Source organism: Nerophis lumbriciformis, linkage group LG36 (genome assembly GCF_033978685.3).
Source record: "Nerophis lumbriciformis linkage group LG36, RoL_Nlum_v2.1, whole genome shotgun sequence".
In the NCBI taxonomy this organism is placed as follows: Eukaryota; Metazoa; Chordata; class Actinopteri; order Syngnathiformes; family Syngnathidae; genus Nerophis; species Nerophis lumbriciformis.
Genome location: NC_084583.2, coordinates 22544172 through 22688350, shown reverse-complemented (window position 1 = coordinate 22688350; position 144179 = coordinate 22544172). Strand labels below are relative to the sequence as shown.

Below are 144179 nucleotides of genomic sequence, written 5' to 3'. Positions count from 1 at the left end.
CGGACGGTTTTTCACGGGACACATTTCCGGCGTTGTTGTTGCACTAGTGAGCCACGGATGAGGAGATTCTGCTCCGTTATTGATTGAAGTAAAGTCTGAATGTCATTAAAACAGTTAGCTCGCCAGACATGAACCCAATTGAGCAGGGGTATCAAACTCAAATACAGAGTGGGCCAAAATTTAAAACTGAACAAAGCCGCGGGCCAAGGTTGAACAAATTAACCTTTTAATAGGGACCCAAACAAGTTTTGCATTGAATATTGAACAAGCAAGGCTTATATAACTTTATAGTGACATGCAAAATGGAGTTTCAAATAATAATAATAATTAAAGCTGCAAGCAGCATTGGTCGGGCCCGCGTATTTGGCAGGTGCTAGTCCTAACTGTCCCAATACTTTTGTCCAGTGATAGTCATAAGTGTCCCAATACTTTTGTCTACTTTTAGTCTGAAGTGTCCCAAGACTTTTGTCTAGTGTACCTACCTTGTCTGCATTGTGTGGGCACGTTGGTGCTTCCTGCTTTTAAGCAGCCATCTTAAAAAAACAGCAGCGCAGCGGGTCTTTGAAGGGTCATAAAATCAAAACCGGAGCAATTAGAAAAAAAGCGCTTCTGTCATTGTAATCACAAGGGTTCAATCTCTCTCCTGTGTTAGTTTGAAAGCGAAATGACAAACGCGCTCAGAGGAGTTCGTTTTTGAAGGAAGGTGACCGGTTTTTACAAAAAATTTGTTTTGAAGGGGGAATAGCAAACTTCCTGTTGATTTTTGCTGGGGGTTGTCAATTCATGAAATGTAGGTCTAAGTGAGACCTACATAGAGGTTTTTGTTTCATGTCTCTCCGACCTTCCCAGTGGGAGTTACAGGCAGTTTTGTCATTTTTTTCTTCTGAGGAGCAGTTTTTTTTGCGTTTTATTAAAAAATTGCACAAGAGCGCAATTTTTAAATTTGGGGTTAGGTTTTTTCATTAGATCGCAATATTTGCCAGTCCTGATGTGTGCGTTCAGTTTGGTGAGTTTTGAAGCATGTTAAGGGGGTCAAATTACAGCTCAAAGAGGCAAAAGTGACTGTTTTTAGTACTTTTTTGTCTTGAAGGGGGAATTGCCAACTTCCTGTTGATTTTAGCCCGAGAATGTACTATTATGAAATGTAGGTCTAAGTCAGACCTACATAGAGGTTTTTGTTTCATGTCTCTCCGACCTTCCTAGTGGGAGTTACAGGCAGTCTAGTTTTTTTTTTCCTAGGGGGCGCTAGAGCGCAATTTTGAGTTTTGTGGTTCGGTTTTTCTTAAAAAAGGCAATTTTCGCAGGTCCTGATGTGTGGGTCAAATATGGTGAGTTTTGAAGCATGTTAAGTGGGTCAAATTACAGTTTAATGTGGCGGCGGAAGAATAAAGAATAAAACCTTACAAATACAATAGGTCCTTATGTCCCATTGCATAAGGACTCCCTGTAGGAGTCCTTATGCAATGGGCCATGCGGGCCCTAATAATTAAAAAATATCAATGGCATATCAAATACAACTTAAATAAAAAATTGAATGCCTCTTTTCTATTTGCAGCCTTCTGAGGTAAATATCAACATTAACTTTTTCCACAGGCTAATAAATTTGAAAATAAAATAACAATGAATAAACCAACCATTCAGGACTTTAAACTGCTCGGTTTGCAACACACTGATCTAATCTGATGTGCCCAAGCCAGATACCTGCCATTTTTTCTTGGATGCTAGTTCATTAATGTTGGGGTTCAGGCTTTGAGCTGAGGCAACCTTCATTATCGAACGAAGGTGTTCATCAGTCATTATATCTCGTAGTCCGCCCGGATCACAGTCTTGGGGGCGTGCCTTTAACGTCGACTACGAGCTATCGTCACGTCCGCTTTTCATCCATTCCAACAACATGCCGGCCCGATCACAAAATATGTGCGGCGTCTGCATGCACAAACATGAGAATGCAATGCGTACTTAATCAACAGCGAAATACAGGTTACACTGAGGGTGCCCGTATAAACAAATTATACACTGTTAGAAATACACGCTACACTGTGTGAACCCACACCAAACAAGAATGACAAACACATTTTGGGAGAACATCTGCACCGTGACACAACATAAACACAACGGAACAAATACCCAGAACCCTTTGCAGCACTAACTCTTCCGGGACGCTACAAAATACACCGCCCCACACACACACACACACACACACACACACCTTGTAGCGTCCCGGAAGAGTTAGTGCTGCAAAGGATTCTGGGTATTTGTTCTGTTGTGTTTATGTTGTGTTACGGTGCTGATGTTCTCCCGAAATGTGTTTGTCATTCTTGTTTGGTGTGGGTTCACAGTGTGGCGTATATTTCTAACAGTGTAAAAGTTGTTTATACGGCCACCCTTAGTGTAACCTGTACCGCTGTTGATTAAGTATGCATTGCATTCACGTGTGTTTGCGTGCGTGCGTGCGTGCGTGCGTGCGTGCGTGCGTGCGTGCGTGCGTGCGTGCGTGTGCGCGTGTGCGTGCGGAAGCCGCACATATTATGTGACTGGGCCAGCACTCGTTGGGTTGGATGAAAAGCAAACGTGACTATTATTGGGAGGGGCAGTGAAATTGGGAGTATGAGAATTAGCGGTGACTGCGGCGTTACCGTGGCACCGCCGCTGTATATAACCGGCGGGCCAGCTCCAGTGTTAATTTGATATCGCCTCAAGGGCCAAGTGAAATTACACGGCGGGCCAAATTTGGCCCGCGGGCCAGAGTTTGACACCCATGCAATTGAGCACCTAAGGGGCATTCTCAAGCAAAAGGTGGAGCAGCGTACCGTACCCTTTCGTACCTTTCAAGTTGTAACCTGACTACTCTAAGTTGAATTCAAGTTTCATTTATTTCGCTGAAATATAAAGGAGTGTAAGAATTAGAGATGCGCGGTTTGCGGACACAACCGCGGAGTCCGCGGATTATCCGCGGATCGGGCGGATGAAATTAAAAAAACTAAGATTTTATCCGCTCGCGGGTCGGGTCGGGCGGATTAATTTTTTTTTTTTTTTTTTTTTTTGCGGGTGGCAGTTAAACCAATTGGGAAATATATATACATAGTTAAATGTTGTTACCCACATACGAAAAACGAGCAGGCACCTGCAGCATATGCCACAACAGAAGAAAAAAAAAGAAAAGAGATGGACACTTTTACGGAGCGGAGAAGGGACGCCTCGCCGGGGTCCGGGACCGAGGCCCCTTCCCCCGAGAGGGCCCCACCGGGAGCCGTAGCTGAGGCGATCCGCGAGAAGGGCCCGACGCACGTCCAGGGTCATTACCGCGCCCACCGCACCGACACCCCGCCTCGTCCGCTTTCGCCGCGGCCGGCGTCACGCGCAGCAGGTAAGCAGCTTACCTGCCCGCCACCCCCGTGGCCGGGGGCTCGTAACATGGGTCACTCCGCGCGCTCCGCCCGCGCAGCTTACCTGCTTGCCACCCCTGTTGCCGGGGGCGCGTAACAGGGGTCACTCCGCGCGTAGTGCGCTCATGAAAGGGGTGGGGCTCACCCTGGTTGATATAGAGAGCAGGACGGTGGCCATGGAAGTTGGAACCCGCTAAGGAGTGTGTAACAACCCACCTGCCGAATCAACTAGCCCTGAAAATGGATGGCGCTGGAGCGTGGGCCCATATCTGGCCGTCGCCGGCAGCGAGACGCACTTGGAGGTGCGCTCAGCGCGGCTCCCATATGATTGCGCACTGGTGTGCGTCTGGGTCGTGACAGCGTGGCACGCGAATGTCTGTACTGCATTGGATCAGTCTCCTTTCTTTAACAGGCAAAAGCTTTATAACCTCACCATACCTGCCAAGTTTTAAATCAGAAAAACCTAGTAGCCAGGGTCCAAGGGCCGCAGGCCCCGGTAGGTCCAGGACAAAGTCCTGGTGGAGGGTTCAGGGCTTCGCCCCCCGACGCAAAATGACTATTAGCATTCAGACAGGTTAAAATGTTGCTAAAACCATCACTTTTCTATCAGTCACAGTGACTTTTCAAAACAAAAATATTACAGCAAAAATCATATGGGTTGATTGACATGTTTATTCTGTAAGCTAACTTCAATAGTTTGAAATTATTTTGACAGTTAATGCCAGTTATCCTGTCAACCTTTCACAAGACTTCAATTTGTTAATTGAAAGTATAAATAGTATAAACACTTTTTACAGTATGTCGTGCTGTGAAATACAGCCGACAGGATTGCGCATGCATGTTGCAGGAGAACAAAGGACTTCTTTCATTTAAGGTTTGTGATAAACCATCAAACTCATTCGTTAAAAGGACTCTATAGTAATATAAAGCGAATTTTTCTGGACATTATCATGCAAGAAAAGTTTATTTTTGGGATCGCGATCACCGCGTAATGATTTTTAAAGGTTGCATTACATTATTAACTGTCCCATGTGATCAGCCAGTGCGATTGGAAGTCCATGCTCAATTATTGCCTCCGTAAATAAAACTTCGGCATTTATCACATCCAAAGAATCTGTTTGGGCGACGAAAAACGTTGAAAGTTTTCCACTTGTATCGCTAGCAACGGCATTAGACTTGTGTTTTTTTGTCCCAACGTGGTCTTTTACATCGCTAATTCCTCCGTGTCCGATCGAAAAATCTTGTCTGCACAAGGTGCAATTCGCGTAGTTTTCACCCTTTTTTAAAAAATTTTTATTAATATTAGATATATAACAACGGGCGGATGGTGGGCGGGTGCAAATCTGATCAAACGTTACATCGGGTGGATGGCGGATGGTTGACGACTTTCTGACGCGGTTGCGGATGAAATAATTGCCTATCCGCGCATCTCTAACACACACACACACACACACACACCTTGTAGCGTCCCGGAAGAGTTAGTGCTGCAAAGGATTCTGGGTATTTGTGCTGTTGTGTTTATGTTGTGTTACGGTGCGGATGTTCTCCCGAAATGTGTTTGTCATTCTTGTTTGGTGTGGGTTCACAGTGTGGCGTATATTTCTAAAAGTGTAAAAGTTGTTTATATGGCCACCCTTAGTGTAACCTGTACCGCTGTTGATTAAGTATGCGTTGCATTCACGTGTGTGTGTGTGTGTGTGTGCGTGCGTGCGTGCGTGCGTGCGTGCGTGCGTGCGTGCGTGCGTGCGTGCGTGCGTGCGTGCGTGCGTGCGGAAGCCGCACATATTATGTGACTGGGCCAGCACTCGTTGGGTTGGATGAAAAGCAAACGTGACTATTATTGGGAGGGGCAGTGAAATTGGGAGTATGAGAATTAGCGGTGACTGCGGCGTTACCGTGGCACCGCCGCTGTATATAACCGGCGGGCCAGCTCCAGTGTTAATTTGATATCGCCTCAAGGGCCAAGTGAAATTACACGGCGGGCCAAATTTGGCCCGCGGGCCAGAGTTTGACACCCATGCAATTGAGCACCTAAGGGGCATTCTCAAGCAAAAGGTGGAGCAGCGTACCGTACCCTTTCGTACCTTTCAAGTTGTAACCTGACTACTCTAAGTTGAATTCAAGTTTCATTTACTTCGCTGAAATATAAAGGAGTGTAAGAATAGAAATAAACAGGCTTTCTAGATGTGAACTGTCAAGAAGCGTTGTTACAACCAAGAAATAATCTACTAAAAGTATGGACATTTTAGGTTTGACACAGTAAATATTCTTTGTTAACATAGAACACATGTAAAGTCAATGATTAGTTCTTTCAACACATTCTTGACAACATGAAACACACATGACAAGTATTAAAAACAGTCCGTGGATTAGTGATTGTGTGTTTAGCGGAGTCTCTGTATCAATGGCGTTATCATCGGTAAGTACACAGTCACATTCATATCACGCCCCAGCACCGCCTCTTTTACCCATGCTGATGACAGCCACATTCTTGGGTTTCCCTGGGGGACTTTTCCATACATCAACTAAAAAAGGGACAAGAAATTCAACAACAAAATATGGCGGGAGGAAAAAAACACATGTGAGATTTCAAATGGGGTACAAGTAAAAAAAAAAAAAAAAAAGTTTGCCATGAAAGGGGATGAGTCACTTTAAACCAAATATATCCGAAGCAGCCCGATGCTCGTCTTTTATTGGCATGTAAAATCGAACAATCAAAAAAACACTAACAATGAGGGAAAATAAAGCAAAAACGCAGAATGTAAAGAGAAAAAGCAGAAATATTGATGCAAAATCATAAACACTTACTAAGATTCAAATATCATGCACTCAGTGTGTAGTGTGCGGGTAGCGCTTGATCGACTAAGACTGTGCGTACAATTGATAACAAGTCCAGACCGCCCTACTTAAATGAGGTTTTTGTGTGTACTATGCAGCTTTCACCATTGAGACACCCATTCACTGCACATTCATGTTATCATCATCGGGTTTTTTTTTTAACGGTCATTTTAGAAGCAGTCCTGCAGTGCATCTACAAACCCTGTTTCCATATGAGTTGGGAATAATAATTAACTTAGAATTTCATGGCTGCAACACGTGCCAAAGTAGTTGGGAAAGGGCATGTTCACCACTGTGTTACATGGCCTTTCCTTTTAACAACACTCAGTAAACGTTTGGGAACTGAGGAGACACATTTTTTGAAGCTTCTCAGGTGGAATTCTTTCCCATTCTTGCTTGATGTACAGCTTAAGTTGTTCAACAGTCCGGGGGTCTCCGTTGTGCTATTTTAGGCTTCATAATGCACCACACATTTTCAATGGGAGACAGGTCTGGACTACAGGCAGGCCAGTCTAGTACCCGCACTCTTTTACTATGAAGCCACGTTGATGTAACACGTGGCTTGGCATTGTCTTGCTGAAATAAGCAGGGGCGTCCACGGTAACGTTGCTTGGATGGCAACATATGTTGCTCCAAAACCTGTATGTACCTTTCAGCATTAATGGTGCCTTCACAGATGTGTAAGTTACCCATGTCTTGGGCACTAAAACACCCCCATACCATCACAGATGCTGGCTTTTCAACTTTGCGCCTATAACAATCCGGATGGTTCTTTTCCTCTTTGGTCCGGAGGACACGACGTCCACAGTTTCCAAAAACAATTTGAAATGTGGACTCGTCAGACCACAGAACACTTTTCCACTTTGTATCAGTCCATCTTAGATGAGCTCAGGCCCAGCGAAGCCGACGGCGTTTCTGGGTGTTGTTGATAAACGGTTTTTGCTTTGCATAGGAGAGTTTTAACTTGCACTTACAGATGTAGCGACCAACTGTAGTTACTGACAGTGGGTTTCTGAAGTGTTCCTGAGCCCATGTGGTGATATCCTTTACACACTGATGTCGCTTGTTGATGCGGTACAGCCTGAGGGATCGAAGGTCACGGGCTTAGCTGCTTACGTGCAGTGATTTCTCCAGATTCTCTGAACCCTTTGATGATATTACGGACCGTAGATGGTGAAATCCCTAAATTCCTTGCAATAGCTGGTTGAGAAAGGTTTTTCTTAAACTGTTCAACAATTTGCTCACGCATTTGTTGACAATGTGGTGACCCTCGCCCCATCCTTGTTTGTGAATGACTGAGCATTTCATGGAATCTACTTTTGTACCCAATCATGGCACCCACCTGTTCCCAATTAGCCTGCACACCTGTGGGATGTTCCAAATAATGTTTGATGAGCATTCCTCAACTTTATCAGTATTTATCGCAACTTTTCCCAACTTCTTTGTCACGTGTTGCTGGCATCAAATTCTAACGTTAATGATTATTTACAAAAAAAAAATGTTTATCAGTTTGAACATCAAATATGTTGTCTTTGTAGCATATTCAACTGAATATGGGTTGAAAATGATTTGCAATTCATTGTATTCCGTTTATATTTACATCTAACACAATTTCCCAACTCATATGGAAACAGGGTTTGTACAACAGAATCCACTTTTTAACTGTGAGTGTGTGTTGGGGTGTTCCAGACACCAGAAAATGCATATTGCAATATGAGATAAGTTAATAATATCTCAATATAAAAAAACAAACATTAAAAAAACACCAGTAGACACCAAAACGCATGCTGTATTTTCCGGACTATAAGGCGCACTTAAAATCCTTTTTCCTCCTGCAAACACGACAGTGCGCCTTATAACGGTGCGCCTAATTTCAGGAATAAGTTTGGTTGAACTTACTCACCTCAAAGCAATTTTAATTTGTACATGGTGTAATGATAAGTGTGACCAGTAGATGGCAGTCAAACATAAGAGAGGCTGCACCGTTTGATGTGCTTCAACATACGAGTATTATTACAGTGTGTGTATAAGGAAAGACATATTATCTGGCGTTTTGTTTCGCAATATTATGCAAAAGCAAAACAAAACAAAACAAAACAAAACGGCGCATCCTGAAGCGACTGTCAGAAAGCGGCTTGAAGATGATGTGTAAAACATCATCTATGCAACATTTTGACCAAAGAACCACCATTACATGTTATGTAGACCACAAGGAAGCGTTCTCCATTTAGAAAAAATAAAATAAAATATCACCCCTTTAATGCGCCTTATACAAACCCCGTTTCCATATGAGTTGGGAAATTGTGTCAGATGTAAATATAAACGGAATACAATGATTTGCAAATCATTTTCAACCCATATTCAGTTGAATATGCTACAAAGACAACATATTTGATGTTCAAACTGATAAACTTTTTTTTTTTTTTGTCATTAACTTTAGAATTTGATGCCAGCAACACGTGACAAAGAAGTTGGGAAAGGTGGCAATAAATACTGATAAAGTTGAGGAATGCTCATCAAACACTTATTTGGAACATCCCACAGGTGTGCAGGCTAATTGGGAACAGGTGGGTGCCATGATTGGGTATAAAAGTAGATTCCATGAAATGCTCAGTCATTCACAAACAAGGATGGGGCGAGGGTCACCACTTTGTCAACAAATGCGTGAGCAAATTGTTGAACAGTTTAAGAAAAAACTTTCTCAACCAGCTATTGCAAGGAATTTAGGGATTTCACCATCTACGCTCCGTAATATCATCAAAGGGTTCAGAGAATCTGGAGAAATCACTGCACGTAAGCAGCTAAGCCCGTGACCTTCCATCCCTCAGGCTGAACCTCATCAACAAGCGACATCAGTGTGTAAAGGATATCACCACATGGGCTCAGGAACACTTCAGAAACCCACTGTCAGTAACTACAGTTGGTCGCTACATCTGTAAGTGCAAGTTAAAACTCTCCTATGCAAGGCGAAAACCGTTTATCAACAACACCCGGAAACGCCGTCGGCTTCGCTGGGCCTGAGCTCATCTAAGTTGGACTGATACAAAGTGGAAAAGTGTTCTGTGGTCTGACGAGTCCACATTTCAAATTGTTTTTGGAAACTGTGGACGTCGTGTCCTCCGGACCAAAGAGGAAAAGAACCATCCGGATTGTTATAGGCGCAAAGTTGAAAAGCCAGCATGTGTGATGGTATGGGGGTGTATTAGTGCCTAAGACATGGGTAACTTACACATCTGTGAAGGCACCATTAATGCTGAAAGGTACATACAGGTTTTGAAACATATGTTGCCATCCAAGCAACGTTACCATAGACGCCCCTGCTTATTTCAGCAAGACAATGCCAAGCCACGTGTTACATCAACGTGGCTTCATAGTAAAAGAGTGCGGGTACTAGACTGGCCTGCCTGTAGTCCAGACCTGTCTCCCATTGAAAATATGAAGCCTAAAATAGCACAACGGAGACCCCCGGACTGTTGAACAACTTAAGCTGTACATCAAGCAAGAATGGGAAAGAATTCCACCTGAGAAGCTTAAAAAATGTGTCTCCTCAGTTCCCAAACGTTTACTGAGTGTTGTTAAAAGGAAAGGCCATGTAACACAGTGGTGAACATGCCCTTTACCAACTACTTTGGCACGTGTCGCAGTCATGAAATTCTAAGTTAATTATTATTTGCAAAAAAAAAAAATAAGTTTATGAGTTTGAACATCAAATATGTTGTCTTTGTAGTGCATTCAATTGAATATGGGTTGAAAATGATTTGCAAATCATTGTATTCCGTTTATATTTACATCTAACACAATTTCCCAACTCATATGGAAACGGGGTTTGTATATGAAAAAATATAAAAAAAATAGACCATTCATCAGCTAAGAAAAATTATGAAATGATATTGCTGAATATACATTTTCAGATTACTGACATGAAATCATTTGTTATTTTTGACAGCCCTCTTTAAATATATATAAAACATTTGTTGGGTATTTTTACTAAAAACAAATTTAAGACCCTCAGTGGAAAAAATTTGGTCAGCCCTGCCTTAAACTACCAGTTCCGTGACATAGCACTTGATTTAATTCCTATATACTTCACTATTTGTATCGCTCAGCCCCGACCACCAGGTGTGTATATTTCCTGGCAACAATTCCTCCTGACATATGCTCGTCCTCCTGCGCTCCAGTGAGGTCATCCGTGTCAGCGGTGAGACCAGTCGCATGTAAACACGATTGCTCTTGCCTGATACCGTCTGGCAGGTCCGCCCGCAGAGAGAAGGAGAAGGATCAGGCTGTGACGCATCCTGCGGTGTCAAAGTGGTGTCACTCTCAATCTGTCCCTGAATCACTATCTGAGCAACACATGGCTCCTGGGAGCATGTCACCACCTCATTAATCACGTTCTGCCGTCCCGTACACGGAGGAGTCACGGACAATACTGCCCACGCTTGCATGATATCGTCATCGTTCAATGTTGAACACAAACCTTGCAGAGTTGCTTCGAAACAAGAACGTTTGATCATATTACGCCTATACTGGCTCACTTGCACTGGCGTCCTGTGCACTTAAGATGTGACTTTAAGGTTTTACTACTTCTGTTTAAATCACTTAACGGTCTAGCTCCATCTTATCCTGCTGATTGTGTTGTACCATATGCAGTGTTGGGACTAACGCGTTAACTAGTAATCTAACACGTTACTTTTTATATTCAGTAACTCAGTTACCGTTACTACATGATGCGTTACTGCCGTCTCTTTTCTGCTCTGCCCCCCTCTCCTGTGTGGAAAGATTATCAGGTGACCACAGATGAGGCGCTAGCTGTTCAAAGTCGGGACCCAGGGTGGACCACTCCTATGTGCATCAGTTGATGACGTCTCTGCGTTGCTGACTTGTCTCCACTCAAGATGATCTCCTGCTGGCCCCACTATGGACTGGACTCTCACTATTATGTTAGATCCACTATGGACTGGACTCTCACTATTATGTTAGATCCACTATGGACTGGACTCTCACACTATTATGTTAGATCCACTATGGACTGGACTCTTACTATTATGTTAGATCCACTATGGACTGGACTCTCACTATTATGTTAGATCCACTATGGACTGGACTCTCACACTATTATGTTAGATCCACTATGGACTGGACTCTCACACTATTATGTTAGATCCACTATGGACTGGACTCTCACTATTATGTTAGATCCACTATGGACTGGACTCTCACTATTATCATAGATCCACTATGGACTGGACTCTCACTATTATGTTAGATCCATTATGGACTGGACTCTCACTATTATGTTAGATCCACTGTGGACTGGACTCACACACTATTATGTTAGATCCACTATGGACTGGACTCTCACACTATTATGTTAGATCCACTATGGACTGGACTCTCTCACTATTATGTTAGATCCACTGTGGACTGGACTCTCACACTATTATGTTAGATCCACTATGGACTGGACTCTCACTATTATGTTGGATCCACTATGGACTGGACTCTCACTATTATGTTAGATCCACTATGGACTGGACTCTCACACTATTATGTTAGATCCACTATGGACTGGACTCTCTCACTATTATGTTAGATCCACTGTGGACTGGACTCTCACACTATTATGTTAGATCCACTATGGACTGGACTCTCACTATTATGTTGGATCCACTATGGACTGGACTCTCACTATTATGTTAGATCCACTATGGACTGGACTCTCACACTATTATGTTAGATCCACTATGGACTGGACTCTCACACTATTATGTTAGATCCACTATGGACTGGACTCTCACACTATTATGTTAGATCCACTATGGACTGGACTCTCACTATTATGTTGGATCCACTATGGACTGGACTCTCACTATTATCGTAGATCCACTATGGACTGGACTCTCACTATTATGTTAGATCCACTATGGACTGGACTCTCACTATTATGTTAGATCCACTATGGACTGGACTCTCACTATTATGTTAGATCCACTATGGACTGGACTCTCACTATTATGTTAGATCCGCTATGGACTGGACTCTCACTATTATGTTAGATCCACTATGGACTGGACTCTCACTATTATCGTAGATCCACTATGGACTGGACTCTCACTATTATGTTAGATCCACTATGGACTGGACTCTCACTATTATGTTAGATCCACTATGGACTGGACTCTCACACTATTATGTTAGATCCACTATGGACTGGACTCTCACTAGTATGTTAGATCCACTATGGACTGGACTCTCACACTATTATGTTAGATCCGCTATGGACTGGACTCTCACACTATTATGTTAGATCCACTATGGACTGGACTCTCACTATTATGTTAGATCCACTATGGACTGGACTCTCACTATTATGTTAGATCCGCTATGGACTGGACTCTCACACTATTAACTAGATCCACTCGACGTCCATTGCACTGGTCGCCCAAGGGTGGGGGTCCCCACATCTGCGGTCCCCTCCAAGATTTCTCATTGTATCCCATTGGGTTGAGTTTTTCCTTGCCCTGATGTGGGATCTGAGCCGAGGATGTCGTTGTGGCTTGTGCAGCCCTTTGAGACACTTGTGATTAAGGGCTATATAAATAAACTTTGATTGGTAAACTTTGAACTTTCTGACAAGTGTAAAATAAGTTAACCACTAACGGTCGCTGTTAAAAAATCAAAAAAAATTTTACCAAAAAAATATAAAAACACTGCTGTGTGCAGGCGCCAAGTCCTGTTGGAACTTGAAATCTCCATCTCCATAGAGCAGGTCAGCAGCAGGAAGCATGAAGTGCTCTAAAACTTGCTGGTAGACGGCTGCGTTGACCCTGGATCTCAGGAAACAGAGTGGACCGACACCAGCAGATGACATGGCACCCCAAACCATCACTGATGGTGGAAACTTTACACTAGACTTCAGGCAACGTGGATCCTGTGCCTCTCCTGTCTTCCTCCAGACTTTGGGACCTCGATTTCCAAAGGAAATGCAAAATTTGCATGGTTGGGTGATGGTTTGGGGTGCCATGTCATCTGCTGGTGTCAGTCCACTCTGTTTCCTGAGATCCAGGGTCAACGCAGCCGTCTACCAGCAAGTTTTAGAGCACTTCATGCTTCCTGCTGCTGACCTGCTCTATGGAGATGGAGATTTCAAGTTCCAACAGGACTTGGCGCCTGCACACAGCGCAAAATCTACCCGTGCCTGGTTTACGGACCATGGTATTTCTCTTCTAAATTGGCCCGCCAACTCCCCTGACCTTAGCCCCATAGAAAATCTGTGGGGTATTGTGAAAAGGAAGATGCAGAATGCCAGACCCAAAAACGCAGAAGAGTTGAAGGCCACTATCAGAGCAACCTGGGCTCTCATAACACCTGAGCAGTGCCAGAAACTCATCGACTCCATGCCACGCCGCATTAACGCAGTAATTGAGGCAAAAGGAGCTCCAACCAAGTATTGAGTATTGTACATGCTCATATTTTTCATTTTCATACTTTTCAGTTGGCCAACATTTCTAAAAATCCCTTTTTTGTATTAGCCTTAAGTAATATTCTAATTTTGTGACACACGGAATTTTGGATTTTCATTTGTTGCCACTTCAAATCATCAAAATCAAATGAAATAAACATTTGAATGCATCAGTCTGTGTGCAATGAATAAATATAATGTACAAGTTACACCTTTTGAATGCAATTACTGAAATAAATCAAGTTTTTCAAAATATTCTAATTTACTGGCTTTTACCTGTATTTGAGATATTTCATCTTACTTAGATTTCAGTTTTTGCAGTGTACCTTTTCGTCAGTGTGCATGTGTTACTTAACTCTCTAAAGAATTGTATTTTTTGACCTGCACGCCACCTTCTGCCTCTGCACCCCGGAGTCACAATTTTGGCTCTGTTGACAACCACTAAAATAAAATGTGATCCATAAACATCAATCAAAAAGGGGGGCTTACTTTTTCTTGTCCTTGTCCTTCTTGAGGGGCTGAGCGCCGCCTTGGAGAGCCTGGCCCATCAGTGTCTCTGCAGCCACCCTCCTCCTGTTGAAGGCATTCATCTCCTCCTCCAGCTCGCGTTTTTTCTCTTCCAGGTTCTTCTTTTCTTCCTGGTGCAGCCGTTTGAGCTGCTCAAACCTCTCGTGGAGCTGAAAGCCAAAACAGAATAGAATCAGGACATGCCTGCCATGTCTTACTGTGTCAGTCGGGCCAATAATCATCACCTCTTTTTCCTTTTCTTTCAGCTCTGCTTCGGTCTCCTTCACTTTGTTGACGAACATCTGCCTCATTTCTTCTTCCTTGATTTGCAGATCTCTAATGAACTCCCTCCTCTTTGCTTCATACGTCTCCTGCAAGCTGCAGATTAAAGTCAAATATTAGTTTTTACTAGAACATGTCTACGGAGCCCCTAAAGGGACATGGGAATTTTTTTTTTTTTTAGACATGTATCTCATGGCCAAAAAAATGTAAAAAGAAAAAAAATAATTAAATTGTTACATGTATCCAGTGATTATACTATAAAGTTATTTTCCATTTAACGTCACCAGTTTTAGATTATTTTTATTCAAAATCGCTGAATTTTCACATTTGCGGTTCAAATACTGAGAAGAGAGGGCGCGGTGATCAGCAGCCAGTTGAGGCACGTCACTCAGTGCCTCAACATGGATTCCGGACTCGGCTAACTGCTGGCCTGCTGTGCAGTGAGACTCTATTGCTATATGAATTATATTATACATTTCCATAGTTTAGTTAGCTGAGGTATATCATGTACAGTGTATTTTGTCAACAACTGTATGTGTGTAACGTATTTCTTGTGCTGAGCGATCATAAAACGGCTGCAGTGCAAAAGACGCACTGGCTGAGGCTCGCAGTAATCCGCCTCCTGCACCCCCGCCGTAGAATTGTTATATCAACTAAAGCCCACACTTAAACTTTCCACGTGCAAGATTGAATCTATTTTAAAAAAGTTATTTCATAAGAAGCCAAAAAGTGCAAAAACAATAATGTTCGTGTTGGAGGAGTTGTGAATGACTGCAGGGCCACAACATTAGGTACACCTGCAGACTGCAGGTGTACCTAATTCACAACTCCTCCAACACGAACATTATTGTTTTTGCACTTTTTGGCTTCTTATTAAATAACTTTTGTAACCTATTTGTCACGGCCAGGGTGCATTGGAATGCGCCCTCATCATTGCGCTCTGCGCTTCACACCGCGGGACACGCCCACGACTGTGGCACACATCCAGGGACGCGCCGCGCACGTCTCCGCCCTGCAGCTGCCGCCAGCTGCAATCACTTGCCGGCAATCATCACACCTGCCTGGAATGAAGGAGCTGCCTTCATAAACCTGGACATCTTGGCATGCCGGCGCCGGAAGATAATCATCTGTTGGCGTATAGTAAGCTATCATCCTGCTTGATGCAATACTGTTCTCTCTGTCTGTTTTCCCTTCCGTGTTTCATTGTTATATCATCCTACTGCAGACCTCCGTTCCCGTGTTTTGACGTTGCTGTGTGTCTCGTCATTTCTCGTCGTCGTTCCCCTGCTTCTCGGACTGCTCCTTGGATCTCGACCTCCCACTTGGACACGGATTCCCCTCTTCCCCTGGACTTCTTCATCTCTCGTTCAACACTTGGTAACGCACACCTCAGTTAAATACTACACATAGTCGTACACCATACACACTCTTGGATTTTGCCACACTCCATTTTCCTTAGTTCATATATTTAGTGTTGTTTATTATATATATATTACTATATATAATAAATCATTGAACATTACTGTCATCTAGTGTCTGTTGCCGTCACCTCCCCTGCAAACCTTAACACTATTTTCATGGGCTTTCCTCTTTGTGATGTTAAGTTCCTGTTATGCGCTGTTATACAGTATATGCCTTGAGCTCTTATTTTGAAGGCGCTAACAGTGGAAGTGATGACACGGAGTGAAGCGTAGGTTTTTGAAAGAAGATAAATAAAGTGGTCCTCGTGTAAACTGGAGCCTCCGTGTTTGTTATTTTGTAGTTTCATACAGTATAGGCGGCATTTATAAACCCTTGCTTACACTTTTTTAAATAGATTCAATCTTGCACGTGGAAAGTTTAAGTGAGGGCTTTAGTTGCGGCGCATGGACTTAATTTATAAGTAAAGGTAAGACCATATTAACGTTTTTTTTAATAAATGTGCTTTTTTGTGTGCTACAGTTTGTATGTGTAAAGTTAAAGTTAAGTTAAAGTACCAATGATTGTCACACACACACTAGGTGTAATGAAATTTGTCGTCTGCATTTGACCCATCCCCTTGTTCACCCCCTGGGAGGTGAGGGGAGCAGTGGGCAGCAGCGGCGCCGCGCCCGGGAATCATTTTTGGTGATTTAACCCCCAATTCCAACCCTTGATGCTGTGTGCCAAGCAGGGAAGAATGCTGGTATGAGCTTTTAAACATAACCCGTTAACTGCTGCCAATCAAATGGTGAATAAGATACTCTTTAGGGTTCATATGTTTGTAAATCTGACTGTGATGAAGTCAGTGCCTCACCAGTCATCAACCTCACCGCACGTCACTGCCCTGTACATATATTGCGCCGTCAGGTGCGTGTTAAAGTGCCTGCTGGTCACGATGCACTGCAGGAATGTAGCAGCAGAGTACTTTCACGAAATAAAAGCATGTTATATTGCATGTTTATGAGCTGGAGTATGTCTAGAACTATATGTAGATGTATTATTTTTGGTTTGTTTCTTTAGAAAAACTAAAACGACAGCGACCACATGCATCCTTGGTAGCAGTCATGGTGTCTCTTGTGTAGTTGGTCATACTCTCTTTATACACAACTCTGCATTCAGAGTCCTAGGACAATTTGACCGTCATCCTCTTCATAACCTCTTAAGGCCCGAAGCTGTTTGTTTACATGCTTTTTTTAATTTCTCTTTGCTATTTGGGCTTATTGGACCCTAATTAGAATAAAAACTACGAATCATATTTGTATATGATGTACTTGCCGTATTTTCCGCACTATTAGCCGCACCTAAAAACCACAAATTTACTCAAAAGCTGACAGTGCGGCTTTTAACCCGGTGCGCTTTATATATGGATTAATATTACGATTCATTTTCATAAAGTTTCGATCTCGCAACTTCGGTAAACAGCCGCCATCTTTTTTCCCGGTAGAACAGGAAGCGCTTCTTCTTCTACGCAAGCAACCGGCAAGGTAAGCACCCGCCCCCATAGAACAGGAAGCGCTTCTTCTTCTACTGTAAGCAACCACCCGCCCGCGTAGAAGAAGAAAAAGCGCGCGGATATACCGTACGTTTCATTTCCTTTGTGTGTTTACATCTGTAAAGACCACAAAATGGCTCCTACTAAGCGTCAGGGATCCGGTTCATGAAAAGACGCAATCTCTCCATCCGCACACGGATTACTATTTCACAGCAACTGATATTCCTCTGAACCGCACTGTGGATACAACGGGAGCACGTACGGTGAATATTCGCACCACAGGGAATGAGAAGTCATCCTTCACTGTGGTTCTAGCTTGCCAATGCTAATGGCCAGAAACTTCCACCCATGGTGATATTCAAAAGGAAGACCTTGCCAAAAGAGACCTTTCCAGCCAGTGTCATCATAAAAGCTAACTCGAAGGGATGGATGAAGAAAAGATGAGCGAGTGGTTAAGGTAAGTTTAAGTTTACGCGAAGAGGCCGGGTGGCTTTTTTCACGCAGCTCTGTCCATGTTGATATACGTATGTTTGTGATTGCACATTTGCGTACATTTTGGGAGTGAACAGAGTTGTTAGAACGCTGGTTTTTAATATATTATTAAAGTTTGACTGACCTATTTGACTGTTTTTTTGACATTCCTTTAGCGCAGTTAGATGCGGCTTACAACACCGGGCGGCTTATAGGTGGACAAAGTTTTGAAATATGCCGTTCATTGAAGGCGCGGCTTTTAACCCAGGGCGCCTTATGGTGCGGAAAATACGGTAGTCCATAAGTACACAAACATGTACTTCATGTTTAGTGACATGCTAATTGTTATTTTTACACTTTTTTTTTTCCAAATTCCATTGTATGTTATACTTTTCTGACACCACCAGATGGCAGTATAAGTGTCCACATAAGTGGCCATAAGACCCCAATTCAGTAGTGTACACAATTTTGGAAATAAGAGCTAAAAGGTGATGCCCACGCATGTGGCCACTAAGCCTCTTTAATGACTAAACAATGATGTTCACCTGAACGACTGACTGTTAGGGTCTGCGTCCTTGAAGCCCATTTCCTCCAGCTTGCAGCGGCGGTAGAGCTCATAGTGGCGCGTGTGCGTTTGCTCACGGAGATCCTCCATGTTGACACGCAGCAGCATCTCCCTCAGCTTCACAAAGTCACAATGGTTCTCGTTCTCCACTGGCAGGCAGAAAGGTTCACAGAAGTGTGGACTGAACATCTTGTGAGGTTACAGAAGACTCACCTTGTACTGTTCCCCAGGGGTACAGCCTTGCTTTGACCATCTTATTGCCTACTTTGACTTCTTCCACACTGCCCACCACAGCAAAGGGGAGGTGCGTCTGTAATGGAGTTCAAACCACAGCTCGAGTCACTGCGCCGCGTTGATTGTTAAAGAGCACCATTACCCGACATGATGACGGCACATATTCCAATGGAAAAAAAAACATACCATGGCCAAGAGATCATAGTGCCTTCGACAAAACAGTCCGATTTAAAATGTCTAATGAACACGGAAGTATTTATCTTATACTAGGGATGTCCCGATCCAGGTTTTTGCACTTCCGATCCGATACCGATATTGTTTTTGCACTTCTGATCCGATACCGATACTGACCGATACTGGCCTATCCGAGCATGTATTAAAGTTTAAAGTTATTTAGCCTACTTAGTTGTCAGAATCATGTTGAAAAGGGTTTTAGTACTCTTGATAACAACTAGCCAGCTGAATTAGGGGAGTTTGAATAATACACAATGGTTGGTAACAAGAAACTGACCTGTTTATTCAAGGATAAACACAAAATAGACAAAATTATACATGACAAACAGAAATGGCATCATTGAACTAGGGCTGGGCCATATGGCCTTTTTTTAATATTGCGATATTTTAAGGCCATATTGCGATACACGATATATATCTCGATATTTTGCCTTAGCCTTGAATGAACACTTGATGCATATAATCACAGCAGTATGATGATTCTATGTGTTTTGATTGATTGATTGAGACTTTTGTTAGTAGGTTGCACAGTGAAGTACATAGTCCGTACAATTGACCACTAAATGGTAACACCCCAATACATTTTTCAACTTGTTTAAGTCGGGGTCCACTTAAATTGATTCATGATACAGATATATACTATCAGATATATACTATCATCATAATACAGTCATCACACAAGATAATCACATTGAATTATTTACATTATTTATAATCCAGGGTGTGGAGGGGGGCGCCGGATGTAAGTGTCAAAAAGACAGCCAAAAGAGTTTGATATGAGAATAAATCTAAAGTTAAAATATAGGGTAGAAATGCACCCATTTGCAGGAAATGTAGTCTTGATTTTCAACATTTTCTTTCAAGGCTTGCATGTCTACATTAAAACATTCTTCTTCATACTGCATTAATATATGCTACTTTTAAACTTTCATGCAGAGAAGGAAATCACAACTAAAAAAATCACTAATTTTTTCATACGGTGTTGATCTGGACATTTTTGCCTCGGTATTTTGATGGTGTGGACGTGTGGCACCGAATGGAGATAAGCGTCTCGACAGACGTTATAATATTTGAACAATGATGACGAAAACTGTTTTCTCTGTCGTGTCCGTGTGTCGAAAAATGTTATGCGCTTATTTTTTTATTTGATTTTGTGCCTGGCATATAATTGCTACGCGCAGAGGACGCTTAAACAGTGCGCAATTGCACAAGCGCGCACCTTAGAGAGAACATTGGTCACACGGCTGCGCTAGCATTACAGCTAACGTTAGCCATGCTGTTACCTCTCTGCTCGGGGAGGACGTATACGTACGTGACGTGTGACGTGACAGTATGTGACGTGTGTAAGAAGGTGCGCTTGCTGTCTGTGAGAGGGAGACACAGAAAAGAGTGAGAAGCGCCTGTCGTGTAATGCCAGCAGCTAAAAGCAACTGCGTGAGAATCCACAGAGTGGATGTGTTGAAGGTGTGCTGGAAAATGCGGAACGGAAATTAGGGAGCAGCAGAAAAAGGGAATGTACTATTTAAATAGGTACGTTGGAAAACACGGAGCGGAGTTTTTTTTTTTAACTGGATCTGAATCGGCATTTTCCCATGCCTTGCCGATACGCATTTTTTTGCAAATATCGGCGGCCGATCCGATCCAAATATCGGATCGGGACATCCCTATTTTATACACATCAGAACAGGTCCCAATACGGAAAACCATTGCATCTAATAGAGAATGTCTCATGTGCACCCCTGGTGGTGAAATCCATCAAAATTAGGGTGGTCCCAGAAAGGAGGGATTTTTTCACTTGAGTTTGTGTCGGATTTAAAAGTGCACCCCCTTTGGTCAATATATGTAATAACAAGTGTGTAAGAAATTAAAATTCTCCCCCTCTGGCCAAAATTAATTTAAAAAAATAAAATTTATGTTCGTCGGGATCGCATGTTACTGCGGGGTCGTTCTCCCAGGATGCAGACGGACAACTCCGGACGAAGCGTGCAGGTAGGATATGATGTATTGTCATAAAATCATACCACATACTAAATACCGGGAACAAACAAGAGGGATGCGTGCCGATCACACGGGGAGCTAAGGCAAAAACTTAGAACTTCCTGGGAAACTTATCAAGGAGCTTTTTGTATTATTAGGTCCATCAGTGCTAAATATTATAAACGTATCACTTTCCTCTGGCACTGTTCCCCTAGCATTCAAGAAAGCGGTTATTCATCCTCTGCTCAAAAGACCTAACCTTGATCCTGACCTCATGGTAAACTACCGACCGGTGTCCCACCTTCCCTTTATTTCGAAAATCCTCAAAAAAATTGTCGCACAGCAGCTAAATGAACACTTAGTGTCTAACAATCTCTGTGAACCTTTTCAATCCGGTTTCAGGGCAAATCACTCTACGGAGACAGCCCTCGCAAAAATGACTAATGATCTACTGCTAACGATGGATTCTGATGCGTCATCTATGTTGCTGCTTCTTGATCTTAGCGCTGCTTTCGATACCGTCGATCATAATATTTTATTAGAGCGTATCAAAACACGTATTGGTATGTCAGACTTAGCTTTGTCGTGGTTTAACTCTTATCTTACTGACAGGATGCAGTGCGTCTCCCATAATAATGTGACCTCGGACTATGTTAAGGTAACGTGCGGAGTTCTTCAGGGTTCGGTTCTTGGCCCTGCACTCTTTAGTATTGACATGCTGCCGCTAGGCGACATCATACGCAAATACGGTGTTAGCTTTCATTGTTATGCTGATGACACCCAACTCTACATGCCCCTAAAGCTGACCAACACGCCGGATTGTAGTCAGCTGGAGGCGTGTCTTAATGAAATTAAACAATGGATGTCCGCTAACTTCTTGCAACTCAACGCCAAGAAAACGGAAATGCTGATTATCGGTCCTGCTAAACACCGACATTTATTTAATAATACCACCTTAACATTTGACAACCAAACAATTACACAAGGCGAATCAGTAAAGAATCTGGGTATTATCTTCCACCCAACTCTCTCCTTTGAATCACACATTAAGAGTGTTACTAAAACGGCCTTCTTTCATCTCCGTAATATCGCTAAAATTTGTTCTATTTTATCCACTAGCGACGCTGAGATCATTATTCATGCGTTCGTTACGTCTCGTCTCGACTACGGGTCTTCGGGTCTCCCTATGTCTAGCATTAAAAGACTACAATTGGTACAAAATGCGGCTGCTAGACTTTTGACAAGAACAAGAAAGTTTGATCATATTACGCCTATACTGGCTCACCTGCACTGGCTTCCTGTGCACTTAAGATGTAACTTTAAGGTTTTACTACTTACGTATAAAATACTACACGGTCTAGCTCCATCCTATCTTGTCGATTGTATTGTACCATATGTCCCGGCAAGAAATCTGCGTTCAAAGAACTCCGGCTTATTAGTGATTCCCAGAGCCCAAAAAAAGTCTTCGGGCTATAGAGCGTTTTCTATTGGGGCTCCAGTACTATGGAATGCCCTCCCGGTAACAATTAGAGATGCTACCTCAGTAGAAACATTTAAGTCCCATCTTAAAACTCATTTGTATACTCTAGCCTTTAAATAGACCCCCCCTTTTAGACCAGTTGATCTGCCGTTTCTTTTCTTTTCTCCTTTGCTCCCCTCTTCCTTGTGGGGGGGGGGGCACAGGTCCGGTGGCCATGGATGAAGTGCTGGCTGTCCAGAGTCGGGACCCGGGGTGGACCGCTCACCTGTGCATCGGCTGGGAACATCTCTGCGCTGCTGACCCGTCTCCGCTCGGGATGGTGTCCTGCTGGCCCCACTATGGACTGGACTCTTACTATTATGTTAGATCCACTATGGACTGGACTCTCACTATTATGTTAGATCCACTATGGACTGGACTCTCACAATATTATGTCAGATCCACTCGACATCCATTGCATTCGGTCTCCCCTAGAGGGGGGGGTTACCCACATATGCGGTCCTCTCCAAGGTTTCTCATAGTCATTCACATCGACATCCCACTGGGGTGAGTTTTTCCTTGCCCTTATATGGGCTTTGTACCGAGGATGTCGTTTTGGCTTGTGCAGCCCTTTGAGACACTTGTGATTTAGGGCTATATAAATAAACATTGATTGATTGATTGGTTGAGAACAGGAATCATGAGCTAGAAACCAAGAATACCAACGCAAATAACGAAGCCAGACAGTGTGTGGCGAGCAACGTGAATAAATAGCTCTCTGATTAGTGCCCGGCAGCAGGTGAGCATCCCGGACACTAATCAGAGGCAGCTGAAACCAATCAGCACCCATGGTAACCAAAACACGAACTGAGGGAGTCCAAAACTAACAGAACAAAACATGATCCAGGCCACGGATCATGACAAAATGTACAGGGCAGTGACGTGCGGTGAGGTTGATGGCTGGTGAGGCACTGACTTCATCACAGTCAGATTTACAAACATATGAACCCTAAAGAGTATCTTATTCACCATTTGATTGGCAGCAGTTAACGGGTTATGTTTAAAAGCTCATACCAGCATTCTTCCCTGCTTGGCACTCAGCATCAAGGCTTGGAATTGGGGGTTAAATCACCAAAAATGATTCCCGGGCGCGGCGCCGCTGCTGCCCACTGCTCCCCTCACCTCCCAGGAGGTGATCAAGGGGATGGGTCAAATGCAGAGGACAAATTTCACCACACCTAGTGTGTGTGTGACAATCATTGCTACTTTAACTTAACTTTAACTTTACACATACAAACTGTAGCACACAAAAAAGCACATTTAATTAAAAAACGTTATTATGGTCTTACCTTTACTTAGAAATGCGCCGCTGTTGTGCTGGATTAATGAACCCCCTGATGGGAGTGTTATATCAACTAAAGCCCTCACTTCAACTTTCCACGTGCAAGATTGGATCTATTTAAAAAAGTGTAACCGAGGGTTTATAAATGTCGCCTATACTGTATGAAACTACAAAATAACAAACACGGAGGCTCCAGTTTACACGAGGACCACTTTATTTACCTTCTTTCAAAAACTTCCGCTCCACTCCAACGTGTCAAAATTCCGCTCTTAGCGCCTTCAAAATAAGAGCTCAAGGCATATACTGTATAACAGCGCATAACAGGAACTTAACATCACAAAGAGGAAAGCCCATGAAAATAGGTTACAAAAGTTATTTAATAAGAAGCCAAAAAGTGCAAAAACAATAATGTTCGTGTTGGAGGAGTTGTGAATTAGGTACACCTGCAGTCTGCAAGTGTATCTAATGTTGTGTCCCTGCAGTCATTCACAACTCCTCCAACACCAACATTATTGTTTTTGCACTTTTTGGCTTCTTATGAAATAACTTTTTTAAATAGATTAAATCTTGCACGTGGAAAGTTTAAGTGTGGGCTTTAGTTGATATAACACTCTCGTCAGGGGTTGCCGTGCATTCTACGGCGGGGGTGCAGGAGGTGAGCCTCAGCCAGTGCGTCTTTTGCAGCCGTTTTATGATCGCTCAGCACAAGAAATACGTTACACACATACAGTTGTTGACAAAATACACTGTACATTATATACCTCAGCTAACTAAACTATGGAAATGTATACCGGTAATATAATTCATATAGCAATACGGTCTCATTGCACAGCAGACCAGCAGTTAGCCGAGTCCGTCCATGTTGAGGCACTGAGTGACGTGCCTCAACTGGCTGCTGATCACCGCACCGCCTCTTCTCAGTATTTGAACGGCAAATGTGAAAATTCAGCGATTTTGAATAAAAAATAATCTAAAACTGGTGAAGTTAAATGGAAAATAACTTTATAGTATAATCACTGGATACATTTAACAATTTAATATTTTTTTTTTTCTTTTAAAATTTTTTTTCTTTCCATGACTGCACGTCACTGATGCAGTCAGAGACTCTGTTGTTCGCAGCCCACGCAAGTCTGTGCGTCGACAAAGTCAGGAGCTTGGAATGAACCGGGAGTCTGTGCGGAGAATTTTGATCGCAGATCTCCACCTTTATCCTTACAGGATACAGATTAAACAAAAGCTTACACCTGCCGACATGAGGAAACGAGTGATCATGTGCCAGTGATTTTGCGATAAGATTGGCGCTGCGCCAGACTTCCTTGACAATGTCTGTTTTTCGGATGAGGCACATTTTCTGCTGTCAGGTCATGTGAACTCTAAGAACAACATCTTCTGGGGTAGCACACCCCCTGAGTACTGTCTGCAAAGGCCATTACATCTCCAAACATGGACCATTCTGGTTCGAGGACGACAACGAGCGGTTTGTGACAATCAACACCGAGCGATATGTTCAGGTGCTTGGCAAATTCTGGACAGCACTTGGTCGACGAAGAGGGGTCGTCAGAGACCTCCAGTGGTTCCAGCAGGATGGTGCCACCCCCTGCCCCCACACCTCAAACGAATCATTGGCATGGCTACAGCATCGTTTCCCTGACCGACTGATCAACCCCAGGTCGCTGCATTCACCGGACTTGAACGCCACAGATTTTTATCTGTGGGGATACCTTAAGGACAGGGTGTATGGCAACAACCCCCAGACTATCCCTGATCTGAAGGCAGCAATCACAGCAGCAATAAGAGCGATCCCAAGGGAAGAATGTGAGAGGGATCCAAATGTGCTTGCAGCAACAGGGAGCTCATTTAGAGCACATTTTTTGAGCGCCAGTTAAACAAAGAGTTTTTGTGGTACAGACTTGAAACTTTAGAGGTGTCTGCTACATAGACTTAACCTAATGTAGCTGAATATTTGTGTTAATCTAAATACAATTTTGGAAGTTATTCGATTTTTACTTGAAGTAAATAATAAAGGTTAAAAAACCAATTACAAACCCCGATTCCATATGAGTTGGGAAATTGTGTCAGATGTAAATATAAATCCTTTTCAACCCATATTCAATTGAATGCACTACAAAGACAAGATATTTGATGTTCAAACTCATAAACGTTATTTTTTTTTGCAAATAATAATTAACTTAGAATTTCATGGCTGCAACACGTGCCAAAATAGTTGGGAAAGGGCATGTTCACCACTATGTTACATGGCCTTTCCTTTTAACAACACTCAGTAAACGTTTGGGAACTGAGGAGACACATTTTTGAAGCTTCTCAGGTGGAATTCTTTCCCATTCTTGCTTGATGTACAGCTTAAGTTGTTCAACAGTCCGGGGGTCTCCGTTGTGCTATTTTAGGCTTCATAATGCGCCACACATTTTCAATGGGAGACAGGTCTGGACTACAGGCAGGCCAGTCTAGTACCCGCACTCTTTTACTATGAAGCCACGTTGATGTAACGTGTGGCTTGGCATTGTCTTGCTGAAATAAGCAGGGGCGTCCATGGTAACGTTGCTTGGATGGCAGCATATGTTGCTCCAAAACCTGTATGTACCTTTCAGCATTAATGGCGCCTTCACAGATAAGTTACCCATGTCTTGGGCACTAATACACCCCCATACCATCACACATGCTGGCTTTTCAACTTTGCGCCTATAACAATCCGGATGGTTCTTTTCCTCTTAGGTCCTGGAGGACACGACATCCACAGTTTCCAAAATCAATTTGAAATGTGGACTCGTCAGACCACAGAACACTTTTCCACTTTGTATCAGTCCATTTTAGATGAGCTCAGGCCCAGTGAAGCCGACGGCGTTTCTGGGTGGTGTTGATAAACGGTTTTCGCCTTGCATAGGAGAGTTTTAACTTGCACTTACAGATGTAGCGACCAACTGTAGTTACTGACAGTGGGTTTCTGAAGTGTCCCATGTGGTGATATCCTTTACACACTGATGTCGCTTGTTGATGCAGTACAGCCTGAGGGATCGAAGGTCACGGGCTTTGCTGCTTACGTGCAGTGATTTCTCCAGATTCTCCGAACCCTTTGATGATATTACGGAGCGTAGATGGTGAAATCCCTAAATTCCTTGCAATAGCTGGTTGAGAAAGGTTTTTCTTAAACTGTTCAACAATTTGCTCACGCATTTTTTGACAAAGTGGTGACCCTCGCCCCATCCTTGTTTGTGAACGACTGAGCATTTCATGGAATCTACTTTTATACCCAATCATGGCACCCACCTGTTCCCAATTAGCCTGCACACCTGTGGGATGTTCCAAATAAGTGTTTGATGAGCATTCCTCAACTTTATCAGTATTTATTGCCACCTTTCCCAACTTCTTTGTCACGTGTTGCTGGCATCAAATTCTAAAGTTAATGATTATTTGCAAAAAAAAAAAAATGTTTATCGGTTTGAACATCAAATATGTTGTCTTTGTAGCATATTCAACTGAATATGGGTTGAAAATGATTTGCAAATCATTGTATTCCGTTTATATTTACATCTAACACAATTTCCCAACTCATATGGAAACGGGGTTTGTACAAAAAAATCAATAAAAAAGAACTAAAAGCTTAACTTTTTTATATTTGCATAGTATGTATATATTATCAGTGTTGTAAATACAAATCTTTATATATCTAGAAAGTGTGGTCGTAAAGAGGTAGGCATTTTTCGGAGGTCTCAAGAAGGTAACAAATACAATAATGCGTGTGTGTGTGTGTGTGTGTGTGTGTGTGTGTGTGTGTGTGTGTGTGTGTGTGTGTGTGTGTGTGTGTGTGTGTGTGTGTGTGTGTGTGTGTGTGTGTGGCTCACGTTCATGGAAGAGTTAATCTCAGCCACAGCCTCATCCTCCGTGGGGAACTGGTATATCTGCACCCCATTGCTGACCAGCTCGCTCATGATTTTGATCTTGAACTTGTCCAGCTCGCTCCTGGATACGGTGTCCGCCTTCGCAATGACGGGGATGACGTTCACCTGCGAACAAACTGCAATCAGTAATTGACAGAGGTGTGGACTCGAGTCACATGACTTGGACTCGAGTCATGAATTTGATGACTTTAGACTCGACTTGACAAAATGTAAAAAGACTTGCAACTCGACTTAGACTTTAACATCAATGACTTGTGACTTCACTTGGACTTGAGCCTTTTGAATTGACATGACTTGACATGACTTGCTACTTTCCCCAAAACCCAAAGATGAAAAAGTTATTCGGGAGCGCTCCGTATTTTTCATCGTGTACTTGTCTATCAGCGTTGCGTGTGTCAGCTGGTGTGGTCTCAGTACAACAGCCAATCAAATTAGATCTACTTTGTTTTCATCACACAGCATTCATCCAATCAAATTGCAGGACAACCAACGAAGAAGACATGTCCAAACCACACGCCAGTGAACAAAAAATGATACCTAAAATAATTTCGTTTGGGTATAAAAAATACGAGGTGGTCAACACAAAACGGTTTGCAGTATGCAACACATGCGGTTCGAAAATGACTGATGGAGAGGCAACAACTTCCAACTTCGTCCGGCATTTGAAGTTGCACAAAGAACGGTAAGTTTTGAATGTAAGCTAACGTTTATTGGCTAAGTAACGTGACTTTTATTTGCTGTGTAGTTAAATCAGTGAGGCTGTAAACTCACTGCTAACGTTATAACGTTATTGCAAACACGGGAATCTGTTGCAGTTCACTACCTTATTCATACTGTTTGTTCAGTGATTTTTTTTAAGCAGGGTTACGTTAGTCAATATATCACATGTAACGTTAGACGGCGGTCAGCAGCACCGCGTATTTTAGCCACCTAAAAAAAGACAAAAATAGTCAAATAAAGGTCAGTTAAAATGTATACTATATTATGAATATGTGTACCGTTTTAGCTAGCTTTCTGACATACTGTTGGTTGTTTACCTCAGTGGTCCCCAACCACCGGGCCGCGGCCCGGTACTGGTCCGTGGATCGATTGGTATCGGGCCGCACAAGAATTTTTTATTTTTTTTTATTTTTTTAATTAAATCAACATAAAAAACACAAGATACACTTACAAGTAGTGCACCAACCCAAAACGACTCTCTCCCCCCTTTTGTTCTGGGCATTGAACATGAAGACTCTTCCTTCACTGTTCCGAGTGGCCGTGAGAGTCTTGGCAGTGCCTGCCTCCAGTGCTCCAGTGGAGCGAGTTTTCAGCCATGGTGGCATCATACTACGCCCCCATCGTGCACAAATGACTGACAGACTCTTGGCTAATTTGGTCTTTTGCAAATGCAATGCAGCATAGGGCCCTGACATATAAAAAGTACAACTTTTTTGTTATGTTCACGTATATGTCATGTTTTTTTCAATGTTAACACTTTTGTACAAATAAGTACATTTGCACTTTATTTTTCAATGTGTTTGTTCTGTAAAGGAATGAGTTAATGTTTAAAATGACTGGTTAATAGTGCTATTATAAAGTGCAATGTCAGCACAATTTTCTTTCCTGCAATTTAAAATGCACTTGTTTTAATAAATAAATACAGCGTTTGAAAAGCATACACAATCTGTGTTAATATATTAGTCTGTGGTTAAAAGGACTTGAAAGGACTCGAAACTCAAAATGCAGGACTTGGGACTTGACTTGAGACTTTCCAGTCTTGACTTTGGACTTGACTCGGGGCTTGCCTGTCTTGACTCGGGACTTGACTCGGACTTGAGGGCAAAGACTTGAGACTTACTTGTGACTTGCAAAACAATGACTTGGTCCCACCTCTGGTAATTGAATGACTGCACTAACTTCAAGTGATCCCGTTCTGCGTTCACCTTGCTGTCCAGCTTCTTCATGGTGACCAGATCCAGGGACTTGAGGGAGTGGCCGTTGGGAGCGATGAAATATAGGCAGATGTGGATTCTCGTGTCATGGAAATTGCACAGGGAACGTTTGATTTTGAGCTCTTCTTCCAGGTATGTTGCAAACTGAGCATCAATGTAATCCAGTATGGGTTTATAGCTGCACGGGAAAGAAGGAAAAACACAAACCTTGGTGGTTTTTTTTGGTCTTACATTTGTTCTGGGAGTGTTTTTTCCAAGTGAACATAAACATCCCCTTCATTTGTTCAATACCCCTCACCTTTCTTCTTTGTTGATCTGGTCGCCGAAGCCGACTGTGTGCACGACGGTCAGCTTGAGGTTAACGTTGCTCTCCTGCAGATCATATGTCTGTGGTCGTAGAAGCACTTCTTCCTCATAATGGCTGGCTTCTTCGCTTTCAAACCTCGTGTTGAAAAGTGCGTTCATTAAGGTGGACTTGCCTATCCCCGTCTCCCCTAAGGACACAGAAATGACAAGTTGGAACGCAAAGGGGGATCTCAAATAGGGATGTCCCGATCAGAGGTGGGTAGAGTAGCCAGAAATTGTACTCAAGTAAGAGTACTGTTACTTTAGAGATTTATTACTCAAGTAAAAGTAACGAGTAGTCACCCAAATATTTACTTGAGTAAAAGTAAAAAGTATGTTGTGAAAAAACTACTCAAGTACTGAGTAACTGATGAGTAACATACACACTCATATCATATATATATATATATATATATATATATATATATATATATATATATATATATATATATATATATATATATACATATATATAACATATATATACATATATATAACATATATATATATACTGGTACAACCCCCATACAGCAAAAACGTCTCAATGAACATTGGACACAAATTCCTCAATCAGATTGACAAACACTTTCCCAAAGACAACATCCTAAGAAAAGTATTCAACAAGAACAACATTAAATTGAGCTACAGCTGCATGAACAATATACGACAAATCATCTCAAACCACAACAAAACAATTGCAAATGAGCCGTCGGCCCTCAGACAGAGCGACTCCAAAACCAACAAAGGATGTAATTGTCGAAAGAAACCTGATTGCCCCCTCAACGGGGGGTGCTTACAAACATCAGTTGTCTACCAATCTAAGGTAATACGCAAGGACATTAACACATCCGACACATATGTAGGATTAACCGAGGGAGAATTCAAAACCGGATGGAACAATCACAAGGCTTCTTTCAGGAACAAAAACCTGCGAAATACCACAGAACTCAGCAAACACATTTGGGACCTCAAAGACAATAATGTTGAATATTCAATAACATGGCAAATTCTTGCATCCAGAACACCTTACAATAGTGGTAATAAAAGATGCAACCTATGCTTGAAAGAGAAACTGTTTATTATTTACCGTCCAGACCTGTCATCCCTCAACAAGCGCAGTGAAATTGTAACAACATGCCGCCATAGACGGAAACACCTCCTAGGCAACACATGAGCCAATCACCACGCCCCTAGGCCAGCCTGTACCCACCCACTCTGTGCCCTATATAAACCATGGTATGCGAATGCTCCCATTAAAATCTCCTGACGATTGAGGGTACCCCCCCTCATGAAACAGGCCTGTAGAGATGAAATAGTCTTGTGATTTTTTTCCCCACACATACATATATATATATATATATATATATATATATATATATATATATATATATATATATATATATATATATATATATATATATATATATATATATATATATATATACTGTATATATATATATATATATATATATACATACATATACATTGATATATACAGTATATAATTTATATGTATTTATTTTGCTGTTTTTGTTTACATGTTAATAGTGTTTTAATGAATATACATGCATGTTTAACACATATAGATTCCTTTCTTTCATGAAGACAAGAATATAAGTTGGTGTATTACCTGATTCTGATGACTTGCGTTGATTATAATCAGACAGTAGTGATGATAACGTCCACGTTTTCAAATGGAGGAGAAGAAAAGTTCCTCCTTTCTGTCTAATACCACATGAAAGTTGTTGGTTTTTGGCATCTTATTTGTCCAGCTTCCATATTCGTTTTTATACACTTTACAAGAAATATATTGGCGTCAAACTCCGTAGCTTGCTAGCTTGTTTGCGCTGGCTTTCGGAGACTCTTGTTTTGAAAGCGCAGGCGCGATGGAGCGGCACTTTTATTGTGAAGACAGGAACGTCCTCATGTGCCGTCAGTCTTTAGGCTTTTGACGGGATGTACGGTTGGAATAAAAAAGCATCTTTTTTCCTTCACACTTTTGATTGATTGATTGGCACCTTTATTATTAGATTGCACAGAACAGTACACATTCCGTACAATTGACCACTAAATGGTAATACCCCCATAAGTTTTTCAACTTGTTTAAGTCAGGTCATGTGACCACCTGGCTCTGTTTGATTGGTCCAACGTCACCAGTGACTGCATCTGATTGGTGGAACGAAGTGAAACGTCACCAGTAAGGCAGGCACTTTGAAGGTCTGTCTGACAGACCAAAACAAACAAAGCGTGCATTAACAGATCGATAAAAATTAGTAGCGAGTAGCGAGCTGAATGTAGATAAAAGTAGCGGAGTAAAAGTAGCGGAGTAAAAGTAGCGGAGTAAAAGTAGCGTTCCTTCTCTATAAATATACTTAAGTAAAAGTATGTTGCCTTAAAACTACTCTTAGAAGTACAATTTATCCCAAAAGTTACTCAAGTAGATGTAACGGAGTAAATGTAGCGCGTTACTACCCACCTCTGGTCCCGATCCAGGTTTTTGCACTTCCGATCCGATACCGATATTGTTTTTGCACTTCCGATCCGATACCGATACTGACCGATACTGGCCTATCCGAGCATGTATTAAAGTTTAAAGTTATTTAGCCTACTTAGTTGTCAGAATCATGTTGAAAAGGGTTTTAGTACTCTTGATAACAACTAGCCAGCTGAATTAGGGGAGTTTGAATAATACACAATGGTTGGTAACAAGAAACTGACCTGTTTATTCAAGGATAAACACAAAATAGACAAAATTATACATGACAAACAGAAATGGCATCATTGAAACTAGGGCTGGGCGATATGGCCTTTTTGTAATATTGCGATATTTTAAGGCCATATTGCGATACACGATATATCCATCCATCCATCCATCTTCTTCCGCTTATCCGAGGTCGGGTCGCGGGGGCAGCAGCTTAAGCAGGGAAGCCCAGACTTCCCTCTCCCCAGCCACTTCGTCCAGCTCCTCCCGGGGGATCCCGAGGCGTTCCCAGGCCAGCCGGGAGAGATAGTCTTCCCAGCGTGTCCTGGGTCTTCCCCGTGGCCTCCTACCGGTCGGACGTGCCCGAAACACCTTCCTAGGGAGGCGTTCGGGTGGCATCCTGACCAGATGCCCGAACCACCTCATCTGGCTCCTCTCGATGTGGAGGAGCAGCGGCTTTACTTTGAGCTCCCCCCCGAATGACAGAGCTTCTCACCCTATCTCTAAGGGAGAGCCCCGCCACTCGGCGGAGGAAACTCATTTCGGCCGCTTGTACCCGTGATCTTGTCCTTTCGGTCATGACCCAAAGCTCATGACCATAGGTGAGGATGGGAACGTAGATCGACCGGTAAATCGAGAGCTTTGCCTTCCGGCTCAGCTCCTTCTTCACTACAACGGATCGATACAGCGTCCGCATTACTGAAGACGCCGCACCGATCCGCCTGTCGATCTCACGATCCACTCTTCCCCCACTCGTGAACAAGACTCCGAGGTACTTGAACTCCTCCACTTGGGGCAAGATCTCCTCCCCAACCCGGAGATGGCACTCCACCCTTTTCCGGGCGAGAACCATGGACTCGGACTTGGAGGTGCTGATTCCCATCCCAGTCGCTTCACACTCGGCTGCGAACCGATCCAGTGAGAGCTGAAGATCTTGGCCGGAGGAAGCCATCAGGACCACATCATCTGCAAATAGCAGAGACCCAATCCTGCAGCCACCAAACCAGATACCCTCAACGACCTGACTGCGCCTAGAAATTCTGTCCATAAAGGTTATGAACAGAATCGGTGACAAAGGGCAGCCTTGGCGGAGTCCAACCCTCACTGGAAACGTGTCCGACTTACTGCCGGCAATGCGGACCAAGCTCTGACACTGATCATACAGGGAGCGGACTGCCACAATAAGACAGTCCGTTACCCCATACTCTCTGAGCACTCCCCACAGGACTTTGAATGCCTTCTCCAAGCACATGTAGACTGGTTGGGCAAACTCCCATGCACCCTCAAGGATCCTGCCGAGAGTATAGAGCTGGTCCACAGTTCCACGACCAGGACGAAAACCACACTGTTCCTCCTGAATCCGAGGTTCGACTATCCGGCGTAGCCTCCTCTCCAGTACACCTGAATAGACTTTACCGGGAAGGCTGAGGAGTGTGATCCCACGATAGTTAGAACACACCCTCCGGTTCCCCTTCTTAAAGAGAGGAACCACCACCCCGGTCTGCCAATCCAGATGTACCGCCCCCGATGTCGATATATATCTCGATATTTTGCCTTAGCCTTGAATGAACACTTGATGCATATAATCACAGCAGTATGATGATTCTATGTGTTTTGATTGATTGATTGAGACTTTTATTAGTAGGTTGCACAGTGAAGTACATATTCCGTACAATTGACCACTAAATGGTAACACCCCAATACGTTTTTCAACTTGTTTAAGTCGGGGTCCACTTAAATTGATTCATGATACAGATATATACTATCAGATATATACTATCATCATAATACAGTCATCACACAAGATAATCACATTGAATTATTTACATTATTTATAATCCAGGGTGTGGAGGGGGGCGCCGGATGTAAGTGTCAAAAAGACAGCCAAAAGAGTTTGATATGAGAATAAATCTAAAGTTAAAATATAGGGTAGAAATGCACCCATTTGCAGGAAATGTAGTCTTGATTTTCAAAATTTTCTTTCAAGGCTTGCATGTCTACATTAAAACATTCTTCTTCATTCTGCATTAATATATGCTACTTTTAAACTTTCATGCAGAGAAGGAAATCACAACTAAAAAAATCACTAATTTTTTCATATGTTGTTGATGTGGAAATTTTTGCCTCGGCATTTTGATGGTGTGGACGTGTGGCACCGAATGGAGATAAGCGTCTCGACAGACGTCACAATATTTGAACAATGATGACGAAAACTGTTTTCTCTGTCGTGTCGGTGTGTCGGAAAATTGTTATGCGTTTATTTTTTTATTAGATTTTGTGCGTGGCATAGATTTGCTATGCGCAGAGGACGCTTAAACAGTGCGCAATTGCACAGGCGAGCACCTTAGAGGGAGCGTTGCTCGCACGGCTGCGCTAGCATCACAGCTAACGTTAGCCATGCTGCTACCTCTCTGCTCGGGGAGGACGTATACGTGTGTGACGTATGACGTGACAGTATGTGACGTGTGTAAGAAGGTGCACTTGCTGTCTGTGAGAGGGAGACACAGGAAAGAGTGAGAAGAGCCTGTCGTGTAATGCCAGCAGCTAAAAGCAACTGCGTGAGAATTGTGGATGTGTTGAAGGTGTGCTGGAAAATGCGGAACGGAAATTAGGGAGCAGCAGAAAAGTGGAATGTATTATTTAAATAGGTGCGTTGGAAAACACGGACCGGAGTTTTTTTTTAAACTGGATCTGGATCGGCATTTTCCCATGCCTTGCCGATACGCAATTTTTGGCAAATATCGGCAGCCGATCCGATCCAAATATCGGATCGGGACATCCCTAATCTCAAATTCATAGTTCAAAAATGTGCGTGCGATATTTTTGACTTACCTACGCAGAGGATGTTGAAACTGAAGCCCTGTGCAACGTATTTGCTGACCAACTGATCTGGGAAACTATCAAAGCCCACATGGCCCCCGAGCTCCAGGGTTCGTTTTTCTTCATTCTGTAGGCAAGGAAAACAGACGAGACACAGTTTAGTCTAAGTCAGGGGTCGGCAACCCAAAATGTTGAAAGAGCCATATTGGACCAAAAATACAAAAAAAAATACTGCTAGATTCGTTTTCAAGTTTCATTTATATCACTGAACTACAAACCCCGTTTCCATATGAGTTGGGAAATTGTGTTAGATGTAAATATAAACGGAATACAATGATTTGCAAATCCTTTTCAACCCATATTCAGTTGAATGCACTACAAAGACAAAATATTTGATGTTCAAACTCATAAACTTTGTTTTTTTTTGCAAATAATAATTAACTTAGAATTTCATGGCTGCAACACGTGCAAAAGTAGTTGGGAAAGGGCATGTTCACCACTGTGTTACATGGCCTTTCCTTTTAACAACACTCAGTAAACGTTTGGGAACTGAGGAGACACATTTTTGAAGCTTCTCAGGTGGAATTCTTTCCCATTCTTGCTTGATGTACAGCTTAAGTTGTTCAACAGTCCGGGGGTCTCCGTTGTGCTATTTTAGGCTTCATAATGCGCCACACATTTTCAATGGGAGACAGGTCTGGACTACAGGCAGGCCAGTCTAGTACCCGCACTCTTTTACTATGAAGCCACGTTGATGTAACACGTGGCTTGGCATTGTCTTGCTGAAATAAGCAGGGGCGTCCATGGTAACGTTGCTTGGATGGCAGCATATGTTGCTCCAAAACCTGTATGTACCTTTCAGCATTCACAGATGTGTAAGTTACCCATGTCTTGGGCACTAATACACCCCCATACCATCACACATGCTGGCTTTTCAACTTTGCGCCTATAACAATCCGGATGGTTCTTTTCCTCTTTGGTCCGGAGGACACGACGTCCACAGTTTCCAAAAACAATTTGAAATGTGGACTCGTCAGACCACAGAACACTTTTCCACTTTGTATCAGTCCATCTTAGATGAGCTCAGGCCCAGCGAAGCCGACGGCGTTTCTGGGTGCTGTTGATAAACTGTTTTCGCTTTGCATAGGAGAGTTTTAACTTGCACTTACAGATGTAGCGACCAACTGTAGTTACTGACAGTGGGTTTCTGAAGTGTTCCTGAACCCATGTGGTGATATCCTTTACAGACTGATGTCGCTTGTTGATGCAGTACAACCTGAGGGATCGAAGGTCACGGGCTTAGCTGCTTACGTGCAGTGATTTCTCCAGATTCTCCGAACCCTTTGATGATATAACGGACCGTAGATGGTGAAATCCCTAAATTCCTTGCAACAGCTGGTTGAGAACGTTTTTTCTTAAACTGTTCAACAATTTGCTCACGCATTTGTTGACAAAGTGGTGACCCTCGCCCCATCCTTGTTTGTGAATGACTGAGCATTTCATGGAATCTACTTTTATACCCAATCATGGCACCCACCTGTTCCCAATGTGCCTGTTCACCTGTGGGATGTTCCAAATAAGTGTTTGATGAGCATTCCTCAACTTTATCAGTATTTATTGCCACCTTTCCCAACTTCTTTGTCACGTGTTGCTGGCATCAAATTCTAAAGTTAATGATTATTTGCAACAAAAAAAAATGTTTATGAGTTTGAACATCAAATATGTTGTCTTTGTAGCATATTCAACTGAATATGGGTTGAAAAGGATTTGCAAATCATTGTATTCCGTTTATATTTACATGTAACACAATTTCCCAACTCATATGGAAACGGGGTTTGTATATATATATATATACAGGTAAAAGCCAGTAAATTAGAATATTTTGAAAAAGTTGATTTATTTCAATAATTGCATTCAAAAGGTGTAACTTGTACATTATATTTATTCATTGCACACAGACTGATGCATTCAAATGTTTATTTCATTTAATTTTGATGATTTGAAGTGGCAACAAATGAAAATCCAAAATTCCGTGTGTCACAAAATTAGAATATTACTTAAGGCTAATACAAAAAATGGATTTTTAGAAATGTTGGCCAACTGAAAAGTATGAAAATGAAAAATATGAGCATGTACAATACTCAATACTTGGTTGGAGCTCCTTTTGCCTCAATTACTGCGTTAATGCGGCGTGGCATGGAGTCGATGAGTTTCTGGCACTGCTCAGGTGTTATGAGAGCCCAGGTTGCTCTGATAGTGGCCTTCAACTCTTCTGCGTTTTTGGGTCTGGCATTCTGCATCTTCCTTTTCACAATACCCCACAGATTTTCTATGGGGCTAAGGTCAGGGGAGTTGGCGGGCCAATTTAGAACAGAAATACCATGGTCTGTAAACCAGGCACGGGTAGATTTTGCGCTGTGTGCAGGCGCCAAGTCCTGTTGGAACTTGAAATCTCCATCTCCATAGAGCAGGTCAGCAGCAGGAAGCATGAAGTGCTCTAAAACTTGCTGGTAGACGGCTGCGTTGACCCTGGATCTCAGGAAACAGAGTGGACCGACACCAGCAGATGACATGGCACCCCAAACCATCACTGATGGTGGAAACTTTACACTAGACTTCAGGCAACGTGGATCCTGTGCCTCTCCTGTCTTCCTCCAGACTCTGGGACCTCGATTTCCAAAGGAAATGCAAAATGTGCATGGTTGGGTGATGGTTTGGGGTGCCATGTCATTTGCTGGTGTCGGTCCACTCTGTTTCCTGAGATCCAGGGTCAACGCAGCAGTCTACCAGCAAGTTTTAGAGCACTTCATGCTTCCTGCTGCTGACCTGCTCTATGGAGATGGAGATTTCAAGTTCCAACAGGACTTGGCGCCTGCACACAGCGCAAAATCTACCCGTGCCTGGTTTACGGACCATGGTATTTCTCTTCTAAATTGGCCCGCCAACTCCCCTGACCTTAGCCCCATAGAAAATCTGTGGGGTATTGTGAAAAGGAAGATGCAGAATGCCAGACCCAAAAACGCAGAAGAGTTGAAGGCCACTATCAGAGCAACCTGGGCTCTCATAACACCTGAGCAGTGCCAGAAACTCATCGACTCCATGCCACGCCGCATTAATGCAGTAATTGAGGCAAAAGGAGCTCCAACCAAGTATTGAGTATTGTACATGCTCATATTTTTCATTTTCATACTTTTCAGTTGGCCAACATTTCTAAAAATCCCTTTTTTGTATTAGCCTTAAGTAATATTCTAATTTTGTGACACACGGAAGTTTGGATTTTCATTTGTTGCCACTTCAAATCATCAAAATTAAATGAAATAAACATTTGAATGCATCAGTCTGTGTGCAATGAATAAATATAATGTACAAGTTACACCTTTTGAATGCAATTACTGAAATAAATCAAGTTTTTCAAAATATTCTAATTTACTGGCTTTTACCTGTACATATAGCGGCCCCGGACAGATTTCTTTCTCTAAATTTGAGCCCTGCGAGTCAAAATAAATGCCCAGGCTTGGTATACAGACTTGTATGACTGTTACCATTGTAAAGGCTAAAGTTATCTTGCAGCTTGTGCAAGTAGACATGCAGTATAATGGTGAGGCCATGTTGCGTTGCATAATAGTGTAATTGACTTGCAGCATTCGCATGCAAAGCAGCACACAAGCGTGATGGTGCTGGTATGGCACACTGGGCTCAACATGATGGGGTCAATGCAACATTCATCTTGTCTCGGCCTCTTTAACACACAAATACAAAGAGCTCTTTATCCGGACGTTATTTCACAGGGTGGGAGGCTATCCAAGCTGCTGCCCTGCTGGTACCCAAAAGGCCCTCCTCAGTCCTCACAGTGCAACATTCAGCACACTCTGCTACAAAAAAGATGTTAAAGCTGAGCTGCCACTTTATCCTCTTAGCTGCGTGGCTTCATTCACATGTTTGCTTTCCAAACGCACACACACACATGTTCATGACAGGCCTGCGTGCGCAACAACCCCCCCCCCCCCCAAAAAAAAGGTGTCTCCCTTTCTGCACGGCGCATCTTTTCTCTGTGTGCAGCCTCCGCAGAAAATCCGCATTTATCTCGAGTCATTGCGCACATTCTCAAAACACCGCAGCCCTCCTTGTTGCATGCACGCACTTCTACACCAAACTCGAGTGGGGAAAGAAGCAATGCACGCAAAAAGACGCGCATATACTCACCGCAAAAACGTCCACCTCGCCGGCGGCCATCGTCACAAGTGTGCCAGCGTCCCTCCTCATCACAAGGTTGAAATGTGGCCACTTGGAGGCGAAAGCCCGTCTGCGCAGGAGGACATGACAGCCCTCCTTCTATGTGCGAGTCCACAGTCCAATGGAGGTTGTTGTACTTAATCCTATAAAATAAACTGTATTTCCAGACAAGTCCCACTGGATGTCGCTGTTGCCATGGGAAACAAGCTGACACCCAGTGGTCCATTGTTGCCCCCTAAGGATGGAATGAAGCACACCAGTGACGTGCGGTGAGGTTGATGGCTGGTGAGCAGGCCCGGCCCTAACCAATCTGGCGCCCTAGGCAAGATTTTAGGTGGCGCCCCCCCACATCGGCAGTGAAGTGTATATACTCACAAGAAACCGAATAGCTTTGTCTTTGACCTTTTTTTTTTTACTTACAACTATACCTAATATATAAAGGGGTGGAAAAGTGACTATTACCTGCAGGGCAAACATTAGCTAACCAGAAGGCAATAACAATGTAAACAAAAAACACCTGCTTAAAAGATCTAATACAAATGTCCCTGAGGAATGTAAGGTGGGAGTACTGTAATTACCTAACGTTACATTATTATTTTCCATAACAATTTAGCCCCCTCCACAATATTAACCCGACGTTAAAACAGAACTAGCTATTTATTGATTAGCAATTGCCGAATCATGTAACATTAGCTTAATGCTAAAAAGCCAGGTTACTATCACATTCTGTAACAGACAAATAATTTCATGTAGGCTAACGTTACCTACCTGCTACCTCTGTCTTTTCTCGTTTCTCCTCCTCTTCTTTTCTCTTTTTTCTTCCCTGGGCACCTGACAGTTTTGGCCGTTTTGACATCTTGTGTTGATTTTTTGATGTGGTGACGTCCAAAAAGAGTCATGATACGGGAAGGGAGGGGGCGCACCGTGCGGGGGGGGGGGGGGGGGGGGGTTTGTTGTCACAAATAATATTTCTATTAAATAGGCTTTACTTTGCATTTTAATTAACGTGAGATTATTTTTTGTATTTAGAAATAATAGTACCACCTTTTTTTCTCTTCTTTTTTTTTTCTCTCTCCAACATTTGTGGCACTTGCGTGGCGCCCCCTGATGGACGGCGCCCTTAGCATTTGCCTATACGGCCTATGCCACGGGCCGGCCCTGCTGGTGAGGCACTGACTTCATCACAGTCAGATTTACAAACATATGAACCCTAAAGAGTATCTTATTCACCATTTGATTGGCAGCAGTTAACGGGTTATGTTTAAAAGCTCATACCAGCATTCTTCCCTGCTTGGCACTCAGCATCAAGGCTTGGAATTGGGGGTTAAATCACCAAAAATGATTCCCGGGCGCGGCGCCGCTGCTGCCCACTGCTCCCCTCACCTCCCAGGGGGTGATCAAGGGGATGGGTCAAATGCAGAGGACAAATTTCATTACACCTAGTGTGTGTGTGACAATCATTGGTACTTTAACTTAACTTTAACTTTACACATACAAACTGTAGCACACAAAAAAGCACATTTAATAAAAAAAACGTTATTATGGTCTTACCTTTACTTAGAAATGCGCCGCTGTTGTGCTGGATTAATGAACCCCCTGATGGGAATGACATCAACTAAAGCCCTCACTTCAACTTTCCACGTGCAAGATTGAATCTATTTAAAAAAGTGTAACCGAGGGTTTATAAATGTCGCCTATACTGTATGAAACTACAAAATAACAAACACGGAGGCTCCAGTTTACACGAGGACCACTTTATTTACATTCTTTCAAAAACCTCCGCAACGTGACATCACTTCCGCTCTTAGCGCCTTCAAAATAAGAGCTCAAGGCATATACTGTATAACAGCGCATAACAGGAACTTAACATCACAAAGAGGAAAGCCCATGAAAATAGGTTACAAAAGTTATTTAATAAGAAGCCAAAAAGTGCAAAAACAATAATGTTCGTGTTGGAGGAGTTGCAGGTGTACCTAATGTTGTGGCCCTGCAGTCATTCACAACTCCTCCAACACGAACATTATTGTTTTTGCACTTTTTGGCTTCTTATGAAATAACTTTTTTAAATAGATTCAATCTTGCACGTGGAAAGTTTAAGTGTGGGCTTTAGTTGATATAGCAATTCTACGGCGGGGGTGCAGGAGGCGAGCCTCAGTCAGTGCGTCTTTTGCAGCCGTTTTATGATCGCTCAGCACAAGAAATACTTTACACACATACAGTTGTTGACAAAATACACTGTACATTATATACCTCAGCTAACTAAACTATGGAAATGTATAATATAGTTCATATAGCAATACGGTCTCGCTGCACAGCAGGCCAGCAGTTAGCCGAGTCATTGCGCAATCCATGTTGAGGCACTGAGTGACGTGCCTCGACTGGCTGCTGTTCACCGCACCGTCTCTTCTCAGTATTTGAACGGCAAATGTGAAAATTCAGCAATTTTGAATAAAAATAATCTAAAACTGGTGAAGTTAAATGGAAAATAACTTTATAGTATAATCACTGGATACATTTAACAATTTAATATATATTTTTTTCTTTTTACATTTTTTTTCTTTCCATGACTGCACGTGACTGCACGTCACTGAAGTACACACGACTTAGTAAGTGATGGTTAACCCTTGAAATAAGTAGAGATGCTTTAAAAAAATACAATAGCGGGATTTATCGGCATTGTTTTTTTATTATCGGTATAATTTTTTGTTTCTTTATTTTTTATTAAATCAACATAAAAAACACAAGATACACTTACAATTAGTGCACCAACCCAAAAAACCTCCCTCCCCCATTTACACTCATTCACACAAAAGGGTTGTTTCTAGGGATGTCTGATAATGGTTTTTTGCCGATATCCAAAATTCCGATATTGTCCAACTCTTTAATTACCGATACCGATACAAACCGAAACCGATATCAACCGATACCGATATATACAGTCGTGGAATTAACACATTATTATGCCTAATTTGGACAACCAGGTATGGTGAAGATAAGGTCCTTTAAAAAAAAATAAAAAAAAAATAAATTAAGATAAATCAATTAAAAACATTTTCTTGAATAAAAAAGAATGTAAAACTCTATAAAAACAGTTACAAAGAAACTAGTAATTACTGAAAATGAGTAAAATGAAGTGTTAAAGGTTAGTACTATTAGTGGAGCAGCAGCACGCACAATCATGTGTGCTTACGGACTGTATCCCTTGCAGACTGTATTGATATATATTGATATATAATGTAGGAACCACAATATTAATAACAGAAAGAAACAACTAGACATGTCTGGAAACATATATATATATATATATATATATATATATATATATATATATATATATATATATATATATATATATATATATATATAGATATATATATATAGATATATATATATATATATATATATATATACATATATATATACATATATATATATATATATATATATATATATGTATATATATATATATATATATATATATATATATATATATATATATATATATATATATATATATATATATGTATATATATATATATATATATATATATATATATATATATATATATATATATATATATATATATATATATATATATATACATATTTTTTTTTTTTTTTTTTTTTTTTTTTTTTTGCGTTTTGAATTATGCTGCCAATAAAATGTAATAAAAAAATGTGGGCAAATTAAATGCATGAGTTTAAAAATTCTGTATATTAAACTACTGTGTTTTGTAATTCTGTTTATAAAAAAATCAGTGTTGAAAAATTCAGTGCTCAAATATTAGTTGCTTCACTTGCTGTAAATTAAGACTGAAGCAATCGCTGGGTCTCAGAACCAGCCAATGAGGTGTCGAGTTTGCAGTCACATGACACGGGTCGTTCTAAGGCAAATAAGCAGTTTATGCATCTTAACTAACTAAAAGCGTTCATTTTTTTTGCAATGATTTTTAATGCACTGATATTTTTATAAACTCAATTTTAAGACACTGTATTTTAACAAACTGCATTTTTAAACACACTCATTTTGCTCACGTGTTATTTAATGACATTTTCAGCATGATTTGATTATTTCAGTTACATAAATTCAGTGTCAAAAAAAGACGTGTTATCAAAGACACAAATTACAACTCTAACTAGTCATAACATTATTTTAAAAAGGTGGGTGGAGTTTTGAATTCATTATCCAGGAGGGGTGGGCGATACAGTAAATGTTGGTATCAATGTGATACCAAGTGGACATTTTAAAGATCATTTAAACTTGTGTTCTTGGTGATCTGCATCAATTTAGTAACGTGTAATCAAATAGTAAAAATGCATTTATTTCAGTAAGCATCACAAGAAAAAGGGTAATGTAAAAAAAAATGGATATATGTTGATAGTCCAACTCATACTGACTGGTAGGCTATACACAAGCTATGGAGATGATATCAGTAGAAAAAAACTGCATTTAGTTTAGATAATAATGAGTCATATATTGGAATATGGGATCCATTATTTAGTGGTTAGAGTGTCCGCCCTGAGATCGGTAGGTTGTGAGTTCAAACCCCGGCCGAGTCATACCAAATACTATAAAAATGGGACCTGTCAGCGCATTTAATTCATCTTACCTCACTGAAAACCACTGATTTTCCCGTGTTTTTTTTTTGTCATACGTGTAGCTATGACATACCGTATTTTCCGCACCATAAGCCGCCCTGGGTTATAAGCCGCGCCTTCAATGAACGGCATATTTCAAAACTTTGTCCACCTATAAGCCGCCCCGTGTTATAAGCCGCATCTAACTGCGCTAAAGGAATGTCAAAAAAACAGTCAGATAGGTCAGTCAAACTTTAATAATATATTAAAAACCAGCGTGATGTGGGCGCGCATGGAGTCGTATATCAACATGGACGGAGCTGCGTGAAAAAAGCCACCAGGCCTCTTCGCGTAAACTTACCTTAACCACTCGCTCATCTTTTCTTCATCCATCAATCCCTTCGAGTTAGCTTTTATGATGACGCCGGCTGGAAAGGTCTCTTTTGGCAAGGTCTTCCTTTTGAATATCACCGTGGGTGGAAGTTTCTGGCCATTAGCATGGCAAGCTAGAACCACAGTGAAGGACGACTTCTCATTCCCTGTGGTGCGAGTATTCACCGTACGTGCTCCCGTTGTATCCACAGTGCGGTTCACAGGAATATCAAAAGTCAGTGGAACCTCGTCCATGTTGATAATGTTCTCTGGCCGGATCTTTTTTTCAGCTATCTTGTTTTTACAATATGCACGGAAAGTAGCCAGCTTTTCTTGAAAGTCTTTAGGCAGTTGCTGTGAAATAGTAGTCCGTGTGCGGATGGAGAGATTGCGTCTTTTCATGAACCGGAAACCTGTCGCTTAGTAGGAGCCAATTTGTGGTCTTTACAGATGTAAACACACAAAGGAAATGAAACGTAATATCCGCGCGCTTCTTCTTCTTCTACGGGGGCGGGTGGTTGCTTACAGTAGAAGAAGAAGCGCTTCCTCTTCTATGGGGGCGGGTGCTTACCTTGGCGGTTGCTTGCGTAGAAGAAGAAGCACTTCCTCTTCTACGGGGAAAAAAGATGGCGGCTGTTTACCGTAGTTGCGAGACCGAAACTTTATGAAAATGAATCTTAATATTAATCCATATATAAAGCGCACCGGGTTATAAGCCGCACTGTCAGCTTTTGAGTAAATTTGTGGTTTTTAGGTGCGGCTAATAGTGCGGAAAATACGGTACTTGCCAACCCTCCCGGATTTTCCGGGAGACTCCCGAAATTCAGCGCCTCTCCCGAAAACCTCCCGGGACAAATTTTCTCCCGAAAATCTCCCGAAATTCAGGCACACAATATAAACAGCGTACCTGCCCAATCATGTTATAACTGTAGAATGATCAAGGGCGAGTTCTTGGTTTCTTATGTGGGTTTAGGCAGTTTTATTAACCTCCTCCCAGCGCGGCAACAACACACAACAACAGCAGTCACGTTTTGTCTACCGTAAAGCAGTTCGTCTGCCGTAAACAGCAATGTTGTGACACTCTTAAACAGGACAATACTGCCATCTAGTGCATTTGATGAAAGCACTTTTGTGCGTGCCACACAGCATTGCATCATCAGTGAGGGTGTTCAGCATGGTTAGAAAAATGGTGACAAATAGAACAAGGATGGACAATTCAACCCTTAACTCAACAATGAGTAGATGAGTGTTATGTGTGTGTATCTGTGTAAATAAATGAACACTGAAATTCAAGTATTTCTTTCATAGTTTGCTTAACAGTAATAGAATATTCTTATATGCTATAAGTGACCAGACGTCCGAGATCAAAACTGGGAATATAATCCCAGAGAAGGGGGGAAAAAATGGTAAGCTATTTTTAAATTCAAGAAAAAATATGATTAGGTTATATATACATGCGTATATTCTATATAAACAATGTATGAATACATTAGATATCTATATATCTTAGGGACCAACAGACTGTATCTCTGTTGCTGCAGCAGCAGAGAGTTTATTCTGTCTTGACACTTTGTATTGATATTTTGTATTACATTCTTCCCTTAAATTATAATGTTTACAGTGATTGTTTTGTATGTATTGTTTATGTATGTCGCTTTGGATAAAAGCGTCTGCCAAATACTTAAACATAAACATATAAAAACACCTGACAGTCTTATATCAGCTAAAACTACCAATCTGTTTCACTGGATTTAGAATAAAACCAAATTCTGTCTTACCCAACAATGTTAGTATTTGAATATTGTTACTTGAAGACTTATTCCTGGTTACAATTATACTGTTAAGAAAGTATTGTCTTATACTTTGCCTAAAATGAGAATGCATCATAATCAGTGAATTGATTAACATGGACCCCGACTTAAACAAGTTGAAAAACCTATTCGGGTCCTACCATTTTGTGGTCAGTTGTACGGAATATGTACTGTACTGTGCAGTCTACTAATAAAAGTTTCATTGAATCAAAAGGCTGGTGAATTTTGTTTTAGGTGTCACAATCATTTATTTCAACTTTATGTTGTTCAGGTATGACATTTTTAAATGTAATTAATTTCATTGACAAGCAATTCTATTATGGTCATCAGTGCTGGGTTAGTTACTGAAAAGCAGTAACTAGTTACAGTTACTAGTTACTTCATTTCAAAAGTAACTCAGTTACTAACTCAGTTACTTACACCAAAAAGTAATGCGTTACTGTGAAAAGTAACTATTTAGTTACTTCTTTTTTTTTTTTTTTTAAAGCTCCAATTAATGCCCTTTTAGCCTTCATTTCAGTACTGTTATTGCACTGGAGAATAATACAATCTGTTGATCAACTTGACATGCATTTGCATCACTCAACTCTGCTAAGCAATGTGCTCTACATACAACACACAAAGACAAAGATATGTTACAAAGGCCAATTTGTTTCTGGCCAGAACAAATTGACAAAACTATTTTAAATAGCTGCAACATAACATACATAAGTAACAAACAGCATAATAACAGCATAGATGTAAAGCAAGAAAGGCACACACTACATACACAAAGTCTAACCAGGCATTTTCTTCCTCAAGTAATTCGTATACAAAATCATGTCTGAAACCCAGAACACTACACATTTCCCCAGTTTTAGTTTAGAGATAAGGAAAGATTGGCCTGGCCCACTAGGATCCCTCTTTATGTTTGTGAACTTTATAGTCTATACATTTAGAGTGATGTGATAATCAAACACTCTAGAAGTCTAGAATGAAAGAGTATATAAGAGAATTGACAGCAACGTTCCCTCTCAGGAGCGCGCATGTGCAATTGCGCACTGTTCAAGCGTCCTCTGCGCACGGCAAATCTATGCCATGCACAAAATCAAATAAAAAAATAAGCGCATAACAATTTTCGACACGACACGGACACGACAGAGAAAACCGTTTTCGTCATCATTGTTCAAATATTGTAACGTCTGTCGAGACGCTTTGAGGACATGAATTCCATCCATCACTTTACTGAGCAAAACTCTTTACTGTCGGCCATAAACACATCACCAAAACATTAGTAAAAAAAATGATATCTAGCAAAAGTGGTCATTTTCTGCAGTACAAACCAGACCAAAAGCAACTTTGTTATATCAACAGCAGCCGCTCGCTCTCTCACGTGCGCCAACACTTGCACATATGGCACTTAGCCAGTGATGCGTTTACAGCCACACAAAAAGTCGGACAACTCCAACACCACATATAAAGTGTCATTCCAGGTCGTTACACTATGATTTACCAATCAAATGTGTGCTTATTCTAGTGTCATTTATTAGGAATCTTAATTTATAAATATTAATCATTAAATGCTGTTAGTATATTAAATAAATACTAATAAAAATATATTTTTTACAAACAGGAAGTTGCAGGAATGTACACATGATCCCCTGCTTACATCTCATTGTGCAACATGTGAATGTTTTAACGGGAACTAAATGCAATGTCTGAAAGGGGTACAAATTATTTCCAAAGCAGGACCTCCACCCAGACAAACAATACAAGTACACAGTTCATGAAAAACAATATTTGTTGTTATTGTCATTGTAAGTGGGCCTAAACACTTATATTAGAAATGGAAATGACTGCTGTCATTTGATTATAATAATAAGAGAATGTTGTCTGTCTATCTGTGTTGGCCCTGCGATGAGGTGGCGACTTGTCCAGGGTGTACCCTGCCTTCCGCCCGAATGCAGCTGAGATAGGCTCCAGCGACCCCGAAAGGGACAAGCGGTAGAAAATGGATGGATGGATGGAGATGTAAGTTGTTATTTAGTGAGGTTTGGGACAGGTGTGCTGCTGGTGTAGCCACAGTGTGCACGTCTAAAGTTGCTCACATGGACTCCACTCAATGCTCAGGGACTTTTTGCATTTGCTCACACATGAACAATTAGAGGGAACATTGATTGACAGAGTGTGTACCTTCAGCGGTGAATGGTGGTGGTGGTGGAGGTGAAGTGGCATCAGAGTCTCTGTCTCTCTTTACTAGCTTCGTCGAAGCATGTTGCTATGTAGCTTGTTTCAGCAGATTTGAATTGCTGTTTTGGGCAGTAGATGGCATCTTTGATCCAAAGCACAATTTACATTTAACTAAAATGTTATTTTCTTTGTGCTCGACAAAAGAAAAGTAGTGAAAATATCTCCATGTTAGCAAACTCGACTTCTGGCTCCGCCATGATCAGACACGCCCCCCCCCCCCCCCCCCCCCCCCCCCCCCCCCGCTCCCCACACACACACTCACACTCAGACACACCCACACAGAGCGCATGTCTCACTCTCTTCTCCGGCTTGTGACACAAGAAGAATCAGAACGATGACACAGCAGCCCTCCGATAAAACACACTTTATACTACATAAAAAGTAACGTAAAATAACGCAGTAACGCATCATGTAGTAACGGTAACGGAGTTACTGAATATAAAAAAATAACGCGTTAGATTACTAGTTACCGCCGAAACTAACGCCGTTACAGTAACGCGTTACAAAGTAACGCGTTAGTCCCAACACTGATGGTCATACTCTTGTTTGCTAGCGGCTACAATTTCAGTACTATTGAAGATCTTTGCTCCTTCTCAACTGTGTGGTAATATTCTTTTCACAAAATACAACCAATAGTACGTTAATGTTAAATCTTACTTGTGAAAAGTAATCCGCCGATTCTATTTTCAACAGTCCACTCATTTCAGCAGGAAAACGCTAAACACCAGCCCGGCATCTTTTGTTTTCTACCTGTCAACTGTCAGTTTAGGCCAGTGGTTCTTAACCTGGGTTCTATTGAACCCTAGGGGTTCGGTGAGTCGGGCTCAGGGGTTCGGCGGAGGTCAAGACACACCCGACTCATCGTGTAAATAAAAACTTCTCCCTATCGGCGTATTACGGATACGACAACAGCAAAAGTCAGACTGATTTGCAGGTGTGTCATTTGTTGTGAGTTTATGCACTGTGTTGCTTTTGTTCTTTGAACAAGGTGATGTTCATGCACGCTTCATTTTGTGCACCAGTAATAAAACATGGTAACACTTTAGTATAGGGAACATATTCACCATTAATTAGGTTCTTATTAACATGCAAATTAGTAACATATTGGCTCTTAACTAGTCATTATTAAGTACTTATTAATGCCTTATTCTGCATGGCCTTATTATAACCCTAACCCTCTAACCCTGGCCCTAACCAAATAACTCTAAATTAAGTCTTTGTTACTTAGAATATGTTCCCCATACTAAAGTGTTACCAAAAACATATAACTTTGTCTTGAATTTGAAAAAAAAATAACATTTTATTTTTCACTAAAGAAGGGTTCGGTGAATGCGCATATGAAACTGGTGGGGTTCGGTACCTCCAACAAGGTTAAGAACCACTGGTTTAGGCTGCTCGCCGGCTCCTCATCACCACTTCAAGATGGCGGCCGAATTTCTCGCGTCACAGCAGCCAATGCTACGTCTACTTATAAGATGTCTATGAGCATAACGGTAACATCTTTGTTCGGCAGGAGTCTTATTGTCGTTTTAAAAAAGTGTCATTAAATAGTTGTCCGACTTTTGTTTCAGAAATTAAAATAGAAAAAATTGTCCGAAATTTGTTTTTTTGATTTGCATTTAAGAAGTGGAAATAGAATGAACGGAAAGTACACAGGAATACTTCGAAGACCTCCTCAATCCCACCAACACGTCTTCCTATGAGGAAGCAGTGCCTGGGGAATCTGTGGTGGGCTCTTCTATTTCTGGGGCTGAGGTTGCTGAGGTAGTTAAAAAGCTCCTCGGTGGCAAGGCCCCGGGGGTGGATGAGATCCGCCCGGAGTTCCTTAAGGCTCTGGATGCTGTGGGGCTGTCTTGGTTGACAAGACTCTGCAGCATCGCGTGGACATCGGGGGCGGTACCTCTGGATTGGCAGACCGGGGTGGTGGTTCCTCTCTTTAAGAAGGGCAACCGGAGGGTGTGTTCTAACTATCGTGGGATCACACTCCTCAGCCTTCCCGGTAAGGTCTATTCAGGTGTACTGGAGAGGAGGCTACGCCGGATAGTCGAACCTCGGATTCAGGAGGAACAGTGTGGTTTTCGTCCTGGTCGTGGAACTGTGGACCAGCTCTATACTCTCGGCAGGGTCCTTGAGGGTGCATGGGAGTTTGCCCAACCAGTCTACATGTGTTTTGTGGACTTGGAGAAGGCATTCGACCGTGTCCCTCGGGAAGTCCTGTGGGGAGTGCTCAGAGAGTATGGGGTATCGGACTGTCTGATTTTGGCGGTCCGCTCCCTGTATGATCAGTGTCAGAACTTGGTCCGCATTGCCGGCAGTAAGTCGGACACGTTTCCAGTGAGGGTTGGACTCCGCCAAGGCTGCCCTTTGTCACCGATTCTGTTCATAACTTTTATGGACAGAATTTCTAGGCGCAGTCAAGGCGTTGAGGGGATCTGGTTTGGTGGCTGCAGGATTAGGTCTCTGCTTTTTGCAGATGATGTGGTCCTGATGGCTTCATCTGGCCAGGATCTTCAGCTCTCGCTGGATCGGTTCGCAGCCGAGTGTGAAGCGACTGGGATGAGAATCAGCACCTCCAAGTCCGAGTCCATGGTTCTCGCCCGGAAAAGGGTGGAATGCCATCTTCGGGTTGGGGAGGGGACCCTGCCCCAAGTGGAGGAGTTCAAGTACCTCGGAGTCTTGTTCACGAGTGAGGGAAGAGTGGATCGTGAGATCGACAGGCGGATCGGTGCGGCATCTTCAGTAATGCGGACGCTGTATTGATCCGTTGTGGTGAAGAAGGAGCTGAGCCGGAAGGCAAAGCTCTCAATTTACCGGTCGATCTACGTTCCCATCCTCACCTATGGTCATGAGCTTTGGGTTATGATCGAAAGGACAAGATCACGGGTACAAGCGGCCGAAATGAGTTTCCTCCGCCGGGTGGCGGGTCCCTCCCTTAGAGATAGGGTGAGAAGCTCTGTCATCCGGGAGGAGCTCAAAGTAAAGTCGCTGCTCCTCCACATCGAGAGGAGCCAGATGAGGTGGTTCGGGCATCTGGTCAGGATGCCACCCGATCGCCTCCCTCGGGAGGGGTTTAGGGCACGTCCGACCGGTAGGAGGCCGCGGGGAAGACCCAGGACACGTTGGGAAGACTATGTCTCCCGGCTGGCCTGGGAACGCCTCGGGATCCCCCGGGAGGAGCTGGATGAAGTGGCTGGAGAGAGGGAAGTCTGGGCTTCCCTGCTTAGGCTGCTGCCCCCGCGACCCGACCTCGGATAAGCGGAAGAAGATGGATGGATGGATGGATGGAAAGTACACGGACCCAAAATCAACACTTTATTGTTTGTTTTAAAAATCTGCCATCTATAATAAAAATCGAAAAACGGTCCTAGTTTAGTTTTTTGATTTGCGTTTCAGATTTGGAAATAGAAGAACGAAAGGTACACGGACCCATTCCAATCCAATCATAGCGTTTATCCGATATGGTATCAGTGTTGGTATTTGCGATGAGGTGGCGACTTGTCCAGGGTGTACACCGCCTTCTGCCCGATTGTAGCTGAGATAGGCCCCAGCACCCCCCGCGACCCCAAAAGGGACAAGCGGTAGAAAATGGATGGATGCATGGTTGACTCGTTATTAACTGACAACCCTACTTTTTACATTACAAGTTCATGTTCAATATGGGTCGCCATCTGATTGTGTGTACATTCATATTAAAGGTCATTACAACTTTATAGTAGGAGGCCACGGGGAAGACCCAGGACACGCTGGGAAGACTATCTCTCCCGGCTGGCCTGGGAACGCCTCGGGATCCCCCGGGAGAAGCTGGACGAAGTGGCTGGGGAGAGGGAAGTCTGGTCTTCCCTGCTTAGGCTGCTGCCCCCGCGACACGACCTCGGATAAGCGGAAGAAGATGGATGGATGGATGGACAACTTTATAGAGCAGTGGTCCCCAAACTACAGCCCAGATCCGGCCCACCAACATCCAAAAGCCGGCCCACGGGAAGTCCCAAGTTTAATAAAATGTGTATTTATTTATTTAAATATGTCCTTTCTAATCCATTTTCTACCACATGTTACTCTTGGTGATACCTAGCCGCTCAGGCAAATCATATTGTCTAAAAATGCATTTTCCCATCGGTAACGTGACATCATCGCACTCGGAATATATATATATATATATATATATATATATATATATATATATATATATATATATATATATATATATATATATATATACGGGGCGGCGTGGCAAAGTTGGTAGAGTGGCTGGCCAGCAATCGGAGGGTTGCTGATTACAATCCCCACCTTCTACCATCCTAGTCACGTCCGTTGTGTCCTTGGGCAAAACACTTCACTCCTTGCTCCTGATGGCTGCTGGTTAGCGCCTTTCATGGCAGCTCCCTCCATCAGTGTGTGAATGTGTGTGTGAATGGGTGAATGTGGAAATACTGTCAAAGCGCTTTGAGTACCTTGAAGGTGGAAAAGCGCTATACAAGTATAACCCATTTATCATTTATTTATCATTTATACATATATATATATATATATATATATATAAAATCTCCTGATGATTGAGGGAACCCCTCATGAAACAGGCCTGTAGAGATGAAGTAGTCTTGTGATTTTTTTCCCCACACATACATATATATATGTATACATATATATATATATATATATATATATATATATATATATATATATATATATATATATATATATATATATATATGTGTGTATATATATATATATATATATATATATATGTATATATATATGTATATATATATATATATATATATATATATATATATATATATATATATATATATATATATATACATATATATAATATATATATATACACATATACATACATATATATATATATATATATATATATATATATGTATGTATATATATATATAATATATATATATATATATATATACATATATAAAAAAAATATATATATATATATATATATATATATATATATATATATATATATATATATATATATATATATATATATATATATATATATATATATATTAGGGGTGTGGGAAAAAAATCGATTTGAATTCGAATCGCGATTCTCACGTTGTGCGATTCAGAATCGATTCTCATTTTGAAAATATCGATTTATTTTTAATTTTTAATTTTTGTAATTTTTTTAAATTTTCTTTTACTCTTGGTGACACCTAGCCGCTCAGGCAAATCATATTGTCTAAAAATGCATTTTCCCATCGATAACGTGACATCATCGCGCTCGCAATATATATATATATATATATATATATATATATATATATATATATTAGAGATGCGCGGATAGGCAATTATTTCATCCGCAACCGCATCAGAAAGTCGTCAACCATCCGCCATCCACCCGATCTCACATTTGATCAGAACCGCACCCGCCCGTTGTTATATATCTAATATAGACGATGCAAGGCATTAGTGAGGTTATAAAGGAGACTGATCCAATGCAGCACAGACATTCGCGTGCCACGCTGTCACGACCCAGACGCACACCAGTGCGCAATCATATGGGAGCCGCGCTGAGCGCACCTCCAAGCGCGTCTCGCTGCCGGCGACGGCCGGGTATGGGCCCGACGCTCCAGCGCCATCCATTTTCAGGGCTAGTTGATTCGGCAGGTGGGTTGTTACACACTCCTTAGCGGGTTCCAACTTCCATGGCCACCGTCCTGCTGTCTATATCAACCAGGGTGAGCCCCACCCCTTTCGTGAGCGCACTGCGCGCGGAGTGACCCCTGTTACGCGCCCACGGCAACAGGGGTGGCGGGCAGGTAAGCTGCGCGGGCGGAGCGCGCGGAGTGACCCCTGTTACGAGCCCCCGGCCACGGGGGTGGCGGGCAGGTAAGCTGCTTACCTGCTGCGCGTGACGGCGGCCGCGGCGAAGGCGGACGAGGCGGGGTGTCGGTGCGGTGGGCGCGGTGGTGACCCTGGACGTGCGTCGGGCCCTTCTCGAGGATCGCCTCAGCTACGGCTCCCGGTGGTGCCCTCTCGGGGGAAGGGGCCTCGGTCCCGGACCCTGGCGAGGCGTCCCTTCTCCGCTCCGTAAAAGTGTCCATCTCTTTTTCTTTTTTTTTTCTTCTGTTGTGGCATATGCAGCAGGTGCCTGCTCGTTTTTCGTATGTGGGTAACAATATTTAACTATGTATATATATTTACCAATTGGTTTAACTGCCACCCGCCTGAATCTATTTAAAATCTTTTTTTTTTTTATTTCAACCGCCCGACCCGACCCGACCCGCGGATAAAATCTAATTTTTTTTAATTTCTTCCGCCCGATCTGCGGATAATCAGCGGACTCCGCAGTTGTGCCCGCAAACCGCGCATCTCTAATATATATATATATTAGGGGTGTGGGAAAAAATCGATTTGAATTCGAATCGCGATTCTCACGTTGTGTGATTCAGAATCGATTCTCATTTTGAAAAAAATCGATTTATTTTTAATTTTTAATTTTTGTAATTTAAAAAAAAAAAAAAAAAAATTTTTTAATTAATCAATCCAACAAAACAATACACAGCAATACCATAACAATGCAATCTAATTCTAAAAACCAAACCCGACCCAGCAACACTCAGAACTGCAATAAACAGAGCAACTGAGATGAGACACAAACACGACACAGAACAAATATATTCTATAAAACAGAAAAAAATTGTCCGAAATTTGTTTTTTGATTTGCATTTAAGAAGTGGAAATAGAATGAACGGAAGGTACACGGACCCAAAATCAACACTTTTTTGTTTGTTTTAAAAATCTGCCATCTACAATAAAAATTAGTTTTTTGATTTGCCTTTCAGATTTGGAAATAGAAGAACGGAAGGTACACGGACCCATTCCAATCCAATCATAGTGTTCATCCGAAACGGTATCAGTGTTGGTATTCGTATCGACCCGTTCCTATTATCCATGCACCGGAAGCGGCAGGTTGGCGGAGGACTACCAGGGAAGGAGGAGGTAATCCGTCCCTTCTGTCATTGAGGCTTTATTTGTCTTTCTCCGGCGCGCTTAGGCGGCGACGCGATGGCTTTGACCCAAGAGTCCGTGTTATCCTTCTTACTGGAGCGGGGAGGCAGAGTGAGCAACGCCGAGCTGCTCAGCCACTTCGGCGGCCTCATCCACGGCGGCGCCGCCGCGGCCGCGAAGCAACACAATAGGGAGCTTTTCAAGAAGTTGGTGAACAGCGTGGCGGTGGTTCGCCAGACGGACGGCGTGAAGTTCGTGGCCGTGAAGAAACGCTACCAGGACTTCGTGGTGCAGGAGGAGCGCGCTCAAAACGCCACTGCTCAAACACTTTATCCGGACATGGAGAACAACAACAACAACAACTACTACCTTCACAGGGATTTGCAAAGAAACACGACCGTCCAAGTCCTGAACATTCGTGGAGATCAAGTGGGTCGAGCGTCAGGTGCCGTGTTTGCCGTTATTGCTGTCACCTCCCCACCTAAAGGGTCCACACCTCCAGAGAAGAGATCTCACCCACTGTGCGACGAAAATGAAGCCCCGCGAAATTGGGTAAAGACGGAGAAGGATGACCCCAACAAAGGCCTGAGGCAGGAGGACGGCGCCGACTCCTGTGGGTCGGTGCCCCTGGAGCCCCTTGCCCACGAGTGGCTGGTAAAGTGCGCCGCCGGGCTGTGGGGCCACGTCCACGCCATGCTCCTGCAGGACCCCCGCCTGGCCCAGAAGAAGGACTTCATGTCGGGCTACACGGCGCTGCACTGGGCCGCCAAGGACGGCAACGGCGACATGATCCACAAGCTGGTGGACATCCCCGAGAGGAGAGGCGCCCACGTCGACGTCAACACCAAAGCCCACGGGGGCTACACGCCTCTGCACGTCGCCGCCATACACGGCCGCACGGAGGTGGTGCTTCTGCTGGTGCGGCGCTACGGCGCCAGCGTGGACGAGAGGGACAACGACGGCAAGAAGGCCCACCACTACCTGGACGAAGGCGCTCCGGAGGAGGTGAGGGCCCTGGTGGGAGGCGTGCGGCCGTCCAAACACCGGGAGGAGATGGATGACGAGGACGGCAAGGAGCAGGCTAAAGGTCTTAACACCATCAGTAAACTGTTCCAGCCTCACAGGAAGCAAAAACATGCAACAAGGTTCACTCATGAGTAGGGTTGCAAAATTCCGGGAATATTCAAAGTTGGAAACTTTCCATGGGAATTAACGGGAAAACCGTATTTTTCGGACTATAAGTCAGTTTTTTTTCATAGTCGGTTGAGGTGGGCGGGGTTTGGTAGCGGGGGTGTATAATGTAGCCCGGAAGAGTTAGGACTGCATGGGATTCTGGGTATTTGTTCTGTTGTGTTTATGTTAAAGTTAAAGTTAAAGTACCAATGATTGTCACACACACACTAGGTGTGGCGAGATTATTCTCTGCATTTGACCCATCACCCTTGATCTCCCCCTGGCAGGTGAGGGGAGCAGTGGGCAGCAGCGGTGGCCGCGCCCGGGAATCATTTTGGTGATTTAACCCCCAATTCCAACCCTTGATGCTGAGTGCCAAGCAGGGAGGTAATGGGTCCCATTTTTATAGTCTTTGGTATGACTCGGCCGGGGTTTGAACTCACAACCTACCGATCTCAGGGCGGACACTCTAACCACTAGGCCACTGAGTAGGTTAAGGTTATGTTGTGTTACGGTGCGACTTATACTCAGGAGCGACTTATGTGTGAAATTATTAACACATTACCTTAAAATATCAAATCATATTATTTAGCTCATTCACGTAAGAGACTAGATCAGGGGTCGGCAACCCGCGGCTCCGGAGCCGCATGCGGCTCTTTGATCACTCTGATGCGGCTCAGCTGCATACTTGCCCACCCCTCAGCTGCATACTTGCCCGCCCCCCCGATTTTCCCGGGAGACTTCCGGATTTCACTGCCTCTCGCAGAAAATTCCCGGGATTGATATTCTGCGATTTTCACCCTTACAATAATAATAACAAGGGCGTGCCATGATGGTACAGCATTTGGCGCCCTCTACAGTCTGTATTAACAGCGTACCAGCTTAGTCTTTTGTTATATGCATCTTCTGCTTGCACAAGTAAGTGACAGCAAGGCATACTTGGTCAACAGCCACACAGGTTACACTGACGGTTGGCCATATAAAACAACTTTAACACTCTTACTAATAATGCGCCACACTTTGAACCAAAACCAAACAAGAATGACAAACACATTTCGGGAGAACATCTGCACCTTAACACAACATAAACACAACAGAACAAATACCCAGAATCCCATGCAGCCCGGACTCTTCCGGGCTACATTATACACCCCTGCTACCACCAAACCCTCTGTGCATCGGTTGAGGTGGGCGGGGTTTGGTAGCGGGGGTGTATAATGTAGCCCGGAAGAGTTAGGACTGCATGGGATTCTGGGTATTTGTTCTGTTGTGTTTATGTTGTGTTACGGTGCGACTTATACTCAGGAGCGACTTATGTGTGAAATTATTAACACATTACCTTAAAATATCAAATCATATTATTTAGCTCATTCACGTAAGAGACTAGATCAGGGGTCGGCAACCCGCGGCTCCGGAGCCGCATGCGGCTCTTTGATCACTCTGATGCGGCTCAGCTGCATACTTGCCCACCCCTCAGCTGCATACTTGCCCGCCCCCCGATTTTCCCGGGGAGACTTCTGGATTTCAGTACCTCTCGCAGAAAATTCCCGGGATTGATATTCTCCGATTTTCACCCTTACAATAATAATAATAATAAGGGCGTGCCATGATGGTACAGCATTTGGCGCCCTCTACAGTCTGTATTAACAGCGTACCAGCTTAGTCTTTTGTTATATGCATCTTCTGCTTGCACACGTAAGTGACAGCAAGGCATACTTGGTCAACAGCCACACAGGTTACACTGACGGTTGGCATTTAAAACAACTTTAACACTCTTACTAATAATGCGCCACACTTTGAACCAAAACCAAACAAGAATGACAAACACATTTCGGGAGAACATCTGCACCTTAACGCAACATAAACACAACAGAACAAATACCCAGAATCCCATGCAGCCCGGACTCTTCCGGGCTACATTATACACCCCTGCTACCACCAAACCCTCTGTGCATCGGTTGAGGTGGGCGGGGTTTGGTAGCGGGGGTGTATAATGTAGCCCGGAAGAGTTAGGGCTGCATGGGATTCTGGGTATTTGTTCTGTTGTGTTTATGTTGTGTTACGGTGCGACTTATACTCAGGAGCGACTTATGTGTGAAATTATTAACACATTACCTTAAAATATCAAATCATATTATTTAGCTCATTCACGTAAGAGACTAGACCAGGGGTCGGCAACCCGCGGCTCCAAAGCCGCATGCGGCTCTTTGATCACTCTGATGCGGCTCAGCTGCATACTTGCCCACCCCCCGATTTTCCCGGGGAGACTTCCGGATTTCAGTACCTCTCGCAGAAAATTCCCGGGATTGATATTCTCCGATTTTCACCCTTACAATAATAATAATAATAAGGGCGTGCCATGATGGTACAGCATTTGGCGCCCTCTACAGTCTGTATTAACAGCGTACCAGCTTAGTCTTTTGTTATATGCATCTTCTGCTTGCACACGTAAGTGACAGCAAGGCATACTTGGTCAACAGCCACACAGGTTACACTGACGGTTGGCCATATAAAACAACTTTAACACTCTTACTAATAATGCGCCACACTTTGAACCAAAACCAAACAAGAATGATAAATGATAAATGGGTTATACTTGTATAGCGCTTTTCTACCTTCAAGGTACTCAAAGCGCTTTGACACTATTTCCACATTTACCCATTCACACACACATTCACACACTGATGGCGGGAGCTGCCATGCAAGGCGCTAACCAGCAGCCATCAGGAGCAAGGGGTGAAGTGTCTTGCCCAAGGACACAACAAACGTGACTGGGATGGTAGAAGGTGGGGATTGAACCCCAGTAACCAGCAACCCTCCGATTGCTGGCACAGCCACTCTATCAACTTGACAAACACATTTCGGGAGAACATCTGCACCTTAACACAACATAAACACAACAGAACAAATACCCAGAATCCCATGCAGCCCTGACTCTTCCGGGCTACATTATACACCCCTGCTACCACCAAACCCCGCCCCCACCCCCCACCCCTGTGCGTCGGTTGAGGTGGGCGGGGGTGTATAATGTAGCCCGGAAGAGTTAGGGCCGCATGGGATTCTGGGTATTTGTTCTGTTGTGTTTATGTTGTGTTACGGTGCAGATGTTCTCCCGAAATGTGTTTGTCATTCTTGTCTGGTGTGGGTTCACAGTGTGGCGCATTATTAGTAAGAGTGTTAAAGTTTTTTATATGGCCACCGTCAGTGTAACCTGTGTGGTTGTTGACCAAGTATGCCATGGCTCCCATTGTTTTCTTTAAGTTGTGAAACTGGTCAAAATGGCTCTTTGACTGGTAAAGGTTGCCGACCCCTGGACTAGACGTATAAGATTTCATGGGATTTGGCGATTAGGAGTGACAGATTGTTTGGTAAACGTATAGCATGTTCTATATGTTATAGTTATTTGAATGACTCTTACCATAATATGTTACGTTAACATACCAGTTGGTTATTTATGCCTCATATAACGTACACTTATTCAGCCTGTTGTTCACTATTCTTTATTTATTTTAGATTGCCTTTCAAATGTCTATTCTTGATGTTGGCTTTTATCAAATACATTTCCCCCAAAAATGCGACTTATACTCCAGTGCGACTTATATATGTTTTTTTCCTTCTTTATTATGCATTTTCGGCCGGAGCGACTTATACTTCGAAAAATACGGTAGTACTTGTTGTGAAAACACATAACTTACGTTCTCAGCAGTCATGACTCATGAGTAGGGTTATAAAGGGGTGGAAAGTTTCCGGTAAATTTCCGGAAATTTACCACGGGAAGTTTGGACATTTTGACCATTTTTTGATTACCGTATTTTCCGCACCATAAGGCGCCCTGGGTTATAAGCCGCGCCTTCAATGAACGGCATATTTCAAAACTTTGTCCACCTATAAGCCGCCCCGTGTTATAAGCCGCATCTAACTGCGCTAAAGGAATGTCAAAAAAACAGTCAGATAGGTCAGTCAAACTTTAATAATATATTAAAAACCAGCGTGATGTGGGCGCGCATGGAGTCGTATATCAACATGGACGGAGCTGCGTGAAAAAAGCCACCCGGCCTCTTCGCGTAAACTTCCCTTAACCACTCGCTCACCTTTTCTTCATCCATCCATCCCTTCGAGTTAGCTTTTATGATGACGCCGGCTGGAAAGGTCTCTTTTGGCAAGGTCTTCCTTTTGAATATCACCATGGGTGGAAGTTTCTGGCCATTAGCATGGCAAGCTAGAACCACAGTGAAGGATGACTTCTCATTCCCTGTGGTGCGAATATTCACCGTACGTGCTCCCGTTGTATCCACAGTGCGGTTCACAGGAATATCAAAAGTCAGTGGAACCTCGTCCATGTTGATAATGTTCTCTGGCCGGATCTTTTTTTCAGCTATCTTGTTTTTACAATATGCACGGAAAGTAGCCAGCTTTTCTTGAAAGTCTTTAGACAGTTGCTGTGAAATAGTAGTCCGTGTGCGGATGGAGAGATTGCGTCTTTTCATGAACCGGAAACCTGTCGCTTAGTAGGAGCCATTTTGTGGTCTTTACAGATGTAAACACACAAAGGAAATGAAACGTAATATCCGCGCGCTTCTTCTTCTTCTACGGGGGCGGGTGGTTGCTTACAGTAGAAGAAGAAGCGCTTCCTGTTCTATGGGGGCGGGTGCTTACCTTGCCGGTTGCTTGCGTAGAAGAAGAAGCGCTTCCTGTTCTACGGGGAAAAAAGATGGCGGCTGTTTACCGTAGTTGCGAGACCGAAACTTTATGAAAATGAATCTTAATATTAATCCATATATAAAGCGCACCGGGTTATAAGCCGCACTGTCAGCTTTTGAGTAAATTTGTGGTTTTTAGGTGCGGCTAATAGTGCGGAAAATACGGTATTCAAAGTCGGACACCGTCCATCTTATTCTGTAAATCGAAGGTCACGGTCATTCAATGTTGGTTTCACGGCCATGTTGCTTACGTGGAGTGATTTCTCCAGATTCTCTGAACCTTTTGATGATATTATGGACCGTAGATGTTGAAATCCCTAAATTTCTTGCAATTGCACTTTGAGAAACCTTGTTCTTAAACTGTTTGACTATTTGCTCACGCAGTTGTGGACAAAGGGGTGTACCTCGCCCCATCCTTTCTTGTGAAAGACTTGAGCATTTTTTGGGAAGCTGTTTTTATACCCAACCATGGCACCCACCTGTTCCCAATTAGCCTGCACACCTGTGGGATGTTCCAAATAAGTGTTTGATGAGCATTCCTCAACTTTATCAGTATTTACTGCCACCTTTCCCAACTTGGCAAACTCATCCCGCGGGCCGGATTAAACCTGTTCGCGGGCCGTACGTTTGACACCCCTGTTCTAAAGTGATTGTTCCAGCGCGCTTCTCCAAAATGTCGCAAACAAGTGAATGTGATGATAGATTTTTCTCATGTGTGGTTTTCAATAAACGGGCTTGAGGGACGGGTTTTAACGTCATTCAAAAGTCAATTTTGTGTAATAGAAGACCTCTAAAGATCTCAATATTGACCAAAATTGTTATCTCACTACTAAATTTGACAAACTAACGAGAGTAATTTAGGTAGAGAGTATTGCAATACAAATGAAAATCCAGTGAGATATATTGTTTGTCTACAACAATGTATTGATTTAAATGTCCTGCACTTGCATACCTGCCAACTACTCCGGTTTTCCCGTAATTAGTACGGTTTTCATCAACCTATTCCGGGTTACGGTTGCAGTGATAAAAAAATACGGTTTTTCATTAATTAAATTTTTTTTATTTTTTTTTAAGTTTTATTCACGAAATCGCGTAACAACAATGACAATCGACACTGCTTCTCGTAACTTCCTATCGAGCCATTCCGAATGCCATGCGCGAGGCTATTTATAGCACCGCTGCCAAGCACGAGGCACCAGTTGCCCATTGTTTCCAAACGAGCGAACGATCATGGAATCAGCCGGAGAAAAATCGCAAACGAGTCTTAAACCGAAAAGAAAACTGCAGTCATTCCGTGAAGAATATTCAAAAGCCTATCCGGGAATAATTATCCGTTCCAAAAAGGGTGAAAACTACGCGAATTGCACCTTGTGCAGACAAGATTTTTCGATCGGACACGGAGGAATTAGCGATGTAAAAGACCACGTTGGGACAAAAAAAACACAAGTCTAATGCCGTTGCTAGCGATACAAGTGGAAAACTTTCAATGTTTTTCGTCGCCCAAACAGATTCTTTGGATGTGATAAATGCCGAAGTTTTATTTACGGAGGCAATAATTGAGCATGGACTTCCAATCGCACTGGCTGATCACATGGGACAGTTAAATGTTTGTAATGCAACCTTTAAAAATCATTACGCGGTGATCGCGGTCCCAAAAATAAACTTTTCTTGCATGATAATGTCCAGAAAAACTCACTTTATATTACTATAGAGTCCTTTTAACGAATGAGTTTGATGGTTTATCACAAACCTTAAATGAAAGAAGTCCTTTGTTCTCCTGCACCATGCATGCGCTTTGGCCTTGCTTCGTGTTTGGTGCGCATCCTGTCGGCTGTATTTCACAGCACGTCTTTGACAACTTGATGTGGCATAAAACATTTAAAACAAAGGGGTTATAGGAATGTTTTATGCCACTTCAAGTTGTCAAACACGGTATGCTGGTGCCCGACTGCCACAAGTGGAACAAACATTTGAAACAAAGGGGTTATAGGAACAATCACTTTCAGTGTTTTATGCCACTTCAAGTAAACTTATCATAAAGTTACCATATCATTTTTGCAGTATGATCAATCTGATAGAATAAATGTGGATTTTAGCCACAAAAAGGTAATGACACCAATGTTATCTATTGGAATTGTTTAGTACTGTTATACTGTTAAAAGTCTTTATACTATTTATGCTTTCAAGTCCAAGTTGAAGAAATCTTGTTAAATGTTGACAGCATAACTACCAAAATACAGAAGTATGTCCTTAATATTTTTGCAGTGCTATTTCTGTTGAAAAGTTCAAATGATTACATTAGAGATGTGATGTGCCACTTTTCAAGTGTCTGATGGCTTAAATTCATTTTCATTAATTTTTCATATTTTGAATTCTTTTGAAAGGCTTACAAAAAAACTACATTTGAATTGTAATTCCATGCTATTGACAGGACTATTAATTTTAATGAAGTTAGCTTACCATGTTTACAGTATGATAATTGTGATAGAAATGTGAATTTTAGCCACAGAATATTTTTTACAATTGAACAAGGCAGTAGATTATACAAGCTTGGACAGAAAGTTAATAATGACACCAATTTTTTTTTTAATGGAATTGTTTAGTACTGTTTTACCATTTGTTTACTGTAAAACGTGTTTATACTGTTTATACTTTCAATGAACAAATTGAAGTCTTGTGAAAGGTTGACAGGATAACTGGCATTAACTGTCAAAATAATTTCCAACTATTGAAGTTAGCTTACAGAATAAACATGTCAATAAACCCATATGATTTTTGCTGTAATATTTTTGTTTTGAAAAGTCACTGTGACTGATAGAAAAGTGATGGTTTTAGCAACATTTTAACCTGTCTGAATGCAATCAATCATTTTGGACCCTGGCTACTAGGTTTTTCTGATTTCAAAAGTTGGCAGGTATGCACTTGTTGCTGTCTGTACATTGTATCCATATTGAGTGTATTTATAGAATATATTTATCATTTTGTTAGTAAGTAGCTAAATTATTTTTATATTTTTTACATATCTTTAGTTATGTCTTAAAATGAGTCATGAATTCACTGTCCTGTGTTTATTTTGTTGTACTCTGATTGTTATTAAATCCACTAAACCAAACATGTTCATTCTTATAAGATGTGTGTGCTTGATTATGCAGATCAGATCATGTTCTTAGTGGACATGTGGTTGCCATGGATACGACAACATGGGCCTCATTCTCTGGGAGAGAAGTGGGATGAAGCTTCGAGAGACACTCATGTATTATTCATGATGCCAGTATTCAAAGAATGACATATAAGTGTCATTGGCAGTGGGCTAACAAATACATAGCGATACTTAGCTACACAATAATGAATCGGCGGCTGTATCCATGCACACCGTTCTTTAGAATGACAAACAAAAAGGACATGTTAAACAATGTAGCTTAGAATGTCTTCAGCCAAAAGTCATTCAGCAGCATCACAAAGACCTTTACCTGTACTAACTAATCAGTGTGCATGATGATTCACTCACAGCCACTAAGCAACACAAAAGGTTCAACAAGTCAGTGCATCTGGAAAGTATTCACAGCGCTTTGCACATTTTTTTTAATGTTACAGCCTTATTCCAAAATAGAATATATTAATAATGACAATGTGATTTATTTATTTTTTTGCTAATGTATTTTAACTAAAAAACTGAACAATCAATGTATTCACAGCAGAGGTGTGGACTCGAGTCACATGACTTGGACTCGAGTCAGACTCGAGTCATGAATTTGATGACTTTAGACTCGACTTGACAAAATGTAAAAAGACTTGCAACTCGACTTGGACTTTAACATCAATGACTTGTGACTTCACTTGGACTTGAGCCTTTTGAATTGACATGACTTGACATGACTTGCTACTTTCCCCAAAACCCAAAGATGAAAAAGTTATTCGGGAGCGCTCCGTATTTTTCATTGTGTACTTGTCTATCAGCGTTGCGTGTGTCAGCTGGTGTGCTCTCAGTACAACAGCCAATCAAATTAGATCTACTTTGTTTTCATCACACAGCATTCATCCAATCAAATTGCAGGACAACCAACGAAGAAGACATGTCCAAACCACACGCCAGCGAACAAAAAATGATACCTAAAATAATTTTGTTTGGGTATAAAAATTACGAGGTGGTCAACACAAAACGGTTTGCAGTATGCAACACATGCGGTTCGAAAATTACTGATGATTACTGACTTCGTCCGGCATTTGAAGTTGCACAAAGAACGGTAAGTTTTGAATGTAAGATAACGTTTATTGGCTAAGTAACGTGACTTTTATTTGCTGTGTAGTTAAATCAGTGAGGCTGTAAACTCACTGCTAACGTTATTGCAAACACGGGAATCTGTTGCAGTTCACTACCTTATTCATACTTTTTGTTCAGTGATTTTTTTTTTAAGTAGGGTTACGTTAGTCAATATATCACACGTAACGTTAGACGGCGGTCAGCAGCACCGCGTATTTTAGCCACCTAAAAAAAGACAAAAATAGTCAAATAAAGGTCAGTTAAAATGTATACTATATTATGAATATGTGTACCGTTTTAGCTAGCTTTCTGACATACTGTTGGTTGTTTACCTCAGTGGTCCCCAACCACCGGGCCGCGGCCCGGTACTGGTCCGTGGATCGATTGGTATCGGGCCGCACAAGAAATATTTATTTTTTTTCTTTAATTAAATCAACATAAAAAACACAAGATACACTTACAAGTAGTGCACCAACCCAAAACAACTCTCTCCCCCCTTTTGTTCTGGGCATTGAACATGAAGACTCTTCCTTCACTGTTCCGAGTGGCCATGAGAGTCTTGGCAGTGCCTGCCTCCAGTGCTCCAGTGGAGCGAGTTTTCAGCCATGGTGGCATCATACTACGCCCCCATCGTGCACAAATGACTGACAGACTCTTGGCTAATTTGGTCTTTTGCAAATGCAATGCAGCATAGGGCCCTGACATATAAAAAGTACAACTTTTTTGTTATGTTCACGTATATGTCATGTTTTTTCAATGTTAACACTTTTGTACAAATAAGTACATTTGCACTTTATTTTTCAATGTGTTTGTTCTGTAAAGGAATGAGTTAATGTTTAAAATGACTGGTTAATAGTGCTATTATAAAGTGCAATGTCAGCACAATTTTCTTTCCTGCAATTTAAAATGCACTTGTTTTAATAAATAAATACAGCGTTTGAAAAGCATACACAATCTGTGTTAATATATTAGTCTGTGGTTAAAAGGACTTGAAAGGACTCGAAACTCAAAATGCAGGACTTAGGACTTGACTTGAGACTTTCCAGTCTTGACTTTGGACTTGACTCGGGGCTTGCCTGTCTTGACTCGGGACTTGACTCGGACTTGAGGGCAAAAACTTGAGACTTACTTGTGACTTGCAAAACAATGACTTGGTCCCACCTCAGATTCACAGCCTTTGCTCAATACTTTGTTGATGCACCTTTGGCGCAGCAATTACAGCCTAAAGTCATTTTGAATACGATGCCACAAGCTTGACACACCTATCTTTGGGCAGTTTTGCCCATTCTTCTATAGCAGTGGTTCTCAACCTTGTTGGAGGTACCGAACCCCACCAGTTTCATATGCGCATTCACCAAACCCTTCTTTAGTGAAAAAAAAATAAAAAATTTCAAATTCAAGAAAAAGTCGTATGCTTTTTTACTGGTGCACAAAATGAACTGTGCATGAACATCACCTTGTTCAAAGAACAAAACCAACACAGTGCATGAACTCCACAACAAATTACACACCTTACACACATTACCATGAATTGATTAACGTGGACCCTGACTTAAACTATAAAAACGTAATCGGGTGTTACCATTTAGTGGTCAATTGTACGGAATATGTACTGTATACTGTGTAAACTGTACTGTTTAACATAATGTATTCTCTTCCTTTGCAATCTGCTAGTAAAAGTTTAAATCGATCAATCTTACAACCTGCAAATCAGATGGAAAATTAGGGGGAACATTGTTGGGTCCATAATACGCTGATAGGGAGAAGTTTTTATTTACACGATAAGTCGGATGTGTCTTTACCTCCCCTGAGGCCGACTCACCAAACCTCTGACTAGGTGTAATGAAATTTGTCGTCTGCATTTGACCCATCCCCTTGTTCACCCCCTGGGAGGTGAGGGGAGCAGTGGGCAGTAGCGGCACCGCGCCCAGGAATCATTGTTGGTGATTTAACCCCCAATTCCAAGCCTTGATGCTGAGTGCCAAGCAGGGAAGAATGCTGGTATGAGCTTTTAAACATAACCCGTTAACTGCTGCCAATCAAATGGTGAATAAGATACTCTTTAGGGTTCATATGTTTGTAAATCTGACTGTGATGAAGTCAGTGCCTCACCAGCCATCAACCTCACCGCACGTCACTGATATATATATATATATATATATATATATATATATATATATATATAGCTGAGATAGGCTCCAGTACCACCCGCGAACCTGTAGGGGACAAGCGGTAGAAAATGGATGGATGGATGGATGTATAGCCCGGCCCCTGGCCACATTATTTTAACCCAATGCGGTCCCAGGGTCAAAAAGTTTGGTGACCCCTGACCTTGAAAGTAGAACAGCGCTATACAAGTATAACCCTTTTAACCATAAATGTCGATTTATGAAAGTAAGGCCTACATTTGACCTACTCAGTGGCCTAGTGGTTAGAGTGTCCGCCCTGAGATCGGTAGGTTGTGAGTTCAAACCCCGGCCGAGTCATACCAAAGACTATAAAAATGGGACCCATTAACTCCCTGCTCGGCACTCAGCATCAATAGTTGGAATTGGGGGTTAAATCACCAAAAATTAATCCCGAGCGCGGCCACCACTGCTGCCCACTGCTCCCCTCACCTCCCAGGGGGTGACCAAGGTTGATGGGTCAAATGCAGAGAATAATTTCGCCACACCTAGTGTGTGTGTGTGACAATCATTGCTACTTTAACCCAGTGGTCCCCAACTACCACAGGTCCGTGGATCGATTGGTACAAAAAATAAAAAATATATTTTATTTTTATTTTTATTTTTTAATTAAATCAACATAAAAAACACAATTAGTGCACCAACCCAAAAAACCTCCCTCCCCCATTTACACTCATTCCCACAAAAGGGTTGTTTCTTTCTGTTATTAATATTGTGGTTCCTACATTATATATCAATATATATCAATACAGTCTGCAAGGGATACAGTCCGTAAGCACACATGATTGTATTTTTTTATGATAAAAAAATAAAAAAGTAAAAAATACCCCACCCCCGGTCCGTGGGACAGATTTTCAAGCGTTGACCAGTTACAAAAAGGTTGGGGACCACTGCTTTAACCAATCAATCAATGTTTATTTATATAGCCCTAAGTCACAAGTGTCTCAAAGGGCTGCACAAGCCACAACGACATCCTCGGTTCAGATCCCACATCAGGGCAAGGAAAAACTCAACCCAGTGGGATGACAATGAGAAGCCTTGGAGAGGACCGCATAATACTCCCTGTCGGCGTATTATGGACACCCCCAAACAATGTTCCCTCTAAATTGTCCATATGTGGGAGCAAACGCAAAAACTCCTTGAGCATTCAGTGGCGCACATGTGAGCGACGTCAGACGTTCACATGCACTGTGGTCACACCTGCAGCACACCTGTCTCAAACCTGACTAAATAAAAAGTTAAATGTTTTATTATTATTATCAAATGACAGCAGTCATTTCCATAAGATTATTTTCTAATATAAGTGTTTTGGCCCACTTACAATGACAATAACATATTGTTTTTCATGAGCTGTGTACTAGTATTATATGTCTGGGTGGAGGTCCTACTTTGGAAATAATGTGTACCCCTTTCAGACATTGCATTTAGTTCCCACTAAAACATTCACATGTTGCACAATGAGATGTAAACATGGGATCATGTGTACATTCCTGCAACTTTCTGTTTGTAAAATATATCTTTATTAGTATTTCTTTAATACAAACCCTGTTTCCATATGAGTTGGGAAATTGTGTTAGATGTAAATATAAACGGAATACAATGATTTGCAAATCATTTTCAACCCATATTCAGTTGAATATGCTACAAAGACAACATATTTGATGTTCACACTGATAAACATTTTTTTTGTTGCAAATAATCATTAACTTTAGAATTTGATGCCAGCAACACGTGACAAAGAAGTTGGGAAAGGTGGCAATAAATACTGATAAAGTTGAGGAATGCTCATCAAACACTTATTTGGAACATCCCACAGGTGAACAGGCAAATTGGGAACAGGTGGGTGCCATGATTGGGTATAAAAGTAGATTCCATGAAATGCTCAGTCATTCACAAACAAGGATGGGGCGAGGGTCACCACTTTGTCAACAAATGCGTGAGCAAATTGTTGAACAGTTTAAGAAAAACCTTTCTCAACCAGCTATTGCAAGGAATTTAGGGATTTCACCATTTATGGTCCGTAATGTCATCAAAGGGTTCAGAGAATCTGGAGAAATCACTGCACGTATGCAGGTAAGCCCGTGACCTTCGATCCCTCAAGCTGTACTGCATCAACAAGCGACATCAGTGTGTAAAGGATATCACCACATGGGCTCAGGAACACTTCAGAAACCCACTGTCAGTAACTACAGTTGGTCGCTACATCTGTAAGTGCAAGTTAAAACTCTCCTATGCAAGGCCAAAACCGTTTATCAACAACACCCAGAAACGCCGTCGGCTTGGCTGGGCCTGAGCTCATCTAAGATGGACTGATACAAAGTGGAAAAGTGTTCTGTGGTCTGACGAGTCCACATTTCAAATTGTTTTTGGAAACTGTGGACGTCGTGTCCTCCGGACCAAAGAGGAAAAGAACCATCCGGACTGTTATAGGCGCAAAGTTGAAAAGCCAGCATGTGTGGTGGTATGGGGGTGTATTAGTGCCCAAGACATGGGTAACTTACACATCTGTGAAGGCACCATTAATGCTGAAAGGTACATACAGGTTTTGGAGCAACATATGTTGCCATCCAAGCAACGCTACCATGGACGCCCCTGCTTATTTCAGCAAGACAATGCCAAGCCACGTGTTACATCAACGTAGTAAAAGAGTGCGGGTACTAGACTGGCCTGCCTGTAGTCCAGACCTGTCTCCCATTGAAAATGTGTGGCGCATTATGAAGCCTAAAATAGCACAACGGAGACCCCCGGACTGTTGAACAACTTAAGCTGTACATCAAGCAAGAATGGGAAAGAATTCCACCTGAGAAGCTTCAAAAATGTGTCTCCTCAGTTCCCAAATGTTTACTGAGTGTTGTTAAAAGAAAAGGCCATGTAACACAGTGGTGAACATGCCCTTTCCCAACTACTTTGGCACGTGTTGCAGCCATGAAATTCTAAGTTAATTATCATTTACAAAAAAAAATAAAGTTTATGAGTTTGAACATTAATGCATTCAATTGAATATGGGTTGAAAAGGATTTGCAAATCATTGTATTCCGTTTATATTTACATCTAACACAATTTCACAACTCATATGGAAACGGGGTTTGTATAATAAATCATTTTATGATTACGGTTCGGGTTCGGTGAATGCGCATATGAAACTGGTGGGGTTCGGTACCTCCAGCAGGGTTAAGAACCACTGGATTAAGAGTACAAAAGCCCTTAAATTGATATCATTGTTAAAAACATCTAATGTGATTTAGGTAGCCCCAAATTTTTTTGTATTATTACTCTATCTGTATTTGCTTTTGTTTTCTTTCCTTGATGTTGAAAGTGCCTTGACTTTTTGTGTGAGTTATAAATAGAGATGTCCGATATTATCGGCCGATAAATGCTTTAAAATGCAATATCGGAAATGATCGGTATCGGGTTTTTTTGTTGTTGTTGTTGTTGTTTTTAATCAAATCAACATAAAAAACACAAGATACACTTACAATTAGTACACCAACCCCCAAAAAACCTCCCTCCCCCATTCACACTCATTCACACAAAAGGGTTGTTTCTTTCTGTTATTAATATTGTGGTTCCTACATTATATATCAATATATATCAATACAGTCTGCAAGGGATACAGTCCGTAAGCACACATGATTGTGCGTGCTGCTGCTCCACTAATAGTACTAACCTTTAACACTTCATTTGACTCATTTTCATTCATTACTAGTTTCTATGTAACTGTTTTTATATTGTTTTACTTTCTTTTTTATTCAAGAAAATGTTTTTAATTTATTTATCTTATTTTTTTATTTTTTTTTAAAAGTACCTTATCTTCACTATATCTGGTTGTCCAAATTAGGCATAATGTGTTAATTCCACGACTGCATATATCCGTTGATATCGGTATCGGTTGATATCGGTATCGGTAATTAAAGAGTTGGACAATATCGGAATATCGGATATTGGCAAAAAGCCATTATCGGACATCCCTAATATATATACTGTATATCAGTGACGTGCGGTGAGGTTGATGGCTGGTGAGGCACTGACTTCATCACAGTCAGATTTACAAACATATGAACCCTAAAGAGTATCTTATTCACCATTTGATTGGCAGCAGTTAACGGGTTATGTTTAAAAGCTCATACCAGCATTCTTCCCTGCTTGGCACTCAGCATCAAATGTTGGAATTGGGGGTTAAATCACCAACAATTATTCCCGGGCGCGGCGCCGCTGCTGCCCACTGCTCTCCTCACCTCCCAGGGGGTGATCAAGGGGATGGGTCAAATGCAGAGGACATATTTCATTACACCTAGTGTGTGTGTGACAATCATTGCTACTTTAACTTAACTTTAACTTTACACATACAAACTGTAGCACACAAAAAAGCACATTTAATTAAAAAAAACGTTATTATGGTCTTACCTTTACTTATAAGTGCGGGAACAATGGTGTTGGTGTTGGAGGAGTTGTGAATGAATGAAATATGAAATCCGTGCTGCAGTCTGCAGGTGTACCTAATGTTATGTCCCTGCAGTCGTTCACGGCTCCTCCGGCGCGAGCAATGTTGTGTTTGCACTTTTTGGCTTCTTGTTAAGTGACTTTTTTTGGGTGGATTCGGTCTTGCACGTGGAGGGTTTGGGTGTGGGCTTTGGTTTGTGTGGCGCTCCCGTCGGGGGTGCAGTCTGCTGCGAAGGTGCCTTAACCGGCACCAGGAGGCGGGGTTACGCGAGCCTCAGCCAGTGCGTCTTCGCAGCAGTTTTATGATTGCTCAGCACAAGAAATACATTACACACATACAGTTGTTGACAAAATACACTGTACATTATATACCTCAGCTAACTAAACTATGGAAATGTATAATATAATTCATATAGCAATACGGTCTCACTGCACAGCAGGCCAGCAGTTAGCCGAGTCCGCAATCCATGTTGAGGCACTGAGTGACGTGCCTCAACTGGCTGCTGATCACCGCACCGTCTCTTCTCAGTATTTGAACGGCAAATGTGAAAATTCAGCGATTTTGAATAAAAATAATCAAAAACTGGTTAAGTTAAATGGAAAATAACTTTATAGTATAATCACTGGATACATATAACAATTTAATTAATTTTTTTGCTTTTTACATTTTTTTTCTTTCCATGACTTTTCCGTGACCGCACGTCACTGCTGTATATATATATATATGAAATACTTGATTTGGTGAATATACTCCTCCCCTCTTAACCACGCCCCCCTCACCCCAACCACGCCCCTACCCCAGTCCCGATCACGCCCCCCACCTCCCGAAATCGGAGGTCTCAAGGTTGGCAAGTATGGATTTAGGTCATACTTGCCAACCTTGAGACCTCCGATTTCGGGAGGTGGGGGGTGGGGGCGTGGTCGGGGTGGGGCGGGGCGTGGTTGGGGGCGTGGTTAAGAGGGAAGGAGTATATTGACAACTAGAATTCACCAAGTCAAGTATTTCATACATATATATATACATATATATATATATCTACATCCTGAAAATATGCAAACAAAACTGTGTTTGGATAATTGATACTTCAAACTTGCAGAAATAAATATTAAGGAATATAACATAACTTGGCTTCTGAGAGCTTCAAATTGTAGTGAATAAAATGCTAAAGTTGTTGATAAACAAGCAATTATTTTAATGATTAAATATGGTCATTTTAAATGAATTATTATGATAATTTAAAATTAATTATTTCAAATATGTTTATTTTAATGTAAAATTCTATGGCTGGATGTAATAAGGAGTCAGAAAAAATAAAAATACAATTAATTTTGATGTTTTTAGCAAAATATAGTAAACATGTATTTAGTTTTTTTTAATTTTTTTTTATTAATAAATATCTATTTATTTGTAGGTAAGATAAACATAATAATACAATGTATCTCTAGTCTGGATGATTTAGTTCTTGTCACCCTGTTGTCCTCCCGTAGTGAAAAAAGGCTGTCCTCACTCAGGTCCGCATGGAAAATCGGGAGATTTTCGGGAGAATATTTGTCCCGGGAGGTTTTCGGGAGAGGCGCTGAATTTCGGGAGTCTCCCGGAAAATTCGGGAGGGTTGGCAAGTATGATTTAGGTAGCCCCTTTTTTTTCATATTTTTTAGTATTATTACTCTATCTGTATTTGCTTTTTTCTTTCTTTCCTTGATGTTGAAAGTGCCTTGACTTATTGTGTGAGTTACAAATGTATGTTTGTTGTTCAATACATTTTTAAAAAAAAATTTAAAAAAACTTCCTGGTTAGCGTCCTTTCCTGATGACGTCATAGGAGTAAATGCCGCTGATTGGCAACACCTGCGCGTGTTGATCGGGAAGTGCCACGTGTGCCTAGCTCGCCCTCGCAGCGGTGTTTTTGGGCCCGGTTCCGTTGTATTCATTCTCGGATGAATAGAACACGCAAATGTTGATATCACTTGTCGCCAGTTGTCTTCGCGCTGTCATGTTCCTGCTGCTGGCCAGCAGTAGCCGCCCGCCGCCGGTCCGTTGCTCTGCTGGCCTCACGGACGCGCTGCACACCGTCAGCGAGTCCGTCAGCCAGTCCGCCTACGGCAGCATCTTCTCCCCGCTGCTCAAAGCTCTGTCCGAGCACGGCGGCTCCGGCTGGAAGCCGGCGTCCAGGAAGAAGGTCAAACCCGAGCACAAGTACATCAAGTATCTGACGGATGTTTACAAGAGGACGTCCAGGGCGCACAGGAGTTTAGAGCGCGGTGTGCGCTACAATGTCGTCAGACTCATCAAGCCGCAGGAGCAATGTCTGGCGAGAAGCCACAAAGGTGAGCAACACCGGGACACCACACTGTTTGAACCATGAAAGACTACACGACCGTACATTGGAAAATATATTTGATAAATCAGTGTTTTTCAACCTTTTTTTGAGCCGAGGCACATTTTTTTCCCCATTAAAAATACCCAGAGACACACCACCAGCAGAAATCATTAAAGGGGAACATTATCACAATTTCAGAAGGGTTAAAACCATTAAAAATCAGTTCCCAGTGGCTTCTTTTATTTTTCAAAGTTTTTTTCAAAATTTTACCCATCACGCAATATCCCTAAAAAAAGCTTCAAAGTGCCATAAATAAAATGAATATTGGTCGATCTCACTCATGGATGATTGGTATCGGAATTAGAACATCCCTAGTTAATAGGAACCAAGGATATAATAGAAACTGCTATTAAAAGGGTCATAATATGATTTTTTTCTACATTTAACACACTTTATTGTGGTCTACATAACATGTAATGGTGATTCTTTGGTCAAAATGTTGCATTGATTGTTTTATAGACCACCTTCAATCCAGTTTTTCAGGACGCGCTGTTTTGTGGGCAGTCTTATTTACGTGCCTCCACTTTGACAGTGTCTTCTCCTCGTCATCCATGTTGTAGTTTTTAGCGCTTCCATATTGAATCTGACAGATGTAAGTTAGAACTATACCATACATCGTAATAGAAATGGCAACAGTGCAGTATGCATTTTCATGTATAGGAGCCAGTCCGCCCCACAAGAAGATAGAGAATAAGGAGGAGCTTATTGACTACAGCGTCGAACTACAATGGCGGTACATTTCTACAATATATAGAGATATCCACTTACGTCACAGGGCAGACAACATCACAGGACGGAAAAAGGAAGGATTATTTTATAAATATCTCTGCAATGCCTCAATGGTTTGATTTCGAAATTGTAGGACTTGTGCAGATCCTAAATTAGGGTTGTACGGTATACCGTTAGTAGTATAGTATCGCGGTACTAATGAATCAAAAACGATACTGTGCTCTGTTTGAAAAATACCGGTTCGCCATATTTTTTTTTTTACAGGCATGACGGCGCGTCGTCGTGCCATTGCTGTTTTTACGAGTAGAGGAGCATGTTCGGCAGCGCACAATCACGGAGTACTTACAAGCAGACACAGTGTGTAGACAGAAAAGGGAGAACGGACGCATTTTGGCCTTGAACTAGCGATAAAGGTGAAGTTATAACACTGAAACGCCCTCAGGAAGAGATGCTTTAAAACATGGCTAGCCAGTTAGCGGCTAATGTCCACCCGCAGTCTGCAGTGTTTTAACTACTTCTAAATCACTAATCCTCGCCTCCATGGCGACAAATAAAGTAAGTTTCTTACAAGTATCATCCCTGCAGGACGAGGAATAGCTAAATAAGCTTCACTACACACCGTAGGAGGATACAATAGCTCACCGGTGCCACAATGTAAACAAATGCCAAGTTTGGATCTACACCTGACATCCACTGTAATGATACCAAGTACAAGAGCGTATCTAGTCGATACTACTATGATTAGATCAGTATTTTTTATCGTCACAAAATCTTTTTTCTTTAAAAAAAAATTTATATTATGTTTATAAACTCAGGAAATTGCTGGACACATGAGATCTTAAATTATGACAAATGTATGATCCTGTAACTACTTGGCATTGGATCGATACCTAAATTAGTGGTATCAACCAAAACTAATGTAAACAGAAGAATAATAGTAGTTTATTTAATTTTAACAGAAGTGTAGATAGAACATGTTGAAACGGAAACTAACCAGGTATTAACAGTAAATGAACAAGTGGATTAATAATTCATTTTTACAGCTTGTCCTTTATAATGTTGACAAAATAATAGAATGAGAAATGACACAATATGTTACTGCATACATCAGCAGACTAATCAGCAGCCTTTGTTTGTTTACTTACTACTAAAATACAAGTTGTCTAGTATGTTCACTATTTTATTTAAGGACAAAATTGCTATAAAAAACATATGTTTAATGTACAGTAAGATTTTTTTGTTAAAATAAAGCCAGTCATGCCATTTTTTTGTGGTCCCCTTTATTTAGAAAAGTACCGAAAAGTACCAAAATATTGGTATTGAGACAACCCTATCCCAAATATACAAAAACAAGTACCAACAGATAAGAAAAGTTGGTTTTGTATAATACCGTATTTTTCGGACTATAAGTCGTAGTTTTTTTCATAGTTTGGCCGGGGGTGCGACTTATACTCAGGAGCGACTTATGTGTGAAATGATTAACACATTACCGTAAAATATCAAATAATATTATTTATCTCATTCACGTAAGAGACTAGACGTATAAGATTTCAAGGGATTTAGCGATTAGGAGTGACAGATTGTTTGGTAAACGTATAGCATGTTCTATATGTTATAGTTATTTGAATGACTCTTACCATAATATGTTACGTTAACATACCAGTTGGTTATTTATGCCTCATATAACGTACACTTATTCAGCCTGTTGTTCACTATTCTTTATTTATTTTAAATTGCCTTTCAAATGTCTATTCTTGGTGTTGGCTTTTATCAAATACATTTCCCCAAAAAATGCGACTTATATTCCAGTGCGACTTATATATGTTTTTTTCCTACTTTATTATGCATTTTCGGCCGGTGCGACTTATACTCCAGTGACTTATAGTCCGAAAAATACGGTAAGTGACTTTTAGGCATACTTGCCAACCCTCCCGAATTTTCTGGGAGACTCCCGAAATTCATTGCCTCTCCCGAAAACCTCCCGGGACAAATATTCTCCCGAAAATCTCCCGATTTTCAGCCGGAGCTGGAGGCCACGCCCCCTCCAGTTCCATGCGGACCTGAGTGAGGACAGTCTTTTTTCACAATGGGAGGACAACAGGGTGACAAGAAATAAATCATCCAGACTAGAGATAAATTGTATTATTATGTTTATCTTACCTATAAATAAATATATTTATTAATTAAAAAAACAAAAAACTAAATACATGTTTACTATATTTTGCTAAAAACATCAAAAATTAATTGTATTTTTATTTGTATTTTTTCTGACTCCTTATTACATCCAGGCATTAGAATTATACATTAAAATAAACATATTTGAAATAATTAATTTTAAATGATCATAATAATTCATTTAAAATGACCATATTTAATTATTAAAATAATTGCTTGTTTATCAACAACTGCTCTAAAACTTGCTGGTAGACGGCTGCGTTGACCCTGGATCTCAGGAAACAGAGTGGACCGACACCAGCAGATGACATGGCACCCCAAACCATCACTGATGGTGGAAACTTTACACTAGACTTCAGGCAACGTGGATCCTGTGCCTCTCCTGTCTTCCTCCAGACTCTGGGACCTCGATTTCCAAAGGAAATGCAAAATTTGCATGGTTGGGTGATGGTTTGGGGTGCCATGTCATCTGCTGGTGTCGGTCCACTCTGTTTCCTGAGATCCAGGGTCAACGCAGCCGTCTACCAGCAAGTTTTAGAGCACTTCATGCTTCCTGCTGCTGACCTGCTCTATGGAGATGGAGATTTCAAGTTCCAACAGGACTTGGCGCCTGCACACAGCGCAAAATCTACCCGTGCCTGGTTTACGGACCATGGTATTTCTGTTCTAAATTGGCCCGCCAACTCCCCTGACCTTAGCTCCATAGAAAATCTGTGGGGTATTGTGAAAAGGAAGATGCAGAATGCCAGACCCAAAAACGCAGAAGAGTTGAAGGCCACTATCAGAGCAACCTGGGCTCTCATAACACCTGAACAGTGCCAGAAACTCATCGACTCCATGCCACGCCGCATTAACGCAGTAATTGAGGCAAAAGGAGCTCCAACCAAGTATTGAGTATTGTACATGCTCATATTTTTCATTTTCATACTTTTCAGTTGGCCAACATTTCTAAAAATCCCTTTTTTGTATTAGCCTTAAGTAATATTCTAATTTTGTGACACACGGAATTTTGGATTTTCATTTGTTGCCACTTCAAATCATCAAAATTAAATGAAATAAACATTTGAATGCATCAGTCTGTGTGCAATGAATAAATATAATGTACAAGTTACACCTTTTGAAGGCAATTACTGAAATAAATCAAGTTTTTCAAAATATTCTAATTTACTGGCTTTTACCTGTGTGTGTGTGTGTGTGTGTGTGTGTATATATATGAAATACTTGACTTGGTGAATTCTAGTTGTCAATATACTCCTCCCCTCTTAACCACGCCCCCCACCCCCCACCTCCCGAAATCGGAGGTCTCAAGGTTGGCAAGTATGCTTTTAGGGCTTGGCTATTGTAACACGCAATTCACAATTCTTAGATCAAATAAACTGTCTTGCTTTTTGTAAAAATCCAGTATGAAAAGTCATTATGAGCCTCGTATTGTAACACGGCACTTTGCGTTTTCTTACATTTTCCCGCAGAGAGTTTCAAACTGGATCTGTCCTACAGCCTTGATCAAGTTCGAGAAAAGGAGCAGCTTATGAAGGCGACGCTGCTGTACAACTCAGCCCGTGTCAACTCCGTGTGCCACCTGAGCATCAAGGAGCAGGAGCACTCGAACAAGTGTCCACTGTGTGCTGGCATCCGCCAAGCTGTGAACTTCACCTCCGGAGCGGACGACCCAGTCGGAGGAAGCTGGTTGGAGGTCGACATCACTTTGCTTCTCCGGCCTTTCTCAAAATTGCCCAAGCAGAATATACAACTTCTCATCAACGTGGTCTGCCCTGAAGATCTGCAAGCTCTGGATGCTGGTCACAAAGGCCCTTTGGAGTTCACAGTGGGCCCGCCTCCTCTGCTGCTTTATCTCCAGGACGACAGCAAAGCGTCTCGCCAGGCGTTGCCGTCCACTGCCGCTGAGACGCTTGGCAAGCAGATGATTTTCAAGGCTACTCAAACGGCTCGAGCCAAGAGGCGGCGGAAGAGGGAGTCCGCAAAGAGCAAGAGAGGCGATAAAAGCTTGGACATCCACTTGCCGGAGCTTCTTCCCAGCTCTGAATTCCCCACAAGTTACTGTGACTTGTACGATTTCAGGTTGAGGTTTAGCCAGCTCAAACTGGATCACTGGATCGTTTTCCCGCCCAAATATAACCCCAGGTACTGTCGGGGCATCTGCCCGAGGACCATCGGCTTCATCTACGGCTCCCCCGTGCACACCATGGTGCAAAACATCATATACGAGAAGCTTGACTCCTCCGTGCCCAGGCCCTCGTGCATCCCCTCCCATTACAGCCCCCTAAGTGTCATGATCTTCGAAGAGGACGGCTCCTACGCGTACAAGGAGTTCGAAGACATGATCGCGACACGGTGCACCTGCCGCTAAACCAAGCGACCGAATCGGCCTCCCCCCCCCGAACAAATTGAAGAGAATATTACCACGAACCCTTTTGGTGTGCTATTTACGCGTAAGATGTTCTGACCAGGCTCACTGATTTCATCAAGTTCTAAAATAATTGTGCATATAGGATGTTTGCTCTGGAGCAGGTTTGTTTACTTAAACAATGTATTTTAACATTGTGAAAAGAAAAAAATATTAGTTATTTCATTTCTGTTGATGCCTTATCAGAAAGGATGCAAACCCATCCTGTGTTTCAACGAAATACATTATGGTATTGGATATGAAACACTTGATAAAGAAAATGTATAGTATATGATTTTGCATTATTTTAAGTTATTTTTGGTTAACTTATTTTTTTTGACTTAGTGGTCTGTCAATATTATTTGATTTAATACAGTTCGCAAATTTTAAGTAGCCCTGTTCTGGACCCCCCCGCCCCCCCCCCCCCCCCCCCCAAAAATAGAAGGAAAAAGCAGTCACAAAATCTTATCAAATCCTTTTACATATCGTTTTATTCCTGAGCATTACAAACAGTTGTCTGAGTGGTAGCTGTCTTCATAATGTCCAGAATGAAAGCTGTCAAGGTGTCAGTGTGTATTTATTACTTCTGGTCACTGAGTGACTGCATACATTAACATTTGTACTGGTTGAATGTGACAAAATGCAATGTCATGTGTATTTATGCAAATTATATGAATTCACTGTGTGTCTGTGTTCAGCGTAAGGATATCAAATGAAAATGTGTTCTCTGAAAAGTTGGGAAATTAAAAACCAAACCGCATGAATACATTTGTTCTTTGTTAACATGTTATACAATAATGGATTGCTTCAGTATGGTTAGTACCTTTTTCCATCCATCCATCCATCTTCTTCCACTTATCCGAGGTCGGGTCGCGGGGGCATCAGCCTAAGCAGGGAAGCCCAGACTTCCCTCTCCCCAGCCACTTTGTCCAGCTCTTCCCGGGGTATGCCGAGGCGTTCCCAGGCCAGCCGGGAGAGATAGTCTTCCCAGCGTGTCCTGGGTCTTACCCGTGGCCTCCTACCGGTCGGACGTGCCCTAAACACCTCCCTAGGGAGGCGTTCGGGTGGCATCCTGACCAGATGCCCGAACCACCTCATCTGGCTCCTCTCGATGTGGAGGAGCAGCGGCTTTACTTTGAGCTCCCCGCGGATGACAGAGCTTCTCACCCTATCTCTAAGGGAGAGCCCCGCCACCCGGCGGAGGAAACTCATTTCGGCCGCTTGTACCCGTGATCTTGTCCTTTCGGTCATAACCCAAAGCTCATGACCATAGGTGAGGATGGGAACGTAGATCGACCGGTAAATTGAGAGCTTTGCCTTCCGGCTCAGCTCCTTCTTCACCACAACGGATCGATACAGCGTCCGCATTACTGAAGACGCCACACCGATCCGCCTGTCGATCTCACGATCCACTCTTCCCTCACTCGTGAACAAGACTCCGAGGTACTTGAACTCCTCCACTTGGGGCAGGGTCTCCTCCCCAACCCGGAGATGGCACTCCACCCTTTTCCGGGCGAGAACCATGGACTCGGACTTGAAGGTGCTGATTCTCATCCCAGTCTGCTGCGAACCGATCCAGCGAGAGCTGAAGATCCTGGCCAGATGAAGCCATCAGGACCACATCATCTGCAAATAGCAGAGACCTAATCCTGCAGCCACCAAACCGGATCCCCTCAACGCCTTGACTGCGCCTAGAAATTCTGTCCATAAAAGTTATGAACAGAATCTGTGACAAAGGGCAGCCTTGGCGGAGTCCAACCCTCACTGGAAACGTGTCCGACTTACTGCCGGCAATGCGGACCAAGCTCTGACACTGATCATACAGGGAGCGGACCGCCAAAATCAGACAGCCCGATACCCCATACTCTCTGAGCACTCCCCACGGGACTCCCCGAGGGACACGGTCGAATACCTTCTCCAAGTCCACAAAGCACATGTAGACTGGTTGGGCAAACTCCCATGCACCCTCAAGGACCCTGCCGAGAGTACAGAGCTGGTCCACAGTTCCACGACCAAGATGGTTATATTAGGCTCTGCTGGCCTAATATTACTAAAAACAACATGCTTCGACGAAGCTAGTAAAGAGACACACACTCACCTCCACCTCCAACAGCGACTGGATTTTAATGAGGCACTGCACACTGAAGGTACACACACTGTCAATTCTCTTATATACTCTTTCATTTTAAACTTTTAGAGTGTTTGATTATCACATCACTCTAAATGTTTAGACTATACAGTTCACAACCCTAAAGAGGGATACTAGTGGGCCAGGCTAATATTTCCTTTTCTCTAAACTAAGTGGGGAAATGTGTAGAGTGTTCTGGGCTTCAGACATGATTTTATTTCAGAATTCCTTGAGAAAACGCCTGGTTAGGCTTTATGTATGTAGTGTGTGCCTTTCTTGTTTTACAGCTATTGTTATTATGCTGTTTGTTACTTATGTATGTTAAGTTGCAGCTATTTAAAATAGTTTTGTCAATTTGTTCTGGTCTGAAACAAATTGGCCCTTTAAAATATATCTTTGTCTTTGTGTGTTGTATGTAGAGCACATTGCTTAGCAGAGTTCAGTGATGCAAATGCATGTCAAGTTGATCAACAGATTGTATTATTCTCCAGTGCAATAACAGTACTAAAATGAAGGCTAAAAGGGCATTAAATGGGGCCTTAAAAAAATTAAAAAATATATATATAAGTAACTAAATAGTTACTTTTCACAGTAACGCATTACTTTTTGGTTTAAGTAACTGAGTTAGTAACTGAGTTACTTTTGAAATAAAGTAACTAGTAACTGTAACTAGTTACTGGTTTTCAGTAACTAACCCAACACTGCTTATAGTATATAAGAATATTCTATTACTGTTAAGCAAACTATGAATAATAAAACACGCCAAAATATGTGTCCTTTATCATAGCTACAAGTATGACGAAAAACCGCGTGAAAATCAGTGGTATTCAGTGAGGTAAAATGAATACCTGACAGTTCATCGCTCCTGCCAAATGAATTGCACTGAGTGGAGCGGATCACCACTCCAAGATGGCGGCCCCGCGTCTCGTCAGCGCCAGTAAGCAGTAGCGGTCGATGCTGCGTCTACTTATAAGATGTCTATGCTAATGACTATACAAGTAGGCGATACCGAACAATAAAACTGACAATTTTTTTGGTTTGCAAATTATTTTTGGTTGCAAATCCATTTTTGTTGGGTTGCCTAAAAAGACACATTTCTCTCCGTACCGTGTGGTAGCGTCTCGGCCGCTAGATGGCAGAATGTCTTAAACGTGGTGCTCCAATCCGCTACAACTGTGAGGAAGAAGAAGACAGGAAACAACCTTTGCTAAACGACGAGAAGCCAGTATCACGGTACGTAAAACCTCAATGTCACCAAACTAATACCTTACTTTGGCGCTCTTGCAACGGAGTTTGACGATTGCCCGACATAACACTCACCAAGAGCTACATAAGCCTACCTATTATGTCCTTTTTCTAAACGTTAGTTGGGAAAATGCCTCAAGGTCTCATGTTTGTACTCTGGCTAGGCCACCGATGCTAATGCTAATATTTAGCTAGCACGACTAACTTCTCTCCTGTTTCGCATTATTTAACATAATATTGGTTAAATATACATTAGTTGAGTGTGGATTTAAAAATAGGATGTTTTTGTTGATAGGAAGGCGAACTTCGTGTCGGGCAAATATAGGTTAAGATTGCAAAGCAAGAGTAGACAAAAGTATGATTGGTTACAATCATTGTTCAGAATTGTGTGAATTATATTTATAAAGGGCTTTTTTCTCTATAGACTCAAGGTGCTTTACATCTTTAAGCTGCATTTGAACTGGGTGGCACAGGGTGAAGGTGGGCAAAGTGTCTTGCTCAAGGACACAACAGCAGTGACTAGGCTGGTGGAAGCGGGAATCGAACCAGGAACCCTTAAGTTGTTGGCATAGCTCAGGGGTCGGCAACCCAAAATGTTGAAATAGCCTTATTGGACCAAAAATACAAAAACAAATCTGTCTGGAGCCGCAAAAAATTAAAAGCCATATTACATACAGATAGTGTGTCATGAGATATAAATTGAATTAATATGACTTAAAGGAAACTAAATTAGCTCAAATATAGCTACAAATGAGGCATAATTAAGCAATATATACATATAGCTAGCCTAAATAGCATGTTAGTATCGATTAGCTCGCAGTCATGCAGTGACCAAATATGTCTGATTAGTAGTGATGGGTCCGGCAACACCGATGCATCGGCACATGCGTCGAGCTCATAGAGCGAAACCCTGTGTCGGTGCGCGTACCGCTTTTAGAAAGTCACGTGACCGATCATGAGCTGTTTTGGTCACGTGACCGATACGCGAACTGTGTCGCACTGACGCTGACTCTGTGCCCTGTGAGCGGGTCTTTTCTACAGCCGGAGAAATAATAACTAAGAAGAGAAAGCGTCTAAAATTGAATACGTTGGAAAAACTGTTTTTTTTTAAATAAAAATGTGTAAAAAAAAAATAATAATAATAATAATTTCCAGGTCCACAAGCATCCTCATTCACAACACGTTCTCTTAGATTTCCATGATATGATACATGTTCACATTATTTATTGACTGTATCTAAAAAAGACAAAAAATATATTTTTATTTAAATGAAGTTATGAAATAATCCTAAATGAAATACAATGACTTGGTTTATCTTATTGTATATACTAGGTCAGTGGTTCTCAACCTTTTTTCAGCAATGTACCCCCTGTGATTTTTTTTAATTCAAGTACCGTATTTTCCGCACCATAAGGCGCCCTGGGTTATAAGCCGCGCCTTCAATGAACGGCATATTTCAAAACTTTGTCCACCTATAAGCCGCCCCGTGTTGTAAGCCGCATCTAACTGCGCTAAAGGAATGTCAAAAAAACAGTCAGGTCAGTCAAACTTTAATAATATATTAAAAACCAGCGTTCTAACAACTCTGTTCACTCCCAAAATGTACGCAAATGTGCAATCACAAACATACGTATATCAACATGGACAGAGCTGCATGAAAAAAGCCACCCGGCCTCTTCGCGTAAACTTAAACTTACCTTAACCACTCTCTCATCTTTTCTTCATCCATCCCTTCGAGTTAGCTTTTATGATGACGCCGGCTGGAAAGGTCTCTTTTGGCAAGGTCTTCCTTTTGAATATCACCATGGGTGGAAGTTTCTGGCCATTAGCATGGCAAGCTAGAACCACAGTGAAGGATGACTTCTCATTCCCTGTGGTGCGAATATTCACCGTACGTGCTCCCGTTGTATCCACAGTGCGGTTCACAGGAATATCAGTTGCTGTGAAATAGTAATCCGTGTGCGGATGGAGAGATTGCGTCTTTTCATGAACCGGATCCCTGACGCTTAGTAGGAGCCATTTTGTGGTCTTTACAGATGTAAACACACAAAGGAAATGAAACGTACGGTGATATCCGCGCGCTTTTTCTTCTTCTACGCGGGCGGGTGGTTGCTTACAGTAGAAGAAGAAGCGCTTCCTGTTCTATGGGGGCGGGTGCTTACCTTGGCGGTTGCTTGCGTAGAAGAAGAAGCGCTTCCTGTTCTACCGGGAAAAAAGATGGCGGCTGTTTACCGAAGTTGCAAGACCGAAACTTTATGAAAATGAATCTTAATATTTATCCATATATAAAGCGCACCGGGTTATAAGGCGCACTGTCAGCTTTTGAGAAAATTTGTGGTTTTTAGGTGCGCCTTATAGTGCGGTAAATACGGTACCCCCTAATCAGAGCAAAGCATTTTTGGTTGAAAAAAAAAATACAGCACTATGTCATCAGTTTCTGATTTATTAAATTGTATAACAGTGCAAAATATTGCTCATTTGTAGTGGTCTTTCTTGAACTATTTGGAAAAAAAGATATGCAAATAACTAAAAACTTGTTGAAAAATAAACAAGTGATTCAATTATAAATAAAGATTTCTACACATAGAAGTAATCATCAACTTAAAGTGCCCTCTTTGGGGATTGTATTAGAGATCCATCTGGATTCATCAACTTAATTCTAAACATTTCTTCACAAAAAAAAATCTTTAACATCAATATTTATGGAACATGTCCACAAAAAATCTAGCTGTCAACACTGAATATTGCATTGTTGCATTTCTTTTCACAGTTCTTTTTGACAGACATTTTAGTGACAAACCTGAGCTTGTGCTTCACTGACTTTATGAACTTACATTCATATTTTGTTGAAGTATTATTCAATAAATATATTTATAAAGGATTTTTGAATTGTTGCTATTTTTAGAATATTTTTTAAAAATCTCACGTACCCCTTGGCATACCTTCAAGTACCCCCGGGGTACGCTTACCCCCATTTGAGAACCACTGTACTAGGTCATAAAATCAGTGTCAGTTGAGTCGGTCCATAGGTTGCCTGTAGGGATTTTTAATGTCCAGCAGATGTCAGTATTTAGTGACACAGTATCGACACAGTATCAATACAGTTTTGCAATGTGTCGAAACGCTTCATGACGCCTCATCAACCCATCACTACTAAATAGCATGTTAGCATCGATTAGCTCGCAGTCATGCAGTGACCAAATATGTCTGATTAGCACTCCACACAAGTCAATAACATCAACAAAACTCCAAAACTCACCTTTGTGGATTCATGCACAACGTTAAAAGTTTGGTGGACAACATGAGACAGAAAAAGAAGTGGCATAAAACACGTCCTAGAAAGTCGCAGAAAGATATACATGTAAACAAACTAAGGTGAGTTCAAGGACTGCCAAAATTAGTAGGACAAAACGGCGCTCGCCAAATACTCGAATCAGTGAAGCATGTTTAATATAAACAGTGTGCTTTATAACAATTAGGGAGGTTTGTGTCATGTTTGTCCTACAGAAACCATATTAAAACTTTTTTTTTTTCCCCTCAACTTTTTCCATTTTACATACATTTTTGAAAAAGTTCCAGAGAGCCACTAGGGCGGCGCTAAAGAGCTCTAGAGCCGCGGGTTGCCGACCCCTGGCATAGCTACTCTACCAATAGACCCACCGCGCCCCTGGAATCCACTACAATACTATTGGGTTCTAATTTAGACTGTCTACTAGGGGTGTAACGGTACACAAAAATTTCGGTTCAGTATGTACCTCGGTTTAGAGGTCACGGTTCGGTTCATTTTCTGTACAGTAAGACAACAAAATATACATTTTTTTGTTATTTATTCACCAAATTTGTAAACAATGGCTTTATCCTTTTAACATTGGGAACACTATAATAATTCTGCCCACGTTAATCAACATTAAACTGCCTCAAGTGGTTGCTCAGATTAAATAAAATGACAAAACTTTTTAATGGGGGGGGGGGAGATTTTTGGGTTGGTGTACTAATTGTAAGTGTATCTTGTGTTTTTTTATGTTGATTTAATAAAAAAATTAAAAAAAACACGATACTGATAATAAAAAAACGATACCGATAATTTCCGATATTACATTTTAAAGCATTTATTGGCTGATAATATCGGCAGGCCGATATTATCGGACATCTCTAGTTCTTTGTCATATTTACTTTCACGTGTCCAATAAAGATTTGATTAATTTATGATGGCTCAGGTGTGATTCACTACAATAGGGCCCCACAGCACACTGGATACCAATTAATTGAAATACCACAACACTGGATATTGTTCAGATAAGTTATATTTAAAGGGGAACATTATCACCAGACCTATGTAAGCGTCAATATATACCTTGATGTTGCAGAAAAAAGACCATATATTTTTTTAACCAATTTCCGAACTCTAAATGGGTGAATTTTCGCGAATTAAACGCCTTTCTATTATTCGCTCTCGGAGCGTGACGTCACATCGGGAAGCAATCCGCCATTTTCTCAAACACCGAGTCATTTTCCGTTTTTTCGACTGTTTTCCGTACCTTGGAGACATCATGCCTCGTCGGTGTGTTGTCGGAGGGTGTAACAACACGAACAGGGACGGATTCAAGTTGCACCAGTGGCCCAAAGATGCGAAAGTGGCAAGAAATTGGACGTTTGTTCCGCACACTTTACCGACGAAAGCTATGCTACGACAGAGATGGCAAGAATGTGTGGATATCCTGCGACACTCAAAGCAGATGCATTTCCAACGATAAAGTCAAAGAAATCTGCCGCCAGACCCCCATTGAATCTGCCGGAGTGTGTGAGCAATTCAGGGACAAAGGACCTCGGTAGCACGGCAAGCAATGGCGGCAGTTTGTTCCCGCAGACGAGCGAGCTAAACCCCCTGGATGTCTTGGCTCACACCGTCCCTTATGCCACCGAAGATGATCAAGAGAAGAATATCGACCCTAGCTTCCCTGGCCTGCTGACATCAACTCCAAAACTGGACAGATCAGCTTTCAGGAAAACAGCGCGGATGAGGGTATGTCTACAGAATATGTTAATTGATGAAAACTGGGCTGTCTGCACTCTCAAAGTGCATGTTGTTGCCAAATGTATTTCATATGCTGTAAACCTAGTTCATAGTTGTTAGTTTCCTTTAATGCCAAACAAACACATACCAATCGTTGGTTAGAAGGCGATCGCCGAATTTGTCCTCGCTTTCTCCCGTGTCGCTGGCTGTCGTGTCGTTTTCGTCGGTTTCGCTTGCATACGGTTCAAACCGATATGGCTCAATAGCTTCAGTTTCTTCTTCAATTTGGTTTTCGCTACCTGCCTCCACACTACAACCATCCGTTTCAATACATGCGTAATCTGTTGAATCGCTTAAGCCGCTGAAATCCGAGTCTGAATCCGAGCTAATGTCGCTATAGCTTGCTGTTCTTTCCGCCATGTTTGTTTGTGTTGACATCACTATGTGACGTCACAGGAAAATGGACGGGTGTATATAATGATGGTTAAAATCAGGCACTTTGAATCTTTTTTTTAGGGATATTGCGTGATGGGTAAAATTTTGAAAAAAACGTCGAAAAATAAAATAAGCTACTGGGAACTGATTTTTAATGGTTTTAACCCTTCTGAAATTGTGATAATGTTCCCCTTTAAGAACTTGCACACAAAGCAACACTGGAGATGACTATGACGTGCGCATTTTCCGCGCATGCGTATTAGGTCGCGTTGCGCCGGCTGGCGGAAGGGGGAGGGGGTCTTAAACGACCAGTGTGTGTGTGTGGACAAGGATAAGGTTAGGTGGGATTTACCCTGGATAACCTTAATGTAAACGGGGCCTTAATGTCAACGTTTTGTGTTGCGTCTCTATGATTATAAAATGTCCAAAACAATGTCAACAACAATTTACAGTCACGTTAGCGTTTTTCCTTCTGTCTACATTACCTGTCTCATAATCATGTTTACTCCACGCATCAGCCTTTAAATTGTACCTTTACCATATCACCGACCCCTCTTTGTCACCTTTCAGGTCAACATGGGCCACCACTTTGGAGACTTGGCCAGGATCAGACATATAATCACGTACAGTCTGTCCCCCTTTGAGCAGAGGGCCTTCGCCAACTATTTCTCCAAAGGAATCCCTAATGTGTGGAGAAGGTTCACTGGGTCTTTTTTCAAAGTTGCCCCTCGTAAGTTAAAGTTGAACAGGTTTTAATACTTTTTGGCAGGCTAAGGATGTACATGGTTGTGTCATTGCAAATAATGACATTACGGGACTGGCTACGATTACATGGGATGCTGTTAATGGCTAGTGTTTGTTGGCATGGACAAAGCCTCGTTTTAGGGACTTTTAGCCAAAGCGATATGTGAAATCCATAGGACGTCGCAGCATGGAATTTATTAGATGCCAACTATCAAATATGGTCAGTATCAGGGGTGAAGAAAAAATAAACGTTAAACGGTCTACGGCACATTTAAAAATACTCATATAAAAAATATAAAGTGAAATAAAAGAGCATACAGGTGAAATGTAATGAGAAAATGTTGCAATTTTTACTCTAATAGCACAAAGCTGCCATGCAGGTTGTTTTTTTCTTTAAAGCTGTCATTGCTCAAATTGAATATTGAATCAAAGTCAAATTATTGACTTATTAAAGGCTCAAAATACTTCACAGCAAATATTCCACTTTGATATTTCTGGGTAAGTTTTCTATGACAAATAAGGGCAAAAAACAAACAAGAAAAAACATTTAAAGAATCATCAAAAATTACAATCAACGGATGGATCTGAAGTTATGGGTTAAAAGTAAAAAAAAATAATGTGTTACATATTTTCGCACTTTTATGAATGGAGCCCTTTTGAAACCTTGGGAATTATATCAGGATTTTTTTTAATTGAAAACTGTCTTTGATCAAAATATAATACATCAATATTATTCATTTTTGACCTATATAACATAAAAAAACTTTAAATCGACAGATCTAAAGTTGATCTATAGATTTAAGGGTTGACTGTGTGATATATATATATATATATATATATATATATATATATATATATATATGTATATGTGTGTGTGTGTATATATGTATATATACGTGTGTGTGTATGTATATATATATATATATATATAAGGGGTGTAACGGTACTCAAAAATTTCGGTTCGGTACGTACCTCGGTTTAGAGGTCACGGTTCGGGTCATTTTCGGTACAGTAAGAAAACAACAAAATATAATTTTTTTGGTTATTTATTTACCAAATTTCAATCAATCAATGTTTATTTATATAGCCCTAAATCACAAGTGTCTCAAAGGGCTGCACAAGCCACAACGACATCCTGGGTACAGAGCCCACATAAGGGCAAGGAAAAACTCACCCCAGTGGGACGTCGATGTGAATGACTATGAGAAACCTTGGAGAGGACCGCATATGTGGGTACCCCCCCCCCCCCCTCCTCTAGGAGACCGAATGCAATGGATGTCGAGTGGGTCTGACATAATATTGTGAGAGTCCAGTCCATAGTGGATCCAACATAATAGTAAGAGTCCAGTCCATAGTGGGGCCAGCAGGAAACCATCCCGAGCGGAGACGGGTCAGCAGCGCAGAGATGTTCCCAACCGATGCACAGGCGACCACACACACACACACACACAAGGGAGAGGGGAGCAGAGGAGAAAAGAAAAGAAACGGCAGATTAACTGGTCTAAAAGGGGGGTCTATTTAAAGGCTAGAGTATACAAATGAGTTTTAAGATGGGACTTAAATGCTTCTACTGAGGTAGCATCTCTAATTGTTACCGGGAGGGCATTCCATAGTACTGGAGCCCGAATAGAAAACGCTCTATAGCCCGCAGACTTTTTTTGGGCTCTGGGAATCACTAATAAGCCGGAGTCAATAAGCCGTAGTTTATAAATTTGTAAACAATGCCTTCATCCATTTAATATTGGGAACACTATAATAATTCTGCCCACGTTAATCAACATTAAACTGCCTCAAGTTGTTGCTCAGATTAAATAAAATGACACAACTTTTCTTCTATGTATAAAAAGTTCAACATTAAACAGCATTTGGGAAGCCTGTAGTTGATTTTTATTATGTAAATGTTATATTTTTATCAACATGTGATAGCAGGGACCCTGCCATTCAAAACTAGGCTGCTGCATTACTAATGATTAATGTAACTATAGCTGAAAAAATAGTACAATAGCAATAGGAGAGACTATTCATCCCTGAACGCCATGGAGTTCATGTAGGCTTAATGATGCACTTACATTGTATCGTATGCATGTTCGAAATGAAACTGAACTGAACAAATATCGAATCGAATCAGTGTTAAAACCAATTGTCAGACCCCTAATAATTGTCGATATAAAATACTTACCGTATTTTTCGGAGTATAAGTCGCTACGGAGTATAAGTCGCACCGGCCGAAAATGCATAATAAAGAAGGAAAAAAAACATATATAAGTCGCACTGGAGTATAAGTCGCATTTTTTGGGGAAATTTATTTAATAAAAGCCAACATCAAGAATAGACATTTGAAAGGCAATTTAAAATAAATAATGAATAGTAAACAACAGCCTGAATGAGTGTACGTTATATGAGGCATAAATAACCAACTGGTATGTTTACGTAACATATTATGGTAAGAGTCATTCAAATACCGTATTTTCCGCACCATAAGCCGCCCTGGGTTATAAGCCGCGCCTTCAATGAACGGCATATTTCAAAACTTTGTCCACCTATAAGCCGCCCCGTGTTGTAAGCCGCATCTAACTGCGCTAAAGGAATGGCAAAAAAACAGTCAAATAGGTCAGTCAAACTTTAATAATATATTAAAACCAGCGTGATGTGGGCGCGCACGGAGTCGTATATCAACATGGACAGAGCTGCGTGAAAAAAGCCACCCGGCCTCTTCGCGTAAACTTAAACTTACCTTAATCACTCGCTCATCTTTTCTTCATCCATCCCTTCGAGTTAGCTTTTATGATGACGCCGGCTGGAAAGGTCTCTTTTGGCAAGGTCTTCCTTTTGAATATCACCATGGGTGGAAGTTTCTGGCCATTAGCATGGCAAGCTAGAACCACAGTGAAGGATGACTTCTCATTCCCTGTGGTGCGAATATTCACCGTACGTGCTCCCGTTGTATCCACAGTGCGGTTCACAGGAATATCAGTTGCTGTGAAATAGTAGTCCGTGTGCGGATGGAGAGATTGCGTCTTTTCATGAACCGGATCCCGGTCGCTTAGTAGGAGCCATTTTGTGGTCTTTACAGATGTAAACACACAAAGGAAATGAAACGTACCGGTACGGTAATATCCGCGCGCTTTTTCTTCTTCTACGCGGGCGGGTGGTTGCTTACAGTAGAAGAAGAAGCGCTTCCTGTTCTATGGGGGCGGGTGCTTACCTTGGCGGTTGCTTGCGTAGAAGAAGAAGCGCTTCCTGTTCTACCGGGAAAAAAGATGGCGGCTGTTTACCGTAGTTGCGAGATCGAAACTTTATGAAAATGAATCGTAATATTAATCCATATATAAAGCGCACCGGGTTAAAAGCCGCACTGTCAGCTTTTGAGTAAATTTGTGGTTTTTAGGTGCGGCTAATAGTGCGGAAAATACGGTAACTATAACATATAGAACATGCTATACGTTTACCAAACAATCTGTCACTCCTAATCGCTAAATCCCATGAAATCTTATACGTCTAGTCTCTTACGTGAATGAGATAAATAATATTATTTGATATTTTACGGTAATAATTTCACACATAAGTCGCTCCTGAGTATAAGTCGCACCCCCGGCCGGCCAAACTATGAAAAAAAACTGCGACTTATAGTCCGAAAAATACGGTACATTGTGATACAGTTTGCAGTCCTATTGCCCAGCCCTAGTAAGGATTTAGTTTGGTTGAAAAATGCAGAACAAAGTTATATTAAAGGCCGTCATATGTTTACACGAGCACAATTTAACGTGTCTGAAGAGGAATCGGTAGAAGCCGATTTTATTTAATCCCATCAATTCTCCCCTTGTTGCAACAATTCCTGATAGTCTGTTCAAAATGTTTTATGTCACTTGTGCCTTTTTTATATCTTGCTTTTCCTTTTGCTTGTGTAGCTTTACATGTCATTCATGTAAATGTGTATATTTGTGTCAATATAGTGCTGTGACGCCTGCTGTTATTACTACACCTATGCAAATATGTAAACTAATGCACATTCTGCTATGTTTTATTTTTCCAGCCATGATACTCGCGTACATGACGTACACATGGGGCAACAGTGTTTTCGAGCAGCAAAAGAGGAAGAATCCTGCTGACTACGAGAACGATGAATAATCTCTGAAGCTTCCCGGGTTGTTAACGCTGTTTCACCAATAAAGATGAAAAAAGTATTTATGTGAAATCATTTCAGGCTTGATTTTTGTTACAGCTTTATCTCATGAGAAGCTCATAATTTTTCTAAATTGTGAGGAATAGTTAGGCTTTTACCTCAGGGAATTTGTTATACAAGAGCTTAAAATATGTATAAGGTATGTTTGGCAGTAGTACAGTACGAGTACATTGGTGTCTAAAATGCGGCTTGCATCTAATCTCAAAAATACTATTACAAAAAAAACTATAAAGCGGAAAAAAAGGGCAAACAAGTGTAATGTACTGAGTAAAAGGTGCAATGTTGACTAATAACAAAGCTGCCATGCAGGCTGTGTAATTGTTTTTAAGCTGTCGTTGCTCAAAAAATAAAACGTCAGTGTCAGTAATTGTTGACCTATAAAATGCTCAAATTACTTGACATCAAATAGTCCACTTTGAAATATTTTTGGTGAGATATTGCATAGTTTGTGTGTTTGCTATAAAAAAAAACAATTTCAATTAAAGCTGCAAGCAGCGATGGACGGGACCGACTTTGAGGGCTCATAAAATCCAAACCGGAGCAGTAATTAAAACTCTTTCATCAACTTTTAATCAGAAGGGTTCAATCTCTCCTGTGCTAATTTGAAGCCGACACGACAAACGCGCTCAGAGGACATAATGTTTGAAAAAAGGTGACTGTTTTTACACAACTTTTGTTTTGAAGGGGGAATTGCAAACTTTCTGTTGATTTTTGCTGGGAGTTGTCAGTGTATGAAATATAGGTCTAAGTGAGACCTACATAGAGGTTTTTGTTTCATGTCTCTAAGACATACCTACTGGGAGTTACAGGCAGTTTTGTCTGTTTTCTTCCTAGGGGGCGCTAGAGCGCAATCTTGAGTTTTGGGGTTTGTTTTTTTGATTAGATCGCAATTTTCGCCAGTCCTGATGTGTGTCCAATTGTTTTGAAGCATGTTAAGGGTGTCAAATTACAGCTCAAAAAGGCGGCGGTATAATAATAAAACGCTAGAAATTCAATAGGGTCCTCTGTCCCTAAGGGACTCGGTCCCTAATGACAAAAGGGTCATACAAAAAAAATTATAATCGACAGATCTAAAGTTGATCCATAGGTTTGCATGTTGAAAGTAAAAAAGAAAAATATTGATGACTTAACATTTTTATGATGAATGGTTTGATATTCTAGATCAGTGGTTCTTAACCTTGTTGGAGGTACCGAACCCTTCTTTAGTGAAAAATAAAATGTTTTTTTTTTTTTTTCAAATCCAAGACAGTTATATGTTTTTGGTAACACTTTAGTATGGGGAACATATTCTAAAAAACAAAGACTTAATTTAGAGTTCTTTGGTTAGGGTTAGGGTTGGGGCCAGGGTTAGAGGGTTAGGGTTATGATAAGGCCATGCCGAATAAGGCATTAATAAGTACTTAATATTGACTAGTTAAGAGCCAATATGTTACTAATTTGCATGTTAATAGGCAACTAATTAATGGTGAATATGTTCCCCATACTAAAGTGTTACCATGTTTTATTACTGGTGCACAAAATGAAGCGTGCATGAACATCACCTTGTTCAAAGAACAAAACCAACACAGTGCATAAACTCACAACAAATGACACACCTGCAAATCAGTCTGACTTCTCCTGTTGCCGTATCCGTAATACGCCGATAGAGAGAAGTTTTTATTTACACGATGAGTCGGGTGTGTCTTGACCTCCGCCGAACCCCTGAGCCTGACTCGCCGAATCCCTAGGGTTCCATCGAACCCAGGTTAAGAACCACTGTTCTAGATATTTAGTGGGATATTTTTTTTAATGAATCAACATCAATGTTATATATTATTGACCTATTTAAGGCTCCAAAAACTTCACATGCAATATTCTACTTCGTAATATTTATCGGGGAAAATGTTGCATATGATGGATGGATATTGTGTTTTCTTTAACTAAAGGGTATAAACGAAAGCCTGTTTAACTTTATCTTGAAAGATAGACCTGAAGTTGGATCTAAAGCAGGGGTGTCAAACGTTAGGCCCGCAAACAGGTTTAATCCGGCCCGCGGGATGAGTTTGCCAAGTATAAAAATGAGCCGAAAATTTTTGAATGAAAGAAACAGCTGTTCTAAATGTGTCCACTAGATGTCGCAATAGCATCCATCCATCCATCCATCTTCTTCCGCTTATCCGAGGTCGGGTCGCGGGGGCAGCAGCCTAAGCAGGGAAGCCCAGACTTCCCTCTCCCCAGCCACTTCGTCCAGCTCCTCCCGGGGGATCCCGAGGCGTTCCCAGGCCAGCCGGGAGACATAGTCTTCCCAACGTGTCCTGGGTCTTCCTCGTGGCCTCCTACCGGTCGTACATGCCCTAAACACCTCCTTAGGGAGGCGTTCGGGTGGCATCCTGACCAGATGCCCGAACCACCTCATCTGGCTCCTCTCGATGTGGAGGAGCAGCGGCTTTACTTTGAGCTCCTCCAGGATGACAGAGCTTCTCACCCTATCTCTAAGGGAGAGCCCCGCCACCCGGCGGAGGAAACTCATTTGGGCCGCTTGTACCCGTGATCTTGTCCTTTCGGTCATAACCCAAAGCTCATGACCATAGGTGAGGGTGGGAACGTAGATCGACCGGTAAATTGAGAGCTTTGCCTTCCGGCTCAGCTCCTTCTTCACCACAACGGATCGATACAGCGTCCGCATTACTGAAGACGAAAAATGGGCTGCATGGTCGAGTCGCCAGAAGAAAGGCATTTCTGCGCAAATGTCACAAAGCATCCCGCTTACATTACGCCAAACAGCACAGAGACAAACCTCAAAACTTCTGGAACAAAGTAATTTGGAGGGATGTGACCAAAATTGAACTTTTTGGCCACTCGACCATGCAGCCCATTTTTCTTCAAGTGCCTCCTTATTGTGCATCTTGAAACAGCCACACCACAATTTTTCAGAGAGTCCTGTATTTCAGCTGAAGTTATTTGTGGATTTTCCTTTGCATCTCAAACAATTTTCCTGGCAGTTGTGGCTGAAATCTTTGCTGGTCTACCTGAATCCCTCATTTTCCACTTCTTAATCAGCGTTTGAACTTCCACTTCCAAAGACATGCACCTGGGGATAAGTTGATTGGCAACACTAAATTGGCCCTAGTGTGTGGATGTGAGTGTGAATGTTGTCTGTCTATCTGTGTTGGCCCTGCGATGAGGTGGCGACTTGTCCAGGGTGTACCCCGCCTTCCGCCCGATTGTAGCTGAGATAGGCTCCAGCGCCCCCCGCGACCCCAAAAGGGAATAAGCGGTAGAAAATGGATGGATGGATGGATGATCCTAATTCAGACTCCCAAATTAGAGCTTCCGTTTTCTTATTGATTTTATAATGTATATTTGTATAATGTGTGTGTTCTGAAATAGTGACAGAGAATAGAACAAGGATGGACAATTCGACCCTTAACTCAACAATGAGTAGATGAGTGTTATGTGTGTGTATATGTGTAAATAAATGAACACTGAAATTCAAGTATTTATTTTATTTATATATATATTTATATATATATATATATATATAGCTAGAATTCACTTAAAGTATTTCTTATATATATATCTCTTAACCACGCCCCCAACCACGCCCCCCATCCCCCACCCCCCACCTCCTGAAATCTGAGGTCTCAAGGTTGGCAAGTATGTAAATACTATCATCATAATACAGTCATCACACAAGATAATCACATTGAATTATTTACATTACTTACAATTATTTAGAATCGCGTTGAATCGAAAAAAATCTATTTTGAATCGAATCTTGACCCCAAGAATCGATATTGAATCGAATCGTGGGACACCCAAAGATTCGCAGCCCTAATGGATGGCTTATTGTCAGCGAGTCAGGTGCAAATTCTACAGAGTTCGGCACTGAGGATTTTTTTCCACCATCCATACCTGGTATTGGTTTTGAAAATGACAAATGGCCCCCGAATGCTTTTGATTTTTCAGTCCGCGGCCCTCAGTGGAAAAAGTTTGGACACCCCCCCCTGCGTTAAAATACTGCATTTTATCGCCGTCTGGCCACAGCAACATGGCGGAAACTCATGCAACGCCCTCACCAGCCACTGGGCGGCGCAACGTCATGCTGCGATCTCTCACGCTATTGGTCGACGACACGGATAGAAAATTCCTGAAGGCTGTAGCTCATCAGCCGGTGTACCGCATGCTGCTGCCCAGCTTCATGGAACAAGAACACGGGTGGATCAACGGTCGCTGAGTGAAAGCCTTCTCCACACGGTTGCTGAGTCTTCGTTTCCCCCCAAAACGCCCAAACCCGCGCCGCTGTACTCCTCGTATCCACCGCACTCTTATTAGCTAGTAAAGATGTCAGTTGTCGGCTTCGACGTGGGATATTTGAACTGCTATGTAGCAGTAGCCCGAGCCGGTGGGATCGAAACCGTCGCCAACGAATACAGCGACCGGTGCACACCGTAAGTATGAGCAACAAACCCCCCCGCCCCCGGTTTATCGGGACGTGTATCCCCGCCTAACGAGCTGGGATCATCCCGTCTGGCGTTGAAGCTACAATGCTAACGTTAGCATGCTAACGGATTTCACAACAGGAAACATAGCGATGCTAATGCTAGCTGACATCGTGACGCTCGCCAGTTTTAGAAGGAAGACGCCGCTTTTTGGCTTCGTCGCGGGGACTTTTATCCTCGGATATTCACAGCGCGGTGATGTTACGCGATGTAATATTTGCGAATGTGTAGGTTAACTGTTTTTATATTGTGCGTGCCCGCGGGTAGGGAAAAGCGCGTGATGGGAGGAGGCCGCCGTGCACTGGCTGTCAAACCCTCCATCAGTTCATTGTAGGGCTGCAACTTACGATTCATTTGACAATCGACTAATCTGTCGATTACTTCGATTAATCGATAAATAATCGGATACAAGAGACAAACTACATTTCTAATTCTATCCTTTCCAGTATTTTATTGAAAAAACCCAGCATACTGGCACCATGCTCTGGACATTGGGGATGCAATGCAGCATACCGTATTTCCTTGAATTGCCGCCGGGTACATAGTATGCGCATGGCTAGAATTACCGCCAGGTCAAACACGTTTCGCAAAATAATTAGCGCATGCTTAGCATTACCGCCGGCTCAGGATTAACGCCGGGTCAAACTCGTTTTGCAAAATATTATTTTTATTAGCGCATGTCTGGAATTTCCGCCGGGTCAAACTCGTTTCGCAAAATAATTAGCATGCCGTATGCCTAGAATTTCCGCCGGGTCAAACTCGTCACGTCACGAGTAGGGCTGCAACTAACGATTAATCTGTCGATTATTACTTTGATTAATCGATTAATAATCGGATAAGAGACAAACTAGATTTCTATCCTTTCCAGTATTTTATTGAAAAAAAAACCAGCATACTGGCACCATGCTCTGGACATTGGGGATGCAATGCAGCATACCGTATTTCTTTGAATTGCCGCCGGGTACATAGTATGCGCATGCCTAGAATTACTGCCGGGTCAAACACGTTTTGCATAATAATTAGCGCATGCTTAGCATTACCGCCGGCTCAGGATTAACGCCGGGTCAAACTCGTTTCGCAAAATATTATTTTTATTAGCGGATGTCTAGAATTTCCGCCGGGTCAAACTCGTTTAGCAAAATAATTAGCATGCCGTATGCCTAGAATTTCCGCCGGGTCAAACTCGTCACGTCACGAGTAGGGCTGCAACTAACGATTAATTTGATAATCGATTAATCTGTCGATTATTACTTCGATTAATCTATTAATAATCGGATAAAAGAGACAAACTACATTTCTATTTCTATCCTTTCCAGTATTTTATTGAAAAAACCCAGCATACTGGCACCATGCTCTGGACATTGGGGATGCAATGCAGCATACCGTATTTCCTTGAATTGCCGCCGGGTACATAGTATGCGCATGCCTAGAATTACCGCCGGTGTTGTACCGAAATCTGTTATCCATCGGAATTTGTAACTCCAGGGGGCGATGTTCCCATACCTGCCAACTACTCCGGTTTTCCCGTAATTAGTACGGTTTTCATCAACCTATTCCGGGTTACGGTTGCAGTGATAAAAAATACGGTTTTTCATTAATTAAAAAAAAATTTTTTTTTTAAATGCGCGAGGCTATTTATATCACCGCTGCCAAGCACGAGGCACCTGTTGCCCATTGTTTCCAAACGAGCGAACGATCATGGAATCAGCCAGAGAAAAATCGCAAACGAGTCTTAAACCGAAAAGAAAACTGCAGTCATTCCGTGAAGAATATTCAAAAGCCTATCCGGGAATAATTATCCGTTCCAAAAAGGGTGAAAACTACGCGGATTGCACCTTGTGCAGACAAGATTTTTCGATCGGACACGGAGGAATTAGCGATGTAAAAGACCACGTTGGGACAAAAAAACACAAGTCTAATGCCGTTGCTAGCGATACAAGTGGAAAACTTTCAACGTTTTTCGGATTTTAGCCACAAAAAGGTAATGACACCAATGTTATCTATTGGAATTGTTTAGTACTGTTATACTGTTAAAAGTGTTTATACTATTTATGCTTTCAAGTCCAAGTTGAAGAAATCTTGTTAAATGTTGACAGCATAACTACCAAAATACAGAAGTATGTCCTTAATATTTTTGCAGTGCTATTTCTGTTGAAAAGTTAAAATTATTACATTAGAGATGTGATGTGCCACTTTTCAAGTGTCTGATGGCTTAAATTCATTTTCATTCATTTTTCATATTTTGAATTCTTTTGAAAGGCTTACAAAAAAACTACATTTGAATTGTAATTCCATGCTATTGACAGGACTATTAATTTTAATGAAGTTAGCTTACCATGTTTACAGTATGATAATTGTGATAGAAATGTGAATTTTAGGCACAGAATATTTTATACAATTGAACAAGGCAGTAGATTATACAAGCTTGGACAGAAAGTTAATAATGACACCAATTTTTTTTTTATGGAATTGTTTAGTACTGTTTTACCATTTGTTTACTGTAAAAAGTGTTTATACTGTTTATACTTTCAATGAACAAATTGAAGTCTTGTGAAAGGTTGACAGGATAACTGGCATTAACTGTCAAAATAATTTCAAACTATTGAAGTTAGCTTACAGAATAAACATGTCAATCAACCCATATGATTTTTGCTGTAATATTTTTGTTTTGAAAAGTCACTGTGACTGATAGAAAAGTGATGGTTTTAGCAACATTTTAACCTGTCTGAATGCAATCAATCATTTTGCGCCCTGGACCCTGGCTACTAGGTTTTTCTGATTTCAAAAGTTGGCAGGTATGAAGCTGCTGCACGCACAATTTGTTGTGTTTTTAACCTTCTTAATCCTGAACGTACATTGAAAATACACGCAACCCCAACTCAAAATGCCGGACATTTGAGGCATTTAAGAAACACTGCCCGACAGCCCCACAAAAGAGGACATGTCCGGTGAAAAGAGGACGTATGGTCAGGACCTAGCCCGTTAGCTGCTAGCATGCTAGCAGCGATCGGGTTCACGTCCGGTGGAACCAATCGCTGCTAGTCCTCTTTTGCTAGCAGCTAACGGGCTAGGATAGGCTGACCATACGTCCTCTTTTCACCGGACATGTCCTCTTTTGCGAAGCTGTCAGGGCGGAGTTTCATAAATGCCTCAAATGTCCGGCATTTTGAGTATTGTTTACACAACGTGCAGTACGCTACTTAATATGTTCGTGAGGAAACTTGTTCGGTACACTTCCGCACCGAAACGGTTCGATACAAATACACGTACCGTTACACCCCTGTTATTTTGATTATTGTTTCTCAGCTGTTTGTAAATGTTGCAGTTTATAAATAAAGGTAGACAATTTTTTTTTAGCCTCTGCGCATAGCATAGATCCAACGAATCGATGACTAAATTAATCGCCAACTATTTTTATAATCGATTTTAATCGATTTAATCGGTTAGTTGTTGCAGCCCTAGTTCATTGTTCATCTTTTTACCTCTTCGAAATCCCCATCATTGGAAAAAAAAATTACGATACTTTTAAACCGATGCATCACTTTTGGATACAACCACTAACTGCTTGTGACTGATTGCATAATCCAACAACTGAAATGTCTTTTCTTTTTTCTTTTTTTTTCATATATAGAGCATGTGTTTCTTTTGGGCCACGGAATAGATCCATTGGTGCTGCTGCAAAAAGCCAGGTATGATTTTTATTTGTTTTATTGATTAATCTTCTTGATGTATTTGGAAATGAGTGTGCTGTTTGTAGTAGTGATGTCAAATAGATCACAAAGCCATTTGCAGTGTCAAAAAGTACGGTGGCTAGTAAGGGGCGGGGGAACGCACAACAACGTCCACTCCAAAACACATAAATGATCGTAATCTTAAAGCACAAAAGCAACATAAATCACATAAACCCTGCAAGATTTAAAAAAAAATAAAAATCAATCAATCAATGTTTATTTATATAGCCCTAAATGACAAGTGTCTCAAAGGGCTGCACAAGCCACAACGACATCCTCGGTACAGAGCCCACATAACGGCAAGGAAAAACTCACCCCAGTGGGATGTCGATGTGAATGACTATGAGAAACCTTGGAGAGGACCGCATATGTGGGTAACCCCCCCCCTCTCTAGGGGAGACCGAAAGCAATGGATGTCGAGTGGATCTGACATAATATTGTGAAAGTCCAGTCCATGGTGGATCCAACAGAATAGTGAGAGTCCAGTCCATAGTGGGGCCAGCAGAAAACCATCTCGAGCTGAGACGGGTCAGCAGCGCAGAGATGTCCCTAACCGATGCACAGGCGAGCGGTCCACCCCGGGTCCCGACTCTGGACAGCCAGCACTTCATCCATGGTCACCGGACCTGTGTGTATCCCCCTCCACAAGGGAGGGAGGGCAGAGGAGAAAACAAAAGAAACGGCAGATCAACTGGTCTAAAAGGGGGGGTCTATTTAAAGGCTAGAGTATACAAATGAGTTTTAAGATTGGACTTAAATGCTTCTACTGAGGTAGCATCTCTAACTGTTACCGGGAGGGCATTCCATAGTACTGGAGCCCGAATAGAAAACGCTCTATAGCCCGAAGACTTTTTTTGGGCTCTGGGAATCACCAATAAGCTGGAGTTCTTTGAACGCAGATTTCTTGCCGGGACATATGGTACAATGCAATCAGCAAGATAGGATGGAGCTAGACCGTATAGTATTTTATACGTAAGTAGTAAAACCTTAAAGTCACATCTTAAGTGCACAGGAAGCCAGTGCAAGTGAGCCAGTATATGTATATAGTTATATATGTATATAGTTATATAAAGGTATATACAGTATAGGCGTAATATGATCAAACTTTCTTGTTCTTGTCAAAAGTCTAGCAGCCGCATTTTGTACCAACTGTAATCTTTTAATGCTAGACATAGGGAGACCCGAAAATAATACGTTACAGTAATCGAAAAATACTGCAAGTCCATCCATCCGTTTTCTATCAATCAAGCAATCAATGTTTACTTCCATCCGTCCATCCATTTTCTACCGCTTGTCCCTTTTGGGGTGGCGGGGGGTGCTGGAGCCTATCTCAGCTGCATTCGGGCGGAAAGCGGGGTGCACCCAGGACAAGTCGCCACCTCATCGCAGGGCCAACACGGACAACATTCACATTCTGGGGCCAATATAGTGTTGCCAATCAACCTGTCCCCAGGTGCATGTTTTTAGCGGTTGTAGGAAGCCGGAGTACCTGGAGGGAACCCACGCAGTCACGGGGAGAACATGCAAACTCCACACAGAAAGATTGAACTCAGGGCTACTCAGGACCTTCGTATTGTGAGGCACATGCACTAACCCCTGGTCCACCGTGCTGCCTTCAATGTTGACTTATATAGCCCTAAATCACGAGTGTCTCAAAGGGCTGCACAAGCCACAACGACATCCTCGGCTCAGATCCCACATCAGGGCAAGAAAAATGGGATAACAATGAGAAACCTTGGAGGGGACCGCAGATGTGGGGACACACAATATCCACTTCTTTTGCAAAATTACTAACACATATGTTCACTTCCTGTTTTCAATTTCTAACACTGTTTACATCAATGATTTGACATAGCAAAAACAGATTTAGCCAGGCAAAAGTTGGCAAAATTAAAATGTAATTGTTTGTATTTTTTTATGAACCAATTTGTATAGCCAGATATATTAAAATGTTCCTGTTTACTCTGCCAAAGTTCTTTGGTCTTCCAGCTTAAGGTCTTAAAGGAGGGTTATCAATTATGGCACGCCCTCTAGTACAGTGGTTCTCAAACTTTTTTCACCAAGTACCACCATAATTACCAACGTTAAAGTATAGTTGCGTAATAGGCCTAAGTATTCATTAAAACAAGGCAGGTGTTTTATTTGACAAGTATATTTAATATTTGGCCAATTAAACGTTACACACCATACACAAACATCAACAGTGGTACTCTATATACTGTATATATTTTACATACTTCTTTGGCATACCACTAAATAGAGCCCGCCTACCACAGTTTGAGAATCACTGCTCTGGTAACATTGGTACCTTAAGCTCTGTGAACTTGCAGCATTTGTCTCATGCAGTTGTTTGTGGATGTTTTTGGTAGTTGCAGCATTTTCCCATTGCATGCGTTTAATGGTGATCCTACGTTTTTGTTTTGGATCATTTCTGTGATTTGGAACGTTTGGACATTGCCTCCCCCTTTTCCCCTTGTCAGGCACTGTAGAAAAAGTGCTACCTGCGTTTATATTTGTAACAATCTTTGTGGCTGAACAGGTGGTCACAAACTGTAAGAACACGGTGCAGGGCTTCAAGAGGTTTCATGGCCGGGCCTTTTCGGATCCATTTGTGCAACGCCTCCAATCCAGTCTGGTGTACGATGTTGCACAAATGCCTACAGGAACGTCTGGAATCAAGGTGAGCGTACAGCGAGACGTGTCGAGTTGTACATTTGTTCTACCTGATCACTGGAAGAAGTGCCACTTGCACAATAACCCTTTTAGATAATGATTTGCTTCTCCGTGTAGTGAGATAAGGTGAGATAGTTAAAACTTTACAACTCCTTACACTACTACCTGTGTCTTTTTCTAACCATTGGTTGTAAATGTATAGCTCAATTAAGGGCATTTTCAAAAAAATATATTTATGGTTTAACAGTGTTTCCCACAGGACAGGCATCTATTTGTGGTGGTGTGGTCGGGGGGCGGGGGGTGGCGGCGGCGGCGGCAGCGCCGATGACCAAGAAGAACGCGGAGTTGGAATATAATTATTAACATTTTATGTACATATTTATATACAGATTTGAACAATTAGTGATTCACTGAAATATATTTATTAATTGTGGTTCTTACAAAAAATATATCTTATAAAATATAAAAGCTAAAATGTCTCTTAAAGCTCTGCCCCTTTAATTAGTGAATACTAAATAATTTAACTTTAGCCTACTACTACAACCATATTATTTACCAGCAACATGAAGTGAAACAGAGGCAGAGGTGTCCTGCCACAGTCAGTCAACCTCCTCCTCCTGCTGCTGCTGAACAGGTCGCACCTGTGGTCCGGACTGTAGGCCTACCTCCTCTCCAAGTCGAGCCCTTTTCGGCCATTGAAAATATTTTTCTATACTCATCTGTGTGAAGGAGTGAACATCCAACATTAGAATTTATTACTAACGCGCAGAAGCGCTCTATGTACAGTGCCGTCAAACCTTAAGCGGCAGCAGCTCAACACATGCAGGGTTCAACGTTAAGGTTTTTTTCTACTTGCCCGACTTCTCAAATCTACTTGCCCCAATATTTTTACTTGTCCTCCCTAGGTTTTTTTCTGGCTGTGTAGTGCTCATGGCTTATATCTTACTAAAATTCTTCCCGTTGACTATTTACAACACTACACAGTAATTATTATTATTATTATTATTATCTATAATTACATTTAAATGGCATTGCATTGATGTAAAATTAAATGCTATTTCACATTATTTGACCAGTAGCAGTTACACCCATCTGAACAGGTCAGCCACCTGTTTAAAGCCCGATCACAGTTGAAATCTTGAAATGAAGGGCCTTTAATGGCCAAAACATTAACCTGGACAACATTTTAACAGCTGGTTGGCTCAGATTTTATTCTTTTCATTGCATTCACATGCTGCAGTGGACAGTGGACAATTTAGCTTCAGTCCATGTGTGTTTATTGACAACAGGGCTATAACCTGGACACGTTCGCTCGTCGGTGAAACGCTCGGTGAAATCGCGGATTAACGTTAAATATATGACGAGCCGCGAGCGATGCAGCTATAACCTATCTACCTATAACACCTGTAAAAATGAAGCAATGCTACCACGCTAGCAAGCGTTAGCTAGCCGGCTATGAGCCACCAAGCTGCTAACTATCGCCAAAAGGCACCATTTAAGTTTGTTTCCCCATGGCATCCTGGATCAAGGCTTTCAGCAGCTTTTGGACGTTTGAGGTAGAAACGTAGGAAGCGCCATCATTATGAAAAGTAGCCGGCGAGTATTTTGATCCCGTCCGTCCGTCTGTCCCTCTTCTTCTTCTTCTTCTTCTGGCCCACCAGGTGAATTAAGTGCTATTGGCGGAGTTACAATGCATAGTAGGCTACCGCCACCTACTGCACCGGAGGTGTAACTACAAGCAACATTCACAGACAGTTCCATTGCTTTTATGAGCGGTCGAGCGAGTCAAAAGCCGAAAAATCCATTTGTGGCGGACGTAATTCTTTCGTGGCGGGCCGCCACAAATAAATGAATGTGTGGGAAACATTGGTTTAATATTATCACAATAATTCTGTGACGTGACAAGGTTATTATATACTGATTAATGGCTTCGGTCAACTAAGAGATACAGTACAATGAAAACTTTTAAAGTTCCAATACAACCCTTCCAGAGTGATGATTGATCTCTGATTTGTTTAGATTTAGAATTTTTCCCTCACATGAAAAATATGAAGTTTTAAATCTGTTTCAGGATCAAATGGTCACCAATTATGTAAATCACAAGTTTGGACCCCAGTTTGATCGGTTTGCTAGTATTTTTAGAATGTCAATGCAAGGATCTGCCAATGTGTTTACCGTGGTCCAAGTTCCTCGACACAACAGGACAACTCTCATGCTTTTGCTGCAAAAATGTTTGTCTCCAAAGTTTTGAACTGAACTAATGCATACCTGCCAACTACTCCAGTTTTCCCGTAATTAGTACGGTTTTCATCAACCTATTCCGGGTTACGGTTGCAGTGATAAAAAATATGGTTTTTCATTAATTAAAAAAAAGTTTTATTCGCGAAATCGCGTAACAACAATCGACACTGCTTCCCGTAACTTCCTATCGAGCCATTCCGAATGCCATGCGCGAGGCTATTTATAGCACCGCTGCCAAGCACGAGGCACCAGTTGCCATTGTTTCCAAACGAGCGAACGATCATGGAATCAGCCGGAGAAAAATCGCAAACGAGTCTTAAACCGAAAAGAAAACTGCAGTCATTCCGTGAAGAATATTCAAAAGCCTATCCGGGAATAATTATCCGTTCCAAAAAGGGTGGAAACTACGCGAATTGCACCTTGTGCAGACAAGATTTTTCGATCGGACACGGAGGAATTAGCGATGTAAAAGACCACGTTGGGACAAAAAAACACAAGTCTAATGCCGTTGCTAGCGATACAAGTGGAAAACTTTCAACGTTTTTCGTCGCCCAAACAGATTCTTTGGATGTGATAAATGCCGAAGTTTTATTTACGGAGGCAATAATTGAGCAAACAAAAAGGTAATGACACCAATGTTATCTATTGGAATTGTTTAGTACTGTTATACTGTTAAAAGTGTTTGTACTATTTATGCTTTCAAGTCCAAGTTGAAGAAATCTTGTTAAATGTTGACAGCATAACTACCAAAATACAGAAGTATGTCCTTAATATTTTTGCAGTGTTATTTCTGTTGAAAAGTTAAAATGATTACATTAGAGATGTGATGTGCCACTTTTTAAGTGTCTGATGGCTTAAATTAATTTTCATTAATTTTTCATATTTTGAATTCTTTTGAAAGGCTTACAAAAAAACTACATTTGAATTGTAATTCCATGCTATTGACAGGACTATTAATTTTAATGAAGTTAGCTTACCATGTTTACAGTATGATAATTGTGATAGAAATGTGAATTTTAGGCACAGAATATTTTTTACAATTGAACAAGGCAGTAGATTATACAAGCTTGGACAGAAAGTTAATAATGACACCAATTTTTTTTTAATGGAATTGTTTAGTACTGTTTTACCATTTGTTTACTGTAAAAAGTGTTTATACTGTTTATACTTTCAATTAACAAATTGAAGTCTTGTGAAAGGTTGACAGGATAACTGGCATTAACTGTCAAAATAATTTCAAACTATTGAAGTTAGCTTACAGAATAAACATGTCAATCAACCCATATGATTTTTGCTGTAATATTTTTGTTTTGGAAAGTCACTGTGACTGATAGAAAAGTGATGGTTTTAGCAACATTTTAACCTGTCTGAATGCTAATAATCATTTTGCGTCTGGACCCTGGCTACTAGGTTTTTCTGATTTCAAAAGTTGGCAGGTATGCTAATGTATTTGGCGATGTATTCAACCACACGTTCTATGAGCGCACACTATTTTGCACGGTTTTGTTTCCACTGACCTGGCTTGTTCGCCAAACGTGAAGTGAGTGTGGACTGTCTGTTGTTTGTGTACGCGCACATTTAGCAAACCGACTCTTGTTGATAGTCTCATTTTGTTCCAAAGATTTAAACTGAAATATTGGTGCGGTGGCATTTGGTTTTGTGACAATTTTTCTCTCCATGTTAGCTGCTACATGGTAACTAGTTGCACTGTGGAATACCAGCGGCCCCGCCTCAAAGACACTTGATTATCACAAGAGAATTCACCCCCTTCTTTTCATTTCTGCTTTGGCACAAACGCTCAAGCGACAAAAAGCGTCAATTCTCTTGAACATGCACATGGCACTTTATCGACGCTGGAAAACTTAGCGACTTAATTGTCATTTATCGTTGGTTAATTGACTTATTGAACATCGGCCCAGGCCTAGTAACTTTGGCGTTCTTCAAGGCACCACTTAAGTCCTGTCATTTTTGTCCGTTACAATGTTTTTTGTAATGTAATTTGTGTATCTAATGTGTTGCTGTAGCTTTTTCACTTCAGATGCAGCTTGTCACTTCAAAATTGTAAGAGCTCATTTACGTATGTGTAGAGCAGGGGTGCTCACACTTTTTCTGCAGGCGAGCTACTTTTCAATTGATCAAGTCGTGGGGATCTACCTCATTCATATATATAATTTTTATTTACTTATTTATGAAATATATGTTTTTGTTAATAAGTTAAAGGTGTTTAATGATAATGCAAGCATGTTTAACACATATAGTTAATATTGTTAATAAATTAAAGGTGTTTAATGATAATGCAATCATGTTTAACACATAGTTAATATTGTTAATAAATGAAAGGTGTTTAATGATAATACAAGAATGTTTAATACATATAGTGAATATTGTTAATAAATTAAAGGTGTTTAATGATAATACAAGTATGTTTAATACATATAGTTAATATTGTTAACAAGTTAAAGGTGTTTAAAGATAATGCAAGCATGTTTAATACATATAGTTAATATTGTTAAAAAGTTGAAGGTGTTTAATGATATACAAGCATGTTTAATAGATATAGTTAATATTATTAAGTTAAAGGTGTTTAATGATAATACAAGCATGTTTAACACATATAGTTAATATTGTTAATAAGTTAAAGGTGTTTAAAGATAATGCAAGCATGTTTAACACATATAGTTAATATTGTTAACAAGTTAAAGGTGTTTAAAGATAATACAGGCATGTTTAACACATATAGATTCCTTTCTTTCATGAAGACAAGAATATAAGTTGGTGTATTACCTGATTCTGATGACTTGCATTGATTGGAATCAGACAGTGGTGCTAAAAACGTCCGCATTTTCGAATGGAGGAGAAAAAAGTCCTCCTTTCTGTCCAATACCACATGAAAGTGGTTGGTTTTTGGCATCTTATTTGTCCAGCTTCCGTACTCCTTTGTATACACTTTACAAGAAGTACATTGTCGGCAAACTCCGTAGCTTGCTAGCTTGTGCACGCCAGCTTTCTGAGACTCTTGTTTTGTTAGCGCAACTATGCAACTGTGCAGTCTGTCTTTGGAGTTTTGACGACAGGTACGACGCCAGAGTCTGTTGAAATAAAGTGCTTCTCGCCTTCCAGTCGGTAATTTTAATGAGCTGGCAGCAGCCAGCGTCATCTCAGAAGACCCTCGGGTGCCGTGAATGTCAATCAAGTGACGAAAGTGACGTCATAGTGAAGATTTATGATCGCTCATATTTAGGACTATTTTTTTAATGATCGACTGACACACCCTCCGAGATCGACCGGTAGCTCGCAATCGACGTAATGAGCACCCCTGGTGTAGAGGTTCTGCTGTTTTAAATGTTCTATAGGCTGATCCAGTGCAAATTGCCACCCAGCAGTAACTCAAGAGAGGCAGCCTCTTCCGCATAACTTCATGTAATATTTAAATCTCCAGACACACTGCCAGGATCTCTTTTCTTCAATGTACCGGTACATATTTCCAGAAAACAGATCACTACAATGAAAAGGTTGACATTTTTATAATGGAGACTTTAATTTGTCTGGACCAAGATTTGCTGTGTACTTTGTACGTGCCTTTATTTATTTTAAAGGCACGGTCACACTAATGGCGGTTAATGGGCTGTCCCTAAAGGTTATGTACATGGAGGAGGAGAAGCTGTTCAGCATTGAACAAGTTACCGCCATGCTTCTCACCAAGCTGAAGGAGACTGCAGAAAGTGCACTGAAGAAGCCCGTAGCTGACTGTGTCGTCTCTGTAAGTATCACTATACAGTGTGTTTGTATTTCTTTAATACAGTATGTGTGCACGCTTAGATAGACGCATAATCATTAGGTTTGTTACTGGAGAACAAGGCTAAACGTTCCAAACAGGCATGCTACTAGCTAAGATAGCTTCAATCAACACCAAGAGATTTTATCTCAATCAATCAATCAATCAATCAATCAATGTTTATTTATATAGCCCTAAATCACAAGTATCTCAAAGGGCTGCACAAGCCACGACATCTGCCATGTTGTTCTGTTTTTATTACTTTGGCAATATCTTGAGAAATAATAATTGGAAAGCTTAGACCCAACTTCAGTCATGGCCCATTGACACACCTACTTGGTTATTCCTCAGCACTTTTTTTTTTTTTCTAGAAATTGAACTTCTCTTAAAGGGGAACTGCACTTTTTTGGGAATTTTGCCTATCTTTCACAATCATTATAAAAGACATGACGACAGATGGATATTTTTCTATGCATTCTAAATATTAAATCAATCAATCAATCAATCAATGTTTATTTATATAGCCCTAAATCACAAGTGTCTCAAAGGGCTGCACAAGCCACAACGACATCCTCGGTACAGAGCCCACATAAGGGCAAGGAAAAACTCACCCCAGTGGGACGTCGATGTGAATGACTATGAGAAACCTTGGAGAGGACCGCATATGTGGGTAACCTCCCCCTCTAGGGAGACCGAATGCAATGGATGTCGAGTGGGTCTAACATAATATTGTGAGAGTCCAGTCCATAGTGGATCCAGCATAACAGTAAGAGTCCAGTCCACAGTGGGGTCAGCAGGACACCATCCCGAGCGGAGACGAGTCAGCAGCACAGAGATGTTCCCAACCGATACACAGGCGAGCGGTCCACCCCGGGTCCCGACCCCGGACAGCCAGCACCCCATCCATGGCCACCGGACCTGAGTGTCTCCCGCTCCACAAGGGATAGGGGGGAGCAGAGGAGAAAAGAAAAGAAACGGCAGATCAACTGGTCTAAAAAAAAAAGGGGCTATTCAAAGGCTAGAGTATACAAATGAGTTTTCCATCCATCCATCCATCTTCTTCCGCTTATCCGAGGTCGGGTCGCGGGGGCAGCAGCCTAAGCAGGGAAGCGCAGACTTCCCTCTCCCCAGCCACTTCGTCCAGCTCCTCCCGGGGGATCCCGAGGCGTTCCCAGGCCAGCCGGGAGACATAGTCTTCCCAACGTGTCCTGGGTCTTCCTCGTGGCCTCCTACCGGTCGGACATGCCCTAAACACCTCCTTAGGGAGGCGCTCGGGTGGCATCCTGACCAGATGCCCGAACCACCTCATCTGGCTCCTCTCGATGTGGAGGAGCAGCGGCTTTACTTTGAGCTCCCCCCGGATGACAGAGCTTCTCACCCTATCTCTAAGGGAGAGCCCCGCCACCCGGCGGAGGAAACTCATTTCGGCCGCTTGTACCCGTGATCCTGTCCTTTCGGTCATAACCCAAAGCTCTTGACCATAGGTGAGGATGGGAACGTAGATCGACCGGTAAATTGAGAGCTTTGCCTTCCGGCTCAGCTCCTTCTTCACCACAACGGATCGATACAGCGTCCGCATTACTGAAGACGCCGCACCGATCCGCCTGTAGATCTCACGATCCACTCTTCCCTCACTCGTGAACAAGACTCCGAGGTACTTGAACTCCTCCACTTGGGGCAAGATCTCCTCCCCAACCCGGAGATGGCACTCCACCCTTTTCCGGGCGAGAACCATGGACTCGGACTTGGAGGTGCTGATTCTCATCCCAGTCGCTTCACACTCAGCTGCGAACCGATCCAGTGAGAGCTGAAGATCCTGGCCAGATGAAGCCATCAGGACCAAATCATCTGCAAAAAGCAGAGACCTAATCCTGCAGCCACCAAACCGGATCCCCTCAACGCCTTGACTGCGCCTAGAAATTCTGTCCATAAAAGTTATGAACAGAATCGGTGACAAAGGGCAGCCTTGGCGGAGTCCAACCCTCACTGGAAACGTGTCCGACTTACTGCCGGCAATGCGAACCAAGCTCTGGCACTGATCATACAGGGAGCGGACCGCCACAATCAGACAGTCCGAAACCCCATACTCTCTGAGCACTCCCCACAGGAATTCCCGAGGGACACGGTCGAATGCCTTCTCCAAGTCCACAAAGCACATGTAGACTGGTTGGGCAAACTCCCATGCACCCTCAAGGACCCTGCCGAGAGTATAGAGCTGGTCCACAGTTCCACGACCAGGACGAAAACCACACTGTTCCTCCTGAATGCGAGGTTCGACTATCCGGCGTAGCCTCCTCTCCAGTACACCTGAATGAGTTTTAAGATGGGACTTAAATGTTTCTACTGAGGTAGCATCTCTAATTGTTACCGGGAGGGCATTCCATAGTACTGGAGCCCGAATAGAAAACGCTCTATAGCCCGCAGACTTTTTTTGGGCTCTGGGAATCACTAATAAGCCGGAGTTCTTTGAACGCAGATTTCTTGCCGGGACATATGGTACAATACAATCAGCAAGATAGGACGGAGCTAGACCGTGTAGTGTTTTATACGTAAGTAGTAAAACCTTAAAGTCACATCTTAAGTCCACAGGAAGCCAGTGCAGGTGAGCCAGTATAGGTATATATATATATATATGTATGTATATAAAGGTATATACAGTATAGGCGTAATATGATCAAACTTTCTTGTTCTTGTCAAAAGTCTAGCAGCCGCATTTTGTACCAATTGTAATCTTTTAATGCTAGACATAGGGAGACCCGAAAATAATACGTTACAGTAATCGAGACGAGACGTAACGAACGCATGAATAATGATCTCAGCGTCGCTAGTGGACAAAATGGAACGAATTTTAGCGATATTACGGAGATGAAAGAAGGCCGTTTTAGTAACACGCTTAATGTGTGATTCAAACGAGAGAGTTGGGTGGAAGATAATACCCAGATTCTTTGCCGAGTTGCTTTGTGTAATTGTTTGGTTGTCAAATGTTAAGGTGGTATTATTAAATAAATGTCTGTGTTTAGCAGGACCGATAATCAGCATTTCCGTTTTCTTAGTGTTGAGTTGCAAGAAGTTAGCGGACATCCATTGTTTAATTTCATTAAGACACGCCTCCAGCTGACTACAATCCGGCGTGTTGGTCAGCTTTAGGGGCATGTAGAGTTGGGTGTCATCAGCATAACAATGAAAGCTAACCCCGTATTTGCGTATGATGTCGCCTAGCGGCAGCATGTATGTACTAATATGTGCAGGGCCAAGAACCGAACCCTGAGGAACTCCGCACGTTACCTTAACATAGTCCGAGGTCACATTGTTATGGGAGACGCACTGCATCCTGCGATCAAAAGCCTCCACCTCCATTAAAGTTTTACATACAAGATGTAAGTAAAGCACATATATAATACCGTTTCATATTTACGTATTTTGATCATTTTAAGCATACGTGGCGCATTAATATAAAAAACGCTTTGTTTGCATTTTTTTTTCCTCACTCAATTCCACTCACTGCAGACTTGATGAAAGCCAACAAACATAATAAAACATCACCTACTGTATAAGGTCCTGCTAGGATGTTCATATATTGCCATTTAAATGGAAAAATGTCTCATAATCCTTACAAAGAAACAGGGGGGACAGGCAAGCGCTTTTCCTGTCGTCTTTGCCAGTTCCAGGTCCAAAACGGCTGTCAGTGTCCCAACTTCTCGTATTTTATTCTCAGCCATCTATTTTTCAGATGAGAGGCATGATTTATGATCGACAATAAACCTACAGGGAAGCAAGGAAGCAGCAGAACACTCCATGTAAAACATAGGTACATCCGGAAGTGATCACGGCGCCGTTCGAAATAGTTCGTCTGCGTTAGCGTTTGTAATAACAAAATCACTAATACTTGGTTAATATTCAAGTCACAAAATGTACATTGAGTGTTGGTGGCGCTTTTTGAATGGTTATCGGATTTTATGGGTGGAGTAGTAGAGCTCCCATTGGCTCCGCTGTAAGGGGACTTTTATTTACGTTTATTTAGTATTTAGAATGCATTAAAAACGTCTGTCATGTCTTCCATAATGATTGTGAACGATAGGCAAAATTCCATAAAAATTGCGGTTCGCCTTTTAGGTTGGATAAAAGGTCTTAAACTTAAAGGGCTACAATATTTCCTGTTGTCTCATTAGGTGCCCTGCTACTTCACGGACACCGAGAGAAGATCAGTGGTAGATGCTGCACAGATTGCAGGACTCAACTGCCTGAGGCTCATGAATGAGACAACTGCAGGTGTGTACGGTGTTTTTGTATTGTCACCAAGGAAATGCGCATGTAAGAACAGGTTTCCCAAACATTATCCACCATGGCGCATGTCTGGTTAGCCTTTGCCAAATTTAAGACATAGTTCACACTCATTAAGTTTGGTTTGTTAAAAGAAACTCCTATGTTAGTGTTGTTTATTACATCAAGTGTGAAGGCGGTCATCCACCCATCAACCTGAGACCTCTTCAGGTAGTCAAGTGAACTCTTGAGCGGTTCAGTTCACATTTAGTGCAAATGTGGCATCTGTGCGCAATATATATATATACCGTATATATATATATATATATATATATATATATATAGATCAGGGGTGCTCACACTTTTTCTGCAGGCGAGCTACTTTTCAATTGATCAAGTCGTGGGGATCTACCTCATTCATATATATAATTTATATTTACTTATTTATGAAATATATATTTTTGTTAATAAGTTAAAGGTGTTTAATGATAATGCAAGCATGTTTAACACATATAGTTAATATTGTTAATAAATTAAAGGTGTTTAATGATAATGCAAGCATGTTTAACACATATAGTTAATATTGTTAATAAATTAAAGGTGTTTAATGATAATGCAATCATGTTTAACACATAGTTAATATTGTTAATGAATTAAAGGTGTTTAATGATAATACAAGAATGTTTAATACATATAGTTAATATTGTTAATAAATTAAAGGTGTTTAAAGATAATACAAGCATGTTTAATACATATAGTTAATATTGTTAACAAGTTAAAGGTGTTTAATGATAATACAAGCATGTTTAATACATATAGTTAATATTATTAATAAGTTAAAGGTGTTTAAAGATAATACAAGCATGTTTAACACATATAGTTAATATTGTTAACAAGTTAAAGGTGTTTAATGATAAAACAAGCATGTTTAACACATATAGTTAATATTGTTAATAAGTTAAAGGTGTTTAAAAATAATGCAAGCATGTTTAACACATATAGATTCCTTTCTTTCATGAAGACAAGAATATAAGTTGGTGTATTACCTGATTGTGATGACTTGCATTGATAGGAATCAGACAGTGGTGCTAAAAACGTCCACATTTTCGAATGGAGGAGAAAAAAGTCCTCCTTTCTGTCCAATACCACATGAAAGTGGTTGGTTTTTGGCATCTTGTTTGTCCAGCTTCCGTACCCCTTTGTATACACTTTACAAGAAATACATTGTCGGCAAACTCCGTAGCTTGCTAGCTTGTGCACGCCAGCTTTCTGAGACTCCTATTTTGGTAGCGCAACTGTGCAGTCGGTCTTTGGAGTTTTGACGACAGGTACGGCGCCAGAGTCTGTTGAAATAAAGTGTTTCTCGCCTTCCAGTCGGTAATTTTAATGAGCTGGCAGCATGCAGCCAGCGTCATCTCAGAAGACCCTCGGGTGCCGTGAATGTCAATCAAGTGACGAAAGTGACGTCATAGTGAAGATTTATGATCGCTCATTTTTAGGACTATTTTTTTAATGCCTGGCTGGTGATCGACTGACACACCCTCCGAGATCGACCGGTAGCTCGCGATCGACGTAATGAGCACCCCTGATATAGATTATGCACACGGCGGAGATTTTAAGCTCTTTATCGTGATCATGCATACAGGTACACATTGTTGCTATATCCCGCAAATTTGACAACGACAAGGGAATGAACGCATTTCAACGCACTGTAGAATCCTTGCTTAACGGCTAATGTCCCTCCACAGTGCAAAGCCACTTCTAAGTCTGTAATCCTCGCCTCTATGGTGGCAAATTAACGTTTCTTACAAGTATCATCCCTGGTGTGACGGCGTAAAAGGATATGCTACAGTGTTTCCCACAGGGCAGGCATCTATTTGGTGGTGGTGTGGTCGGGGGGTGGCGGCGGCAGCGGCGATGACCAAGAAGAACGCGGAGTTGGAATATAATTACAACACTTTATGTACATATTTATATACAGATTTGAACAATTAGTGATTCACTGAAATATATTTATTAATTGTGGTTTTACAAAAAATATATCTTATAAAATATAAAAGCTAAAATGTCTCTTAAAGCTCTGCCCCTTTAATTAGTGAATACTAAATTTAACTTTAGCCTACTACTACAACCATATTATTTACCAGCAACATAAAGTGAAACAGAGGCAGAGGTGTATGTTTTGTCGTGGTCCTCTCTATAAGGCACATAAGAATATAAATTAGGGCCCTTTTCATGAGAAAAGTGCATTTCTGATCTGACCCTGCTTTATTTTTCAGTGTTTGCTGAGTCTCACCTGTTCCCTCCGCCCTAATTTTTCTACTTGCCCGACTTCTCAAATCTACTAGCCCCAATATTTTTACTTGTCCTGCCTTGGTTTTTTTCTGGCTGTGTAGTGCTCATGGCTTATATCTTACTAAAATCCTTCCCGTTGACTATTTACAACACTACACAGTATTTATTATTATTATCTATAATTACATTTAAATGGCATTGCATACATGTAAAATTAAATGCTATTTCACATTATTTGACCAGTAGCAGTTACACCCATCTGAACAGGTCAGCCACCTGTTTAAAGCCCGATCACAGTTGAAATCTTGAAATGAAGGGCCTTTAATGGCCAAAACATTAACCTGGACAACATTTTAACAGCTAGTTGGCTCAGATTTTATTCTTTTCATTGCATTCACATGCTGCAGTGGACAGTGGACATTTTAGCTTGAGTATTAATGTAGTATCTGAAGCACCGTCTCCATGTGTGTTTATTGACAACAGGTTTATAACCTAGACACGTTAGCTCGTCGGTATGAAAACAGGTGATTGTTATTACGTCCGTCTGCCCCGGACCCCGTGTCAAACAGCGGCGGTGTTAATGAAGCAGCGTCAGGCTGCTCACCGTCAGTGAAACGCTCAGTGAAATCGCGGATTAACGTTAAATATATGACGAGCCGCGAGCGATGCAGCTATAACCTATCTAACATAACCTATATTACCCTCGTATTTTGATCCCGTCCGTCTTCGTCTTCTTCTTCTTCTTCTGGCCCACCAGGTGAATTAAGTGCTATTGGCGGAGTTACAATGCATAGTCGGCTACCGCCACCTACTGCACCGGAGTTGTAACTACAAGGTACATTCACAGACAGTCCCATTGCTTTTATGAGCGGTCGAGCGAGTCAAAAGCCGAAAAATCCATTTGTGGCGGACGTGATTCTTTCGTGGCGGGCCGCCACAAATAAATGAATGTGTGGGAAACACTGTGCTAACTCCAAGCTAGAGCTGTTGAACGTAAGCAAAGGTGGGCGGATCGATACAAATATTGAAAGTGACGATACCAAGTATTTTATTATCATTATTTGGTCGATACTACAGTGGTTAGATCCATATTTTTTATCATCAAAACATATATAGTCATCTTTGCGGTTGTTTACTAACTCAGGAATTACCGTATTTTTCGGAGTATAAGTCGCTCCGGAGTTGAACTTTTTAAGTATCAGCATTGGTATGAACAATACTGCCCCAACTACTTGGTATTGGATCGACGCCCGCCTTTGTAGTATCGTCCAAAACTAATGTAAAGTATCAAACAGAATAACAAGCGCTTATATTTGAACAGAAATGTAGATAGAACCATGCTACAACAGAAAGTAACCATATTAACAATAAATGAACAGGTAGATTATTTTTGCGAAAATAATACAACTGGAAATGACACACTGTTATCGCATACGTCAACAGCCAAACTAGGAGCCTTTGTAACCCGTTTTGAAATGCATTATTCTCTTTTGTATGCCAAATAATATATTGTGATATATATCGTTTTCGCAGGAGGCGGTGTGGATTTTAGGCCAAATCGCGCATCCCTTCTACAATGTCATATGAAAACACAAGAATCCAAATAAAAATATGCACAAATTGAGGAAAATCATGTCCACAAACCCGCCGCAGGTTCACAAATCCTATATCACCCATTCTCCATATGTCTCTGGGCAAGGTCACAAGTAAGCGTGCAAGGAATAGTTAGTTTCGGTTTTGGCTATGTCAAAACCCCAACTAGGGATAGGAATCTTACAACAAACACATGATTTCATTCTGATTCTTTTGGATGATGATTTGAGTCAGAATTGATTCTTGATTTAAACCGATTTTCACAATATATTTGGTATATAAAAAAAAAAAAAAAGATAAGACCTTTTCAATACACGTTACAAAAGGTCCTCTTAGCTGCTGACATACGTGCAGCGAGTAAACCAAAGAAACCTGACCTAACTATGGCCTAAAACATCTTGTAAAAAAACTCATTCTGAAATAAAAAAAACAATCACAGTTCAGATGTGAATCGATTTTTTTTCTTTTTTTTAGCACATCTAATGTCAACATTAGTGTACCAGTCCGGGAGGCGATTATTGAGGTCCAATATAGTAGGCAAGTGTGCTGAACTCCAGAGTTTTAAGGGTCGGAACCTAAATGGGTACTTGGTCCAGCCAATTAAAAAAAGTAAACACTATAAGCTATTTTATTGCTCATAAATCAGGCAGATCATTTTGTTGCAATACATTTTATGTTGCGATAAATATGGTTTACCTTCAAGCAGCCAATCTGGGAACTTTGGTTTTCGCCTAAATTAGAAAAAAAGCAATATTTCTATACTAAGCAAAGGCAACACAGATACTTAGACTTCATACACACACACATGTTGTGTGTTCTGTATCCATACTCTGCTTATTTTATTTTCATCGCAAGTGCTGTACTCCTTTTATTTCTGAGAACATCAATGACCTCCTTTTTTAAGGAATTCTCTTGATGCTTGCTGTTGCTAGGATACCAACACTTGTCTTCTCAACCTTCCATACTACTTATCAGTTACAAGACTTATTAAAAGCAACTGCGACAAAAAGGTCAAAATGCCCTCTTCTCTTATGAAATAGTGACTATGATTTTGACCTGCCAGCTCAAAAGATTGTCAAATGTAAAATGCTGCATTTTGTACACAAACGAGATCCATCCATCCATCCATCTTCTTCCGCTTATCCGAGGTCGGGTCGCGGGGGCGGCAGCCTAAGCAGGGAAGCCCAGACTTCCCTCTCCCCAGCCACTTCGTCCAGCTCCTCCCGGGGGATCCCGAGGCGTTCCCAGGCCAGCCGGGAGACATAGTCTTCCCAACGTGTCCTGGGTCTTCCCCGTGGCCTCCTACCGGTCGGACGTGCCCTAAACACCTCCCGAGGGAGGCGATCGGGTGGCATCCTGACCAGATGCCCGAACCACCTCATCTGGCTCCTCTCCATGTGGAGGAGCAGCGGCTTTACTTTGAGCTCCCCCCGGATGACAGAGCTTCTCACCCTATCTCTAAGGGAGAGCCCTGCCACCCGGCGGAGGAAACTCATTTCGGCCGCTTGTACCCGTGATCTTGTCCTTTCGGTCATAACCCAAAGCTCATGACCATAGGTGAGGATGGGAACGTAGATCGACCGGTAAATTGAGAGCTTTGCCTTCCGGCTCAGCTCCTTCTTCACCACAACGGATCGATACAGCGTCCGCATTACTGAAGATGCCTCACCGATTCGCCTGTCGATCTCACGATCCACTCTTCCCTCACTCGTGAACAAGACTCCGAGGTACTTGAACTCCTCCACTTGGGGCAGGGTCTCCTCCCCAACCCGAAGATGGCATTCCACCCTTTTCCGGGCGAGAACCATGGACTCGGACTTGGAGGTGCTGATTCTCATCCCAGTCGCTTCACACTCGGCTGCGAACCGATCCAGCGAGAGCTGAAGATCCTGGCCAGATGAAGCCATCAGGACCACATCATCTGCAAAAAGCAGAGACCTAATCCTGCAGCCACCAAACCGGATCCCCTCAACGCCTTGACTGCGCCTAGAAATTCTGTCCATAAAAGTTATGAACAGAATCGGTGACAAACGAGATATTACAAGCAAAGAGGCGAGACTGTTGGAACTCAGCCACCCTTGATTTCATTAGTCACACTCATGCTTTTCTTGCCATAGCATGTTTACTACCAATACACAAGAGATTAAACTGGTGTTTGCCTTTTTCTGTTATTACCGTATTTTCCGCACTATAAGGCGCACCGGATTATTAGCCGCACCTTCTATGAATTACATATTTCATAATTTTGTCCACCAATAAGCCGCCCCGGACTATAAGCCGCGCCTACGCTGCGCTAAAGTGAATGTCAAAAAAACGCTGCGCTAAAGTGAATGTCAAAAAAACAGTCAGATAGTTCAGTCAAACTTTAATAATATATTGAAAACCAGCGTTCTAACAACTCTGTCCCAAAATGTACGCAAATGTGCAATCACAAACATAGTAAAATTCAAAATGGTGTAGAGCAATAAATAGCAACATAATGTTGCTCGAACGTTAATGTCACAACACACAAAATAAACATAGCGCTCACCTTCTGAAGTTATTCTTCATTCGTAAATCCTTCGAATTCTTCGTCTTCGGTGTCCGAATTGAAAAGTTGCGCAAGCGTGGGATCCAAAAATGGCCGGCTCCGCCTCGTCGAAGTCATCGGATTCAGTGTCGCTGTTGTTGTGCAGCAGTTCTGTGAATCCTGCCTTCCGGAAAGCTCGGACCACAGTTGTGACCGAAACTATCTGCCCAGGCATTTACGATCCACTGGCAGATGTTGGCGTATGTCGACCGGCGCTATCTGCCCGTCTTAGTGAAGGTGTGTTCGCCTTCGGAGCTGTGTGAAAAAAGCCACCCGGCCTCTTCGCGTAAACTTCCCTTAACCACTCGCTCATCTTTTCTTCATCCATCCATCCCTTCGAGTTAGCTTTTATGATGACGCCGGCTGGAAAGGTCTCTTTTGGCAAGGTCTTCCTTTTGAATATCATCATGGGTGGAAGTTAGCATGGCAAGCTAGAACCACAGTGAAGGATGACTTCTCATTCCCTGTGGTGCGAATATTCACCGTACGTGCTCCCGTTCCACAGTGCGGTTCACAGGAATATCAGCTGTGAAATACGGTAGTAATCCGTGTGTGGATGGAGAGATTGCGTCTTTTTATGAACCGGATCGCTTAGTAGGAGCCATTTTGTGGTCTTTACAGATGTAAACAGGAAATGAAACGTACGGTGATATCCGCGCGTTTTTTCTTCTTCTTCCGGGGGCGGGTGAAGCGCTTCCTGTTCTATGGGGGCGGGTGCTTACCTTGGCGGTTGCTTGCGTAGAAGAAGAAGCGCTTCCTGTTCTACCGGGAAAAAAGATGGCGGCTGTTTACCGAAGTTGCGAGACCGAAACTTTATGAAAATGAATCGTAATAAAGCGCACCGGGTTATAAGGCGCACTGTCAGCTTTTGAGAAAAATTGTGGTTTTTAGGTGCGCCTTATAGTGCGGAAAATACGGTATATGTAATAACTGTCCCCTGCAGTGGCGTTGGCGTATGGCATCTATAAGCAGGATCTACCTGCTCCCGAGGAGAAGGCCAGGATTGTGGTGTTTGTGGACCTGGGCCATTCTGGATACCAGACATCAGTGTGTGCCTTCAACAAGGGCAAACTCAAGGTTGGGAATGGTCAAGAGACGTTTGGTGTTTCTTTATTCAAGTTGTGAAACCCTGTATTTCAACTATTTGTTCGCTTCTCCTTCCATGTCTCTCTTCTTCCAGGTTCTTGCCACAGCCTGTGATGCTGAGTTGGGAGGCAAGGACTTTGATGAGGTAATAGTCCGCTATTTCTGTGAGGAATTTGGCAAAAAGTACAAGCTGGATGTGAGGTCCAAGCCCCGGGCTCTGGTTAGGCTTTATCAAGAGTGTGAGAAACTGAAAAAGCTCATGAGTGCCAACTCCTCCGACCTGCCGCTTAACATTGAGTGCTTCATGAATGATGTCGACGTAACAGGAAAGCTCAACAGGTCAGCAAACAGTACATTTGGTTGGACTTCATTAGGTCAGTTTTACCTCACATGGGAGGTGTTGTTCTGATGTCGCCTCCTTTCTTTCACAAAGGGGTCGCTTTGAAGAGATGAGCGCAGACATTTTGGCCCGAGTAGAACCTCCGTTGCAGAGGCTTCTGGAACAATCCAGTAAGCATCACACTTTGCGTTCATGCTGTTTGTTCATGACACCAGTTAATTGCAATCATTCACTCTTTAAATGTGTCCCCTTTAGAACTAAAAAAGGAAGACATCTATGCGGTAGAGATTGTGGGTGGGGCTTCCAGGATCCCGTCCGTCAAAGAGCGACTCAGCAAATTCTTTGGGAAGGAATTAAGCACCACGCTGAATGCTGACGAAGCAGTGGCCAGAGGATGTGCTTTGCAGGTATGTCACACTTCCTTCCTGTCGTCTGCTGCCGTATTATTGTGTTGCTGCTTTTGGCCCAGCAAAAGTGAGCGTCTGTTGACTGTAATAATGTGAAAGTGTTGCGTTTGTCTGCATCGCAACAGTGTGCAATCCTGTCACCTGCCTTCAAAGTGCGTGAATTCTCCATCACAGACGTGGTTCCGTATCCCATCTCTTTGAAGTGGCATTCTGCTGCCGAGGAAGGTGTAAGGTAAAACAAACGATGACCGCTTCCATCTTCTTAATGATCTCTACTCCTTGGTATGGTGGATTTCACTCACTCGCTTTTGTGTTGTAGTGATTGTGAGGTGTTTCCCATGAACCATGTGGCACCTTTTTCCAAAGCGTTGACGTTCTACCGCAAGGAGCCTTTCTCTTTGGAGGCCTACTACAGCAGCCCTAATACGCTGCCCTACCCTGATCCCACCATCGGTAAGTAACTACAGTAGGGCTGCAACCAACATCAATTTTCATAGTCAACTAGTCGAGTATCTTATACATTAGTTAACCTATTCAGTCGCTCTAATTTAGCCATCTGCTTTTAATTTCAGCTTGAGATATTGTTAGCATACCTGCCAACTACTTCGGTTTTCCCGTAATTAGTACGGTTTTCATCAACCTATTCCGGGTTACGGTTGCAGTGATAAAAAATACGTTTTTTCATTAATTAAAAAAAACAATTTTTTTTAAATGCGCGAGGCTATTTATAGCACCTCTGCCAAGCACGAGGCACCAGTTGCCATTGTTTCCAAACGAGCGAACGATCATGGAATCAGCCGGAGAAACATCGCAAACGAGTCTTAAACCGAAAAGAAAACTGCAGTCATTCCGTAAAGAATATTCAAAAGCCTATCCGGGAATAATTATCCGTTCCAAAAAGGGTGAAAACTACGCGAATTGCACCTTGTGCAGACAAGATTTTTCGATCGGACACGGAGGAATTAGCGATGTAAAAGACCACGTTGGGACAAAAAAAACACAAGTCTAATGCCGTTGCTAGCGATACAAGTGGAAAACTTTCAACGTTTTTTCGGATTTTAGCCACAAAAAGGTAATGACACCAATGTTATCTATTGGAATTGTTTAGTACTGTTATACTGTTAAGTGTTTATGCTATTTATGCTTTCAAGTCCAAGTTGAAGAAATCTTGTTAAATGTTGACAGCATAACTACCAAAATACAGAAGTATGTCCTTAATATTTTTGCAGTGCTATTTCTGTTGAAAAGTTCAAATGATTACATTAGAGATGTGATGTGCCACTTTTCAAGTGTCTGATGGCTTCAATTAATTTTCATTCATTTTTCATATTTTGAATTCTTTTGAAAGGCTTACAAAAAAACTACATTTGAATTGTAATTCCATGCTATTGACAGGACTATTAATTTTAATGAAGTTAGCTTACCATGTTTACAGTATGATAATTGTGATAGAAATGTGAATTTTAGGCACAGAATATTTTTTACAAGGCAGTAGATTATACAAGCTTGGACAGAAAGTTAATAATGACACCAATTTTTTTTTAATGGAATTGTTTAGTACTGTTTTACCATTTGTTTACTGTAAAAAGTGTTTATACTGTTTATACTTTCAATTAACAAATTGAAGTCTTGTGAAAGGTTGACAGGATAACTGGCATTAACTGTCAAAATAATTTCAAACTATTGAAGTTAGCTTACAGAATAAACATGTCAATCAACCCATATGATTTTTGCTGTAATATTTTTGTTTTGAAAAGTCACTGTGACTGATAGAAAAGTGATGGTTTTAGCAACATTTTAACCTGTCTGAATGCTAATAATCATTTTGCGTCGGGGGGCGAAGCCTGAACCCCCCACCAGGACTTTGTCCTGGACCTACCGGGGCCTGCGGCCCCTGGACCCTGGCTACTAGGTTTTTCTGTTTTCAAAAGTTGGCAGGTATGTGTTAGGCATGTGCTAACAAACAATAAATATAGCTAATTCAGAAATATTTATTTATACCTAAACCGTGGCTGCTACAAAAATAGAAATGACTACTGAACTTTTGTAAATTTAAAATAAGTTTTTCATGTAAACAAAGGCGGTAAAAATAGCAGCAATAACACCAAAGCTATAGAGCTTCTTCAAATAGAAAAGTTGCCTTTTTGTAATGTTAAAGGCTGCACACATGTATATTATTGATTAACGCCTGGCATTTTTAGCTATTTTTAATACTCGTTTTATAATTGTATTACTTAATTAATTATTGGCCTTTTAGCTATTTAATAGATTGTGTATTTATTATTTTATGGGTGTTCCCCCGCCTTCCGCCCGGATGCAGGTAGAAAATGGATGGATGGATGATGTTTGCGCTGAGTTGCTATTTGTGTGTCTTCTGCTTCACACCTGAAGTTTCTAACTTTATATATATCAAGGATCAACTGTCCTTTGTGCGTTCTTCATTCTTTGTCTATTATCATACCAACAGGCCAGTTCTCCATCCAAAAAGTGGTGCCGCAGGCGTCTGGCGAGAGCTCCAAGGTAAAAGTTAAGGTGCGAGTGAACATCCACGGAATCTTTAGTGTGTCTGGAGCTTCTCTGGTGGAGGTGCTCAAAGCTGACGAGACTGAGGAACCAATGGAGACGGAGCAAGTCAATGACAAAGATGGAGAGGTATAAACATTTTTTTTTTTTCATTAAAGATGGTTCTTCCGAACACAAACTATATGAGTGCAGGAGTGACAAAAAACCTGTCTCGGTAGAACAAGATGCAGACTGACCAGGAGGAGCAGCAGGATGAGGGGGATGGTCAAAAAGAACAAGAGGAGAAAACCCCTCGAGAGAATGAGGAGATGGAGGTAAACTGCGCTCTTGCATAGAACATAATGTTACTAGTTTAAATAATTAATGAAGATGGTATATGCACAATGTCAGAAGGTAATGTATTGTTTTAAATAACACCCAATTGTCCTTGTTATAAATATACTTGCAGTGAACTTTGAGGAAGCTCTATATAGATTTAAATCAGGGTGTCCAAAGTTTTGGTTTTGGCCTGCAGCTCATTTTAATACAGCCATTTGACATACTGTTAAAAAAAAATAAAGGATTCCCCCCATTAAACATGTTACACACAAACAAAGATAAAGCAGTAGCAGGCATGCTAATAGCTAAGGTAGCCACTAAACTAGCTTGAGCAACACAATAAATAAGTGCTTAGTAAAGTTTAAGACGTGTCGGAGGAAGCGCATTATAGCAGAAAGTAAGCAGATATTAACAGGAACTCAATAGGTAGATTAATAAGAGTCAAGGGCAAGGATAATACAACAACTGTTGGGCTGATGTGTTGCTGTTTACTGCTGCTGCCGGGCGTATGCGTAAGAAGAAGGTGGATCGATCTGCAAAGCGATAGTAGTTTTTGCTTTTGTTAAGTTACGGTATATCATTGACATTGTTTTGATCAAACAATTGTATGTATTAAAGGAAACGAAGAACATTGTTTAAATATTGTGTTGATAATGTTCAGGCCCGGCCCTAACCAATCTGGCGCCCTAGGCGAGATTTTAGGTGGCGCCCCCCCACATCGGCAGTGAAGTGTATATACTCACAAGAAACCGAATAGCTTTGTCTTTGACCTTTTTTTTACTTAAAGAAAGCAAATTAACAATCAGAATAGTTAACAAGATAAAAAAAATATGAATAAATAAATGAATGCAAAAAATAAAAAATGAATATATGAAATACAATATTTTTTACATACATATTGCTTAATTTACATTAATGATGTGCACTTTAACAACTAGGCTTACAACTATACCTAATATATAAAGGGGTGGAAAAGTGACTATTACCTGCAGGGCAAACATTAGCTAACCAGAAGGCAATAACAATGTAAACAAAAAACACCTGCTTAAAAGATCTAATACAAATGTCCCTGAGGAATGTAAGGTGGGAGTACTGTAATTACCTAACGTTACATTATTATTTTCCATAACAATTTAGCCCCCTCCACAATATTAACCCGACGTTAAAACAGAACTAGCTATTTATTGATTAGCAATTGCCGAATCATGTAACATTAGCTTAATGCTAAAGAGCCAGGTTACTATCACATTCTGTAACAGACAAATAATTTCATGTAGGCTAACGTTACCTACCTGCTACCTCTTGTCTTTTTCTCGTTTCTCCTCCTCTTCTTTTCTCTTTTTTCTTCCCTGGGCACCTGACAGTTTTGGCCGTTTTGACATCTTGTGTTGATTTTTTGATGTGGTGACGTCCAAAAAGAGTCATGATACGGGAAGGGAGGGCGGGGGCGTAATGTTGTAACAAATAATATTTCTATTATATAGGCTTTACTTTGCATTTTAATTAACGTGGGATTATTTTTTGTATTTAGAAATAATAGTACCAACTTTTTTTTTTTTTTCTCCAACATTTGTGGCACTGGCGTGGCGCCCCCTGATGGACGGCGCCCTTAGCATTTGCCTATACGGCCTATGCCACGGGCCGGCCCTGATAATGTTACACAGGCAATAGAAGTCGGCATAAATACATTTGAAAAATGAGTGGTAATACATGTGATCGGTATTCGTCAATTTTACGAATGAATGATTGGAACCAGTAGCATTAAACCCTGATTGGAACATCTCTATATCTAACACATAACAGGATATGTGCAAATGTTTTTTTAATGAGGTTTTTACAAAGTAAAGGGAAGGTTTTGAGAAATTGCATTCTTGTTGAGAGAAACTTCATGACATTTATATACAAGTTCAATTGATTGATATTAATATACCAATTGAAAATAGCTCTGTGAGAAAGGTACATTTTTAACCCTGTTTCTCAAAAGAATAGGAATCAATCGTAAGGCACCAGATTCAGACCGAGAATCGTCCAAATTCAAACAAGGCTCAACCCTACTTATAACGCTAAGATGTGGGGGTTTTTTTTTAGATAGTGTAGCATATATTGACTTGTATAGGATTGTTTTTGTGCTAGGGCTGCACGACGAACAAAAACTAATTGCAATTTTCCTCTCCAAGATTGCAATTCAATTTGCAATTTTTATATTTTAAACATAAAAATGCATAAAACTGCGAAAATAACAAATGATGGCAGAAATGGTGCCACACATTGGAACAATATCCAATAATTACTTAAAAAATACTTGGCTGAGAGCTTTTGACTACACCACGCTCTTTAACTAATAAATACATAATTGATAAAAAAAAAAACTATACAGTGTTTATAATGTAATGTAATCAACGCAAGTAACCATTTAAAAGGATATAAACTTTTATTTCTCATTACTGAAGAATTGTTTACTAGATTTGTTTCTATTGTACTGTAATTGGAAGGTAAATATTTTTTCCTAAATAAACAAAAAATAAAATGGACTCATTTCTGTAAACAAAACCTAAATAGATACTGAACACATTTAAAGTGCATTATTTTTTCCTTGTTGGAAAAATTTGGTCGGACGTTTTCTTTTTGTTTATCACGTGATCGCGGCATTTTTGCTCGTTCGTCCATGTGTTGATGGGCTCATATTGCCCATCCAATTTAAAGCTGAAATATTCCCACAACGAGACATTTGGCGTTTTAATCTTATTTTTTATCCTCCTAATGTGTGTTTCTTTTCGGCACTTCTCACAGGCTCTCTCTTTGTACTGTTGAGTGTGAGGCACAATGAGTGAAAAGAGTGGTCACTCTGTTCAGTTAGTTCCACACACTCAGGTGCTAATATGCACAATGTAAGACATCTTTCTTCCTGTTTGAAGCGAGAGACGAACACACTCAGGTGCTAATATGCACAATGTAAGACGTCTTTCTTCCTGTTTGAAGCGAGAGACGAACAAACGCGAAGCTCAATAATTGTGAGTGCTGAACATGTCTGTCACTCAAATGTTGGTGATTGCAAAAAAATAAAATACTAGGCCTCTTGCGGTTATTTACCGCACTAAATAAAACCTCGATGTTAAAGTACCAATGATTGTCACACACACACTAGGTGTGGCGAAATTTGTCCTCTGCATTTGACACATCCCCTTGTTCACCCCCTGGGAGGTGAGGGGAGCAGTGGGCAGCAGCGGTGGCTGCGCCCGGGAATCATTTTTGGTGATTTAACCCCCAATTCCAGCCCTTGATGCTGAGTGCCAAGCAGGGAGGTAATGGCTCCCATTTTTATAGTGTTTGGTATGAACTCACAACCTACCGATCTCAGGGCGGACACTCTAACCACTAGGCTACTGAGTAGGTCCACTAGGCTACTGAGTAGGGTTGATGCGATTTCGAATAATCGTGCAGCCCTATTTTGTGCCTTTTTGAAGAGAATGTTTCCTATAAATGTTTACAATGCCCAAAACCAGATTTGTGCTGTTTTCATTTTTTATTGTTAGATTTGAATATAGCCTTACCTATTTTTTTATTTTTAGACTTCCACAGAGGAGGGCAAAAGCGGGAAGAAGACTGACCAGCCACCACAAGCCAAAAAGCCCAAAGTCAAAACAAAAGTCCTGGAGCTTCCCATTGAAAACAGTCCACAGTGGCAGCTGGCAGATGACATGCTCAATCTATTTGTTGAAAATGAGGTACTGACAATTCTCCGGGCTTTATACGTGACCAAAACTGTCCACTTGTCACTTTGTCATGACATTATCTTCTTCCCTCCACAGGGTAAGATGATCATGCAGGACAAGCTGGAGAAGGAGAGGAACGACGCCAAGAATTACGTCGAAGAGTACGTGTATGAGATGAGGGACAAACTGCACGGCATGCTGGAAAAATTTGTTGGAGAAGCAGTGAGTTAACACGTCGGACCAACGTTAGGGAAGCAAATATGAGGCTGGGCGTTACTAATGTGATGATACGTTTGGTTTTTCAGGAAAGAGATGCTTTGTCATTAAAACTGGAGGATACAGAGAACTGGCTGTATGAGGATGGAGAGGATCAACCCAAGCAGGTGTACATCGACAGGCTGGCAGAATTGAAGGTAATTACTGTTTAAATAAATACTGTAATGCGTTCACTATTTCCTTTAATAACAGCTACTTCTAATCATAACAGACTTCATGATAGCCAACCACGACTAGTGTATTTTTCGTACCATAAGGCACACAAATTATAAGACTCAAGGCCGATAAGCGGGCCTATTCAGGTTTATATTCATACATAAGGCGCACCGGATTATAAGGCGCATTAAATGTCTTATGTTTTTTTTCTACATTTAAAACACTTCCTTGTGGTCCACATCCCATAGATAGTTTTACAGACCGTCTTCAAGCCGCTTTCTGACCGTCTTTTCAGGATGCACTGTTTTGTAAGCGGTCTTATTTAAGTGGCTTCATTTTGACAGCGTTTTCCCCCCGTCATCTTTGTTGTACCAGTTGTGTTTAGCTCTTCCATAGCGAGTCTACTGACAGACACAAGGTAGAGCTGTACGCTACTTTATATTAAAAATGGCAACAGCAAGGTGGTATTATTAAATAAATGTCGGTGTTTAGCAGGACCGATAATCAGCATTTCCGTTTTCTTGGCGTTGAGTTGCAAGAAGTTAGCGGACATCCATTGTTTAATTTCATTAAGACACGCCTCCAGCTGACTACAATCCGGCGTGTTGGTCAGCTTTAGGGGCATGTAGAGTTGGGTGTCATCAGCATAACAATGAAAGCTAACACCGTATTTGCGTATGATGTCGCCTAGCGGCAGCATGTAAATACTATAGAGTGCAGGGCCAAGAACCGAACCCTGAGGAACTCCGCACGTTACCTTAACATAGTCCGAGGTCACATTATTATGGGAGACGCTTTGCATCCTGTCAGTAAGATAAGAGTTAAACCACGACAAAGCTAAGTCTGACATACCAATACGTGTTTTGATACGCTCTAATAAATTATTATGATCGACGGTATCGAAAGCAGCGCTAAGATCAAGAAGCAGCAACATAGATGACGCATCAGAATCCATCGTTAGCAGTAGATCATTAGTCATTTTTGCGAGGTTCACAGAGATTGTTAGACACTAAGTGTTCATTTAGCTGCTGTGCAACAATTTTTTCGAGGATTTTCGAAATAAAGGGAAGGTGGGACACCGGTCGGTAGTTTACCATGAGGTCAGGATCAAGGTTAGGTCTTTTGAGCAGAGGATGAATAACCGCTTTCTTGAATGCTAGGGGAACAGTACCAGAGGAAAGTGATACATTTATAATATTTAGCACTGATGGACCTAATAATACAAAAAGCTCCTTGATAAGTTTCCCAGGAAGTGGGTCAAGTAAACATGTTGTTTGTTTTATCCCACTTACACGCCGTAATAGTTCCTCTAATGTTATTTCATCAAAAAGAGAGAGACTATTTTGTATTGCAGTATCCGTCGTAGATACAGTTGTATCTGTGTTAATAGAACCCAGTTGTAGCTGGGATGTGTTGTCTTTAATCTCCTTTCTAATGAGTTCAATTTTCTTATTAAAGAAATTCATAAAGTCGTCTGCCGAGTGGGTGGAGCTATTGGGAGGAGTTCCTTGTTGGGTTAGCGATGCTACTGTACTAAACAAAAATTTAGGGTCGTTTTTGTTGAGGCGGATGAGATTTGAGTAATATTTAGCTTTAGCTAAGGTAAGCATGCAAACAAGCATCTTTTTGTCTTTCTTACCATCTCCAAGTCTAAGTTAAATGTCAAAGTTTACCAACCTTCTACTATACAGGTAAGAAGCATGATTTATAATCTAGAATTAACATTTACCAACTCAGCGGCAATGCAGTGGCTCATCGGGTTAGTATGTCAGTAGCAGCATAAGCTAGTTACCGCTCTGTGATCACAATGCCGCCAAAAGTAGTTCTGTGTTAGCGTTTTTAACGACAATATGGCTAAAACTGGGTTAATGTTCAGGTCACAATGGCGTATTGTTGGCGGTTTTTGGTCATATTTTTAGAGGGTTTTATAGGCGCAATATATGACTCCCAATTGCCGTATATTTAGGGCCCGAGCAGCAAAGGGCCCTCTGTGCATTATATTTCTCAATCGCATTTTTCAGGCCCTTAGAATGCACGAAAACGCACCGATTTTTTTGTAAGCGCGTTCGGTCCGGCAAAATTTTTTATTTTGTAGCTATCGAATGCAACATTTTAAAATTGACTCTCAGGCACTCCCTTGAAAATAAAAACAAATATTCAATGCCACCAGATTCTTGTATCGTCACAAAAATCACGGAAGTCTCATTGCAGGGTGCATATAAAAGTCTCAAGAACTTTAAAACAAACAGGAAGTCAGCCATCTTGGTTTCCATGAGGCATTTCTATACAAAAAATAGGGATTGTACTTTAACGAACTCCTAGGGACTCTGACCAAATGAGTCGCGGTTAAAATGACAGATGTTAGACAGATGGACGATGATAAGTTGCGAAGAAATTGTGCTTGCGCCATATGGTGTGCATGGCATCGAACTTTGTTCTGATGGTTTGCCACAAAACTTTCAACATTTTTTTACTTGGCTCCACAAACTCAGATCTTGATCAGTATTGGTACAAATAATGATGACATTCTGAAGTGTTGGATCGGTCAGTACCTAGTCGTAGTGGACAGAGCCTGGGAGCGAAAACTGCTCAATCAACCATCCATCCATCCATCCATCTTCTTCCGCTTATCCGAGGTCGGGTCACGGGGGCAGCAGCCTAAGCAGGGAAGCCCAGACTTCCCTCTCCCCAGCCACTTCGTCCAGCTCTTCCTGTGGGACCCCGAGGCGTTCCCAGGCCAGCCGGGAGACATAGTCTTCCCAACGTGTCCTGGGTCTTCCCCGCGGCCTCCTATCGGTCGGACGTGCCCTAAACACCTCCCTAGGGAGGCGTTCGGGTGGCATCCTGACCAGATGCCCGAACCACCTCATCTGGCTCCTCTCGATGTGGAGGAGCAGCGGCTTTACTTTGAGCTCCCCCCGAATGACAGAGCTTCTCACCCTATCTCTAAGGGAGAGCCCCGCCACCCGGCGGAGGAAACTCATTTCGGCCGCTTGTACCCGTGATCTTGTCTTTTCGGTCATAACCCAAAGCTCATGACCATAGGTGAGGATGGGAACGTAGATCGACCGGTAAATTGAGAGCTTTGCCTTCCGGCTCAGCTCCTTCTTCACCACAACGGATCGATACAGCGTCCGCATTACTGAAGACGCCGCACCGATCCGCCTGTCGATCTCACGATCCACTCTTTCCCCACTCGTGAACAAGACTCCGAGGTACTTGAACTCCTCCACTTGGGGCAAAATCTCCTCCCCAACCCGGAGATGGCACTCCACCCTTTTCCGGGCGAGAACCATGGACTCGGACTTGGAGGTGCTGATTCTCATCCCAGTCGCTTCACACTCGGCTGCGAACCGATCCAGTGAGAGCTGAAGATCCTGGCCAGATGAAGCCATCAGGACCACATCATCTGCAAAAAGCAGAGACCTAATCCTGCAGCCACCAAACCAGATCCCCTCAACGCCTTGACTGCGCCTAGAAATTCTGTCCATAAAAGTTATGAACAGAATCGGTGACAAAGGGCAGCCTTGGCGGAGTCCAACCCTCACTGGAAACGTGTCCGACTTACTGCCGGCAATGCGGACCAAGCTCTGACACTGAGCATACAGGGAGCGGACTGCCACAATCAGACAGTCCGATACCCCATACTCTCTGAGCACTCCCCACAGGACTTCCCGAGGGACAAGGTCGAATGCCTTCTCCAAGTCCACAAAACACATGTAGACTGGTTGGGCAAACTCCCATGCACCCTCAAGGACCCTGCTGAGAGTATAGAGCTGGTCCACAGTTCCACGACCAGGACGAAAACCACACTGTTCCTCCTGAATCCGAGGTTCGACTATCCGGCGTAGCCTCATCTCCAGTACACCTGAATAGACCTTACCAGGAAGGCTGAGGAGTGTGATCCCACGATAGTTAGAACACACCCTCCGGTTCCCCTTCTTAAAGAGAGGAACCACCACCCCGGTCTGCCAATCCAGAGGCACCGCCCCCGATGTCCACGCGATGCTGCAGAGTCTTGTCAACCAAGACAGCCCCGCAGCATCCAGAGCCTTAAGGAACTCCGGGCGGATCTCATCTACTCAATCAACCAATAAAACTGTAATTACTGTACTTTAGATGATCAGATCTCTCTCCAAACTGATATGAGACTTTTCAGTGTGGTCTGATCATGCCTATATATCCACACCAATATTGCCTCCCTGTGGTGGAAAATGATAAGTCATAACTTCCTTCCATATGCTTCAAGCTTTCTGACGTTTCTGATGGGTTGGGCATTCGGTGGGATGCTACTGGATGACTGCTGTGACGTCAGTATCGCCCCTTCTGGTGGAGAATTATAACAGTCATAACTTCCTTCCACAATCTCCGATCTTCCTGAAATATTTTGATGGTGGGTTGGGCACTGGGAAGAATGTGACTGCATGTGTAATGCGTGCTCGCCGACTTGCGGAAACCCCACGGTGCAAGGGGTGGGCGAGGACCCTTTCAACACTATTCGCAGGTTTAATACAAATTAGAATACATAAAAACATTCAAATGTATATATATATTCTTACTTTAACAAAGAGATTATGATTGATAGGAAACATCCCCCCCCAAAAAAGTTCCCTTTTAAACGGTTTTAAACGTTTCCCACTCTGCAGAAACTCGGCCAGCCCATCCAGGATCGGTACAATGAGGCTGAGGAGAGACCTAAAACATTTGAGGAGTTGGGGAAACAAATCCAGCAGTACATGAAGTTTGTTGAAGCGTACAAAATGAAGGTAAGATCCATCTGTATTCATTTGCACTACAGGCCAAAATTTCACAACACAAAACAACAATGTGCACAATTTAATATTTGGCATGTACATTATTAGTACCTCAACTTACACGCTTGATTGCTTCTGTGATGGAACGCTTAACTCAAAACACTCAAATCAATACATCCCATTGAAATGAGTTGAAATCAATTTGATTGGTCCTTGCCAGAGGTGGGTAGAGTAGCCAGAAATTGTACTCAAGTAAGAGTACTGTTACTTTAGAGATTTATTACTCAAGTAAAAGTAAGGAGTAGTCACCCAAATATTTACTTGAGTAAAAGTAAAAAGTATGTTGTGAAAAAACTACTCAAGTACTGAGTAACTGATGAGTAACATACACACACACACACATATACATATATATATATATATATATATATATATATATATATATATATATATATATATATACACATATACATATACATTGATATATAGAGTATATAATTTATATGTATTTATTTTGCTGTTTTTGTTTACATGTTAAAGATGTTTTAATGAATATACATGCATGTTTAACATATAGATTCCTTTCTTTCATGAAGACAAGAATATAAGTTGGTTTATTACCTGATTCTGATGACTTGCGTTGATTGTAATCAGACAGTAGTGATGATAACGTCCACGTTTTCAAATGGAGGAGAAGAAAAGTTCCTCCTTTCTGTCTAATACCACATGAAAGTGGTTGGTTTTTAGCTTCTTATTTGTCCAGCTTCCATATTCGTTTTTATACACTTTACAAGAAATATATTGGCGTCAAACTCCTTAGCTTGCTAGCTTGTTTGCGCTGGCTTTCGGACTCTTGTTTTGAAAGCGCAGGCGCGATGGAGCGGCCCTTTTATTGTGAAGACAGGAACTGTGCAGTCAGTCTTTAGGCTTTTGACGGGATGTACGGTTGAAATAAAAAAGTATCTTTTTTCCTTCACACTTTTGATTGATTGATTGGAACTTTTATTAGTAGATTGCACAGTACAGTACATATTCCGTACAATTGACCACTAAATGGTAACACCCCAATAAGTTTTTCACACTTGTTTACGTCAGGTCATGTGACCACCTGGCTCTGTTTGATTGGTCCAACGTCACCAGTGCCTGCATCTGATTGGTGGAACGAAGTGAAACGTCACCAGTAAGGCAGGCACTTTGAAGGTCTGTCTGACAGACCAAAACAAACAAAGCGTGCATTAACAGATCGATAAAAATTAGTAGCGAGTAGCGAGCTGAATGTAGATAAAAGTAGCGGAGTAAAAGTAGCGTTCCTTCTCTATAAATATACTTAAGTAAAAGTAAAAGTATGTTGCATTAAAACTACTCTTAGAAGTACAATTTATCCCAAAAGTTACTCAAGTAGATGTAACGGAGTAAATGTAGTGCGTTACTACCCACCTCTGGTCCTTGCACACTTTTAACATTTAACAGAACTTTTATAGGGGAAAAAAGTGATATAAGATATATTGTATAAAAACAATACAACAGAATGTACTACTCACTACAGTAGTTTTATGAAGTAATGTAATAATAATGTCAAACACACCATCACCAGCTTTTAAATATTTTCATGGATAAATGTCTGCCGTTTATTATTTCCACAGATTTTTAATTCAATGCATATCATTCACTTCTTTTTCTCAGCACTGTCCTTTACGCTCACTTTTTTCCTCCCTATGCTTTGAAAAACAGTTATGTCCATTTCCAGCTATAAGCTCATGCTAGTGAGTGAGACCAGATGTTTTGGGCAGATCTTACAGGTTTCACTGACATTTGCTACGCCAAGTAATGGCAGGGAGGTTTCTAACTCAAATCTTTGCTTGTAACTAAAAGTATTACTATTAGCTGAGAGACATCTCTTATGCCAAACCTTCTTAAGTAAGGGCACTGTTGGGTTGAAGTAACACTGTATTGTAATTAGAAATGCTGTGAGCTTACTTTGAAATCTGTACATTTTCAAGTATACAACTTTGTTATATTTATCATACATTTATCTTCCTAGTACTGTCACAAATCTAAACCTTGTTCAAGAATGTCCTGTCTTATTTTCCTCCTATTTTGTTGACAAGTCCCTTTTCCTGCTTATTGTGCTTTGAATAACTTTGTAAATTGGACTCTACTATAAAATAAATTTGTGTTCAATTTGTGGCTTAGGAGGAACAGTATGACCATCTAGACGAGGCAGACGTCTCCAAAGTGGATAAGCTAGCCTCTGAAGCGATGATGTGGATGAACAGCGCTATGAACCAGCAAAACAAACAGAGCTCGACCATGGATCCCTCCATCAAAGTGCAAGAAATTCAAACAAAAACCAGGGTGAGAAACACAGAAAGCCTGCCGGAGGTTCTTTTTAAAGTTTTTCTTGACAAACCACACCATAAAGCCTGGGTTAAAAAGAAACATCAGAAATAGCATGGTCTTTTAAGATGTTCCGCAAGTGCAAAATTGAACTTTAATCCTCCACTTGTTTGCTTAAGCCAGTTTCTATGTTCTATGTGTCTAAATTAATTACAATATTGTGCAGTAGCTGTTACTGTGTGCAGTGAACCCATAGAATACAAGAGTTTCACCTATTGAATTCAACTCTTGAAATAAATGAACTTTTCAACTATATTACCGTATTTTCCGCACCATAATGCGCCCTGGGTTATAAGCCGCGCCTTCAATGAACGGCATATTTCAAAACTTTGTCCACCTATAAGCCGCCCCGTGTTGTAAGCCGCATCTAACTGCGCTAAAGGAATGTCAAAAAAACAGTCAAATAGGTCAGTCAAACTTTAATAATATATTAAAACCAGCGTGATGTGGGCGCGCATGGAGTCGTATATCAACATGGACGGAGCTGCGTGAAAAAAGCCACCCGGCCTCTTCGCGTAAACTTAAACTTACCTTAACCACTCGCTCATCTTTTCTTCATCCATCCCTTCGAGTTAGCTTTTATGATGACGCCGGCTGGAAAGGTCTCTTTTGGCAAGGTCTTCCTTTTGAATATCACCATGGGTGGAAGTTTCTGGCCATTAGCATGGCAAGCTAGAACCACAGTGAAGGATGACTTCTCATTCCCTGTGGTGCGAATATTCACCGTACGTGCTCCCGTTGTATCCACAGTGCTGTTCACAGGAATATCAGTTGCTGTGAAATAGTAATCCGTGTGCGGATGGAGAGATTGCGTCTTTTCATGAACCGGATCCCTGTCGTTTAGTAGGAGCTATTTTGTGGTCTTTACAGATGTAAACACACAAAGGAAATGAAACGTACGTAATATCCGCGCGCTTTTTCTTCTTCTACGCGGACGGGTGGTTGCTTACAGTAGAAGAAGAAGCGCTTCCTGTTCTATGGGGGCGGGTGCTTACCTTGGCGGTTGCTTGCGTAGAAGAAGAAGCGCTTCCTGTTCTACCGGGAAAAAAGATGGCGGCTGTTTACCGTAGTTACGAGTCCGAAACTTTATGAAAATGAATCTTAATATTTATCCATATATAAAGCGCACCGGGTTATAAGGCGCACTGTCAGCTTTTGAGAAAATTTGTGGTTTTTAGGTGCGCCTTATAGTGCGGAAAATACGGTAAGCTACATTTTTGATACAAACTACAAACCCCGTTTCCATATGAGTTGGGAAATTATGTTAGATGTAAAAATAAACGGAATCCTTTTCAACCCATATTCAATTGAATGCACTACAAAGACAAGATGTTTGATGTTCAAACTCATAAACTTTATTTATTTTTTGGTAAATAATAATTGACTTAGAATTTCATGGCTGCAACACGTGCCAAAGTAGTTGGGAAAGGGCATGTTCACCACTGTGTTACATCACCTTTTCTTTTAACAACACTCAATAAACGATTGGGAACTGAGGAAACTAATTGTTAAAGCTTTGAAAGTGGAATTCTTTCCCATTCTTGTTTTATGTAGAGCTTAAGTCGTCCAACAGTCCGGGGTCTCCACTGTTGTATTTTAAACTTCATAATGCGCCACACATTTTCGATGGGAGACAGGTCTGGACTGCAGGCGGGCCAGGAAAGTACCTGCAATCTTTTTTTTTACGAAGCCACGCTGTTGTAATACGTGCTGAATGTGGCTTGGCATTGTCTTGCTGAAATAAGCAGGGGCGTCCATGAAAAAGACGGCGCTTAGATGGCAGCATATGTTGTTCCAAAACCTGTATGTACCTTTCAGCATTAATGGTGCCTTCACAGATGTGTAAGTTACCCATGCCTTGGGCACTAATGCACCCCCATACCATCACACATGCTGGCTTTTTAACTTTGCGTCGATAACAGTCTGGATAGTTCGCTTCCCCTTTGGTCCGGATGACACGATGTCGAATATTTCCAAAAAACAATTTGAAATGTGGACTCGTCAGACCACAGAACACTTTTCCACTTTGCATGAGTCCATCTTAGATGATCTCGGGCCCAGAGAAGCCGGCGGCGTTTCTGGATGTTGTTGATAAATGGCTTTCGCTTTGCATAGTAGAGCTTTAACTTGCACTTACAGATGTAGCGACCAACTGTATTTAGTGACAGTGGTTTTCTGAAGTGTTCCTGAGCCCATGTGGTGATATCCTTTAGAGATTGATGTCGGTTTTTGATACAGTGCCGTCTGAGGGATCGAAGGTCACGGTCATTCAATGTTGGTTTCCGGCCATGCCGCTTACGTGGAGTGATTTCTCCAGATTCTCTGAACCTTTTGATGATATTATGGACCGTAGATGTTGAAATCCCTAAATTTCTTGCAATTGCACTTTGAGAAACGTTGTTCTTAAACTGTTCAACAATTTGCTCACGCATTTGTTGACAAAGCGGTGACCCTCGCCCCATCCTTGTTTGTGAAAGACTGAGCATTTTTGGGAAGCTGTTTTTATACCCAATCATGGCACCCACCTGTTCCCAATTAGCCTGCACACCTGTGGGATGTTCCAAATAAGTGTTTGATGAGCATTCCTCAACTTTATCAGTATTTATTGCCACCTTTCCCAACTTCCTTGTCACGTGTTGCTGGCATCAAATTCTAAAGTTAATGATTATTTGCAACAAAAAAAATGTTTATCAGTTTGAACATCAAATATGTTGTCTTTGTAGCATATTCAACTGAATATGGGTTGAAAATGATTTGCAAATCATTGTATTCCATTTATATTTACATCTAACACAATTTCCCAACTCGTATGGAAACGGGGTTTGTAAAAACAAAAAGACAGGTGAATAGACACAGAACATGTGAGCCAGTTAGATTAACACTTTGCATTATAATTAGGGATGTGAATATTTGGGCACCTAACGATTCAGTCAGATTCCCTGTATGACAATTCGATTGGGACGGTGTGGCTCGGTTGGTAGAGCGACCAAGCCAGCAACCTGAGGGTTCCTGGTTCGATCGGTGGTTTCCGCCATCTTAGTCACATCCGTTGTGTCCTTGAGCAAGACACTTCACCCCTGCTCCTGAACGGTCAGGGAAGAAAAGCGCTATACAAGTATAACCCCTTTTCCATTTATATTCGGAATTGATTCTTGATTCAACTCCATTACCAGATTCAAACCAATTCCCGCAAAGTATTATTTGGTATATTTATTATTAAACTTTTTCAAAAAAGGTGACAGTGTAAAAAAAAAAAAAACTCCTCCTGGTTGCATGGAGATGCCCTAAAAACATACTGGGTATTCTTCAAAAATGATTCTTAAAAAAAAAAAAAAAAAAAAATGTTTTAATTTTTAAAAAGTGTTAATTGATTTAGAATCAGGAACAACAAGAATTGCAATTTTTTTTGTGCACCTCAAATTGTAATATATAAGTTTGTATTAATAGATGCCCCATACTCTCTGCGTTAAGTACCGTATTTTCCGCACCATAAGGCGCCCTGGGTTATAAGCCGCGCCTTCAATGAACGGCATATTTCAAAACTTTGTCCACCTATAAGCCGCCCCGTGTTGTAAGCCACATCTAACTGCGCTAAAGGAATGTCAAAAAAACAGTCAGATAGGTCAGTCAAACTTTAATAATATATTAAAAACCAGCGTGATGTGGGCGCGCATGGAGTCGTATATCAACATGGACGGAGCTGCGTGAAAAAAGCCACCCGGCCTCTTCGCGTAAACTTAAACTTACCTTAACCACTCGCTCATCTTTTCTTCATCCATCCATCCATCCCTTCGAGTTAGCTTTTATGATGACGCCGGCTGGAAAGGTCTCTTTTGGCAAGGTCTTCCTTTTGAATATCACCATGGGTGGAAGTTTCTGGCCATTAGCATGGCAAGCTAGAACCACAGTGAAGGATGACTTCTCATTCCCTGTGGTGCGAATATTCACCGTATGTGCTCCCGTTGTATCCACAGTGCGGTTCACAGGAATATCAAAAGTCAGTGGAACCTCGTCCATGTTGATAATGTTCTCTGGCCGCATCTTTTTTTCAGCTATCTTGTTTTTACAATATGCACGGAAAGTAGCCAGCTTTTCTTGAAAGTCTTTAGGCAGTTGCTGTGAAATAGTAGTCCATGTGCGGATGGAGAGATTGCGTCTTTTCATGAACCGGAAACCTGTCGCTTAGTAGGAGCCATTTTGTGGTCTTTACAGATGTAAACACACAAAGGAAATAAAACGTAATATCCGCGCGCTTCTTCTTCTTCTACGCGGGCGGGTGGTTGCTTACAGTAGAAGAAGAAGTGCTTCCTGTTCTATGGGGGCGGGTGCTTACCTTGGCGGTTGCTTGCGTAGAAGAAGAAGCACTTCCTCTTCTACGGGGAAAAAAGATGGCGGCTGTTTACCGTAGTTGCGAGACCGAAACTTTATGAAAATGAATCTTAATATTAATCCATATATAAAGCGCACCGGGTTAAAAGCCGCACTGTCAGCTTTTGAGTAAATTTGTGGTTTTTAGGTGCGGCTAATAGTGCGGAAAATACGGTAAATGAACAATCCTTCCCATTTGAGAAAGTCAACTTGAGTTCATTCTGTTGCATTATTTAATGTTTTCTGTGAACCTTTCTAGGAACTATTCTCTGCCTGTAACCCTATCGTGACAAAGCCCAAACCCAAAGTGGAACTGCCGAAAGAGGAAACGCCAGCAGAGCAGAACGGGCCTGTGAACGGACAGGAGAAGGCTCCGGAAGAAGGCGCAGAAAAAGGCACGAGCGACAAAACGGGAAGCGCCACCTCAGAAACAGGAAATAAGCCGCAGATGGACCTGGACTAAGTTAGGAGCTCGCTGTTTTGAGAATGAGTTGCAGTCTTGAGTGTATCAGTGCAGGTCGGAGCGTTTTAGGAAATGCACTTACGTCAACAGGCAGAGTTTTTAGCACACTAATCCCAGCTCCGGGTGGTGGCTCTGTCTGAATGCCATGGCATCCATCTCTCTCTTTTGTTCTGTTCCTGATGACTTAATTCCGAATCCAGCTGCAATAAGCCTGTTTGACAATGAGCGCCATACACATAATGGTATTTATTTCTGTTGTGTGCTCTCTGTACGTGTTCTGGTCTGTGTCACAATATGGTTTTAATAAAGGTATGGAAAATCACTTGTACTGTAAGGAACCCAACAACTCACACAGCCTAATTCTTCTTTGAATATTTTGCACAGACACATGTTCACAGTCCGATAACATATTGAGAGCTGAATGAAAAAACCCGCTCTTACAAAAATGGCATCACTGCATTTTCAGCAAGTTTCTGAATATGACAAAACAAACAAAATGTTGGTAGCAAAATTATACAACTCAAACAGCTGGACACAAAATAATAATGCTGTTGGGTCCGGGCATGACTAAATATGAATTTATATGAAATAAAAATCATTCATTTTAAATGAATTATTTTCATAGAGTATACAAAAACCTTGTTACATTATAAATGCGCTTTTCAACAGTATGAGCACATTCAAAGCATTAACTAACACTTTTTTGTCACCATCATCCAATGTCAATGCTACCTTTTAGGCTGAGCCAATCGGTGCCTCCGATACTGAATGGCATGCTGTGATTGGTTTGGTTAAGTTAGAGCAGTGGTTCTTAACCTTGTTGGAGGTACCAAACCCCGCCAGTTTCATATTTCATACTTGCCAACCTTGAGACCTCCGATTTCGGGAGGTGGGGGTGGGGGCGTGGTCGGGGGCGGGGCGTGGTTTAGAGGGGAGGAGTATATTGACAGCTAGAATTCACCAAGTCAAGTACTTCATATATATATATATATATATATATGTATATATATATATATATATATATATATATATATATATATATATATATATATGTCTTAATAAGGTTATCCAAAAAATAGTGCTCGATACCGTAGTAGAGCGCAATATATGTATGTGTGGGGAAAAAAATCACAAGACTATTTCATCTCTACAGGCCTGTTTCATGAGGGGGGGTACCCTCAATCATCAGGAGATTTTAATGGGAGCATTCGCATACCATGGTTTATATAGGGCACAGAGTGGGTGGGTACAGGCTGGCGTAGGGGCGTGGTGATTGGCTCATGTGCTACCTAGGAGGTGTTTCCGTCTATGGCGGCATGCTGTTACAATTTCGCTGCGCTTGTTGAGGGATGACAGGTCTGGACGGTAAATAATAAACAGTTTCTCTTTCAAGCATAGGTTGCATCTTTTATTACCACTATTGTTACAATAGCTTCAGTTGCATCTTTTATTACCACTATTGTTACAATAGTGGTAATAAAAGATGCAACCTATGCTTGAAAGAGAAACTGTTTATTATTTACCGTCCAGACCTGTCATCCCTCAACAAGCGCAGCGAAATTGTAACAGCATGCCGCCATAGACGGAAACACCTCCTAGGTAACACATGAGCCAATCACCACGCCCCTACGCCAGCCTGTACCCACCCACTCTGTGCCCTATATAAACCATGGTATGCGAATGCTCCCATTAAAATCTCCTGATGATTGAGGGTACCCCCCTCATGAAACAGGCCTGTAGAGATGAAATAGTCTTGTGATTTTTTTCCCCACACATACATATATATATATATATATTATATGGATATCTACATCCTGAAAATATGCAAACAAAACTGTGTTTAGATAATTGATACTTCAAACTTGCATAAATAAATCTTAAGGAATATAACATAACTTGGCTTCTGAGAGTTTCAAAATGTAATGAATA

General features: G+C 41.6%; 4 protein-coding genes across 8 annotated transcripts in view; 3 read left to right on the top strand and 1 right to left on the bottom strand.

The window, feature by feature from the left end:
- Nucleotides 1-39796, bottom strand: part of LOC133576914 (septin-8-A-like) — a 46644-nt gene extending 6848 nt beyond the window's left edge. For 2 of the 5 annotated variants that reach the window (XR_012049350.1, XR_009811683.2), the window contains exons 1-10: nt 39631-39795; nt 35440-35554; nt 29860-30055; nt 29553-29739; nt 27571-27732; nt 18678-18774; nt 18445-18613; nt 14439-14571; nt 14176-14363; nt 5855-5911 (exon numbers count right to left, since the gene is read on the bottom strand). Coding sequence is in view for 3 of the 5 variants with exons in the window: in XM_061930324.2 (XP_061786308.2) it covers nt 10417-10519; nt 14176-14363; nt 14439-14571; nt 18445-18613; nt 18678-18774; nt 27571-27732; nt 29553-29739; nt 29860-30055; nt 35440-35554; nt 39631-39690 (1410 nt within the window). In the remaining 2 variants the exon portion in view is untranslated. Of the gene's footprint in view, nt 1-5854; nt 5912-10161; nt 10520-14175; nt 14364-14438; nt 14572-18444; nt 18614-18677; nt 18775-27570; nt 27733-29552; nt 29740-29859; nt 30056-35439; nt 35555-39630 lie in introns of those variants that run through there. The other 3 variants (XM_061930324.2, XM_072912421.1, XM_061930325.2) reach the window with 3 other exon arrangements.
- A 34424-nt stretch (nt 39797-74220) lies between these two features.
- On the top strand, nt 74221-80505 carry gdf9 (growth differentiation factor 9). Its single transcript, XM_061930505.2, has 2 exons — nt 74221-74721; nt 79148-80505. The coding sequence occupies exons 1-2, from the start codon at nt 74349-74351 to the stop codon at nt 80044-80046; spliced, it is 1272 nt and encodes a 423-aa protein (XP_061786489.2). The 5' UTR covers nt 74221-74348; the 3' UTR covers nt 80047-80505.
- Nucleotides 80506-83298: 2793 nt separating this feature from the next.
- uqcrq (ubiquinol-cytochrome c reductase, complex III subunit VII) lies at nt 83299-93846 on the top strand. Its single transcript, XM_061930308.2, has 3 exons — nt 83299-83443; nt 89475-89634; nt 93682-93846. Exons 2-3 carry the CDS (start codon nt 89481-89483, stop codon nt 93774-93776), a joined length of 249 nt encoding a protein of 82 aa, XP_061786292.1. The 5' UTR covers nt 83299-83443; nt 89475-89480; the 3' UTR covers nt 93777-93846.
- Nucleotides 93847-97946: 4100 nt separating this feature from the next.
- Nucleotides 97947-142572, top strand: hspa4b (heat shock protein 4b). The gene is made up of 19 exons (XM_061930664.2): nt 97947-98261; nt 101944-102001; nt 104583-104723; nt 110595-110717; nt 114902-115001; nt 122393-122526; nt 122630-122874; nt 122969-123045; nt 123131-123282; nt 123408-123514; nt 123602-123735; nt 125750-125934; nt 126024-126119; nt 129693-129848; nt 129933-130058; nt 130142-130249; nt 134915-135034; nt 137216-137377; nt 142047-142572. Exons 1-19 carry the CDS (start codon nt 98155-98157, stop codon nt 142248-142250), a joined length of 2535 nt encoding a protein of 844 aa, XP_061786648.1. The 5' UTR covers nt 97947-98154; the 3' UTR covers nt 142251-142572.
- Nucleotides 142573-144179: the final 1607 nt, after the last annotated feature.

Excerpts from the sequence above, each read along its gene's own strand:
- uqcrq (XM_061930308.2), top strand. The coding sequence starts at position 89,481 with ATGGGCCACCACTTTGGAGACTTGGCCAGGATCAGACATATAATCACG. Across the intron at positions 89,635-93,681 it reads TTTTTTCAAAGTTGCCCCTC|CCATGATACTCGCGTACATG; the intron begins GTAAGTTAAAGT and ends TTATTTTTCCAG.
- hspa4b (XM_061930664.2), top strand. The coding sequence starts at position 98,155 with ATGTCAGTTGTCGGCTTCGACGTGGGATATTTGAACTGCTATGTAGCA. Across the intron at positions 115,002-122,392 it reads CATGAATGAGACAACTGCAG|TGGCGTTGGCGTATGGCATC; the intron begins GTGTGTACGGTG and ends TGTCCCCTGCAG. Across the intron at positions 125,935-126,023 it reads TCAATGACAAAGATGGAGAG|AACAAGATGCAGACTGACCA; the intron begins GTATAAACATTT and ends CTGTCTCGGTAG.
- gdf9 (XM_061930505.2), top strand. The coding sequence starts at position 74,349 with ATGTTGATATCACTTGTCGCCAGTTGTCTTCGCGCTGTCATGTTCCTG. Across the intron at positions 74,722-79,147 it reads TCTGGCGAGAAGCCACAAAG|AGAGTTTCAAACTGGATCTG; the intron begins GTGAGCAACACC and ends ATTTTCCCGCAG.